Source organism: Oncorhynchus mykiss, chromosome 5, assembly GCF_057628025.1.
Source record: "Oncorhynchus mykiss isolate SJ-2025 chromosome 5, ASM5762802v1, whole genome shotgun sequence".
Lineage (NCBI taxonomy): Eukaryota > Metazoa > Chordata > Actinopteri > Salmoniformes > Salmonidae > Oncorhynchus > Oncorhynchus mykiss.
In genome coordinates, this window is record NC_143026.1 from 87178473 (window position 1) to 87291028 (window position 112556).

At 42.9% G+C, this 112556-nt stretch overlaps 1 protein-coding gene and 1 long non-coding RNA gene across 5 annotated transcripts; both read right to left on the reverse strand.

The window, feature by feature from the left end:
• Positions 1 to 1750: 1750 nt before the first annotated feature.
• On the reverse strand, positions 1751 to 2224 carry LOC118964679 (uncharacterized). Its single transcript, XR_016496359.1, has 2 exons — positions 2098 to 2224; positions 1751 to 1968 (listed from the first exon to the last, which is right to left on the reverse strand). It is a non-coding gene; the product is annotated as an uncharacterized LOC118964679 (long non-coding RNA).
• A 12404-nt stretch (positions 2225 to 14628) lies between these two features.
• Positions 14629 to 94831, reverse strand: lepr (leptin receptor). 4 transcript variants are annotated; one of them, XM_021604608.3, is made up of 20 exons: positions 94558 to 94831; positions 53240 to 53296; positions 52493 to 52545; positions 51061 to 51291; positions 49857 to 49986; positions 49102 to 49286; positions 45644 to 45801; positions 45195 to 45339; positions 39134 to 39412; positions 38279 to 38378; positions 36041 to 36261; positions 35715 to 35866; positions 33723 to 33876; positions 33159 to 33241; positions 32655 to 32868; positions 25748 to 25954; positions 22972 to 23055; positions 20232 to 20334; positions 19551 to 19626; positions 14629 to 19338 (listed from the first exon to the last, which is right to left on the reverse strand). In XM_021604608.3, the coding sequence occupies exons 2-20, from the start codon at positions 53248 to 53250 to the stop codon at positions 18523 to 18525; spliced, it is 3402 nt and encodes a 1133-aa protein (XP_021460283.3). In that variant the 5' UTR covers positions 53251 to 53296; positions 94558 to 94831; the 3' UTR covers positions 14629 to 18522. The 4 variants fall into 4 exon arrangements, with proteins under 4 accessions (XP_021460283.3, XP_090092332.1, XP_021460282.3 ...); XM_090236206.1 differs by lacking the exon at positions 94558 to 94831 and adding an exon at positions 73945 to 74288; XM_021604607.3 differs by lacking the exon at positions 94558 to 94831 and adding an exon at positions 58507 to 58808.
• Between the last annotated feature and the right edge of the window lie 17725 nt (positions 94832 to 112556).

Here is a 112556-nt window from a genome sequence, read left to right on the forward strand (position 1 = left end):
TGGAAGTACACACACACAGACATAGGCATAAGCATGCACACAAGCACGGATACACACACACGCACGCACGCACACACACACTCTGTCACATTGAGCTTCAAGAGCAGTGTAGAAGTAGCTCTGGCAATCTTCCAGGCTCAATCAACGTGGCTTTAAAACTCACTGGCTCAAACATCAAGGACGCTTAATACTTTGATAGGAGTTGGATGGAGAGGATGATGGGAAAGATTAAGACGTCCATCTGTTTCTGGTCACAGAGTGAAGATGGGCACAACACACACACACTGCATACACAAACACAAATGCTGCATACACACACACACGCCGCATATACACACCAGTGGCGTATATATTTATGGATGCCAAGGGAAGCCAGGATCCCCCCAAAAATTAAAAAATAGATTAAATAACTTATCTTTCGTCTCTCTGTGTTTTCATGATTTTCCTTCAATTCGCAAGAGGCTGAATGTGTCTCACCTGAGAAAAGCATCCAAGCGAGCGAAACAGCGCCCCTCTCTCTATGTATGTGTAGGCCATCTATCTGATGCTGTCTGGTAAAAAAAGAGTATGACGCATTGAATGCAAGGGAAGCCAGCGAGCATTTGGCCACCCTTGATAAAAAAGTATAAATAAATAGCCAATCAGCGTTCAGCTAAACTGAGTGAGCTCAGTTTGGAGCCAGTTTGGATTTGGCTTCACTCCTATCACAGAGAAACACGTCATTGATAGAAACAATTTGAATTGTTGAATCTCGTTGTGTTGTTGTCCTCCGGTGGCTGGCTAGCTAGCTAAAATTGTCCCTTTACTAAATTAGCCATGGATGGAGTTAGAGATTTGGACTTGTGGTTTTAATTAATTGTCTGTACTGGCCAATGATTATAACGGCAATTCGGATCCAACCATAAAATACATTGTACCCCTGGACTGAGAGGATGGAAGTTCAATATTTAGTTAGAAGGCTAATGTTAACTAGCTAACGTTGCCCATGAAAGGAAGTTAGGCTAACGAGCAAGCATTTGAGCCAGGTAGCCTAGAAGAACAAAAACTAAAAGCATGTACTACATGACAGTCTTAGACCGTTTCCTCGACATGAAAGAGAGGAGGATGGCATTGGCGTTTCTCTACAAGTAGGGTGAGTCAACATGTTTTTATACTTGCATGAACGTATACTGTACACACTCACACATCAGAACCATGGACAGCCACATCATATTTAGCTTACATTGATTGGACTAAATTGTTTTTGGTATCTTTTAGTTGTCACTGTATTAGACTAAAGCATGGGTGATTTAGATTATGTTGAAATGTTAAAGTTGAAATGGTGCTGGAATAGTGGAGGAAACTCCTATTTTTTTGTGTGCAACTTGCAGTAACTCTCATTGGTTCTAAATCAATAGTTGTTTAGTTGTCCTAAAATGTTGGAAATATGAATTTTTCTTGACCATGCAGTAGGTCATGTAACTGTTTGTTACATTCAATATCCTTTGTGAGGTTGCTCTCCGCTACTGTCTTCTTATTGTCTCAGTCTTAGGCCTGGACACTCTAAAAAGAAAAGGTTCCTGGAGTTTCCTTTAGGGGTTCTTCAAATTTAAACTGTGGGGAAACCCCTATAAGTTCTTCAAATAACCCCTTTTAATGGATCCTCAAAGAACCTTTGGAAGAATCTTTTGGGGTTCATGTTTGAACTACCCCCCTATTATTATTGTTAATAATAATAATGTGCATTACAACAATAACACTATATTTTAACTCTCAGTGTTTATTTTGATTTTAGTGGAAAAGTAGAATACATTTTTTTGAATATGAGATAAACTCGCAGTAGAGCCCCAGGTCCAATGGATATATCATCTGGCGTGTTGATGTTAATGTGTTGATGTTCTCTGTGTCCATAGCCAGAATGATTTTGCAGTGCAAGGTGTTCAAACAGGTTTCCTGTTATATTCATCAGAGCTGTAGGGAGGGTGAAGTCTGTGAATCCCAAAAATAGTATTTATACAGATGATTAACAAAACATGCACACAACAGTATTCATACCTTGGTTTTGTATAGAATGTTAATGAAAAAAAACAGTTTTGATAATGGTTTTCATACACATACCTTGTCCACAATGTAGAGGCCTATGGGATATTCATTGACAAGGGAAGGGAGGAGGATGGTAAATGTGATCTGCATAACATACCAATACTAATTCACATGCCTTTTGCATGCCTCCTCGTCTGTATACCTGCAGACACAGACACAACTTTGAGTAGTTCAGTCATCTGCACCCAATACAGCTAGCCTTTAACATATTCTTATAGCCCAACATATTCTTACCTCTGTGTTGATTTTATATCCATTGAATTGTGTCCATTTTCTGTTTAAGAAAGATTTGCACAAATATGAATAGATAGATGGTATCATCACAAAATAATATCAATTTAGATCATATAAGGGACAAACCTTACCTTACCTTACCTAAATTGAGGAGATCTTAAAAATGTTCAGTTAAGTGCCTGCACCAGCTGTCCTCTGAAATCAAAATGTTTCAGTTGGGCAGAAAGGTTCCTGCAAAAACACCCACCAATTAAGGAGGTTATTCGATGAACCTCACCTCCTATGGGGTTCTTGGAAGAATCCGTTGGGGGCCATTTTCAGTGCCAAGAACCCTAAGGTTCTTCGAAGAACCCTTGTTGAACCCCTCATTTTTAAAGAGTATATCATGGTGGCAAGGCATATGAACTAACAGGTTATAGAGCAAACAATGCAATTATCACAACACATTGGTTGGAATATGATATTTTCTTCTGGCTTGGTTTCCCCAGTGATTTTCCCACTCACCGCTACTGATACACACACACACACACACACACACACACACACACACACACACACACACACACACACACACACACACACACACACACACACACACACACACACACACACACACACACACACACACACACACACACACACACACACACACACACACACACACACACACACACACGCTGAGTATGTAACAGTTTTGCTTCCTTCCCTCTCCTCGCCCCAGGGATCCTCTGAACACATTAACATCTGCCTCCCATGAAGCATTGTTACCTATCGCTCCACAGAAGCCGAAGCCCTACTACTTCAAGGTCTCAGAATTTGTGATGCACTGCTAACTAGCTAGCCATTTCACACCGGTTACACTTACCCCCTTATGACCTCCTCCTTCTCCACAGTGATCCAGGTCAACAGCATCAGTCTAACAGTGTTGAGCATTGTGCTTTATTGACTGAAATGCTGTACCACTACACTGCTTTGGCAAAATCTACAAATTGTATTTCATGCCAATAAAGCAATCTGGTTGAGAGGGAAGCTTAGCCCTTTCTACCCTATACCCAGTATGCCCTACCTTACCCACAGAGAGAGACTACACCAGACTATTTGGCCCTACCTATCCCAGAGACTAACCCAGTCCAGTCCACCCTAGCTCACCCAGAGAGACCACACCAGACTATTTGGCCCTACCTATCCCAGAGACTAACCCAGTCCAGTCCACCCTAGCTCACCCAGAGAGAGACTACACCAGACTATTTGGCCCTACCTATCCCAGAGACTAACCCAGTCCAGTCCACCCTAGCTCACCCCAGAGAGAGACTACACCAGACTAGTTGGCCCTACCTATCCCAGAAACTAACCCAGTCCAGTCCACCCTAGCTCACCCAGAGAGAGACTACAACAGACTATTTGGTCCTACCTATCCCCAGAGACTAACCCAGTCCAGTCCACCCTAGCTCACCCAGAGAGAGCAATTCTTCCCTGAACAGTCACTTTCGATGAAATGTGTGCTACACACCTTTGTGTGTTTGGTGACAGTGAAGTTCTAGCAACATACTGCCAACAAAAACCTTTTTCTGATCTCTACATGGACTGGGAAACGATGGAAGCTCACAATACCATTATATTTTGAAGAAACTGAACACAGAGGCACTGAACAATGTTCATTAGCACCTCTTTAGCGGGGCTGTAATTTAAACGTTAGTCATTTCAAACTATTTCAGTCAGAAATGCAAGGTTCGAAAGATGAATGAATGAGACGACATATACCATGTAAACTAGAGCAACCATTTCAGCAACAGGTGCAATAGATTGGATTAGTTTAGTTTTTCATGACAATGAGAAGCTTGGTTTTGCAGACCTCTCGGTCACTGGCATAGCGAGCTTTGGCCTTGTGTTTTAGGTTATAGTCCTGTTGAAAGGTGAATTAATCTCCCAGTGTCTGGTGCTTAGCTCCATTCCTTTCCTTTTTTCCCTGAAAAACTCCCCAGTCCTTAACGATTACAAGCACACCCATAACAGGATCAAATCAAATCAAATGACATTGGTCACATACACATGGTTAGCAGATGTTATTGCGAGTGTAGTGAAATGCTGATGCTTCTAGTTCCGACAGTACAGTAATATCGAACAGGTAATATCTAACAAATTCCACAACAAATCCTAATACACATAATCTAGTAAAGGAATGGGTTAAGAATATATAAATATAAAATATATGGATGAGCAGTGACAGAGCTAAGATTCAATAGATAGTGTAGTATAGAGTATATATATATGAGATAAGTAATGTGAGATATGTAAACATTCTTAACGTGGCATTATTAGTGTTCCAGTTATTAAAGTGGCCAATGATATCAAGTCTGTAGGTAGGCAGCCGCCTCTCTGTGGCAACAATCTGATGGCCTTGAGATAGAAGCTGTTTATCAATCTCTCTGTCCCAGCTTTGATGCACCTGTACTGACCTCACCTTCTGGATGGAAGCGGGGTGAAGAGGAAGTGGCTCGGGTGGTTGTTGTCCTTGATGATCTTTTTTGCCTTCCTGTAACATTGGGTGGTGTAGGTGTCCTAAAGGGCAGGTAGTTTGCCCCCGGTGATGCGTTGTGCAGACCTCTCTACCCTCTGGAGAGCCCTGCGGTTGTGGGCTTTGTACCTTTGATGATCTTCTTCTGTTGGCACTCCAAAAGGTCCCAGTTACATCACAAATGATCCTTTTGTTCGATAATGTTCTTCTTTATATCCATAAAAACTCAGTTTAGCTGGCGCGCTTCAGTCAGTAATCCACCCAGTGTCCCTCCATCAAAATGCGTACAAAATTAATCCCAAATGTTACGAATACACTTTTCCAAACAAGTCAAACAACGTTTATAATCAAACCTTAGGTACCCTAATACCTAAATAAATGCTCAAATTTAAGACGGAGAATAGTTATTGTCTTTACCGGAGAAAAATACCAAAGAACGCGTTCTCATTCACACGCTTGGAAACACTACAGCCAAAATGGGAGCCACCTAGATAAACTACAATTTCTGGGTCATTTTTCCAAAAAACAGCCTGAAACTCTTTCTAAAGACTGTTGACATCTAGTGGAAGCCCTAGAAACTGCAATTTCGGAGGACTTCGCCTTATAATAAGAGTGACAGCCATTGAAAATAGTGGTAGGCTGAATTTTTTTTTTGGGGGGGGGGGGGGGGGGGGGGGTTTGTCCTCACGTTTTCGCCTGCCATATCAGTTCTGTAATACTCACAGACATTATTTTAACAGTTTTAGAAACTTTAGAGTGTTTTGTTTATCCAAATCTACCAATTAGCTTCTGTGAATGAGTAACACTTTGGGCACGCTTTTCATCCGGACGTGAAAATACTGCCCCCTACCCAAGAGAGGTTAATGGTAAGTTTGGAGGGTACTATGGTGTTTAACGCTGAGCTGTAAATGAACAGCATTCTTACATGTACATAGGTATTCTTCTTGTCCAGATAGGATGGAGCAGTGTGCAGTGTGATGGCGATTGCATTGTCTGTGGACCTATTGGGATGGTAAGCAAATTGAAGTGGGTCTAAGGTGACAGGTAGGGTGGAGTTGATTTGATCCTTGACTAGTCTCTAAAAGCACTTCATGATGATTGAAGTGAGTGCTACGGGGGAGATAGCCATTTAGTTAAGATACCTTAGCTTTCTTGGGAACAGGAACAATGGTTGCCATCTTGCAGCATGTGGGGACAGCAGACTGGGATAGGGATTGATTGAATATGTCCGTAAAAACACAGCAGCCAGCTGGCCATGCTTTCCACTTGGCTACCCCTACCCCAATCAACAGCTCTGCATCCCCTGCAGCAACTTGTCCAAGCCTCCCCATTTCTCTTTCACCCAAATCCAGATAGCTGATGTTCTGAAAGAGCTGCAAAATCTGCCCCCTTACAAATCAGCTAGGCTAGACAATCTGGACCCTCTCTTTCTAAAATTATCTGCCGAAATTTTGTAACCCCTACTACTAGCCTGTTCAAACTCTCTTTCATATCGTCTGAGATCCCCAAAGAATGGAAAGCTGCCGCGGTCATCCTCTTCAGAGGGGGAGACACTCTAGACCCAAACTGTTACAGACCTATATCAATCCTACCCTGCCTTTCTAAGGTATTCAAAAGCCAAGTTAACAAACAGATCACGACCATTTAGAATCCCACATTACCTTCTCCACTATGCAATCTGGTTTCCGAGCTGGTCATGGGTGCACCTCAGCCACGCTCAAGGTCCTAAACGATATCATAACCGCCATCGATAGAAGACAATACTGTGCAGCCGTATTCATCGACCTGGCCAAGGCTTTCGACTCTGTCAATCACCACATTCTTATTGGCAGACTCAACAGCCTTGGTTTCTCAAATGACTGCCTCGCCTGTTTCACCAACTACTCCTCAGACAGAGTTCGGTGTGTCAAGTCAAAGAGTGTGGCTGACTCTTTTCTCTGTATACATCAATGATGTCCCCCTTGCTGCTGGTGATTCTCTGATCCGCCTCTACGCAGACGACACCATTCGGTATACTTCTGGCCCTTCTTTGGACACTGTGTTAACTAACCTCCAGATGAGCTTCAATGCCATACAACTCTCCTTCCGTTGCCTCCAACTGCTCTTAAATGCAAGTAAAACTAAATGCATGATCTTCAACCGATCGCTGCCCGCACCTGCCCGCCCTTCTAGCATTACTACTCTGGATGGTTCTGACTTAGAGTACGTGGACAACTACAAATACCTAGGTGTCTGGTTAGACTGTAAACTCTCCTTCCAGACTCACATTAAGCATCTCCAATCCAAAATTAAATTTAGAATCGGCTTCCTATTTCGCAAAACAAAGCATCCTTCACTCATGCTGCCAAACATACCCTTGTAAAATTGACTATCCTACCGATCCTTGACTTCAGCGATGTAATTTACAAAATAGCCTCCAACACTATACTCAGCAAATTGGATGCAGTCTATCACAGTGCCATCTGTTTTGTCAGCAAAGCCCCATATACTATCCACCACTGCCACCTGTATGCTCTCGTTGGATGGCCCTCACTTCATATTTGTCGCCAAACCCACTGGCTCCAGGTCATCTATAAGTCTCTGCGAGGTAAAGCCCCACCTTATCTCAGCTCACTGGTCACCATAACAGCACCCGTAGCACGCGCTCAAGCAGGTATATTTCATTGGTCACCCCCAAATCCAATTCCTACCTTGGCTGCCTTTCCTTCCAGTTCTCTGCTGCCAATGACTGGAATGAATTGCAAAAATCACTGAAGCTGGAGACTCATATCTCCCTCACTAACTTTAAGCATCAGCTGTCAGAGCAGCTTAGAGGTCATTGCACCTGTACATAGCCCACCTGTAAATAACCCATCCAACTACCTAATCCCCATGTTATTTTTTCTCTCCTTTGCACCCCAGTATTTCTACTTGCACATTCATCTTCTGCACATATACAGTGGGGCAAAAAAATATTTAGTCAGCCATCAATTGTGCAAGTTCTCCCACTTAAAAAGATGAAAGAGGCCTGTAATTTTCATCATAGGTACACTTCAACTATGACAGACAAAATGAGAGAAAAAAAATCCAGAAAATCACATTGCAGGATTTTTAATGAATTTATTTGCAAATTATGGTGGAAAATAAGCATTTGGTCAATAACAAAAGTTTATCTCAATACTTTGTTATATACCCTTTGTTGGCAATGACAGAGGTCAAACGTGTTCTGTAAGTCTTCACAAGGTTTTCACACACTGTTGCTGGTATTTCTGCCCATTCCTCCATGCAGATCTCCTCTAGAGCAGTGATGTTTTGGGGCTGTTGCTGGGCAACACGGACTTTCAACTCCCTCCAAAGATTTTCTATGGGGTTGAGATCTGGAGACTGGTTAGGCCACTCCAGGACCTTCAAATGCTTCTTATGAAGCCACTCCTTCTTTGCCCGGGCGGTGTGTTTGGGATCATTGGGCAGGGTAGGCAGGGTAGCCTAGTGGTTAGAGTGTTGGGCTAGTAACCGAAAGGTTGCAAGTTCAAATCGACAAGGTGCAAATCTGTCATTCTGCCCCTGAACAGGCAGTTAACCCACTGTTCCTAGGCTGTCATTGAAAATAAGAATTTGTTCTTAACTGACTTGCCTAGTTAAATAAAGGTAAAATAAAAATGTCATGCTGAAAGACCCAGCCACGTTTCATCTTCAATGCCCTTGCTGATGGAAGGTTTTCACTCAAAATCTCATGATACATGACCATTCTCATTCTTTCCTTTACACGGATCAGTCGTCCTGGTCCCTTTGCAGAAAAACAGCCCAAAGCATGATGTTTCCACCCCCATGCTTCACAGTAGGTATGGTGTTCTTTGGATGCAACGCAGCATTCTTTGTCCTCCAAACACGACAAGTTGAGTTTTTACCAAAAAGTTATATTTTGGTTTCATCTGACCATATGACATTCTCCCAATCTTCTTCTAGATCATCCAAATGCTCTCTAGCAAACTTCAGACGGGCCTGGACATGTACTGGCTTAAGCAGGGGGACACGTCTGGCACTGCAGGATTTGAGTCCCTGGCGGCGTAGTGTGTTACTGATAATAGGCTTTGTTACTTTGGTCTCAGCTCTCTGCAGGTCATTCACTAGGTCCCCCGTGTGGTTCTGGGATTTTTGCTCACCGTTCTTGTGAGAATTTTGACCCCACGGGGTGAGATCTTGCGTGGAGCCCCAGATCGAGGGAGATTATCAGTGGTCTTGTATGTCTTCCATTTCCTAATAATTGCTCCCACAGTTGATTTCTTCAAACCAAGCTGCTTACCTATTGTGTGACTGTTTGAGGTTGTGGACAGGTGTCTTTTATACTGATAACAAGTTCAAACAGGTGCCATTAATATAGGTAACAAGTAGAGGACAGAGGAGCCTCTAAAAGAATAAGTTACAGGTCTGTGAGAGCCAGAAATCTTGCTTGTTTGTAGGTGACCAAATTCTTATTTTCCACCATAATTTGCAAATAAATTCATAAAAAATCCTACAATGTGATTTTCTGGATTTTTTCTCATTTTGTCTGTCATAGTTGAAGTGTACCTATGATGAAAATTACAGGCCTCTCTCATCTTTTTAAGTGGGAAAACTTGCACAATTGGTGGCTGACTAAATACTTTTTTGCCCCACTGTATCACTCCAGTGTTTAATTTCTAAATACTTCACCACTACGGCCTATTTATTGCCTTACCTCCCTAATCTTACCTCATTTGCACACAATGTATGTAGACTTTTCTATTGTGTTATTGACTGTACGTTTGTTTATTCCATGTGTAACTCTGTGTTGTTGTTAGTGTCTCACTGCTTTGCTTTATCTTGGCCAGGTCACAGTTGTAAATGAGAACTTGTTCTCAACTGACCTACCTGGTTAAATAAAGGTTACATTTAAAAAAAATAAAAACACCATGAGTCGTTGATCATGAAACATACACCCCTGCCCTTCTTCTTACCGGAGAGATGTTTATTCCTGTCGTTGCGATGCACTGAAAATCCCGTTGACTGTACTGACTCTGACAGCATGTCCCAAGCTAGCCATGTTTCTGTGAAACAGAGTGTTACAATCCCGGATATCTCATTGGAAAGCAACTCTTGTCCTAATTTCCTCAACTTTGTTAACTAGGGACAGGACATTAGCGAGTAATATACTCTGAAACGGTGGGTGGTGTGTGCACATCCGAAGCCTCATTAGAAGACCGCTCCGGCACCCTGTCCTTCGGCGGCGTTGTTTTGGGACGGCCTCTGGCATCAGTTCGAATGCTCTAGGAGGTGCAGATGAAGGATCCTCTTTGGGAAAGTCGTATTCCTGGTCGTAAAGCTGGTAAGTTGATGTCTCTGTGATATCAAATAGTTATTCCTGGCTGTATGTCATAACGCTTAAGGTTTTCTGGGCTAACAATGTAAGAAATAATACATGAAAAACAAAATACTGCAGTTTCCTAAGGACTAGAAGAGAAGCTGCCATCTCTATCGGCGCCGTCTTTGTTAAGTGATGCAACCACCACTGTGCTTGAAAATATGGAGAGTGGTACTCAGTGGATTGGATTTGCCCCAAACATAACACTGTATTCAGAACAAAAGTTAATTGCTTTGCCACCTTTTTTGTAGTGTTACTTAAGTGCCTTTCTGCAAACAGGATGCATGTTTTGGAATATTTGTTATTTTGTACAGGCCTTTTCACTCTGTCAATTAGGTTAGTGTTGTGCAGTAACTACAATGTTGATCCCTCCTCAATTTTCTCCTATCACAGCCATTAAACTCTGGTACTGGTTTAAAGTCTCCTTTGGCCTCACTGTGAAATCACTGAGCGCTTTCCTTCCTTTCCAGCAACTGAGTTTGGAAGGACACCTGTATCGTTGTAGTGACTGGGTGTATTGATACACCATTCAAAGTATAATTAATAACTTCACCATGCTCAAAGGGATATTCAATGTCTGCTCTGTTTTTTTTTGGCCATCTACCAATACTGTAGGTGCCCTTGTTTGTGAGTCATTGGAAAACCTCCCTGGTCTTTTTGGTTGAATCTGTGTTTGAAATTCACTGCTTGACTGAGGAACCAGATACTTGTATGTGTGTGGCACAGAGATGTAGGCATAAAACATTAAGTTAAACACTATTATTGCACACAGTGAGTCTATGCAATGTATTACATGACTTGTAATGGCAAAATGTAGATTTCCACCTCAATAGACATACTTCAAAGTAAGTGCTATTCATGTGTAATACATGATTCTGACATGCAAAAACGTGGAACATCTGGAAAGAAAACATCTGGGAGATAAGGAACTGATCAGATGATAGTTTAGAATACACAAGATCAAGCACACACAAAAGTTACCTTTCATTGACAAGTTACTGATGACTAGAGCTGGAAACACACAAGATGGCTTCCACAACATGTGAACAATACCAGAAAAAATGGGATTGTTAGACCTAACAACTGGAAATGGGTAGATGTTTTAGTAAGTGGTGTCAGGTGTGGTCACGGGATGTTTCCAAGTGTCCCTTGGAAACAAGTGGCATATGTCTGTAAATTCAATCATTCTAGTGCTATTACATATTTGCAATCCCTAACTGTTATTTGTTCAGTATTAAAAAAAACAATTTCTACCATATTAACCTCAGTGAAACATTGTGGTGGTGTTATGGGGAATCCAGGGTACAGTCAAGTGTCCTTTCAACATCTCCAGTGTCAGAATGTGGTAATTGCACAGTTTTTGCACACTGGATGTGCCTAAAAGTTATTATTCACCAAAAAAACTGAATTCCTACAACACCAACCTCTCTCAAACATGCGGTGGTGTCGGAGGACATATAGGGGATATCCAAGTGTTTTTTCAACCTCTCCAAAGTGCCTGAAAGTTTAGCCTATATATTGGTCCAACAAACAACTGTTTACAAAAATATACAAAAGCAACAGAAATACAGCACCAGTCAAAGGTTTGGACACACCTACTCATTCAAGGGTTTTTCTTTATTTTTTACATTGTAGAATAACAGTGAAGACATCAAAACTATGAAAACACATGAAATCATGTAGCAACCAAAAGTGTTAAAATATATTTTCGATTTTTGATTCTTTAAAGTAGCCACTCTTTTCCTTGATGACAGCTTTGCACACTTTTGGCATTCTCTTAACCAGCTTCACCTGGAATGGTCTGAATAGTTATGTATATGTAATATACACATTTGCTAAATTTTCTAAATATGTTTTTGCTTCGTCATTATGGGGTATTGTGTGTCGATTAAATTGTTTTTTTCCCTAATCAATCAATTTTAGAATACGGCTGTAACGTAACAAAACATGGAAAAAGTCAAGGGGTCTGAATACTTTCCAAATGCACTGTTTGTGTAGACCTGTGCTGGATTCATGACATTTTTTAATAATTCCTTTTTTCTATTTTACTTCAGGAATGGTGTTGAACCCCTGCTCGGATGAAACCTGTCTCCTGGATGAAACAATTGATCAGTCACTCTCCCAGTGGTGGAAAAGTACACAATTGTCAAAAGTAAAGATGCTTTAATAGAAAAAGACTCAGGTAAAAATGAAAGTCACCCAGTAAAATACTACTTGAGTAAAAGTCAAAAAACATTTACTTTTAAATATACTTAAATATCAAATGTACATGTACAGTGGGGCAAAATAGTATTTAGTCAGCCACCAATTGTGCAAGTTCTCCCACTTAAAAAGATGAGGCCTGTAATTTTCATCATAGGTACACTTCAACTATGACAGGCAAAATGAGAAATAAAAATCCAGAAAATCACATTGTAGGATTTTTAATGAATTTATTTGCAAATTATGGTGGAAAATAAGTATTTGGTCACCTACAAACAAGCAAGATTTCTGGCTCTCACAGACCTGTAACTTCTTTAAGAGGCTCCTCTGTCCTCCACTCGTTACCTGTATTAATGGCACCTGTTTGAACTTGTTATCAGTATAAAAGACACCTGTCCACAACCTCAAACAGTCACACTCCAAACTCCACTATGGCCAAGACCAAAGAGCTGTCAAAGGACACCAGAAACAAAATTGTAGACCTGCACCAGGCTGGGAAGACTGAATCTGCAATAGGTAAGCAGCTTGGTTTGAAGAAATCAACTGTGGGAGCAATTATTAGGAAATGGAAGACATACAAGACCACTGATAATCTCCCTCGATCTGGGGCTCCACGCAAGATCTCACCCCGTGGGGTCAAAATTATTACAAGAGCGGTGAGCAAAAATCCCAGAACCACACGGGGGACCTAGTGAATGACCTGCAGAGAGCTGGGACCAAAGTAACAAACACTACGTCGCCAGGGACTCAAATCCTGCAGTGCCAGAGGGGTCCCCCTGCTTAAGCCTGTACAAGTCCAGGCCCGTCTGAAGTTTGCTAGAGAGCATTTGGATGATCCAGAAGAAGATTGGGAATGTCATATGGTCAGATGAAACCAAAATATAACTTTTTGGTAAAAACTCAACTTGTCGTGTTTGGAGGATAAAGAATGCTGAGTTGCATCCAAAGAACACCATACCTACTGTGAAGCATGGGGTGGAAACATCATGCTTTGGAGCTGTTTTTCTGCAAAGGGACCAGGACGACTGATCCGTGTAAAGGAAAGAATGAATGGGGCCATGTATCGTGAGATTTTGAGTGAAAACCTTCCATCAGCAAGGGCATTGAAGATGAAACATGGCTGGGTCTTTCAGCATGACAATGATCCCAAACACACCGCCTGGGCAACGAAGGAGTGGCTTCGTAAGAAGCATTTGAAGGTCCTGGAGTGGCCTAACCAGTCTCCAGATCTCAACCCCATAGAAAATCTTTGGAGGGAGTTGAAAGTCAGTGTTGCCCAGCAACAGCCCCAAAACATCACTGCACTAGAGGAGATCTGCATGGAAGAATGGGCCAAAATAGCCAACAAAGGGTATATAACAAAGTATTGAGATAAACCTTTGTTATTGACCAAATACTTATTTTCCACCATAATTTGCAAATAAATTCATAAAAAAATCCTACAATGTGATTTTCTGGATTTTTATTTCTCATTTTGCCTGTCATAGTTGAAGTGTACCTATGATGAAAATTACAGGCCTCATCTTTTTAAGTGGGAGAACTTGCACAATTGGTGGCTGACTAAATACTTTTTTGCCCTACTGTAATTACTAAAATACGCTTAAGTGTCAAAAGTAAAAGTATAAATCATTTCAAATTCTTTGTATTATGCAAATCAGTTGGCACCATTTTCTTGTTTTTAAAAAAAATGTATGGATATCCAGAGGCACACTCCAACACCCAGACATCATTTACAAACAAAGCATGCGTGTTTACTGAGTCCACCAGATCAGAGGCAGTAGGGATGACCAGGGATGTTCTCTTGATAAGTGTGAATGGACCATTTTCCTGTCCTGCTAAGCATTCAATATGTAATGAGTAGGTTTGGGTGTCAGGGAAAATGTATGGAGTAAAAAGTACATTATTTTATTAAGGAATGTAGTGAAGTAAAAATAAGTCAAATATAAATAGTAAAGTACAGATTCCCACCGCCCCCAAAACTACAACTTAAGTACTTTATACCGCTGCACTCTTCCCCCATCCTCACCTCCAGGAATTCCTGGCTGACCATGTTAGTGCTGCATAACCTATTGGAGCCAATGCAAACACAACACTATTTAGGATATCTAGTTTATTCAATTGGTATACTGACTTGCTTTTTGAAAGAAATCTTGAACATATTGCAAAGCAATTGTTGTCCCACAGGTGTCTGGAGGCTATCCAAGGCTTTAAAAGAAATCAAGACAACTACTAGACATTTACACAATTGTATTTATTTCACCTTTCATGCTACACAAAGATACATAGAATAGATTTTTTCAAAACGAATTAAATCTGTTAGTTGGACTTATTGCATCCGTTACTGAAATGGTTGTTCCAATTTGGATGTTTTATGTAGTCTACTGTATTAATCTTTCTAACCCTGGCAGTCATTGTGAATGCAGATTGTGGGGGAATTAAAGTTATAATATTCAGATATCCCCAGTCAGTGTGGATTGCAATTGGAATCAGATATCACTTTGAAGGCCTGCATAATGTGACTTGATGCTGGTTTTGCAGGTAACCAGCATATATTGGTATGCTGGTGACTAGTTTGTGTGTCCAAAACACAGCAAAGGCTGGCCACCTGCGAAAACACAACAAAGTCTGGCCACCAGCGAAAACACAACAAAGTCTGGCCACCAGCGAAAACACAACAAAGTCTGGCCACCAGCGAAAACACAACAAAGTCTGGCCACCAGCGAAAACACAACAAAGTCTGGCCACCAGCGAAAACACAACAAAGTCTGGCCACCAGCGAAAACACAACAAAGTCTGTCCACCAGTGAAAACACAACAAAGTCTGTCCACCAGCGAAAACACAACAGTCTGGCCACCAGCGAAAACACAACAAAGTCTGACCACCAGCGAAAACACAACAAAGTCTGGCCACCAGCGAAAACACAACAAAGTCTGTCCACCAGCGAAAACACAACAGTCTGGCCACCAGCGAAAACACAACAAAGTCTGACCACCAGCGAAAACACAACAAAGTCTGACCACCAGCGAAAACACAACAAAGTCTGTCCACCAGCGAAAACGCAACAGAGGCTGGCCACCAGCGAAAACACAAGTCTGGCCACCAGCGAAAACACAACAAAGGCTGGCCACCTGCAAAAATCCAACAAAGTCTGGCCACCAGCGAAAACACAACAAAGTCTGGCCACCAGCGAAAACACAACAAAGTCTGGCCACCAGCGAAAACACAACAAAGTCTGGCCACCAGCGAAAACACAACAATGGCTGGCCACAAGTGTAAACAACGAAAACACAACAACAGCCGGCCACTAGCGAAAACGCAACAATGGCTGGCCCCCAGTGAAAACCCAAGAGCGAAAACACAACAAAGGCTGGCCACCAGCGAAAACACAACAAAGGCTGGCCACCAGTGAAAACACAACAAAGGCTGGCCACCAGCAAAAACACAACAAAGGCTGGCCACCAGCGAAAACGCAACAGGGGCTGGCCACCAGCGAAAACGTAACAGGGGCTGGTGACTAGCGAAAACGCAACAGAGGCTGGTGACTAGCGAAAACGCAACAGAGGCTGGTGACTAGCGAAAACGCAACAGAGGCTGGTGACTAGCGAAAACGCAACAGAGGCTGGTGACTAGCGAAAACGCAACAGAGGCTGGTGACTAGCGAAAACATAAAGGCCTGCGAAAACACAATGAAGGCTGGTCACCAGCAAAAACACAACAGTGAAAAGACGACAACGGCTGGTCACCAGCAAAAGCACAACAAAGGCTGGTCACCAGCGAAAGCACAACAAAGGCTGGTCACCAGCGAAAGCACAACAAAGGCTGGTCACCAGCGAAAGCACAACAAAGGCTGGTCACCAGCGAAAGCACAACAAAGGCTGGTCACCAGCGAAAGCACAACAAAGGCTGGTCACCAGCAAAAGCACAACAAAGGCTGGTCACCAGCAAAAGCACAACAAAGGCTGGTCACCAGTGAAAGCACAACAAAGGCTGGTCACCAGTGAAAGCACAACAAAGGCTGGTCACCAGCGAAAGCACAACAAAGGCTGGTCACCAGCGAAAACACAATTAAGGCTGGTCACCAGCGAAAACACAATTAAGGCTGGTCACCAGCCTAGGCTGCTCTATGCTTTCCCCCCCAGCATGGTTACAGCCAAATCAAACACTAAGAGGAGATACAGTAAGATGTTGATAGAGCACCCTCTCCTGGTAGTTCTGCTACAGTACACTGGAAATAATACTCTAACCCAGAGGTTCTTAAGCTTTTTCAGCTTGAGACTCAAATGAGAAATGTACCGTCTCCACACGAACCAAATTAAGAAACATAAATGTTTACTCATAACTCGACCCACCTCTCACATGCTCAGGGCACACTTCGGGTCCCAAACCATAGTTTAAGAAACCCTGCTCTCAATTACAAATTATGCAAATATCCCACTTCTGATTTCTTATATTATCCCATGGGATCACATTTTCCTCCATTCCCAAACCCTTTCAGATTATAGAAACAATATGTCAGTTTCTCACATGATGTCCATGCCAATCTATCATGTTTCAGCACATTCTATATATGAGCGGTCTTCTTCTAGCCTGGGTATCAATCTGTTGGTTGCATCATGCTAAGGAGTTGGAACGATAGCAAACAGGTCTGGGACCAGGCTATTCTTGTTCTACTTTAATCTAAATTTGGACCTTTCTGAATGGGGCAACCAGGAAAATGTATTAATGGACCAGGTGGGTGTTGTTGTTTGGCTTATAGCCTACCTCCAGTGAGGTGAGAGCAGCTGTGATCTTTGTTCTCAATGATAAATAAGGTTGTGTTCTGCTGTGAAGCCATGCTTAACCCAGGTCCCTGCCTAGCGACATGGCTAATCTGTGTCACAGCAGGCAGCAACTCAGTATGTCATCAGTGTCACAGCATGCAGAAACTCAGTATGTAATCTGTGTCACAGCAGGCAGAAACTGTATTCTCCCACCCTCAAGAAAACCAAGTCGATATATACCACAAAATAATGGTTCACTGTGGCAGCTCATGGGTCCCCCAGTATTGTCTGTCTGCAACCCTACCCTGTCTGAGTGACTGATGGCCTCGGTAATGGTGGAATAGAAAACACCTTTAGATGGGATCTTTCTCAGCATGGACCACCTTCAACTCAACCATTTCTTAATAAGTCAACAGTCGTGGCAATAAATATTTTATTGTGACCACGAAAACTACACAAGATCTTGACAAGTATTACATATCACTCTGGTATTTTCCTTTTTTCATTGGTGTCAAAATGTACATTATTTTATCATGTATACACATACAGTAGCAACAGCTTTTTCAATAGAAAAAGGCACGCAATGAAACTAGATGGCACATCTTTACATATCGTAAAGAAGTTTCAAATACAGTACATATACAACGAAGAAAATATATATTTGTTTTTTTGAAGGCTCAGTCAATGCAATTGCAGATCTAAAAGGCAATTCTCCACAACTGTTACAATGAGTGTTCCAAAAGCATCCAAATCCAACATCCACCAGAGTCCAACCATTCAATAACACCTGCTTTGAGACACGATCCCATCATGTGCTTATGCTGTACAGTCTATCGAGCTCAGAGCAGCCATCGGAAAGAAAATAGACCTTTTCAGAAGATGGGCCTTTATTTTCCTTTTTTCTATTTTTTAAAGTAAATTCATCCCAGCATAATAGTTCCTGAAAGTGTGCAGCACTGAATGAAGGAGCCTCCACCCCTCTGCTCTCCTCTCTCCGAGATGTGACAGAGCTGGCTTCCTGTGGACTGAACAGTAGCACTGTAGACGGAGAGAATGTGCTTATAAAATGGCATCCTATTACTTATAAAGTGGGCAGAGGCTTAGCATCTAGGACACCTCGCACCATTGGATGCCTTTTCCCCATATTCTAAATGTCCAATAGAAGTGCACAACTTTTGCCCAGGGCCCATAGGGATCTAAGTGTACTATATTCTGAATAGTGTGCCATCTAAAAACAGCTAAGGTTCTGTAAATGCCCTCCACAGAATAGATGAGCCTATCACTGACTGAACACCGGCCACAGGCCATTGTCTGTGTCTCTCCTGAGTTCTCTCCCTCCTGAGGGACTAAACAGCAGCATCAGACTGAATCAGCTGTCCTGTGCTTTGAGTGGACTGGAGGGAGCAGTTCTGAACTGGGGGAGGTAGAGGGGGACACTCCTCATCCCTACCACCGACCCCTCGTCACTGTACTCACTAAACATAGAGTCCTGACTCCCGAGCAAAGGGATGGACTCAACGGACGAGCCCCCTCTCCCCAGAACCATCACCTCTTTGAGAAGCATAGCCCTTGTGTCTTCCTCCTCCTCACTCTCCTCCTGACAGTCCATCCCCAGGTAATACAGGTCCTTCTCCTCAATTACCTCTATCCCCCCATCCCTCTCTCCTCCCAGGGCCTCATCCTCCTGCTCTGAAGTCTCGGAAAACTCCTCGATAGAGTTGTAAGAGCAGGAACGCCGTGGGTCCAGGTCCGACTCTCCGGCTCCGGAATGGGAGATTTCCAGCTCCCACAGGCCTCCGGGGAAGGAGCCCGAGATGTCGGAGTTGTTGCCTGAGAAGTTGCCCTCGTCGCTGGAACTGCTGAGGCTGCCCTCCTGCTTGTAGAGGTGGTGGGGGTTGTCAGAGAGAAGCACGGTGGCGTAGGTCACTGACGGCTGGGCTGAGCTCTCCAAACTCCTGGGGAGATCTGGGAGTTGGAGGCTCTCCTCCTCCTCTGGGAGCCCAGGCACCTCTGAGTCCACACAGAGAGCTGGGGAGGAGGCTGGGATCAGATCCTTGTCTGAGCCTGACGTAGGGGGCCCAGTCTTCTCCATGATGGTGGCCTGGGAGATGGTCTCTGAGACGAGGAGTAGTGGCCAGGCTGGCAGACCCTCTGGGTGGCGGAACAACTGCTCCATAGTGTCAGCCTGGACAAGAAGATAGGAGGAGAGTTAGGACTACAGCAAGGTGAACAAGACTATGGATTAGATATGACTTTTTCAATACTGTGGCAAGCTGTCCTACACAGCACATGCATTTTTTGGTCTCTATGGTCTCTTACTGTGTTAGTAGCCTGCTATATCTTTAAGTGTGTTTTCATGGCTAACTGTGTGTGGAGTAATATTCCTGTACACCTCACCTTCCCGAAGTCAATCCCCTGAGCCCAAGAACAGTTGTTGGGGTTGGGAACATCTTTCCACATAAACTTCTTCATGCTGGGATTCAGACAGAATAGAATTTAACAACAAGGTATGGAGCCTTTCAGTCTCCAATCCAACACTCTCACTCATATACATTTACAAAGCGTAGTGCGTTTGTGTACGGATGTGTGCTTAGGTGTAGCTAGGACTGAGGGCAGCATGTGTATGTGAAGTGAGCGCCTCACTCGCTCACCCCCTTTCTCAGAACACATTCAGCCAATCACCATAGTAATTGAGCCCTGAGGACATTCTGTACATTGTTGAAATGTCACGTATAATCGAATTCCATTCCTAATCAATGTGTCTGACTGTGTTCCTCAGATCAATAACTACCTGGTATCACCATTTTAGTCTTAACCACCTGCACAGAGGCAAAAAACATTGATCTTCTCTTTCTAATGTCAGACACAGTCCAAAAGTACTTTCTGTAAATACACCACTGGTATAGAACAGAACACACCACTGGTATAGAACAGAACACACCACTGGTATAGAACAGAATGCAACACTGCTATTGAATGTCTACGACTGAGCAAAAATCTGTTAGCAGTATATACAGTTCATTGTCAAATGATTAAACTTTAAATTATATTCAATAATGATGTGAAATATAATCTTACTGGTTTTGGGATATGACCAGGGTGACGAAGAGGACAATGGAGAGGAAGGCGATGATCATCAGAAGCATGTAGGCAGCAGGCCCAGCATCACTCCCGCTAAAGACTGGAGGACAGGACAACACCCTGTGTAAGTCTATCAGTCAATCAATCAATCCACATTGGATCATATTCCTATTGACAAGATGGCACCAGAGATCAACCAATTTTTTGTGTGTTCATTTCTTTGCGTTGTTTGTAACTTATTTTTAAACTTATTTTGTACATAATGTTGCTGCTTACCGTCTCTTATGACCGAAAATAACTTCTGGGCATCAGAACTGCGATTAATCACCACGGACTGGCAGAATACTTTTTTTCCTTTAACGAGTCCGATGTGAATGACATACTGCTTCCCGGGAACAGGCCCAGATCCCCGTCATTTGTGTGAAGAGAAGGCGGAGAAAAAGGGTCTAGAGGGCGGGCTGCCTTCTGAGAATTCGTAGCCAATCTAATAAACCCCAACTTCCTTCCATTCTGATAGCAAACGTGCAATCTTTGGAAAATGAAATCTACAGCGAACCATTAAACAGGCAAAGTGTCAACACAGGACTAAGATCGAATCGTACTACACCATCTCTGACAATCGTCGGATGTGGCAGGGCTTGCAAACTATTACAGACTACAAAGGGAAGCACGAGAGCTGCCCAGTGACACAAGCCAACCAGACGAGCTAAAGTACTTCTGTGCTCGCTTTGAGGCAAATAACACTGAAACATGCATGAGAGCACCAGCTGTTCCGGAAGACTGTGATCACGCTCTCTGCAGCTGATGTGAGTAAGACCTTTAGACAGGTCAACATTCACAAGGCCGCAGGGCCAGAGGGATTACCAGGATGTGTACTGCGAACATGCGCTGACAAACTGGCAGGTGTCTTCACTGACATTTTCAACCTCTCCCTCTCCCTGTCTGAGTCTGTAATACCAACATATTTTAAGCAGACCACCAGAGTCCCTGTGCCCAAGAACACTAATGTACCCTGCCTAAATGACTAGACACGTAGCACTCACATCTGTAGCCATGAAGTGCTTTGAAAAGCTGGTCATGGCTCACATCAACCCTAGACCCACTACAATTTGCATACCGCCCTAACCAATCCACAGATGATGCAATCTCTATTGCGTTCCACACTGCCCTTTCCCACATGGACAAAAGAAACACCTATGTGAGAATGCTATTCATTAACTACAGCTCAGCATTCAACACCATAGTGCCCTCAAAGCTCATCAATAAGCTAAGGACTAAACACCTCCCTCTGCAACTGGATTCTGGACTTCCTGGCGGGCCGCCCCCAGGTGGTGAGGGTAGGTAAGAACACATCCGCCATTCTGATCCTCAATTCAGGAGTGCGTGCTCAGTCCCCTCCTGCACTCCCTTTTCACTCATGACTGCACGGCCAGGCACGACTCCAACACCATCATTAAGTTTGCAGATGACACAACAGTGGTAGGCCTGATCACCGACAAGACAGCGTATAGGGAGGAGGTCAGAGACCTGGCCGTGTGGTGCCAGGACAACAACCTCTCCCTCAACATGATCAAGGCAAAGGAGATGATTGTGGATTATAGGAAAAAGAGGACCAAGCATGCCCCCCCCCCTCCCCATTCTCATCGACGGGGCTGTAGTGGACCAGGTTGAGAGCTTCAAGTTCCTTGGTGTCCATATCACCAACAAACTAACATGGTCCAAACACACCATGAGTCGTGAATCGGGCACGACAAAACCTATTCCCCCTCAGGAGACTGAAAAGATGGATCCTCAGATCCTCAAAAGGTTCTACAGCTGCACCATCAAGAGCATCTAGACTGGTTACATCACCAGGCGCCTGCTCGCATTCGACCGCAAGGCACTACAGAGGGTAGTGCATAAGGCCCAGTACATCACTGGGGCCAAGCTTCCTGTCATCCAGGACCTCTGGATGGCATATGAAGGAAGACCCTAAAAATTGTCAAAGACTCCAGCCACCCTAGTCGTAGACGGTTCTCTCTGCTACCACACGGCAAGCGGTACCGGAGCGCCAAGTCTAGGTCCAAGAGGCTTCTAAACAGCTTCCACCTCAAGCCATGACTCCTGAACATCTAATCAAATGGATACCCAGACTATTTGCATTGCACCCCCCCTCTTTTATACCGCTGCTACTCTCTGTTATCATCAATGCATAGTCACTAACTCTACCTACATGTACATATTACCTCAACTAACCAGTGCCCCCGCACATTGACTCTGTACCGGTACCCCCCCCCCTGTATAGTCTCGCTATTGTCATTTTACTGCTGCTCTTTAATTACTTTTATTTCTTATTCTTACTCATATTTTTTTTTTAACTGCATTGTGGTTTAGAGGCTCATAAGTAACCTGTTGTATTCGGTGCATGTGACTAATAACATTTGATACCAATACATTACCTTAGAGGAACTGTGATAAAACACTTCTAGAATTGGCACTACATTTTTTAACATATGACTTACATTATAGATGCATGCATTTCAGTGCTTTAATATATAAAATAAACACAATCCATACTCGTATGTCAAATACATAGGCTGCGTTTACACAGTCAGCCCAATATTGATCATTTGTCCAATTATTGTAGAAAGATCTGATTGGTCAAAAGATCCAAATTGGGCTACCAGTGTAAATGCAGCCATTGAGACACATTTTTGGCCTGTTGTATTGTATGTTCCTATCTTGAGGGAGGGCTTACCTTTAGTATACACTGGCTCTCCTTCTCCATCCGCGAACACTGGATACAAAATAAACTCGTACTCATCAGTGTCATAGAAATGACCTGGGAAATATAGTCAGAGGACAGAGAGCGGCTCAGATTAAAACAGATTGAACCATTTAGTCACAGAGAACAGAGGCTCAGATTAGAATAGACTGAACCATATAAAGTCACAGAGAACATAGAAACGTGCAGATTAGAAAAGATTGAACCATTTATAGTAACAGAGTAAAGAGAGGCTCAGTTTAGAACAGATTCAACCATGTCTATAAAACTCACTAGAGGGCGCCAGAAGCTCACAGCCAACAACCTCTTAAACTGGAACTCCAAACGAATTGAAGTGCCACAGTTTGACTAGAAGCTGTTAATGGAGCCTCTTGGACCTAGACTTGGTGCTCTGGAACCGCTTGCTGTGCGGTAGCAGAGAGAACAGTCTATGACTAGGGTGGCTGGAGTCTTAACATTTGTAGGGCCTTCCTCTGACACCACCTGGTATAGAGGTCCTGGATGGCAGAAAGCTTGGCCGCAGTGATATACTGCACCGTACGCACTACCCTCTGTGGCACTTTGTGGTCAGATGTCAAGCAGTTTCCATACCAAGCGGTGATGCAACCGATGGTGCAGCTGTAGAACTTTGAGGATCTGAGGTCCCATGCCAAATCTTTTCAGTCTCCTGAGGGGGAATAGGCATTGTCGTGCCCTCTTCACGACTGTATTGGTGCGTTTGGTCCATGATAGTTTGTTAGTGATGTGGACGCAAAGGAACTTGAAGTGATTGGGGGTATGCTCAGCCCCACTTTTCCTGTTGTCCACAATCAGCTCTTTTCTCTTGCTTACATTGAGGGAGAGGTTGTTGTCCTAGCACCACAGTGCCAGGTCTCTGACCTCCTCCCTATAGGCTGTCTCGTTGTTGTTGGTGATCAGGCCTACCACCGTTGGGTTGTCGGCAAACTCAATGATGCAGTCATGGGTGAATAGGGAGTACAAGAGGGGACTATTTTTAATTTTATTTCACCTTTATTTAACCAGGTAGGCTAGTTGAGAACAAGTTTTCATTTACAACTGCGACCTGGCCAAGATAAAGCAAAGCAGTGCAACACAAACAACAGAGTTACACATGGAATAAACAAGCTAAGAACGCACCCGAGGGCTCCCACGTTGAGGATCAGAGTGGCAGATGTTTTGTTGCCTACCCTTACCACCGGGGGGGAGGCCCGTCAGGAAGTCCAGAATCCATTTGCAGAGGGAGGTGTTTAGTGCAGGGTCCTTAGCTTAGTGATGAGTTTTGTGGGCACAATGGTGTTGAACACTGACCTGTAGTGAACAAACAGCATTCTCACATAGGTGTTTATTTTGTCCAGGTGGGAAAGGGCAGTGTGGAGTGACAAGCCTTTCAAAGCACTTCATGGCTACAGACGTGAGTGCTATGGGTCAGTAGTCATGTAGACAGGCTACCTTGGGGATCTTGGGAACCGGGACTATGGTGGTCTGCTTGAAAATGTAGGTATTACAAACTCGGTCACGGAAAGGTTGAAAATGTCAGTGAAGACACTTGCCAGTTGGTCTGCACATGCTCCGAGTATGCATCCTAGTAATCTGTCTGAATGTTGACCTGTTTAAAAGGTCTTGCTCACATCGGCTACGGAGAGTGTGATCACACAGTCATCCGGAACAGCTGGTGCTCTCATGCATGGTTTAGTGGGGCTTGCCTCGAAGCGAGCATAGAAAGCATTTAGCACGTCTGGTAGGCTTGAGTCATTGGGCTGCTCATGGCTAGGTTTCCCTTTCTAATCCGTAGTAGTTTGCCAGCCCTGCCACATCCGATGAGCGTCAGAGCCGGTGTAGTAGGATTCGATCTTAGTTATGTATTGACGCTTTGCCTGTTTGATGGTTCGTCGGAGGGCACAGGGCAATTTCTTATTAGGGATTTTCTTGTCTCGCTCCTTGAAAGCGGCACCTCTAGCCTTTAGGTCAGTGCAGATGTTGCCTGTAATCCCCGGCTTCTGGTAGGGATATGTACGGTCTCTTTAGGGATGATGTCATCGATGCATTTATTGATGAAGCCAGTGACTGATGTGGTATACTCCTTAATGCCATCGGATGAATCTCGGAACACATTCTGTAGTAGCAAAACAGTCCTGTAGCTTAGCATCCACATCAGACCACTTCCGTATTGAGAGAGAGTCATTGGTACTTCCTGCTTTAGTTTTTGCTTGTAAGCAGGAATCAGGAGGATAGAATTATGGTCAGATTTGTCAAATGGAGGGTGAGGGAGAGCTTTGTATGCTTCTCTGTTTGTGAAGTAAAATTGGACCAGAGTTTTTTTTCCCTCTGGTTGCACATGTGTAGCTGTTATCTTGCTGATGAACAGAAAACCCAGCCAACTGTATATTATCAATTTCCTCGTTCAAACACGACTCTGTGAAACATAATATATTACAGTTCTAATGTCCAGCTGGTAAGATGGTCTCGAACCGAGCTCTACCAGTTTATTCTCCAGTGATTGCACGTTCGCCAGTAGGACGGATGGTAAAGGAGGATTATCCACTCGACAAATTCTCACAAAGCACCCTGATCTGCGCCCACTGTTTTGGCGTCTCCTCTTTATGCGAATGACAGGGATTTGTGCCTGGTCCGAGAGGAGCCATACATTTTTGGCCTTCGATTTGTTAAAGAAAGAGAATGAAAGAGAGAGAGAGAAAGAATGAGAGGGGAAATGAGACGGCAAGGTACAACAGGAAGTACATGTTCATACCATATAGGTAGAGGAGCTTGTCAGTAGGGGGAAACCTGGTCCACCTCTCTCTGCTCTCTGGGGTCTGGTCCGGCCTGTCCTGGTGGTTCTGACCGGACCACTCTACGACCAGGGACCACGGTACACTGCTGTTGGGCTGCAGAGACCACAACAGGACCACACAACTACTGTTCACACGGGACGCACTGAATGAACGCACACACTGACCTGGAGAGGGAGGGGCAGAAAAGGGAGGACGAGAGAAAGTGGGGAAAGGAAAGGACGAGAGAGAGAAATAAAAATGAAGTTTATATTTTCTCTTCATGAAAAAGCGGTCGGCTGCGAATGCCCTCACGCGTCTGAGCGGTCGGCTGTGAATGCCCTCACCCACTAGTAGACTTATGATGACTGTGGTTTGAGTTCTGACCCTCTACTGGATGTCCAGTAGGAACAATGCCGATACTCCTTTCTGTCTTCATCATCAACACACACGCACACACTTAAGTGTAACTGTCACTAAGGAAGAGGGATAATGCCCTCGAAGCCGGTGGTTGGAGGATATATTGGCAAGGTTTGCCAGCCCACGACTTTCTCGGGCCTAACAACTCCCATGCCAATATATCCTCCAACTACCGGCTTTGAGGGCATTATCACTTTTATCCAACAGGTTACCAACATATTCAAATAATGATCTACATATTTTCATTAAAACCATTTTTATTAATTCATTCGTAGTATTTCATCATTCCACAAGATATCATCCCGACACAAATCTAGAGACGCGACCCAGTCGTTCATTCTTTTGTTCTGTAGCTATAGACGCGAACCAGATGTTCATTCTAAATGGTCCATTGCAATACTGACTTAAATAACTAATCACACACACACACATAATTAAATCATAACTTGATTACAAATTACGTCATAAAGGAAAACGTCCCTAGCGGGCGGAACAGATATGACAGCTTGTTACACAAAAGAAAAGGTCTGGGTTTGAGTGAAAGAGCGGGAAGACTGAGGAACAAAGGGCGAAGCTGTGCTATCGTAAATGCAGTATCTTATGCATTCTAAATTACCACCAATTTGGAAAAAGAAAATGCTATATTTACTCTGAGCTGCGCTTCGGTAGGTTGGTGGGAGATGGAAGGCCGTGTTGCCCAACCGAGTCCTTTGAAGCATGTCTCTGCTGGTAAATTGGTTACGTTGTAGTAACGTCGTTTGTGTGGTATGTCGGGATACTCTGTCTGTTCATTCCTAACCTGCGTTTGCAGCTGCTGTTGCTAACTCAACGGCTAGGAGGTATCACTTCTGTAGTGAATAAGAGTTCAAAGTTCATACCATTCGCAACCAAAGCTCACGCTGATGTTGGCTTCGTTCTTTAGTTATTATCTGAACCATTCTGACATCGGACCGTTGTCCTCAGAACAGGAGGTTATATTGTCGTCAAGGCTTTATATAGGAAGGGAAAGGAGGGCGTGTTTGAAAAGTTTTATAGCCCATGTCCCTTCACAGGGGCGGGCCACTGATTGAGCAGAGCCCTACCTTATGAAAACCCAAATCTCACATTTTAGAAGCTAAAATCACATTTCATCCAGTCACGAATAATTCCATATTCAAACATTTAAATGGAACAATTCCATGTGAATCCGATAACTGATGTGTAGACTTTCCACTGTAGAGTTTATGTCATCTTATCATTGATGAGAATGTCTCAAATGACAACCAAACTGACGTCATACTCATTAAGTACCACCGCATATGTTCAATTGGTCGGATTACCAGAATATAGTTAATTTCCCCCCACCTTCTGATGTTCCCAGAATCTCTATGTTAACCAAGGGGTTTTCAAATGTAACATCAGTAGGGTAGAGAGAGGAAAAAGGGGGGAAGAGGTATTTATGACTGTCATAAACCTACCCCCAGGCCAACGTCATGACACAGTTTTGAAGTCAACAATTGTTTAATTCTCTGCAAGTCAGCCCTTGAAGCAACACACAGCCCAGTTTGTATTCTTAACAATGCAGTATCCCCCAAATCTGCATGCCTGGGGATTATTAACATCTCTTTTCCCCCATTCATCCATTGGCATGCCGCCGAAAATATAAAAATAAATGTTCCACTCTTCCATTTTAGTTTTCGCAACAAAGTATCGATTTAGCCAGTCAACTGAAAAACGCATGTGTTGCTATGACAACCAGCTCAATTTGCTGCTTTTACATGGGACGGTGGAGATCCCAATTCAATATCGAAAAAGGTCTGAGACAGACAGCCAAGTTTATACAAATCTCTGCTGTTGAAAACCAAATGCTAGTCTAAAAGAGGATGGGAGATAATGTCTAGATGCTTTTTACAGTGGAGATCAAGATTTAGCGGGTGGTAACTTGTGAAATAGACACCGGCTGGAATGTGGTTTTAACCAATCAGCATTCAGGATTAGACCCACCCGTTGTATAAACACACTGATTATATACCATGGATCTTGACTGGGAACGAATCTTGGTGGAATAATACAATTCCGAATGAATTGTGTTTCTATAACGCAAGAACATGCACAACATAACAGTATCAGTAAAGTGTCAGAATTAGAGTATATACACATGAATCAATAGCATAATATTACACTACCATAACACCGATATAAACAAGGCTATAAACATAGCAGAATAAACAATAACCTAAACCATAAACATCTTGTCGTAGAGAGAGAAATCAATTACTGACACGAAAGATTTGTGTCACCCTCTCTCCCTGGCCCATTGCCACAGGAAGTAGGGGTGCTGAGGGTCCTGCAGCATGCCCTGAAAAATATGAATAAAAGTAGTGCACTGGGCCTTTTACATGCCTTGATAGCATGTATTATACATCTATTTCATGTTGGATGCACTGTTCCACAAGTAGGCTAAATGAGTCAATGTAGGCTATGTGCATTCGGAAAGTATTTCTCACCTTTTGTTTTTAAACGTTACAACCTAAAACAAATCCTCATCAATCTACACACAATACCCCATAATGGCAAAGCGGAAGCAGATTTTTCAATTATGATTTTTTTTGCGCAAATGTATTCAAAATAAATAACAGAAATACCTGAATACCTTAAGTATTCAGACCCGTTGCTATGAGACTCGAAAACTTATTGGAGTCCACCTATGGCAAATTCAATTGATTGGACATGATTTGGAATTGCACACACCTGTCTATGTAACAGTTGACAGTGCATGTCAGAGCAAAAACCAAGCCATGAGGTCGAAGGAATTGTCCGTAGAGCTCAGAGAGAAGATTGTGTCGAGGCACAGATCTGTGGAAAGGTACCAAAACATTTCTGCAGAATTGAAGGTCCCCAAGAACACAGTGGCCTCCAAGTTTGGAAACACCAAGACTCTTCCTAGAGCTGGCCGTCCAGCCAAACTGAGCAATTGGGGAAGAAGGGCCTTGGTCAGGGAGGTGACCAAGAACCCGATGGTCACTCTGACAGAGCTCTAGAGTTCATTTGGGGAGATGGGAGACCCTTTCAGAAGGACATCTCTGCAGCCCTCCACCTATCAGGCCTTTAAGGTAGAGTGGCAAGACGGAAGACACTAGACGGAAGGACTTTCAGACCATGAGAAACTAGATTTCCTGGTCTGATGAAACCATGATTGAAGTCTTTGGCCTGAATGCCAAGCATCAGGTCTGGAAGAAACTTCCACCATCCCTATGGTGAAGTATGGTAGTGGCAGCATCATGCTGTGGGGATGTTTATCAGCGGAAGGGATTGGGAGACTAGTCAGGAGTGAGGGAAAGATGAACGATGAACAAAGTAAATAGAGATCCTTGATGAAAACCTGCACCAGTGCGCTCAGGACCTCAGACTGGGGCAAAGGTTCACCTTCCAACAGGACAATGACCCTAAACACACAGCCAAGACAATGCAGGGGTGGCTTCGGGACAAGTCTCTGAATGTTCTTGAGTGGCCCAGCCAGAGCCCGGACTTGAACCCGATTGAACATCTCTGGAGAGACCTGAAAATAGCTGTACAGCGACGCTCTCCATCCAACCTGACAGAGCTTGAGAGGATCTGCAGATAAGAATGGGAGAAACTTTACAAATATAGGTGTGGCAAGCTTGTAGCGTCATACCCAGGATGACTCGAGGCTGTAATCGCTGACAAAGTACTGAGTAAAGGGCCTGAATAATTACGTAAATGTAATAGTTTTTTTTAAGTCAATTTGCAAACATTTAAAAAAAAATCTGTTTTTGCTTTGTCATTATAGGGTATTGAGGGAAAAACTTTTTTTTTTTTTTAGAATAAGGACGTAACAAAATGTGGAAAAAGTCAAGGGGTCTGAATACTTTCCGAATGCACTGTATGATGAGGTTGAGTAGTACATTGTGGACGCCATTCCACAGACCTTTTAACCTAATATAAACCTAATGTTGAGGTGATAATGTCTATGGGACATTTTTATTTGAGTTTATTTTACAGGGACAGTGAAAAGTGCCGGTTTTAGCCAGCCGGCTAATTTTCAACCGCAGTCCCTGGGCAGGTTATTCAAAACAATTACAATAGAGACAAACAATGAGCAGTGAGCACATGCAGAGCAACATAGGACAAGCAACACGTAGCATGCAGACAGAGCAACATAGGACAAGCAACACGTAGCATGCAGACAGAGAAACATAGGACAAGCAACACGTAGCATGCAGACAGAGCAGCAGCACAAAAAGCAACAAAGTGTTTCCAAATCTCACAAGCTACAGACAACAGATAACATGGACAGCGGCAATACACAGCTAGGGATAATGTTCACAAGTCCGATTGTCCTTTTGCCATCCCACGTTTGTTTTTGCTGTTCTCCAAATAGCATTTTAGAGTTTTAAAATTGTGTCGAAGTATAAATGAGCTTCAACTGGTGGATGTATTTCTACACACACCACTGCCATACCCCAGGCACAGATAGAAGAATGAGACGGATATTTCACTGGATGTAGAAATATGAAACATCCGCTTGGCATTTCCACTCACCACCAAATCTTTTTTTACATTTGTTTTTACATTTTACCTTTATTTAACTAGGCAAGTCAGTTAAGATATGGTAATGAGAGGAAGCCCAGTGGCGGGCAGAGGGAACGAGATGGATTTTGGCCTACATTCTGCAAATTTTCTCATAGATGAATCTCAATACAGTTTTCTGTTCCCAAAACTAGAATCTGATATGAACAGAGTGGACTAAGTTTTGTAGACTTTTGCCTTTGCAAAAGTTAAGAAATCGTGTTGTTTACGAGTGCAAAGTTGAATTGTGTTATTGCACACGAGCATTTCCCAGAGTAGGCGTTCCCTGACGGAAATATGCAGATGTTTGCTAGAACGGCCCAATAGGATCTCGCTAGCTTGTGCTTGGCTCTGCCCACCTCCTTACTTGTTCTGCCCACTATGAATCATCTGTTCCCATTGGAAACGACAGGCTGTGGTCCATCTTCGTTTAGTTATAAAAATCTTTGCCCTAGGTTTAGCTGAACGTCATCCCCAAACTTCCCGCTGCTATGCTCCGGGCTGGTGTGAGAATCTGCAATGCTTATCTTATCGTATCTGCCCAGCACCACAGGGTCATGAATTACTCTGCACATGCGGGTGCTCCATGACCTGTCTGGGAAGGTTCTAGAAGCTCGCAACAAACCACTCTTAACAAAGGCCACTATGGAAAGCGCAGCGGTAGCATGTGTATATGAAAAACTATGTTTACCAACACAACAGTGACACCTACGGTAATGGGGCATAAATTATATGCTAAACAGAATAGTAATAGCTGTACTATAGAACATATGGTTCCAAATTGAGCATAGTTACTGAGTCATTTGTGGTTATTACCCCCATTACTACACAACATGTAAAAAGAAACCCGATAGACCCCCCCCGCCCCCGAAACTTACATTTCAATTCACGCACAACATTCAGGTATTCATGTTACTATCCACAATAAAAATTGTCCTCAGAAATTGTGCGTCTTCTTTCTTCCTATGATGAGTGAGGGATTCCTAAAAGGGTAGGCTGCTGGGAATTAGCAAAACGAAGAGTGTTGCCCTCCTGTCCTTGACTAGAAAATAAACTGAACATCATATTTCATTTTTTTGGCCCATCCAAGTTGAGAGACCAGTACCTATTTTACTAATAATAACAGTACCAGCATCACAGTTAATGGTTTCCTCTCAGCCAACAAGTTATTCATGAAAATATGAATAACAGATGAAAACACACAACAAACAAATCCTGGTGTGTCACAAAGACATGTGCCGAGAAGAGCTCCATTTGACAATGAATTCCAAGTCCATTATAATAATTAGAGATGATGGTTTTTGATCCACTCTCAGGCTTTTAACTGACATCAACATGCCTAATCATTTATATTTGAGTCATTTAGCAGACGCTCGTACCCAGAGCGACTTACAGGAGCAATTAGGGTTAAGTGCCTTGCTCAAGGGAACATCAGATTTCCCACTTAGTTGGCTCGGGGATTCAAGCCAGCGACCTTTCGGTAAACTGGTCCAAAATGTTTAACCACCAGGCTACCTGCTGCTGTTCTCACCCTTCCTCTCCTCTCCCTCTCTAGTGAAGCCACACCCCACTCTGGTCTTGAGGCAGTGAGCATGCCCAGTTTAGACCAACATGCCTGTTATCTCTCACTGATAACCACAAAGTCAGAAACATAGTATTTCAACTGACTATGACATGAAGCAAGAACACCAACTAAATATGCTATTTAAATTGGGAAAACAAACAAGCAGTTTTCAAATAACATTTTCTTTCTTCCCAGATATTTGTTTCTGAACGCAAACTCTTTTGACCACTAGTAATCTGTTTATGCTAGTAATTTGTGTACTGGGTATAACAATCCTTCAGCCCTCTACAAATACAGTACATTCCCATTCAGTGTATTTTTCAGCAGCGACTTACGTTTGGGGTGTCTATCCAGGGTCATGTGGGTGTTCCTAGTGGAAGAGCCCTGGCTGTTCTGAGCCTTGACCGTCACAGAGTGGACCTCCCCTCTCCACTCAAAGCTATAGGATGACACCAGGCCTATTCTCTCCTCAGTAACAGTGCCCCCAGAGTCCTGGTGCTGTACTACAAGTTCCTCCACACAGTAGGTTGGCTCCACTATGGGGGAATGCTATGGGGAAGAGGAGAGGGAAGAGTTGAGACTATCAAGGACTGTAATGAGGATTTGTTATCCAATGTGCTACTTCCTTATATTATCTGATCTGAGATAGGTAACTGAGTACTGCTGTATTGCACAGACTCATCTAGTATTTTCAGAATAAACTAAGAACAACGATGTAGTGAAAGGAGAGGAGGCACCTTCGTACACATGTTCAAAAATATCTAACTCTCTCTGATGTTGACATTTAAACCACATACGATGAAACATGTAATGTGTCCTCTGAAGGCTATGGACTGTACCTCGAAGAGAAGAGTGACGTTCGTCTGCATACTTGCTGGATCCTCCTGAAACACTCGCCAGAAATCAGGACCCTGGTCAGGAGCTGAGAGAACAGAATATAGATGTTACAGCTGTGTGTGTGTGTGTGTGTGTGTGTGTGTGTGTGTGTGTGTACCTACTGTATGACTGAGGCTTGAATCTCCTATCAGAACGTTATTTTCCATTGGCAGCAGGCTACATGAAAGTTGGAACAGCTGGATAGGGGAAACGGCTCGAGTCGCACAAAATGGAATATAACGTTTCAGATAAAGTTCTAAAGACCTACATCGCTATACTGAGAAGGTTTTAGGTTCAATAAGGACATATTTGGGTGTTTTTGGAGCATTTGTTAATGTTTATTCGGACCCCCGTACTGCACAACGAGGATGAGGAAGTGAATCGCTGGTTGGGGTAGGTTTCTCAAAAACAAGTGAAATCACAAGATCACATGGATCTTTTTATTTCTTTATGACACTAACCTGTATAAATAAAAGTGAAATGACATGCATGAAGTGATGAGGAAGTCATCCAGTACAATAATGTACCTCTGCTGTTGTGAGTGGTGGTGTAGAGCAAGTGACTCCAGTCACTCCAGGTCCCGGAGCCATTGATGTGCATACAGCGGACCTGCACATTGTACACCCCACACACATCTGGTTCAAGGACCTCAGCCCATGACTCAGTCTGCAGAGCTAGGACCTGTGGAACATATTCCAATTAAATCACATATTTACACAAAATAATTTATTTCTCAATGATAGCTTCAAAATAAATAAATATTTATCCATTAACTCATAAGCAAATGGATTTTTGGGAAAATACACTACATGACCAAAGTTATGTGGAGAGATGCTCTTCGAACATCTCATTCCAAAATTATGAGTATTAATATGGAGTTGGTCCCCCCTTTGCTGCCACAACAGTCTCCGCTCTTCTGGGAAGGAGTTCCACTAGATGTTGGAACTGCTGAGGGGACTTGCTTCCATTCAGCCACCAGAGCATTAGTGAGGTCGGGCATTGAAGTTGGGCGATTAGGCCTGACTCGCAGTCAGCTTTCCAATTCATCCAAATGGTGTTTGATGGGGTTGAGGTCAGGGCTTTGCGCAGGCCAGTCAACATGCCAGATGGTGAAGAATGATTTATCACTCCAGAGAACACGTTTCCACTGCGCCAGAGTCCAATGTCCGCGAGCTTTACACCACTCCATCTGACGCTTGGCATTATGCTTGGTGATCTTATGTTTGTGTGCGGCTGCTCGGCCATGGAAACCCATTTCATGAAGCTCCCGACGAACAGTTATTATGTTGACATTGCTTACAGAGGCAGTTTGGAACTCGGTAGTGAGTGTTGCAACCTAGGATAGACAATTTTTACATGCTATGTGCTTCAGCATTATACAGTTCTGTTCTGTGAGCTTGTGTGGCCTACCACTTCACGGCTGAGACGGTGTTGCTCCTAGATGTTTTTATTCACAATAACAGCACTAACAGTTGACCGGGGCAGCTCTAGCAGGGCAGAAAGTTGACGAACTGACTCGTTGGAAAGTTGGCATCCTATGATGGTGCTACGTTGAAAGTCACTGAGCCCTTCAGTAAAGCCATTCTACTGCCAATATTTCTCTATGGAGACTGCATGGCTGTGTGCTCAATTGTATACACTTGTCAGCAACGGGTATGGCTGATATAGTCAAATCCACTAATTTGAAGGGTTGTCCATATACTTCTGTATATATAGTGTATACTGTACGTCTTAAAATATATGAATGTTAGGTGATCCAGCAAGAGAGGGAACATTTTGAATGGAGAAAAGATTTCCAAAATACCCATGTGCCATGAGCTAGTGGGCATTTTCAAAATTAAAAATATTTTCCAAAATATTCTCATCTGCCCACCAAAAGTGTTAATCAAAGGTTTTATTAAAATGACGTATTCTGCTTCATGCCACCAAGTCATTGTTCCTCTACCAGTAAATGCCATGTATTTTAGGGCAAATAATGCCACTCCTAGATCAGAGATAGAAAATAGAGACCAGCTGATGCTCATGGCCAGGCGGTTGGAGCTAGATGAGCTCAAGGCCGCATCCGATATGGCCCCCTATTCAGGGTTCCCCAACTAGCAGCCCACTGGCCGAATTTGGCCGGCCGGTGATTTTATTTCGCCTCCCAGATTTTCTGAGCAAAACAAAAAGTTAGATATAAAACATTCTTTTGACATAAAATACAGTAAAAACACCAGCAAATCAGCTCCAATTGATTTTAATATTGGAAATATCTGTTCCAAAATTATTCCCACGCATAATAGAGATATGTAATCGTATACTAATGTAAACCAGGTTTGAAATTATTACGTTTTAGTCAAATAATATATCTGTTTGGGCTTCTTGCGGTCAATTTACAGTCCACAAATGATTTGTAATTATGTTCTGGCACCCTGACCATCCGTTCAAGAATAAATCGGCGGCCCCCGGCTGAATCTAGTTGATGATCCCTACATAGTGCATCACTTTGACCAGAGCACTCTGGCAAGAGCCCTACGTACCTGCCAGAATGGATGGGCCTTGCCAGTTGAGAGGGCATAGCGGACCTGGTACTGCATATCATAGATGGGCAGTTCTGGGGGCACCCACGCCAGCTTTAGGACCCCACTGGGCATGCTCACTGCCTCAAGGCCTGAGGGAGGATGGGGCTTCACTAGAGGAAGGGAGAGGACAGTCATTATGTAGCCTGGTCAAGCAGACTATACATGTTTTAAAAATATATACTAAATATTATTAACACATGCTGGTGCAGTAGGTTTCAAAAAGCCACAACATGTAAGAAAATAAATGTAACAAGACCAGAACTCCTATACTGGTCCTAACTCACCATGATCCATAGGTGTGATGTAGACAGGATGTGACCTCGTGCTGTTGTCCGTCTTGGCCTCCATCCACAGCTTGTAGCAGGAAGTCACTCTTATTGGCTGCAGATTGCAGCTCTTCACTCCCCTATAGCCGCTGGACTCACACTTCGCCTGCCTGACCACACCCACTGGCACACCCACCCTCTCCGCCTCCTCCATGACGTCACAGGACAGGTCGGCCACCCTGGAGAATTTAATGGACACACACACACAAAGACCGTCAGGGTGAAAACACCTTTACCACTTCTGGGTATGTATGAACCATGTCATAGTCAATGGTATGCAACAAGTAAACTTCTACACTGCCTGAGTTTTGAAATCAAGGCAATAATTCACAAATTATCACACACACAGTCATTTACATTTTGCTTGACAACCTGAACTCAGGGGTAGATGTAACATAGTAAACATAAATCTGTCTCCCTCCATTTAGGTGGGCCTAGCCCTGTCACAGATGCCATGGTTGTCCTTAGTTTAAAGATGGACAAAACACCTGTCTCTGGATTACATCTGTTTAGCTATCATTCTCCATCCATCCACCCAACCATTCATCCCACTGATTTCAAAAACTCAGTCCTCCAGGAAATGGAGAGCAACAATTATGCAGTTCTACTAAGCAATTATTATATTTTTAAAGTCGCGTTAGACAGGATTACCTACACGTTATTAAGGCACATGAAAGTTCACGTTGCAGAAGGCATTTCTGGCCAAAAACTCAATTTGATTAAAAAAAAAAAAAAAAAAAGATTAGGCTCTCGTGTGAAGTAGTGACCCGCGACATACTGTACACCAAGTTTCCTGAAACGGGTCAAAAATAGCTAAAATCAGGCCTTCATGGTTGAATTGCTGCAAAGAAACCACAACTAAAGGACCCCAATAAGAAGAAGAGACTTGCTTGGCCCAAGAAACACGAGCAATGGATATTAGACCGGCGGAAATCTGTCCTTTGGTCTGAGTCCAAATTTGAGATTTTTGGTTCCAACTGGCATGTCTTTGTGAGACGCAGAGTAGGTGAACGGACGATCTCCGCAGATGTGGTTCCCACCGTGAAGCATGGAGGAGGAAGGTGTGATGGTGCTTTGCTGGGGACACTGATTTAGTTAGAATTTAAGGCACACTTAACCAGTATGCTTACCACAGCATTCTGCAGCGATATACCATCCCATCTGGTTTGCACTTAGTGGGACTATCATTTTTTTTCAACAGGACAATGACCCAACACACCTCCAGGCTGTGTAAGGGCTATTTGACCAAGAAGGAGAGTGATGGAGTGCAGCATCAGATGACCTGGCCTCCACAATCACCGACCTCAACCCAGTTCAGATGGTTTGGGATGAGTTGGAGCGCAGAGGGAAGGAAAAGCAGCCAACAGGTGCTCAGCATATGTGGGAACTCCAAGACTGTAGGAAAAGCATTCCAGGTGAAGCTGTTTGAGAGAATGGCAAGAGTGTGTAAAGCTGTCATCAAGGCAAAGGGTGACTACTTTGAAGAATCTCAAATATATTTTGATTTGTTTAACACTTTTTTGGTTACTACATGACTCCATATGTGCTATTTCATAGTTTTGATGTTTTCACTAGTATTCGACAATGTAGAAAATAGTAAAAAAAATTGAAAAAAAACTTGAATGAGTAGGTGTGTCCAAACTTTTGACTGGTACTGTACGTGACCCGTTTCAGGACGCTAGGCATATGGTCACGTCACTACTTCACAGGAGGCATTTGATATTTATCAAAATGTGTCTTTTTTGGCCAGAAATGCATAATGTTAGATAGCATTTGGTGTAGGGGGACAAAATAATTTTATGCACAATGGCGCACGTGCAGCTGGTTTGGGTTCTGTGTTTTATACAGTAGATTTGTTCTGTGTGCGCTATTGCATGGTGGCTAGCTATGACAATCCGTTTGTAGCGCTAGTAGTATTGTATGGGTTGGGTTAATTAATACACATTGTTTAGTAAGCTCAAACCATTAAAATTGTAGCAACCAGGAAATGACAGAGCGATTTATGTACAATACATCTAACAAAGAGCCAAATGTAAGATCCTTCAGTATTTCAAATGCTCTAATAGACTGATCTTAATCATACGATAACCAAGTCACTTTAACTTTGTGTACAGGTGTATGTGTAGGTTTTACAGGTGTTTGTGTAGGTTGTAAAGGTTTTTGTGTAGGTTGTACAATGCTGTAAGTACTATTTACCTGGACATGAAGTTGATTCCACCTATAGGTAGGTTGTTCCACCTACAGGTCATACTGTCCAGATCCCCACTGGTCACACAGCTGATATCAATGACCGGATCTAAAACACACAGATAATCTACATCAAATAAATACATTTCCAGGCCTCCCACAGTGGTCTAGGGCACTGCATTGCAGTGCTAGCTGTGCCACCAGAGACTCTGGGTTCGCGCCCAGGCTCTGTCGCAGCCGGCCGCGACCGGGAGGTCCGTGGGGCGACGCACAATTGGCCTAGCGTCGTCCAGGTTAGGGAGGGTTTGGCCGGTAGGGATTTCCTACCGGCCAAAAGGCAGGGCACGCTAACCAGGTGCACGGTGTTTCCTCCGACACATTGGTGTGGCTGGCTTCCGGGTTGGATGCGTGCTGTGTTAAGAAGCAGTGCGGCTTAGTTTTTTTATTTTTATTTTACCTTTATTTAACCAGGCAAGTCAGTTAAGAACAAATTCTTATTTTCAATGACGGCCTGGGAACAGTGGGTTAACTGCCTGTTCAGGGGCAGAACGACAGATTTGTTGTACCTTGTCAGCTCGGGGGTTTGAACTCGCAACCTTCCGGTTACTAGTCCAACGCTCTAACCACTAGGCTACCCTGTCGCCCCGGTTGGGTTGTGTTTCGGAGGACGCATGGCTTTCGACCTTCGTCTCTCCCAAGCCCGTACGGGAGTTGTAGTGATGAGACAAGATAGTAACTACTAACAATACCACAAAATTGGGGAGAAAGTGGGGTAAAAAAACGAAATAAATAAATAAAAATATATATTTTTTTTCCTGAGGTCTAACCCTAACCCAATCCAAACAACCATCCATCCCAGCACACCTTTAATGTAGATCGTTGAGTAGTGGTAGTTACAGCTATACATCTCCCCAAAAGGCTGGCAGCAATGCAGGGTGTCAGACAGTCTCTGCTCCGATGGTCGAACCGTTATCTTACTGACACGGTCGTTGACTGCAGCGTACTGGCTCTTAGGAAGGCGGTCACGGGAGTTCAGAATCCAGACCATGGTGCTGGCGTTCACCCGGAGGTCATTGCACACGCAATAGACGGTCACGCTGTCTCCAAAGCTAGCCACCACTCTCTCAGGGAGATATGTCACATCTGAAACAAAGCAAAGTGAACTCAGTCAGAAAAACTGTATAACAGGCTAATAACCACATCACATAAAACCTTCCTAAACTTTATTAGGGTAATGTCTAAAGTAAGTCAAGCCATTGTTTATTAGGGAAAATTCGAGGTGGAAATTTTATCGCAGCAAACATAACATTACAGTTGGAACTAGTGGTTAACTGCCTGTTCAGGGGCAGAGCGACAGATTTGTACATTGTCAGCTCTGGGACTTGAACTTGCAACCTTCCGGTTACTAGTCCAACGCTCTAACCACTAGGCTACCCTGCCACCCCATATATGGCATATATGGCAGGGTCTACAGACAATCACGGACTACAAAAGGAAAACCAGCCACGTGGTGGACACCAACGTCTTGCTTCCAGACAAACTAAACACCTTCTTTGCCCACTTTGAGGATAACACAGCGCCACCGACGCGGCCCGCTACCAAGGACTGTGGGCTCTCCTTCTCTGTGGCCGACGTGAGTAAGACATTTAAGTGTGTAAACCCTTGCAAAGCTGCTGGCCTAGACGGCATCCCTAGCCTCATCCTCAGAGCATGCGCAGACCAGCTGGCTGGTGTGTTTACAGACCTATTCAATCTCTCACTATCACACTCTGATGTCCCCACATGCTTCAAGATGGCCAGCATTGTTCCTGTACCCAAGAAAGCAAAGGTATCAGAAATTAATGACTATCACCCCATACCACTCACTTCTGTCATCATGAAGTGCTTTGAGAGACTAGTCAAGGATCATATCAACTCTACCTTACCTGTCGCCCTAGACCCACTTCAATTTGCTTACCGCCCCAATAGGTCCACAGACGATGCAATCGCCATCACACTGCCCTATCCCATCTGCACAAGAAGAATACCTACGTAAGAATGCGGTTCATTGACTATATCTCAGCATTCAACACCATAGTACCCTCCAAGTTCATCATTAAGCTCGAGGCCCTGGGTCTTGACACCGCCTGTACTCCCATGACTGCGTAGTCAAGCACACCTCCTACTCAAATCATCAAGTTTGCAGACGACACAACAGAAGTAGGCTTGACTACCAACAATGACGAGACAGCCTACAGGGAGGAGGTGAGGGCTCTGGGAGTGTGGTGCCAGGAAAATAACCTCTCGCTCAACGTCAACAAAACAAAGGAGATGATCATGGACTTCAGGAAACAGCAGAGGGAGCACCCCCCCTATCTACATCAACGGGAACGCAGTGGACAAGGTGGAAAGCTTCACATTTCTCAGTGTACACATCACTGACAAACTGAAATGGTCCAACCAAACAGATCGTGGTAAAGAAGGCACAACAGTGCCTCGTCGATCTCAGGAGGCTGAAGCATTGTAGCTTGGCACCTAAAACCCTCACAAAAGCTTACCGACGCACAATTGAGAGCATCCTGTCGGGCTGTATCACCGCCTAGTACGGCAACTGCACCGCCCACAACCACAAGGCTCTCCAGAGGGTGGTGCGGTCTGCCCAACGCATCACTGGGGGCAAACTACCTGCTACTTTCAGAACTACTCATTCAAGTGTTTTTATTTTGACTATTTTCTACATTGTAAAATTTTAACTATAGTGAAGAAATCAAAACTATGAAATAACACATAAGGAGTCATGTCGTAACCAAAAAAAAGTGTTAAACCAATCAAAACATATTTTATATTTGAGATTCTTCAAATAGCCACCCTTTGCCTTAATGACAGCTTTGTACACTCTTCCAGTTTAACATTTATTTTTTGTTTGTTTATGGAGGTACACAAAATCAAATCTATTGACTGAAAGCTAAAAGGGCCATAGCCTATGTGATTAGTTGCATGTAATGATCTTGCTCTTAGCAATGAGACCTCTCAAGTGTAATAAAGAGAGGACATGAAAGAAAGGAGTGAGTGAGTGAGGGAAAACATCCTGGAGCCTCTCCAGGCTCTGCGTGTGTGTACGTGTGTGTCTGTATGTGTTTGTCTTGACCAATATAAAATATAATTACAGTTGAAGTCGGAAGTTTACATACACCTTAGCCAAATACATTTCAACTTAGTTTCACAATTCCTGACATTTAATCCTATTAGAAATTCCCTGTCGTTGGTCAGTTATGATCACTACTTGATTTTAAGAATTTGAAATGTCAGAATAATAGGAGAGAGAAAGATTTAAGCTTTTATTTCTTTCATCAAGTTCCCAGTGGGTAAGAAGTTAACATGCACTCAATTAGTATTTGGTAGCATTGCCTTTAAATGGTTTGATTTGTGTCAAACATTTCAGGTAGCCTTCCACAAGCTTTTGGCCCATTCCTCCTGACAGAGCTGCTGTAACTGAGTCAGGTTTGTAGGCCTCCTTGCTCGCATGCTCTTTTTCAGTTATGCCCACAAATGTTCTATCGCATTGAGGTCAGGGCGTTGTGATGACTTTGTCTTTAAGCCATTTTGTCACAACTTTGGAAGTATACTTGGGGTCATTGTCCATTTGGAAGACCCATTTGCGACCAAGCTTCAACTTCCTGACTGATGTCTTGAGATGTTGCTTCAATATATCCACATAATTTTCCTCCCTCATGATGCCATCTATTTTGTGAAGTGCACCAGTCCCTCCTGCAGGAAAGCACCAACACAACATGATGCTGCCACCCCCATGCTTCACGGTTGGGATGTTGTTCTTCGACTTGCAAGCCTCCCCCTTTTTCCTCCAAACATAAAGGTGCTCATTATGGCCAAACAGTTCTATTTTGTTTTCATCAAACCAGAATACATTTCTCCAAAAAGTATGATCTTTGTCCCCATGTGCAGTTGCAAACCGTAGTCTGGCTTTTTTTAAATGGCGGTTTTGGAGCAGTGGCTTCTTCCTTGCTGAGCGGCCTTTCAGGTTATGTCGATATAGGCCTTGTTTTACTGTGGATATAAATACTGTTGTAGCTGTTTCTTCCAGCATCTTCACAAGGTACTTTGCTTTTCACAAGTATATCAATCTCTAGGAGACAGAACGCGTCTCCTTCCTGAGCGGTATGACGGCTGTGTGGTCCAATGGTGGTTATACTTGCCTACTATTCTTTGTACAGATGAACGTGGTACCTTCAGGCATTTGGAAATTGCTCCCAAGGATGAACCAGACTTGTGGAGGCCTACAATTTTTTTCCTGAGGTCTTGGCTGAGTCCTTTTTATTTCCCATAATGTCAAGCAAAGAGTTTGAAGGTAGGCCTTGAAATACATCCACAGGAACACCTCCAATTGACTCAAATGATGTCAATTAGCCTATCAGAAGCTTCTAAAGCCATGACATCATTTTCTGGAATTTTCCAAGCTGTTTAAAGGCACAGTCAACTGAGTGTTTGTAAACTTCTGACCCACTGGAATTGTGATACAGTGAATTATAAGTCAAATAATCTGTCTGTAAACAATTGTTGGTAAAATGACTTGTGTCATGCATGAAGTAGATGTCCTAACCGACTTGCCAAAACTATAGTTTGTTAACAAGAAATTTGTGTAGTGGTTGAAAAACAAGTTTTAAATGTCTCCAAGCTAAGTGTATGGAAACGTTCCACTTCAACTGTATATTTCCATTGTCCTGGCTCTTCTGTGTGTTTTTTCAATAATCACTTCTACACTGGGGCAGAATCCCTCAGTGGTCCCCATCTTTCATTATGTGTGTGTGTTTTCAATAATCACTTCTACACTGGGGCAGAATCCCTCAGTGGTCCCCATCTTTCATTCTGTGTCTTTGTCCTTTATGAAGACCCTTCATCATGTGAGTCAGAGAGGGCTGACAGATTCATCTACAGCTCTGCAGTAAAGCTATAGGAGGAGAGGTTGGACATAAAGACAACCTCCGAAAACCAACTCTCTGCATGAGTCATCACAGAGAGGGAGAGAGGGACAGAGAGAGAGAGAGATGGGGGGGAGAGAGAGAGGGTGAGAGAGACAAAGGGGAGAATAAGCTAATAAACTCATATCAACTGGGTGAAATTCCACAGTGTGCATCACAGCAGCAAGATGTGTGACCTGTTGCCACAAGAAAAGGGCAACTAGTGAAGAACACCCACCATTGAACTATTTGCACATCTTTACAACACTGTATATAGACATAATATCACATTTGAAATGTCTTTATTATTTGTATTATTTTTATTATTCTGTGAGTGTAAAGTTTACTGTTCATTTGTATTGTTTATTATCTTGGTAATGTTCAAGCAAGTGAAGTAGATAATCAACAATAAAAATTAATAAAGCGTTTAATTAAATATGTAATAATTAAATATGTGAGAGTGAGTGTGAGAGAGCGAGATCAACTAGACTAAAATGGTATTTTGATGAAGATAATAATATAATCCCCACCTTCATATTCCAAATCTAATATTGTCTTTATTAATCCATCCAGCTCCCTAATTGCCACCTTGATCCTGTCCCCATATTTGACATTACATCTGACAACCTGAGACAACTTCACAATTTCCAAAACAAATATGTTGGCCAAGTTACCCAATGTATACTGTATCGGCTGCAAGTGTATGTAATGCATATTTCTGAATCATCGCGTCTCTAACAGTACAGTATGCAGCAGTTACAGACCCATCCCAGTCTCCTCATCCAGGGGTTCCAAACCAAATAGGTTTGCTAAGTTAGCAAACATATTTTGGAAATTGGGTAAATTAGCAAACATATTTGGGTAATTGGGTAAGTTACACAATGTATACAGTATTGACTGCATGGAAATGCAATGCATATCTATGAATCCTCAAGTCTCTAACAGTGTAGTATGCAGCAGGTACAGACCCATCCCAGTCTCCCCATATGTGTGTGTTTGTGTGGGCAAAATCTATCAACCAGATGATTTATGACAGTGTGCTAGGAAAATAGCTTCTCCTTTCTCTGTTGCTCATTGTGAAAAAAACTGATTTCAGTCTTGGGGGTGTGGTTCAATGTGGCAGTTACTGAAGCTTGTCCCACATGAGCCACCATAGGAACAGAGCCAGAATTACTTCTGAACTAATCTAAGATAACTCAAAAGAAGGCTGTAATTTTTCCGTATGTTTTTGCAGAGGTTTTAGTCATGCAGTTTTACATCCAGCTAAAGTGTTTTTCCATAGGAAAACAGTATTTTTCAGACCGGGTGCCTTTCCTTCGCTGGGCAGGCCGTTTGGGAACTTTTAGGCTAAATTAGAATATACCCGCTTCTCCAGGCACCACTACACCACTGCATAGGGCAGTCACACACAGCATGATGTTAAATTCCATAAACTTATAATAAGCCAGTAGGTCCCAATAACAATACAAAAACACAACCATTAAGCATTACCCAATCTAAATTCAACTATCAGTTCTAATTTAAACATATTTTTCTTCTCTATGCTGCCTGCAGCATGATCTACTTTGCCTGCGCGCATGATAGACAGTCGTTGATCGGAGCACGTCTCCGGAGTCACCGGAGGAGCACTTATTAATCCTGCAGTAGAATTCATTTCGGCCAGCAGGCCAAACGAACGACTAAAATGAACGAGTTACTCAGAAAAACAAATCATGAGTAAAAAGAGTTGTTCAAAAAGAACGAATCATTGGCAAACTGCACATAACTAAAGCATATGTGTACATTGCTGTGTAACCAGAGGTTTTATTGTGCAGGTATACAGTATGTGAGGGGACTTTATCTGACTATATTTAATGTGTGTAAGTAGGGCAAGGCAGAGGTCTTACTGTGCAGGCAGAGGTCAAGCGAGTATGATAAGTTAACTCTGTGTTTATGGTGTGTTTCTGTGCAGACAGAGAGAGAGGTCTCACTTTCCAGACGGATACGATGTTGCTGGCTCCAGTCACTCCACAGGTGAGGCAGAGCAGGGTGGTGAGACCGGATCTGGAGAGTGTATTGCAGACCAGGCCTCAGTCCAGTCAGAGACACCCACTGGGCTCCAGACACGTTCACGTGCTGGAACAGAGGAATAGGGGAGAGAAACACAAGATGTCATACAGAAGTTACTCCATCTGCAAAATGCAGTGTCAACATGGATTGACAATTTGACACAAATACAAAATGGCATTGTGATGACTGAGAACATAACTGAAAATGATATCTACATCTAAGAAAACCATGAGTGGCATTAAGACTCAACATCCTCTATCCTCTAGGTGTTTGCTCTTGTTCTCTGTTGAATTATTATTGGCTTTAGCTTTATTTTCTTTAAGACCTGTACTTAGATGTTGTGTTTGCTTGGAGGCCAGTGTGTTCTTACCAGCCAGTTGGGGTGAGAGGTACTTTGGGAGGTATTGTATCGGACCTCATAGCTCAGTTGGACAGGGCTGGCATGGGGCTGTGGGTCGCTCCAGCTCAGAATCAACTCTCCCTCTGTGGTCTGGGTGTGTGTTAGGTTCAGTGGTGGGCTTGGTTTCCCTGTACAACACAAGCAAATCATAATCATCTTCATCATCCTCCAAACTATGAAACACCATTATCGTCGTCATTATGGGCAGCAGGTTGCCTAGTGGTTAGAGGCAGGTAGCCAAGTGGTTAGAGAGGGGGCGGCAGGTTGCCTAGTGGTTAGAGAGGGGGTGGCAGGTAGCCAAGTGGTTAGAGAGGGGGTGGCAGGTAGCCAAGTGGTTAGAGAGGGGGTGGCAGGTTGCCTAGTGGTTAGAGGCAGGTAGCCTAGTGGTTAGAGAGGGGGTGGCAGGTAGCCAAGTGGTTAGAGAGGGGGTGGCAGGTTGCCTAGTGGTTAGAGAGGGGGTGGCAGGTAGCCTAGTGGTTAGAGAGGGGGTGGCAGGTAGCCAAGTGGTTAGAGAGGGGGTGGCAGGTAGCCAAGTGGTTAGAGAGGGGGTGGCAGGTAGCTTAGTGGTTAGAGGCAGGTAGCCAAGTGGTTAGAGAGGGGGCGGCAGGTTGCCTAGTGGTTAGAGAGGTGGTGGCAGGTAGCCTAGAATTTGTTCTTAACTGACTTGCCTAGTTAAATAAAAGGTAAACAAAATAAATTATTAATAATCGTCATCATGGCATCCAATGTCGGATCTTAATTTGACCAGTATTTTGTAGCAACATGATTTGAAAGTTTAGTCCGTAATGTTGCTTGATCGGTGGTTAGGCTATTAGCTGGACAAAAGTAGGCTACATGAAAAGTGCAATACTGTTAATACACTGAACTAAAATATAAACGCAACATATAAAGTGTTAGTCCTAGTTTCAAGAGCTGAAATAAAAGATCACAGAAATGTTCCATATGGACAAAAAGCTTATTTCACTCAAATTTCATGCACACATTTGTTTATATCCGTTAGTGAGCATTTCTCCTTTGCCAAGATAATTCATCCAATTGACAGGTGGGATTAAACAGGTGCACCTGGGGACAATAAAAGGCTACCCTAAACTGTGCAGTTTTATCACACAACACAATTCCAGAGGTCTCAAGTTGAGGGAACGTGCAATTGGCATGCTGCCTGTAGGAATGTCCACCAGAGCTGTTGCCAGAGACGTGAATGTTAATTTCTCTACCATAAGCCGCCTCCAATGTCATTTTAGAGAATTTGGTAGTACGTCCAACCGCCCTCACAACCGCAGACCACGTGTGTCGGTGTCATGTGGGCGAGCGGTTTACTGATATCAACGTTTTGAACAGAGTGCCCCATAGTGGTGGTGGGGTTAGGTTACAGGCAGGCATAAGCTACAGACAACGAACACGAGTGCATTTTATCGATGGCAATTTAAATGCGCAGAGATACCGTGACGAGATCCTGAGGCCCTTTGCTGTGTCATTCATCCGCCGCCATCACCTCATGTTTCAGCATGAGAATACACCGCTCCTTTTAGCAAGGATCTGCACGCAATTCCAGGAAGCTGAACATCTCCCAGTTCTACCATGGGCTGCATAATCTCCAGTTGTCTCCCATTGGGATGCTCTGGATCGACGTGCACGACAGCATGTTCCAGTTCCTGCCAATATCCAGCAACTTCGCACAGCCAAAGAGGAGTGGGACAACATTCTACAGGCCACAAACAGCCTGATCAACTCTATACAAAAGAGATGTGCTGCACTGCAAGAGGAAAATGGTGGTCACACTAGATACTGACTGGTTTTCTGATACAGGTCCCTACTTTTTTTTTTTTTTTTTTAAAGGTATCTGTCATGTAAAATCAATAGATCAGGAACACTTTCCACGCTGCGCTTTGGTTTCATTCATTCAACGGACGTAACAATACCTCAATTTAATTCAAATAACTGAAAATGCAACCCAGTACCAAGGCAGAGTAGAAGACACCCTTTCGCAATTTCTTCCTGGAATTTTAACATATATTACAGTATTTGACAGTGAGATGCATCTTCCTGGTATTTAAAATGCTTTGTTCATTTTGAGGTTCGTGTTTACCAGTGATTGACTTGACAGGGGCGTTATTTGTAACCCATCTTATAAAACAGAAAAGTGTGATAATTATAGGGCTGTCCCCGACAAAAACAATATCTTAGTCAACCGAAAGTAATCTGTTCTTTCGACCAATTGATTGGTCGAAATGTTTCAACGTGTATTTTTCCATATAGAGATACACCCTATGTGTTTGAATAAAAATTATATGCATTGAGCTTGTCTGATGCTTTAAGCTTATGGTTTGATGAAGTAAGACAAACATCTCAAGAGGTGGCCAGAGATCTAGATAACCGGAAGAAAAAAACCTGACCCAATTATTTTCCTCCCGCTCCTGCTAGCTTTCGCAGATTCTGCCATTACTCTCTTGAAGTTGCCGGTAATAGGCTACATGAGGAGTCGGCAACCTTTCTCGGTTGACGGTGCGTATGTCAGAGCAAAAATGAAGCCATGAGGTCAAAGGAATTGTCTATAGAGCTCAGAGATAGGATTGTGTTGAAGCACAGATCTGGAGAAGGAAAAAAATAATAATTCTGCAGCATTTAAGATAACCAAGAACACAGAGGCCTCCATTATTAAATGGAAGAAGTTTGGAACCACCAAGACTCTTCCTCGAGCTGGCCGCCCAGCTAAACTGAGCAATCGGGGGAGAAGGGCCTTGGTCAGGGAGGTGACCAAGTGTGCTAAAATCTTCCTAGAAGTCAGAGGATGTACAAAGCATGTCAAAACACTGAATTTTGGCCCTTTAGCAAGTATAAAAATTCATATTCATATAAAAAAAATCTGACCTATAATAATGTTCCATGTGATCTAAATTAAATGACACTTCAATTAATTTAAGGCTTTTAAAACTCAATATTTGCACAATTTCTACTTGCATCAAACCAATGTTCCATTGACCAACAAGGCCGCAAAGAGCTTAGATTGAGCAAACAAGGTATGCGTTTCCCATCAGTGGAGAGATCTCCAGCTCATCACCATGGTTCCTGGGACCAGAGTAAACACTAATCTTGGCCTGCCTGGAAGTCCCAAAGGGCAGCTGGTATCAGACCTACTGAAGCTGCCCGTTACACTCACTATACTGTACAAGTGTGTATGTGGTCTTTAAGCCTAAACAAATAACTCCCCAGTTTCCTCATGGTACAAATGGCTCCCTAGATACCGCTAGCCTACATAATAAACAGTGCCAGCTCGCCAGGCAGCACACTGGTACTTGGTAAATGTTAAGTGATATGCATTGACCTCAGAATATGAAGACCAGATAGATAAGCCATTAAAGCAATTGACATCCTCTAACATCTTCAGAAGAGAGGTTGAGAGGGAGATCAGGTACATTCACACTCCTTACAGAGACGCTGAGACGTCCTTGGAGGGACGCTGAGCATCACCAGGGGACCTGCTGTGGTGTTGGACACATTGGCTGTCACCACGACGATACTGCTGACCACATGGAGAGCAACAGAACAGGTGATGGAATCCTCTCCCACACAGTCAGTCCCATGTGTGGAGTTAACCTCAATGTCAGGCAGTGTTCTGAAATAGACAAGACATTTATGCACTTTGCCAGATGAGGACATGGACTGCTTCACCCATATGTACCACGTTTAGCCCTGTGTCCTAAACCCAGCTTAAATAAATATACTTTCAGTCAGTAAAGATAAGAGGCTAGTGTAGTGTGCTAATCATAGACTAAGCACAGGTCAGGTTGCAACCTAGCCTGGTCCCAGATCTGTTTGTGCTATCAACTCCTTGTCATGCCATGTTTGAAAGGATCACAAACATCTAGGACCAGGCTAGGTGCAATCCACATGAAAGTAATGAAAACAACAAGTAAAAACACCATTGTGATATTTTGCCTAATTATTTGCAAAATATGCGATGGGCCAAAAGGCCAATTATCACAGTCTCAGCCTGCTCCATACGCTCTGCCAGTCACATTGCATGCACAGACAGGCACGGACACACACCTCAGACCCCCACCTGAGCTCTTACTGCCTCAGGCACATCTTTGAGCCAACACTAGACAAGAATAACAAACAGGATGGGAGAGGAGAGGACAAACTCTAGACAATAGCAGCAGGTTGAATTGAAATGGATACTCACGTTAAGTGCTGCAAGCTAAGTGCCACTGACCCAGGAATGGAGGTGTCTGAGGAAGTGGCTGGGTGCTTTAGATCACATATTACATTATCCCAGGTCTCATCAACACGGCACAGGATGTCCCAACAGGTGGCTGGAGAGAAGTTCATTTAGCATATTAGCATCAACACAGGCACATACTCTGTCTGTTTGGTCACTGTAAACCCTAATATATGAACTCACCAACCCCACGCAAAGCACACACACACACACACAGCTGAATAAACCCACAACTAATTAGGACAGTCAAAGCAAGCCCTGGAACATATTCTGAAAAAGAAGCCCTAGAATCTGGCCAACGTCATTGTTTATCATCCATTCCCCCTCTTACTCACACTTAGGACCTCAGGTCTACCTGAGCTGAATCACCATGTCATTGGAGAAGAAAACGTAACACCCACTCACACCATTTTACCTCTGCACAGTTATTGTCAACGATTCATGAGACCGTTTTCAAAACGTCCCCTCTTTAAATGCCAGAGCCACCGGCTGTGGGTAGCGTCATCTAATATCCATCGATTAGCATTAGCACACGTCAGAGGCTACCACCAAGCTATCGATCTCATGAATAAATCCTTCACCCTGAGCCTTTGCTTCCTGTTGTTAAAACACACATATTCACGGATGCACACACAGATCTTTAGTTTGTGTTACCACCTCCCACTTCCACCGCCACCTCCAAACAGAGAAGAACACCACACTCAAGTGCACAGAGGCCATCTTATCACTCCAGTTAATTGGCCCCTATTCAATTGAATGAGCCTCAATGTTCTCTTCCTCAGTGCAGTTAAGTGGTCACAGGCTGTTTTATTACGCACCATTCAGATAAATGAAAACACATTTATCCAGCTGTCCAAGGCCAGTATATACAAATTGTCTCAGAATAGGAGTGCTGATCTAGAATCAATTCCTTGCTCTTTTTCATTATGGTTTAAAAGGTATTTGATCCTCGGTCAGCATCTTGCTTTGTGAATATGGTCCCAGGGCAGTAGAAAGACAGAACTCTCACACAGTAAATATCATGCACAGGAGGTTGGTGGCACCTTAATTAGGGAGAACAGGCTGGTGGTAATGACTGGAGCAGAATCAATGGAGTGGTAAATACGTCAAACAAATTGTTTCCAGCCTTCTGTGATGTCATGTCAGTAAAACAGAGCAGGACGCTTACCTCTGCTGAGTTCAGACTCCGGGTGAGGTCCTAGTGTGCTTGTGAAGTTCCTGAAGAGGCACTGAAGGGTGTGTGGGTGTCCCGTATCAGATGGTGCAGACCCCGTGTCTTCTTCCTCTCCTCCGTGGTGAAGTTGGGCTGGGGTTGAGGAACAGCAGAGCTCTGTCTGCCAGGGGAGGTCTAGAAGGTCTCCATGGGGGGATACTTCCACAGGCTCCACCAACACAGCACCTGAGGCAAAAACGGGAAGTAAACATGGTTGACAGGAAATTACATCAGACACTGGACAGAAGTTGTGGCTGGGTTATATGGTGCTGGTAATACCATAGTTGTGGGTTTGATTCTCAGCATGGTATTCAAAGACGACATTGATATGAATTAAATTAGTACATTAATTTCAGACTGAATTGTGAAGATATCAAGAGATGTTCATGAAGTTGGTAAAAGTATTATAAAAAGGCTACAATATTGTTCAGAGACCTTTACTAGAATGAACTCTGGTAAGCCTATACCAGAGGATTTCTACCAGCTCAAGGATTCATACTGTACATGCTTCTTTGTCAACCAGGTAAAACAATGTGACTGACAAGACTATGGTTCATTCCACCTATTAGTCGCCCATCCACCCTCCCAGTCTCCCCATAGCATGCTGGCTTGGGATAGACATTACAAAAGGGATGTCTATTGTATACCGATTCCCAAAGACAGAGTGTTCTCAATAACACAAACACGCTTGCCCACATGTACACACAAAGGACTTCTACTTAACCTGACAAAGATCCCCTTCTAGGATCAATTTGTTGTCTAACTAGCCAAATTAAAAGGTATGTGGTGCAGCAATCATGTGTGCGGTTCCAATTTCATTTCTACTTTTCATGGGGGAAATATATTTGTGTGTGTCTATTTGGTTGAATATGGGCCATTTTTGTGGTCAGGAGACATTATGCCCTGCTGAACGATCTAGTCTGTGTTTCACTTGTGTGGTAGAAGGATTATTGCCAAACACATTGGATGATGTCCAACATTACAAAGACAGCTAAACACAGAGACCGGCATACTTCTATTTAGATCACTCAGTGTCACACCAATGAAATGCAACACTCAATGGCCCTTTTTATTCTGCCAATAATGGACTGTATTGTAAGTAGGGGCGTGATTGTATGGGAAGATGACCTTTTTTTTCTGTATATATGCGTATGAGTGTACTGTTCTGTACGTTCTGGCACGTGAAGGTTCCAGAAAATTGCTGCCGGATGTAATTACATGTGGCATTGCTGCTGAAATGTTTGCTGTTCATTATTTTAGTCTAAAGGAAAGCTTTCCTGGGGATAGTGAAATTGTGTGACTACAGGCAGAGCCACATGGGAGGTAAATGTGGATGGATGCAGTGAGATAGTTCAGATTCTTCTAACGGGAAAGGAACTCAACTCACTGTGGGAGATGATGAGAATATGCACCAGGAATGTCAACATTGCAGACAGGATCCTGCAGAGATAGAGAAAGAGAGGGAAGGAGGGAGAGAGCGAAAGAGAGGTACATACGGGTGTATGAAGAGAGAACCCGTAGAGAGATAGAAACATAGATAAAGAGAGAAAGATATGTAAAACACATACAGTCTATGCAATCTTAACTCAATCCAACACTGAAAACTCATTTGACAGGAGAACAGAGGGTTTTACTGAACTTTGTCAGAGCCTTTAGTAATAGTCACCACACCATGACCACAGTATTCTGCTGTAATGGCCTGGGTGTTGTCTGCTCATCTGCAGGCACAGGCTTGACTGATCTCTACACCACAGAAACTTCCTCATGGAAGATTAGAATGGATGATACTGTACTGTTTAACGAGCCTGCAGCTGTACGAAGGTTTGTCAGCTTCTGAATGTACAATTGCTGAGTAATTTAAAAAAAAGTACAATTCCCTTCCCCATTCACACTTAAATTTCCATTATGACTATAGCATTCATATCATAAACCACTATATAGTCCAACCCCAACCCTCCTTTGATGACATAGGCAGTACAGTAAATAACATTAACACAGAATAAACACTAACCTACATTACATGCTGTATAAACATGGTGCCTGCCTGCGTTTTAAATCACACGTGCTAAAGTTCAATCCCATGCCACATTAATTCCATTTCATATTCAAGATCACCACCATCAATCATACTTACATTGTCTTCATGAGTGAGAGTTGGTGCACATGGCCTCTGTGAGTGAGATAACGCTCACTGGGGAGGGAACAGAGATAGAGAGAACCTTAGGGACCAGTTAGGAAGACAACACAACGATATACAATGTGTACAAAACATTATGGACACCTGCTCTTTCCATGAAAGACTGACCAGGTGAAAGCTATGATCCCTTATTGATGTCCCTTGGTAAATCAGTGTAGACGAAGTGGAGGAGACAGGTTAAAGAAGGATTTTTAAGACAATTGATACATTTTTCAAAATGTATTTTACCTTTATTTAACTAGGCAAGTCAGTTAAGAACAAATTCTTATTTTCAATGACGGCCTAGGAACAGTGGGTTAACTGCCTGTTCAGGGCCAGAACAACAGATTTGTAACTTGTCAGCTTGGGGATTTGAACTTGCAACCTTTTGGTTACTAGTCCAACGCTCTAACCACTAGGCTACATGGATTGTGTATGTGTGCCATTCAGAGGGTGAATGGGTAAGACAGATTTAATGGCCTTAGAACGGGGTATGGTAGTAGGTGCCTGGCACACCGGTTTGTGTTTCACTCTCAACAGTTTCCCGTGTGCATCAAGAATGGTCCCACCACTCAAAGGACATACGGCCAATTTGAGACAGCTGATGGAAGCATTGGAGTCAACATGGGCCAACATCCCTGTGGAATGCGTCAACACTTTGTAGAGTCCATGCTCCAACGAATTAAGGGCAAAGGGGGGCGGGGGGTGCTATCTAGAACCTAAAAAGATTAGGAGAACGTGCATGTAAATTCATTAAAAATCCTACAATGTAATTTTCTGTTTTTTTTTTTCTAATTTTGTCTGTCATAGTTGAAGTGTACCTATGATGAAAATCACAGGCCTCATCTTTTTAAGTGGGAGAACTTGCACAATTGGTGGCTGACTAAACACTTTTTTGCCCCAATTGGTGGCTGACAATACTTTTTTGCCCCACTGTAAGTCAGTGGTCATATAAGTAGTCATATAAGTAGGCATGAAGCCTTAGAGTTCTTGGGGCCAGGAATGATGGTGGTGATCTTAAAACATGTGGGGATTAGACTGGGATAAGGAGGTTGAAATTGACTGAATATGCCAGCTATTCTGCGTATGCTCTGAGAACGCGACCTGGAATACCGCCGGGCCCCGCGGCCTTGCGGGTTTTGGCCTGATTAAAGACCTCTCTCACATCTGCCTCGGAGAGCGAGATCGCTCATTCTCTTGGTCGGTGACGGCCGTCAAACTCGGCATGATGATGATGTTGTCATCATCAAAGGGGCATAAAATGCGGCTGGGTCCTTCTTCATAAACGGTAATGGTCTGTAGCCCCTGCCACATGCGGCAGGCGTCAGAGCCTGTGTAATATGATTTCACCTTATTCCCATAGTGTCCTTTTGCTTGTTTGATAACTCTGCGGAGGTCGTTGCAGGAATTATTGTACTTATTCTTGTCCGCAACTGTAGTCTCAGGGTTGTATACGATAGCTCTGGGTGAGGTAGCCCTCTCCTTTAGTTTAGCACCAACCTCTGTGTTAATCCAGGGCTTTTGATTGGGGAAGGAGCGAACTCTCACCGTGGGGACAATATCGCTGACGCATTTTCTAATGAAGCCGGTGACGGAGGTGTTTAGCTCGGACTCAGCGGACTTTCTAAACATATTCCAATCAGCGCTAGCAAAGCAGTCTTGTGGCATAATCTCGGATTCTCATTTCTTAACAGAGGAAGTCACGGGTACTTCCCGTTTGAGTTTATGCTTGTAAACAGCAAGCAGGAGTAGGGAGTCATGATCTGATTTGCCAATTGGAAGACAAGATAAAATTATCTAACCCCAACCCTTTTCCTAACCTTAACCTAATTCTCCTAACCTGCAACATTAAATTCTGTTAACTGCGTAAGTTCTCCTAACCAGCTACGAAAAGTCCCTTCCATCCATAGACAAAACCAAAGGTCAGCTGTGTGCAGGTGCACCTAACAACCCTGGAAAACATGGGAGGGATAGGCAGATAAACACTTCTCAAATAGTGTAATGATTACTAATAATATAACTTCCTAGCCCTCGCCCTCCGAGCCTACAGGTCCCATCCGGGCTCTTTGCTGGCCATGGCAGAACACTGACATTCCTGTCTTGCAGGAAATCACACACAGAACAAGCAGTATGGCTGGTGGCATTGTCATGCTGGAGGGTCATGTCAGTATGAGCCTGCAGGAAGTGTACCACACGAGGGAGGAGGATGTCTTCCCTGTAACGCACAGCGTTGAGATTGCCTGCAATGACAACAAGCACAGTCCGATGATGCTGTGACACACCACCCCAGACCATGACGGACCCTCCACCTCCAAATCAATCCCGTTCCAGAGTACAGGCCTCGGTGTAATGCTCATTCCTTTGACAATAAACGCGAATCCGACCATCATCCCTGGTGAGACAAAACCGTGACTCGTCAGTGAAGAGCACTTTTGCCAGTCCTGTCTGGTCCAACGACAGTGGGTTTGTGCCCATAGGCGACGTTGTTGTCGGTGATGTAAGGCAGGTCCTCACCAGACAACAGGCCTACAAGCCCTCAGTCCAGCCTCTCTCAGCCTATTGCAGACAGTCTGAGCACTGATGGAGGGATTGTGTGTTTCTGGTGTAACTCAGGCAGTTGTTGCCATCCTGTACCTGTCCCGCAGGTGTGATTTTTTAATGTACCGATCCTGTGCAGGTGTTGTTACACATGGTCTGCCACTGCGAGGACAATCAGCTGTCCGTCCTGTCCTTCTGTAGCTCTGTCTTAGGCGTCTCACAGTGCGGACATTGCAATTTATTGCCTTGGCTACATCTGCAGTCCTCATGCCTCCTTGCAGCATTCCTAAGGCACGTTCATGCAGATGAGCAGGGGACCCTGGGCATCTTTCTTTTGGTGTTTTTCCAGAGTCAGTAGAAAGGCCTCTTTAGTGTCCTAAGTTTCCATAACTGTGCCTACCGTCTGTAAGCTGTTAGTGTCTTAACGACCATTCCATAGGTGCATGATGATTAATTGTTTATGGTTCATTGAACAAGCATGGGAAACTGTGTTTAAACACTTTACAATGAAGATCTGTGAAGTTATTTGGATTTGTATGAATTATCTTTAAAAAGACATGGTCCTGAAAAAGGGACTTTTCTTTTTTTTCCTGAGTTTATAATGCTACAGTGGACATGACTGAGCCATGAATATGTTCACGGCTATGGGATTCTAACTAGCAACCTTTGATTTACTGGCCCAATGCTCTAACCGCTAGGCTACCTGCTGCCCTATTTGACTCACTCAGTAATGAGAAAGTGTTTTTACCTAGTCTGGTGACTTGATACCCACACCAAACATCAATATCTTACCCTTTGCAAGCATTACTCCAAACAAATACAGATCAATGACTGCATCCATTAATTCATTGGTTCTCTTGTTCAAAACAATAACATCCCAGGTTACAATAAAGTACCATGGATGGACAGCTACTCAGCCAAGTGGCCACCTGCAGCTGAGAGACCTATTCCTAGACAATCCATAGGGATGAGTTAGGCCACTGAGCAATAACAACTGGACTAGGTGTTATTCAATGTGATATAACAACCTCTGTGTGTGTGTGTGTGTGTGTGTTATCAAACTGCCATCAATATAATGATGAGAAGGAAGCATTGGGCATGATCGGCCCTAAATGGAAAAAAAAAATGAAAAAAGTGTTTCCTCTCCATCACAGCCCGTGCTGGTACACATGCCTCATTCATTAGATCACATATCAAAACAAGTTGTACTCTGCCAATGACAATAACAACATATGGTGGTAGGCGTATCACAAATTTCAAATGACCAGAAAATAAATTAATGTTAATCACTAGTCAAATGGAAAACCATCAAGATTTGATAAACAAATGTGGTCCAGATTTGATAAAGCACATAATGGGTATTCACATAGATCAGTGGCCAAATCAAATCGCTCATCTCATTTTGAGTACTGCTTGAATTTCAGCAGGTTGACACATTGCGCGACTTTCCCCTTAGATAGGCCAGCTGCAAGTTAAAAATGTACTATATTGTAAAAATGTACGAATACAAAAAGGTGCTTTTCGGTCTTCATTTAAGGTTAGGGTTAGGCATTTGGGTTATCAGTGTGGTTAGGGTTAGGTTTCTAATCCGATTGTATAACTTTGTGGCTGTCAGCTAGTGACCACCCACATGTCAGTTCAACATCTAGGTTTGATTTACATTTGGTTGAGTTGTCAACTAAAGTGAATTAAAAGCAAAATCAACTTCACATTTTACCATGTCATTGGATTTAGATTAAAAGTCCCCCTTTAACCTATGAAATTCCCTTATGTTGATGCCTTCTTCAAATCCAACCATTTTCCCACGTTGATTCAACGTCACGATATTTAACGTTTGTTAGTGAAATGACGTGGAAATGCAGAGCTGCCTTCAGAGCAAGATTCATGAGGAAAAACGCGAACCTGCTGAATTTCATCCATTGCCTGAACATCAATGTAGATGAATTATCCTATAAAAAGGTGTGAAGTCTGTTTTTGACACCCAAATCTCAGTCCTTCGATTGCATGCCTCTGGGAGTATTGCCTAACAACCTACTCTACGAAGCCACCGACGCAATGTGAGTCACAGCGTTGAACCAGTTCCAAACTGGGCGCGCTGGGGCTTGCATCACCGGGAGGAAATCCTGGTTGATTTCTTTAGAAAAGCAGTTGCACAGATTACTCTAGAGGGCCTTCCAATACATTATTTATGCATGCCAGAATTGCTCAAATATGAGAGTTTGTTTTCTCTTTTTTTTAATTTTTTTTAAAACTTGAAATCTTTAACTAAAAACAAATATATGCATATAAGCTATACAGCCTGGATGAAAAAAATAACAAATAAGGCAAAAATATATATACACATTAGTTGTTTTTTCACTAAGAAAGACATGCAGCAAACATATCTGGCCAGGTGACACACAGACAGCTGTGTCTGTATTTATACTGTATGTCGACTATGTGTGCCGTTTTAAAATGCATTTCGTTTTGTACTTGAGCTGTTCTTGTTTATTCATGTTATGTTTAGTCATGTTTTATGTGGACTCCAGGAATCCCCATAAAATACCACAAAAATTAGCCCCTTGAGTTCTTAAACATGGACTACAAATATTCTAGAATGTTGCACTTATCTTGAAAGCGCGTACTGCTCTAAATAGTAGGCTATAATTCAAACATTTAGAAGAGAACATTAATTAACTGTGCCTTACTTGATATTTTGGTTCCTCTTTAAGTCGCCGATTTCCCAGTAGCCGATAGTTACCAGTCAGTGAATTACTATGCAACAAATACCGAAGTTGAGGACTCAATATGCTAGCCAATAGATTGCCTAATTCCTTCACAAATTCAAGTGCGGATCATAAGCTACTGTTGTAGACCATACTGTTAAGGCAATGTCAGAATGCTGAAAAAGTTCCTTGTCATTGAAGTCCAGTATGTTTCCCAGCGCTGTCTCTTCTCTCCCACATGTAACTAACTGAACCGCGCTCTTCACTAGCGGTCCTCTAGGTTTGAAGAAGGGAGTGGCGTAGGTTATGCATGAGACAATATCGTCACGGGAACTACCGCCTACCAAATAATAACACTTTTCTAATAACCATTAAAAACACAATTATAATAAAAATGTCTCCAACACAATATAACATGGTTGACAATGCACAATTAAATGTGCACTATGCATAAATCGCTCTGCCATTTCCTGGTTGTAAAAATGTTGCTTAAATTTCAGTTTATGTGACAAAACGAGGTATAGTGTAGATAATCATTGTACCATCTAAACCACTGTCAAATATATGTTCCATAACACAAAATATTGTATTTTCAGATTGTTTGAAGCTGGTGTACAAAAAGTAAAAGAAAACAAAAATGAAATGGGAAGCATAGAAATAGCTACATAGTACATATCTACCAGATCTATATTTCACATTTCTATGTACATTTGATTGATCACCCAAAAAGTTATATATTGCAGCTTTAATTAGTAATTAGTCTAATAAAAATACTTATTAATAGTATTTAGTCCCAGAGGCATTAATAATAACATATTCATAATGGGAAAATTATCATGACATTGCTTTGGAGGACAATGTGAAATTATTGTAGTTGAAAAAAGGAGTGAACTCATCGTCGACATACAGTATAAATACAGACACAGCTGTCTGTGTGTCACCTGGCCAGATATGTTTGCTGCATGTCTTTCTTAGTGAAAAAAACAACTAATGTGTATATATATTTTTTCCTTCTTATTTGTTATTTTTTTCATCCAGGCTGTATAGCTTATATGCACTGCCCTAGAGGAGATCTGCATGGAGGAATGGGCCAAAATACCAGCAACAGTGTGTGAAAACCTTGTGAAGACTTACAGAAAACGTTTGACCTCTGTAATTGCCAACAAAGGGTATATAACAAAGTATTGAGATAAACTTTTATTATTGACCAAATACTTATTTTCCACCATAATTTGCAAATAAATTCATAAAAAATCCTACAATGTGATTTTCTGGATTTTTTTTCTTCTCATTTTGTCTGTCATAGTTGAAGTGTACCTATGATGAAAATTACAGGCCTCTCTGATCTTTTTAAGTGGGAGAACTTGCACAATTGGTGGCTGACTAAATACTTTTTTGCCCCACTGTATTTGTTTTTGGTTAAAGATTGCAAGTAAAAAAAATATTAAAAAAAAGAGAAACTCTTATAGCCATATTTGAGCAATTCTGGCATGCATAAATAATGTATTGGAAGGCTCTCTAGAGTAATCTGTGCAACTGCTTTTCTAAAGAAATCAACCAGGATTTCCTCCCGGTGATGCAAGCCCCAGCGCGCCCAGTTTGGAACTGGTTCAACGCTGTGACTCACATTGCGTCGGTGGCTTCGTAGAGTAGGTTGTTAGGCAATACTCCCAGAGGCATGCAATCGAAGGACTGAGATTTGGGTGTAAAAAACAGACTTGGTCTGGGATAATTACTCTCTAATTCCCTGGGTGATTCCCTGGGTGATTGCTAAATACTGCACCATTTAAACACCCCAATCCCCCCCCCCCCAAAACACATGTAAATATTGGACTATAAATTGTGCCTTCCTGTATTATACTTGTGCTAAAATGTTTATTCTACTGAGCCATTTACTTTATGTTGGTATTCTTATCTTGTATTTCTTATTGTTGTTGCATTGTGGAGAAGGAACCTGTAGGTAAGCATTTTGTTGGACACTGTACACCATGTGTATCCTGTACCTACGACTAATAAAGCTTAAAACTTTATTCTTTATGAGAGGCACACAGCCAAAGCAGAGGTGGGTAACTGTTCTTAGCAGGTTGTTTGTTCCCTGACAGAGATGACAGTCTGATTCATCAATGAAACACAGTTTGACACCTGGAGCATGTCCTTGTCTAACTGTGGACTGTTTTGCATGTAAAGGAAACAAAACCTATTTTCACCAAAACCTACCTTTTTTCCTTCTATTATAGTAAGCAGATGTGTTTATATTGGAAAGATAATTTAAAATGAAATCAAATTGTATGTCACATGCGCCAAATGCAACAGGTAAACCTTACAGTGAAATGCTGATTTACAAGTCCTAACCAACAATGCAGTTAAAAAAAAATAAAGTAATAAACAGATGCCTCACAAGTCCTCAACTGGCAGCTTCATTAAATAGTACCCGCAAAACACCAGTCTCAGTGTCAACAGTGAAGATGCGACTCCGGGATGCTGGCCTTCTAGGCAGAGTTCCTCTGTCCAGTGTCTGTGTTCTTTTGCCCATCTTAATATTTTCTTCCTTTGCAACTCCGGCCAGCATCCCAGAGTCGCCTCTTGTACTCTTGCTCTTGTACATCCCAGAGTCACCTCTTGAACTTGTACTCTTGCTCAGTTGTGCACCGGGGCCTCCCATTCCTCTTTCTATTCTGGTTAGAGCCATTTTACGCTGTTCTGTGAAGGGAGTAGTACACAGCGTTGTACGAGATCTTCAGTTTCTTGGCAATTTCTCGCATGGAATAGCCTTCATTTCTCAGAACAAGAATAGACTAACGAGTTTCAGAAGAAAAGTATTTGTTTCTGGCCATTTTGAGCCTGTAATCGTACCCACAAATGCTGATGCTCCATATACTCAACTAGTCTAAAGAAGGGCAGTTTTATTGCTTTTGAGGGTGGGGGTGTGTGTGCAGGCATGCTTGTGTGATGAGATGGAAAGCCCTGTGAGTATAGGATGCGTCATATGTAGAGGCACCCTATTATCGTTTTATGTAGGCTATATTTTGTGGGTTGCATTGATTGGTCTTCCCTGTCAGACCCCTGTCTAGTCCTATCCTCCACATGGTGTGCTGGATTGCAGCTGTGATACATTTCTGCAGCTATCTCCACAGCCTGCAGTGTGTGGGTGTAAGTAGGCCATCAAGGGCAGGAAGATACCAAAGGCAGACAAAGCCTGCAAATCCTTTACTACCCTGTATTCACACCACAACTCTGCACTGAGATCACAGAGATATTAACTGATGTGGGGATTGCCTTCCAGAAAGCATTAAAATCATTTTTAGCCCATGTTACAATGAGCCGTTATATTCATAGTACAGTTCACTCAGTGGGCTTCACACAATCACAATGGGTCACGGTTGGCTTTGACAAAGAACATGTGTGAGACAGTACAGTAGGCTACATTACAGTAAACTAGAAAGGACACCAGACTTACACATGCATTCAGGGGGGTGACATCATTCTCCTCTCACCAGGCATCAACCCACTTCTTGTAAGAATGACATCCTCCGATGATGTCATGCTCCCAGGAAAGTGGTCACATGGTGCACTGCACACTGATTAATAATTATTAAACGGATTCCATCATTTGATGTGCTGAGCAGAAAGAACAGTTGCCGAGCCACCGCCTATATACAGGAACATACACGGAGAGACACATACATTGTGGATAGGTACCTGTAGTCTAGAGTGGCATAATAGGATCGCAAGAGAAAATAATAGGAATATGAAATAATATGAAAACTAGGCGGTAGGGAATCCTTGCTACCAGTAGAAATATTTAATGACGTTGTTGCATGTGATACGAGCCACATTCATATGACTCTGGCTACGAAGGCTATTACGCTTTGAACCGCCATCTAATTAATCGACTGTTGGCTATTGTTTAGCAAATGAATATGCTCATGTCAAATTCATTTATCTAGATAGCAGTGACTGTGTCGTCTCTTATCTTGAGTAGTGAATAGCCATAGCTACGGAGTGAAGTAGAATTTTCCTGAGGGAGAAGATTATTATTTTACAAGGTGCGAGGAACAACAGAAGATTTACTACCTACGTCACAGGCAAGCCTAGCTGGCATTCTGAAGTTTGTCCACCGTTAAATCCACAAACCGGGCTGTAACTCTTTCCCTGGTGATGGATCTATCTCGTCGGTCAGCTAAATTGATTGTCCTACTGATGAGATCGATGGTGGCCAACAAAAGCTGGCCGAGCATCCTTTCATGAGACTATGAATTCTGTCCTGGCAGTCAGTATGGCTTCGCTTACCATCGTCTCCCAACAACATGATCTCACATCTCACTGCTATATTTCACCAATGTTTGTCCAAAAGACACAATCATCAAACCGCAATGCTGTAGTGAAAGGTGCTATACAACCGTTAAATGTGAGATTAGTTTCTGGCCACCTGCGATGCCTCCTCTCGACAGTGCCGCTTGAAGTCCACAGAGGCCAGTTCATATCCTAGATTTGGCTTTTTTTTATTTTGTAAATAAAGTGATCCTCTTCTGAAGGTTCTGACAGCTCTTGGCCTTGCCAAGACACTCAGCCAATTAACCCCTGCTGACATAGGCCAAAATCAGACAGAAGAAAATTCTGATGTCTGACAAAGCCATGCTGCATAATCTCACATTTTAATGTCACAACTTGCCATTTGCACCACTTGGACAAACGTCAAGAGTCGACACGAGTTTGTGAGGTCTTGTTGCAATAGAATAGACCATGTTATGGCAGGTGACAAACCTGACTGGGATAGCCTTTTCACCTTTGATGCCCCCGAAGAGCGGTGCTCACTATAAAACTGATTTTACGGAGGTAGGATAGCAGAAGCTTGCAGAGTATTAGCACTGAAGCATGGTACAGTACAAGAGTGCAATTCAGGCCAAGTGGAGCATGAAGGCTGAAGGCCAAGCTAAGTATCTTCCACCTCTATTAACAAAAGATTAGGTTATACCTCAGCGCTGTGTAAATTATTTTCCTTTAAAACTGTATAACGAAAGGAAATATAAGTTGTTCAGGGTTGGTATTAATAGTGTCTGTATATTTACAGTGGGGCAAAAAAGTATTTAGTCAGCCACCAATTGTGCAAGTTCTCCCACTTAAAAAGATGAGAGAGGCCTGTAACTTTCATCACAGGTACACTTCAACTATGACAGACAAAATGAGAAAAAAAATCCAGAAAATCACATTGTAGGATTTTTAATGAATTTATTTGCAAATTATGGTGGAAAATAAGTATTTGGTCACCTACAAACAAGCAAGATTTCTGGCTCTTACAGACCTGTAACTTCTTCTTTAAGAGGCTCCTCTGTCCTCCACTCGTTACCTGTATTAATGGCACCTGTTTGAACTTGTTATCAGTATAAAAGACACCTGTCCACAACCTCAAACAGTCACACTCCAAACTCCACTGTGGCCAAGACCAAAGAGCTGTCAAAGGACACCAGAAACAAAATTGTAGACCTGCACCAGGCTGGGAAGACTGAATCTGCAATAGGTAAGCAGCTTGGTTTTAAGAAATCAACTGTGGGAGCAATTATTAGGAAATGGAAGACATACAAGACCACTGATAATCTCCCTCGATCTGGGGCTCAACGCAAGATCTCACCCCGTGGGGTCAAAATGATCACAAGAACGGTGAGCAAAAATCCCAGAACCACACGGGGGGATCTAGTGAATGACTTGCAGAGAGCTGTAACAAAGCCTACCATCAGCAAGGGCATTGAAGATGACACGTGGCTGGGTCTTTCAGCATGACAATGATCCCAAACACACCGCACGGGCAATGAAGGAGTGGCTTCGTAAGAAGCATTTCAAGGTCCTGGAGTGGCCTAGCCAGTCTCCAGATGTCAACCCCATGGAAAATCTTTGGAGGGAGTTGAAAGTCCGTGTTGCCCAGCAACAGCCCCAAAACGTCACTGCTCTAGAGGAGATCTGCATGGAGGAATGGGCCAAAATACCAGCAACAGTGTGTAAAAATCTTGTGAAGACTTACAGAAAACGTTTCACCTCTGTCATTGCCAACAAAGGGTATATACCAAAGTATTGAGATAAACTTTTATTATTGACCAAATACTTATTTTCCACCATAATTTGCAAATAAATTCATAAAAAATCCTACAATGCGACTTTCTGGATTTATTTTCTCATTTTGTCTGTCATAGTTGAAGTGTACCTATGATGAAAATTACAGGCCTCTCTCATCTTTTTAGGTGGGAGAACTTGCACAATTGATGGCTGACTAAATACTTTTTTGCCCCACTGTACATGTTTGTGGAAGGTCTGTGTTAGGCATCCTCCTCAGTCTACAGTGTTTCCACTGGACCCTTGCCCAGGGCCCCTGCTATGAATAACCCTGTGTCCCATAGCTGCAAGAGTTTCATTTCCCAGGCAAAGTGGACATGCCATCTGTAAGGACAACTCAGGACATCTTCCAGAAGTTTGCACACATACAGTACAGTACACTGCCCTTCATGGATTCAAATTGAGAAAAAGGAACAATGTAAGGAATTTGTTGGAAACTTCCACCAGCCATACACCAATGCAGTGGTTTTAAATGCAAGAGGGAGAGTGAATGAGGACACACTTCTGGAAAAAGGGTAGAGAATTGGAATGCAGCTGAGTTGGTCTTGCAGAGGGGATCAGATGATATTTGTTCCTTCAGTTCAGTCTGGGACATACAGAAAATATCTAGTTATTAATTTATGAATTATTCACTAATTTGCATAAAGTAACACCTCCATGGAAATGTAAAATGCTGCTTACCGATAGAAGTGCTCCCCCAAATTAAACGTGTGTGTGTCACGGATCCCTCCGGAACTGTGTCATTGCTCACACCTGGTCCCCATTCCCACTGATTGTATTTGTAGAAATGTGCCCTTTGTTTCTCCATTGGGCTGTCGATTATTGTTACAATGTCTGTTGGTCATGTGAGTACCTATGCTATGTTGTTTTGGCTTTCGTGCCACGTGTATTGTGCAGATGATTACAGGTCTTGTCCTGTGTGATAATCATTGTGCGCTTGTGTTATTTATTCGAGGTACTCCTCTCTCTTTTGTTTGACCCTGTTTTGTAGACATGTTTGTTTGGGTTCAACCCTGTGTTTTGTAGACATGTTTGTTTGGGTTCAACCCTGTGTTTTGTAGACGTGTTTGTTTGGGTTCAACCCTGTGTTTTGTAGACGTGTTTGTTTGGGTTCAACCCTGTGTTTTGTAGACGTGTTTGTTTGGGTTCAACCCTGTGTTTTGTAGACGTGTTTGTTTGGGTTCAACCCTGTGTTTTGTAGACGTGTTTGTTTGGGTTCAACCCTGTGTTTTGTAGACATGTTTGTTTGGGTTCAACCCTGTTTTGTAGACGTGTTTGTTTGGTCTTTGTCCCCGTGCCTTTACATGGCACGCTGTAATTTGGTTATAATACAAATTTAAAAAAATACAAATTCCTGCACCTGTCTCCCGAATCATTCATACCAACGTGACAGCTAGTGTGTGTGTGTGTGTGTGTGTGTGTGTGTTTCCATGTTTTCATCCATCCATGCAGGACAGAGGGGTACTCAACCAATCAGATGAGAGAGTGTGATTATGTGTACGCCGGCTTACGGTTTGTGGGAAACAACCAATCAGATGAAGGAGCGTGATGACTCGTATGCTGACTGGCTTGCAGGGGCAGATGAAAGACATGTATTTCTTTTATCTAGTGATCATCAATGACTTGGTTATTTATTAGATATAGTAAAACCAACCGTTATAAATGCACCAGTGTTCATCGGATGTCTTATTACAACGCAGCTTGTAAGCTTGTCATAGTGACTTGTCTAGCTAAAATAGGTTTACTCCAGTATCTGCATTGTTTTTAAAAGGGCATGTACACAAACAAATGGACACATCTTGAGTTTAGATGCATCTATTTTTTATCCACAAGTAAAACATACAGTTTCACAGACGTTTCATTTTTTTATTGGCTTATTTTTTACTGATTTAAGATGAAAATGACATACTTTATTTTGCACATAAATAAATTACTATTGTAAGGCCTAACTTAACATAGCCTTGCAGAATTTCACCACCCTAACCCCACTTACAGTACATAATGACTTTTTTTTTGTTAACAGATATTTTGTTCCATTTACATTATTCATACAGTACATGTTCCTTTAATCACAGTTTTACATGATAGAAATCAGTGGAGGCTCCTTAGAGGAAGAAAGGGGAAGACCATCCTCAGTGAATTAAAAAAAAAGTCAATTGTGAAACATTAAAAAAGTGATCATTTTAAGAAAAAACTATACTAAATATATTCATGTCACCAAATCATTTATTAAAACACACTGTTTTGTAACGAAGGTCTACAGTAGCCTCAACAGAACTCTGTAGGTTAGCACCATGGTGTAGCCGGAGGACTGAGAGTTTCCGTCCTCCTCTGGGTACATTGACTTCAATACAAAATCTAGGAGGCTCATGGTTCTCACTCCCATAGACTTACACAATAATTATGACAGCTTTCGAAGGACATCCTCCAACCTACCAGAGCTCATGCAGAATGAACTGACATGTTGTCCACCCAATCAAAGGATCAGAGAATGAATCTAGTACTGAAATCATAACCTACAGCTATCTAGCAATGCAGTGCATAAAATGAGTAGTTGACCTACAGAGAGAAAGACAAGTTTAAAAGTTAACAAAATAATTTCTTCAAAAATGAAGGAGAAGCAAGAGAGAGAGCGAGAGCTATCTATATTTCAATGTATTGTTTTCACTTTCACTTAGCTCGTGAATGCAGCTAGCTAGTTTAGCCTACTCAAACACCCAGCTCAACCAGAGGGATGCTAAGTTAGCTAGCTGGCTATCCAACACTTGAACTCTTCCAAGTCAAGGTAAGCTTTTGGTTTTATTAATTTATTGTCACCGGGGACCTTTGGAGTAACTGCTAAATTGCTTGCTGATTGTACACTGCACTGCATGATTGTAGCGAGTTTACTAACGTGTTGGTTCTAGTAGCTATTTTGATTATGGCGTTAGCTAATATAGTGACAAAGATGTAGGCTGTGTGTAGAGGTTAGCGGTTATGATATGAAGGTTTGGCTAGTAAAGCTTTTCACCTGGTCAGACAGCTGATGTGTTGGGCACCCTTCACTTATAGTGCACAAGGGACAAGGTGACAGGAGGAGATTGCGTAGATGCGAGAAGAAATGATACAACAAACAAAGTGATCATGCTGTTTGTATGTGGCTGCTATGAAAGTGAACTCTGTTTGCGTGTGATCCGGGGTGTATTCATTCTGCCAATTCTGTTGAAAAACGTAAGCAAACAGAATGAAACGGGGATAAACATACCTGAATTTGTCCAATAGAAACTCTTTCACAACTGCTGGACTAATCATTACTCCATGGATCAGCTAGATGCAGGCAACAGTGTGCAAGGCAGTATTGAATGTGTCACTGTCTATCACCTTGATTACTCCAATTTCTCTCAACCTGTGCACCTACATTGTAAACTTTGATTCATAGACTAGGTTGTAGCAACCTCATGATGGGTATAGGGAAAATTCCAGTATTCCGTAGTAGCCTAAACCTAACGATGTTACAATGAACTGGGTGAATGGAATATGCAATGGCGGATTTAGGCATAGGCGAAATAATGCCGGGGGCGGCATGGGGTGCCCACACAAAAATAATTATATTCTGAATGGTGACATTTGCGCGATCAGTTTTCTATCGCTCATTTGCACGTCACGTCAATATCATGTCACCTTGTGGGACTGTGGGTCAATTAAGCTTGTCAGAGTGGGCGCCCTGATGCTAGTTTGTGAGCTAGGCAGGCTACTGCCTGGGAAGGTCTCCCACTCAGAAGTACAAGATGGGGCGGGGGTAGGTTGACCTCAGGTCTCCCCACTGAAATCTATCAAATAAGGCACCTCTAACTTTGTACAGTACTAATGCAATTAGTAAGGCAATTATTTGTGCAATTTAGTTTCTTGTTTGAAGTGCAATTGTGTAATAATCAGGTTCTCTTCTTTATAAGTGTGTTATTCTATTTGTTTATTTGTGTGACATAGGATTTGTGCTATGTAGTTTTATTTGTGTGTTTTTTGTTAGCAATTGGGTAATAGTGTAATATTTCGATTCACATCTTAAACAGTACCAACCACCACAGATAGGAATACAGTTTGATATACACGTAAAATGGTACTCATCATTACATACTCTTGCAATAAGTGCCATGGGATCTTTAGTGACCACAGATTTAGGACGCCCCTTTAAAGACCCATTTTCAATATGAGGAACATTCCATTGTTAGTTATTAATTGAACATTTTTAAATTAAATTTAAGTGGGTGATCTGTCTTTGATAATACTGCTTTCTTGTTCATTTCAGAAGCATGTTTCTCTTTGTCTGTCTTTCCCCCTGGCCTCATTCATACGTCTTTGTGCCACCCAATTTGAAACGGAACACCATTGACTCTGAGACTTTTACTCTCCCAACTGAGTTTTTTCCCTGCCAAAGGATGTGCACATATTGAAGCTCAAGAATACGATATATTACTATTATAATAACGTTTCTATCTGTCCCGGGATCCTGCCAGATTCCGTATAGGGGGAGAGACGCGAAAGCCCAGCTTGCTTACCTGGCTGGGTGGTCTCAAATGGAGGCCGCTATTGAACGTTTCCAGCGTTGCAGGAGCTGTGTTTACTTTGCTTTGTTCAATGAAGACTGCGCTGACTTTCAATGTAGCAACTGTTTGTTTGTGGAGGACTACAGGAGTGAAGAAGCTACTCTTAGCAAGCAAGTAGCAAACCTACATAAGCTACTGGGGAACCCACGCCCACCTACTTTTTATTTTTCTACCACCCCAGTAGCCGGACGCCGCTCTGATCTGGTGGAAGTTTCGCCGCCGTGTCGTTTCTCTACAGCCGACTGTCCGGTGCTCGGCAGGGTTCCATCCCCAAAGGGGTCTCCCCCTTCATGGAGAACGGAGCTCGACCCAAACAACCAGCCATGGAGGTACGTCACTCGCCGTGGAAGTCAAAGGCGGCGTCCTCTGGCAACAGGGGTCTTCATGGAGATGTTGAGCCCGGAAATGGCACAGACCAGAAACAGCTTGACGCCCTGGCCAATCAAGATCGGAACCGGAGGTACCTGCATCTTCGTCCTCGGTTCTGTCTCCCTCTCCTGTGGCTTCTACTTCGGGTTCAGATCCTCGGAGCTCCCAGCCTCACCAGACCATGAGGCTGCCTGAAAGACCGGCCCATTCAACATCACCAGCTGTCATCATAGGCAGCTCTATGGTGAGAAACATCTCGGTCCCAAAGGCAAAAACGAGTACAGGACATAACAAGGCTGCTTCTGACTGTTCTACCACAGATGCCGGGAGCTGACACTGTCATAGTCCATGTGGGGTCAAACAACATCAGGAGGGCTAGCTCAGAATATTTGAAAATTAATTTGAAAATAACTGATTTTAGCATTAAAAGACTCTGCTGGAGTCACTGTTATTGATAACTTTGACACCTTCTGGAACAGAAGATACTCTACAGGAATGACGGAGTCCATCCAAATCATCTTGGCTCCTGGACTCTGTCCATGCATTTCAATGCTCTGTTGAAACAATGACTGGTAAATTATTCAAGACCAGCTCAGTTAAATCCCTACCATTGTGACAATGAGTCTTCACAATGCTCCATCAAATGTACATAATTGGCAAACACAATGTAAGTAATTTAATTTATGTACCCCTAATTGCACCGAATACATCTGTTTATCCTACAGGTATGCCCCTTGCTCCTGGCAATTTTTAGTAACGACATGCCACTGACTTTGAGTAAAGCCAGTGTCTATGTATGCAGATGACTCAACACCATACACGTCAGCTACTACAGCGAATGAAATGACTGCAACACTCAACAAAGAGCTGCAGTTAGTTTCAGAGTGGGTGGCAAGGAATAAGTTATCCCTAAATATTTCTAAAACTAAAAGCATTGTATTTGGAACAAAACACTCACTAAACCCTAAACCTCAACTAAATCAATTAGTTGAGAGTAGGAAAAGTTTGCTACTAGTTATCTGGAAAAATAATAAATAATGTGGAAATTGAGCAAGTTGAGATGACTAAACTGCTTGAAGTAACCCTAGATTGTAAACTGTCATGGTCAAAACATTACGATGCAGTAGTAGATAAGATGGGGAGAAGTCTATCTATAATAAAGCAACACCTTATGGAACAGTGGGGACTGTGAAGCAACACAAACATTGGCACAGACATACACACACACACACACACGATAACATATGCACTATACATACACATGGATTTAGTACTGTAAATATGTGGTAGTGGTGCAGTAGAGGCCTGAGGGCACACAGTGTGTTGTGAAATCTGTCAATGTATTGTAATGTTTTTAAAATTGTATAGACTGCCTTAATTTTGCTGGACCCCAGGAAGAGTAACTTCTGCTTTGTCAGTAGCTAATGGGGATCCATAATAACTACAATACAATCCCTTATGCTAGCTAGCTAGCTCATTTTAGTTGAGAGTAGCAAAAGTTTGCTACTAGTTATCTGGGGAAAAAATACAGCTCACCCTTATGCCCAAAACCTTTGAATTTTCTTTGTAGCTAGGTTTCCGTCCAAATCCCGACAGTAGTGCACACCAAATGTACTTTTTTTCTTATTAAGTTTTCATGTTCCGAATATAAAAATCGAAAATTCAATAGGTTTCTATCTCATCTTCAATTTAATGTGTTAAATAGCAAATGTGCCTACTCTGGTCTTGTCACGTGTGCTCTGGCCAACAGTTTGCATATAAAGTGCGGGTAGGCTAGTCTACATGATGAGATTATTATGGATAAGAGCCAGAATATTTTTATTTGTCAAACGGCAGTCAAGCAACAATCATCATGTCACCAGAATAAGACCCTCAATATTTCTTGGAATGGAACATCAAGATCACAGTGCACTTTCAAAACCCTGTGAAGTTAATCATCATTTATTTAATCTGTGGCCTTTTAAACTGTATGGTTTCCTGGGTCATAGTGGGAGGATCACACAACATGTCATTGCACGTCTCCAAGTTTACTTCGATATGATGGTTGTTATATCAATGTTTGTGAATAAAGGCACTTTCAACGCCTTTTCTCGCATAATTAATTTTACAGACACAAAAAGATCACATCATGTCAAACAAATAATCTGTTAGTATTTGTAAAATTGTACTGAAACTTCCTGTTTCCATCACAGCTGTCGTGATTTTTTATTTTACGGACTTTGCTCGCATTAAAACTGTGGAGATTATTGGGAGGTCTGTGTTAGGCATCCGGGTTAATGTAACGAATTTTCATAACGTTGCCAAATCTTGTTCCCTAATCTATTTTATTTGGTCCTCAAACTTGAACATGACATTTCTGATCAGTCGGGTAGGTGGGCCTTCTGAGCCGGCATACGAGTTACCACACTCCTTCATCTGATTGGTCAAGTAGGCGGGCCTTCTGACATTGTGGTAGTAACTAGTGACGACCCAGCACTGGCTTGTACACTACCAATGATGAAGTCTTTAAAAAATACTTAACATATAGGAAGCTTAACAGTTTCTCTTGTAAAAATATATGTATTATTGTGGCGGCAATAGCCCCCACAATAATATATACAGTACATTGGTTGAAGCTCAATGTTACATTTATGACAGGGTCATTAGCATTAGGGTTGTCAGACAATTTTTTGCCCAAACCTAGCTCAAATTCTGGACGTCAGATTTAAACAAGGCTACAGCATCCATAAGGTGGAAAATCAGACCTGAATCCATTTGGACTGAATATGTTTGTACAGTATATGCAAAAATGAATTATTAAATTGATCATTTATAGCCCTCACGTGCACATTTCCGCCCATGAATGACAATGCTAACACATTCTGAATATTCAAACATTTTTCAGCCGAATCTCAGAGTTTTAAAACTGGACTAAAGCACTTGGGTTGATCAGCAACAGTGGTAGTATCTAGCTAACACCAGTCGGATGAGAGGCAAGCTACAAGCAAAGGAAGTTAGCTATATTTTACTATGGAAGGTTTTTCATGCGACTGTAATCATCTGTGTAAACTGTTGACCTTCACACTTGCGTGTAATAAGCACATAAGATCACAAACGTCCTCGGCTACTATTGCCAGTTAGCTAGCCAACTAACATTAGACAGTAACGTTAGCTAGCTATAAGCCAACAAGATTGTAATGTTAGCTGTATGGACGGATTGCGCACGGCACAACAAGCAAAGCTAGTAAAGTTAACAGTCAACACCAAACTTTGGGAAACTGCCATGCTGCAAATGTGCAATACATACAATGGGCATTGCTCAACTAATGTTAACTAACATTACTCCATACACTAGTCAATCTGGCTTGCTTAGCAATGTAGCTAACATTATGCATAGATTCAGTGCATAGATTCAGTACATTCCTTCCTCTGTCAATGCAATTTTTATAATGCATTATAATCCACATTTGCTCTGACTGATTAATATAGAAGACGCCATTAAGTCAAAAGTAGCCAGCGGGGTCAACAACACCAACATCATTGGCAATGCTTGCTTGGGCGACCTTTGCGCAGTAAAAAGAAAACACCATGCTTGCTATCTTGATTAGCTGTGTGACTGTTTTCAACTCAACTGTTTTAGATGTTTAAGATAAATAAATGTTTCTATCAGTACTGAGTGAATGAACGATAACAAAAGCTTCCTGTCATCACCAGACTGCCCATTTAAATAAAGTGTCAAGATAATGCGTTGATGACAAGGTTCGTAATGTAAGCATTAACATCATCGTCATGGGATCTGAAGGGTTACCACAGCCGCAAATAAACAATTGGCTGCATCGTACGAATTAATGAATCGTTTTTATAGCTTTTTGGTCTTCATTTAAGGTTAGGGTTAGGCATAAGTTTAGCAGTGTGGTAAAGATTAGGGTTGAGGTTAGGGTTAGGTTCAAAATCCTATTTTAAGTAGAGAAATTGCCCCCCCAGTCCTGACACACACTGGCCCGCACACGCACAGTGTAGTTATTTTCAGTTATTAGGTGGCTCTTTTAAAGAGTATTTTTTTGAGTGGCAATGGACAGGGATTGTTGTTTGCTCAAGCATCTTCATGCGTGTTAGCGGGACAACTTCCGGTGAAACTGGAGGGCACACAATTCAAATAAATAATCATAAACATTATGGATTTTAAACATTTAGGTACATATAAGTATCTTATATCAGCTGAAAGACTCAATTCTGGTTAATCTAACTGCACTGTCCGATTTACATTAGCTATTACAGCGAAAACATGCCATGCGATTGTTTGAGGATGGCGCCCCACATCAAAATATTTTTCCACCCGCACAGGTTTCATACATTCACATATAACGATTAAATATTCACTTACTTTACGAAAATCTTCATTTGATTTGTCATCCAAAGGGTCCCAGACCTAACACGTAGTGTCGTTTTGTTAGATAAAATCCTTCTTAATATTCCAAAAAGTCTGTTTAGTTGGCGCCATCGATATGAGTAATCCACTCGTTCAACTTGCAGAGAAAGGAATCTGAAAATCTACCCCTAAACTTAGTTTCAACAAGTCAAAATACTTTTCTATTTACTCCTCAGATACCCTCAAATGTAATCAAACTATAATATTTCTTACGGAAAGAAGTATGTTCAATAGGAAACCGATTTCAGCAGGTGCGTAATGTCTTCATGGCGCGCGCAAACACAAATTTCCAAGACTGTGTCCTTCTACTAAAACTGATATTTCTTATTCATTTTTGAAGTTACAAGCCTGAAACCTTGAACATAGACTGCTGACACCCTGTGAAAGCCATAGGAATTGCATCCAGGGAGCTAATGTTCAATATAACCTTTCTCTTGCATTTCTAAGAGGATGGTCTGTAAAAAAAAACACATTTTGGTTGGTTTTCTTTGGATTTTCTCATTCCATATCTATTGTGTTATATTCTCCTACATTATTACATTATTTTAACATTTCTGCAAACTTCAAAGTGTTTTCTTTCCAATGGTACCAATTATATGCATATCCTGGCTTCAGTTTTAAAATGTGAGTCAAAATAAATTGGAAATAAAAGTATTATCTGAGTTTTCGGGGGCGAAGGACACGGTCTACCTGTATCTTAGCTACTGAAGCTACTGGTGTCGCTCCCGCCTCCCAACGGCTGTGCACGGGTCTTCCTAACTAACACACGTGTCCTTCCCTAATGCCTACCAAACACCTGCCCTCGCCGTCGTTAACAGAACCGCGGGAAAACAGTGCCCTACAGGCGGGGGCGAAGAACACTGTCTACCGGTGTCCTAGTTAGCGTTAGCTAGCTATCTACAAAAGTTTGGACACACCTACTCATTCAATGGTTTTTCTTTATTTGTACTATTTTCTAGATGGTAGAATGATAGTGAAGACATCAAAACTATGAAATAACACATTTGGAATCATGTAATAACCATAAAGCAAATCAAAATATATTGTAGATACTTCAAAGTTGCCACCCTTTGCCTTGATGACAGCTTTGCACACTCTTGACATTCTCTCAAACAGCTTCACCTAGAATGCTTTTCCAACAGTCTTGAAGGAGTTCCCTCATATGCTGAGCACTTGTTGGCTGCTTTTCCTTCACTCTGCGGTCAAACTCATCCCAAACCATCTCAATTGGGTTGAGGTCGGGTGATTGTTGATGCAAGGTCATCTGATGCAGCACTCCATCACTCCCCTTCTTGGTCAAATATTTCTTACACAGCCTAGAGGTGTGTTGGATTATTTTCCTGTTGAAAAACAAATGATAGTCCCACTAAGCGCAAACCAGATGGGATGGTGTATTGACGCCGAATACTGTGGTAGCCATGCTGGTTATGTGTGCCTTGAATTCTAAATAAATCACAGACAGTGTCACCACGAAAGTACCCCCACACATCACACCTCCTCCTCCATGCTTCACGGTGGGAACCACACATGCCGAAATCATCCGTTCACCTACTCTGCGTCTCACAAAGACATGGTGGCTGGAACCAAAAATCTCAAATTTGGACTCATCAGACCAAAGGACAGATTTCCACCTGTCTAATGTCCATTGATTGTGTTTCTTGGCCCAGCAAGTCTCTTCTTATTATTGTTGTCCTTTAGTAGTGGTTTCTTTGCAGCAAATCGACCATGAAGGCCTGATTCATGCAGTCACCTCTGAACAGTTGATGTTGAGATGTGTATGTTACTTGAACTCTATAAAGCATTTATTTGGGCTGCAATCTGAGGTGCAGTTAACTCTAATGAACTCTAGGTAACTCTGGGCCTTCCTTTCCTGTGGCGTTCCTCATGACAGCCAGGTAACTCTAATGAACTCTAGGTAACTCTGGGCCTTCCTTTCCTGTGGCGGTCCTCATGACAGCCAGTTTCATCATAGCGCTTGATGGTTTTTGCGACTGCACTTGAAGAAACTTTCAAAGTTCTTGTAATTTTCCGCATTAGGACCTTCATGTCTTAATGTAATGATGGACTGTCATTTTTCTTTGCTTATTTGAGCTATTCTTACCATAATATGGACTTGGTCTTTTACCAAATAGGGACATGTTCTGCATACAACCCCTACTTTGTCACAACACAAGTGATTGGCTCAAATGCATTAAGAAGGAAATCAATTCCACAAATGAACCTTTAACAAGGCACACCTGTTAATTGAAATGCATTCCAGGTGACTTCCTCATGAAGCTGGTTGAGATAATGCCAAGCGTGTGCAAAGCTGTCGGAACCAGAAGCACACGCATTTCACTACACTCGCATTAACATCTGCTAACCATGTGCATGTGACAATTACAATTTGATTTGATTTGAAGCTGACATCAAGGCAAAGGGTGGCTACTTTGAAGAATCTTAAATATAAAATGTTTTGATTTGTTTAACACGTTTGTTTACTACATGATTCCATGTGTTATTTCATTGTTTTGATGTCTTCATTATTATTCTACAATGTAGGTGTGTCCAAACGTTTGACTGGTACTGTACCTATCCCGCCTGCTGTGTAGTTAACAAGGTAGCTAGCACCCAGTGTCCTTCACTAATACCAAACAAACACATTGCTTAAAAATGGTCCAATATAAGTATAAAGAGGTGTTCTATCCCTTCTCTGTATTGCTACTACAGAGAATAGTACCGTGGAGACTGGACTCTCAACTAATTGCCCTCATCTGTCAGCTGCACTCCACCCCTACGGTACATCCCAGGGACACACTGCTTCGGGTGGAGGATTGTGTTCCCTGAAATGCGTACACCAGCTAATTTTTTTATTTTTATTTAACTTGGCAAGTCAGTTCAGAACAATTTCTTATTTATAATGACGGCCTAACCCAGTGCTGTCCCCTTGGTGTATCCCAATTGATTTCCACCAAGGTGGATGACTAGGATGTCAGGGGGAGAAGTAGCACAGGCCCTCTGCTAGTGCAGAGCCACCTAATGTGACAATAATATGCATTATGTAAATAGTTAATGGGTAGGCTACATGTTCACTATTTGTGTATTTTCCAGGAGCTTGCTAAATTGTCTTGTTAAAATACATTTTACAACAACAACAAAAAATAACAGTTTACTCCAGATTGGCTTAAATGGGTTTCTGATTTTTCAGCTGTTAATATATACATATTTTTTAAATACTAATAACTGCATTATTTCTGTTGCCATTTGTTTTACTTGACTTGTATTGCTGTGTTATGCTGTATTACAATGTTGTATAATAATGTTGCATAATCACCTTCCGGTGTTCAAACCAAGGAAATGGAAAGTTTTGAACGCTAAGCAAACTGCATACACATTGTTTGAAGTACAAAAGACCAACATAAAGTTGAAGTCGGAAGTTTACACCTTTAAACCTGCATGACGGCTGTGTGGTCCCATGGTGTTTATACTTGCGTACTACTGTTTGTACAGATGAACGTGGTACCTTCATGTGTTTGGAAATTGCTCCCAAGGATGAACCAGACTTGTGGAGGTCTGCATTTTTTCTGAGGTCTTGGCTGATTTCTTTTGATTTTCCCATGATGGGTGTTTTGGCACTAAGTTTGAAGGTAGGCCTTGAAATACATCCACAGGTACACCCCCAATTGACTCAAATGATGTCAATTAGCCTATCAGAAGCTTCTAAATCCATTACATCATTTTCTGGAATTTTCCAAGCTGTTTAAAGGCACAGTCAACTTAGTGTATGTACGCCCAATTTTTCAGTTTTTGATTTGTTAAAAAAGTTTGAAATATCCAATAAATGTTGTTCCACTTCATGATTGTGTCCCACTTGTTGTTGATTCTTCACAAAAAAATACAGTTTTATATCTTTATGTTTGAAGCCTGAAATGTGGCAAAAGGTCGCAAAGTTCAAAGGGGCCGAATACTTTCGCAAGGCACTGTATAAATAGAAAAATATATTTTAGCCCACATCGTGCCAGGGTGAACATTTTTGTGCTGGGAAGTCTCTATCCGTGAAATAAAACAGGAAAAGATGTACAGTGCCTTCAGAAAGTATTCATACCCCTTGAGTTATTCTACATTTTGTTGTATTACAGCCTGAATTCAACATGGATTACATTTATTTTTCTCTCACCCATCTGCATACATTAATTCCCCATAATGACAACGTGAAAACATGTTTGTAGACATTTTTGCCAATGTAATTAATAATTAAATACAGAAATATCTCATTTACATAAGTATTCACACTCCTGAGTCAATACATGTTAGAATCACCTTTGGCAGTGATTACAGCTGTGAGTCTTTCTGGGTAAGTCTCTTTGCACACCTGGATTGTACAGTATTTGCACATTATTATAATAAAAATGATTCAAGCTCTGTCAAGTTGATTGTTGATCAAACTGGCTGGACAGCCATTTTCAAGTCTTGCCATAGATTTTCAAGACGATTTAGGTCAAAACTGTAACCAGGCCACGCAAGAACATTCATTGTTGTCTTGGTAAGCAACTCCGGTGTATATTTGGCCTTGTGTCTCAGGTTATTGTCCTGCTGAAAGGGGAATTTGTCTCCCAGTGTCTCTTGGCAAGCAGACTGATTTGACTCTAGGATTTTGCCTGTGCTTAGCTCTATTCCGTTTTTTCATCCTAAAAAACTCCCTGGTCCTTGGCGATGACAAGCATACTCATAACATGATGCAGCCACCACCGTGCTTAACAATATGAAGAGTGGTACTCAGTAAAGTGTTGTGTTGGATTTGCCCCAAACATCATGCTTTGTATTCAGGACATAAAGTTAATTTCTTTGCCACATTTTTTGCAGTTGTTCTTTAGTGCCTTATTGAAAACAGGATGCATGCTTCTTTATTTTCACTCTGTCATTTAGGTTTGTATTGTGGGGTAACTACAATGTTCTCCTATCACAGCCATTAAACTCTGTAACTGTTTTAAAGTCACCATTGGCCTCATGCTGAAATCCCTAATTTGTTTCCTTCCTCTCTGGCAACTTAGGTTAGGAAGGATACCTATATCTTTGTAGTGACTGGGTGCATTGATACACCATCCAAAGTGTAATTAATAACTTTACAATGCTGAAAGGAATATTCCATGTCAGTTTTTATTTATTTTTACCCATCTACCAATAAGTGCCCCTCTTTGCGAGGCATTGGAAACACTCCCTGGTCATTGTGGTTGAGTCTGTGTTTGAAATTCACTGCTCGACTGAGGGATCTTAAAGATATTTGTAAGTGTGTGGTACAGAGATGAGGTAATCATTAAAAAATCATGTTAATCACTATTGTTGCATGTAGAGTGAGTCCATGCAACTTATTATGTGAATTGTTTAGCACATTTTTACTCCTGAACTTATTTAGGCTTGCTATAACAAAGGGATGAGATACTTACTGAATCAAGACATTGGAGCTTTTCATTTTTAATTATAAAATAAATAAATAAAAAATAAACATAATTCCACTTTGACATTATGGGGTATTGTGTGTAGGCCAATGACAAAAATTCTCAATTTAATCCATTTTAAATTCAGGCTATAACAGAAAAAAAAGAAAGAGAGAGAAAGAAAGAGAGAAAATTATGAGAAAACAAAAATTAATTACTTTGATACAAAAAAACAGAGAAAACTAGAATGCCATTTGGCCCTAAATAGAGAGTGCACAGTGGCAGAATACCTGACCACTGTGACTGAAATGAAGAAAATCTTTGACTATGTACAGACTCAGTGAGCATAACCTCCTGAGTAGGGCTCCTGAGTGGCGCAGCGCTCTTAGGCACTCCTTCTCAGTGCTTGAGGTGTCACTACAGACACCCTGGTTCGATTCCAGGCTGTATTACAACCGGATGTGATTGGGAGTCCCATAGGGCGGCACACAATTGGCCCAGCCTCGTCTGGGTTTGGCCGGTGGAGGCTGTCATTGTAAGTAAGAGTTCGTTCTTAACTGTTTTAGTTAAATTAGAACTTTTAAAAGCCTTGCGATTGAGAGAGGCAGACCTGGCTCTATAGAGAAGACAGGCTGTGTGCACACTACTCAGAAAATGAGGTGGAAACTGAGCTGCACTTCCTAACCTCCTGAATATTGTATGACCATAGAGACACATATTCCCCTCAGATTACACAGACCTTCAAAGAATTCGAAAACAAATCGGATTTTGATAAACTCCCATATCTAGTGGGTGAAATGCCACAGCAGCAATATTTGTGACCTGTTGCCCCAAGAAAATGGCAACCAGTGAAGAACAAACACCATTCGTAAATACAACCTATATTTATGTTTATTTATTTTCCCTTTTGTACTTTAACAATTTTTACAACACTGTATATAGACATCTTTTGGATCTTGTGAGTGTTATGTTTACTGTTAATTTTTAATCGTTTTTTACTTTGGTTTATTATCTATTTCACTTGCTATGACAATATAAACATGTTTCCCATGCCAATAAAGCCCTTACATTGAAGTTGAATTGAGAGAGCAAGGGGGGAGGGACAGAGGGAGTGATGTGGTCGGGGGCAGTGAAGAGGCCTAAGGGAGGATGTCAAGGAAGCCAATAGTGTCACGGCCGTCGAATGACGAGGACCAAAGCACAGTGTGGTGAGTGTACATTTTCCTTTTATTAGAAATGACGCCGACAAAAACAATAAACCATACAAAAACAACCGTGAAGCTTAAGGGCTATGTGCCACAAACAAAGTTAACTTCCCACACTGAAAGGAGGGAAAGGGCTAAGTATGGTTACCAATCAGAGACAACGATAGACAGCTGTCCCTGATTGAGAACCATACCCGGCCAAACATAGAAATACAAAATCATAGAAAACAAAAACATAGAATACCCACCCCAAATCACACCCTGACCAAATCAAATAGAGACATAAAAAGGCTCTCTAAGGTCAGGGCGTGACAAATAGTACGTTCTCACGCTCTGCCCAAAAGGGTGCTGTCTGTAACTTATTTTATTTCAGGAAAACAAAATGAACATTGATTCCAATACTTTTCTTCTACTGCTCTGTTTCTCTGTGTCTGTCGCTCTCTCGCTTTGTTTCATTGTCTCTGTCTCTCTTTCCTACTCCGTCTCTCTCTCTCTCTCTCTCTCTCTCTCTCTCTCTCTCTCTCTATTCCCTCTTTGGCCTCTTATGTTCTTCCCTCACTCTCCTCTCTCTCCCCTCCCTGTGAGGAAAGCCTCAGCATGTGTATGTCGAGACAATGCCAGATCTGATCTTACGTCATCTACACTCCTAACATTCGTGTCGTAATTATAATTAATAGTTTGCACTTTGTGAATCATTATTGTCATTATTGTTTACTGAATGAACATTCAGGTCATAGAGAAGGGATGTCTTCAGGTACAGCATGTGCCAGAGTACTGTTATTATCACTGTAAAGTGCCAATGAGCCTTAGCATTAAACCTGTTTCAAATGCCAATAAAGCCCTTAACTGGAAATGACATTGAATTGAAAGCCTAGAGAGAGATTGTATGAGTAAGCATCAATAGAGAATGTATCTGTGAGAGATGATCATCTGATTGTTGTTTTATGACCCTCTCCATCTGTCTCTCAAGAGTAAAGCTGTGAGAGAATCAGCAGAAATGGCTTGACACATCACGACTCTCCCTCTGATGGTGATAGTGTCAGAGTGGTGTGTATAGGTGGCAGGGAAGTCAGGCGCAGGAGAGTCAAACGGAGTGTAAATGGAGTCTTTTAATATAAGTCCACTTAATATGCTCCAAACACTAAATACGAACATGGGTACGAGGACCCGTCGCGCACCTATACAACAAAAAACACTTGACATAAAACAATCTCTGACAAAGACATGAGGGGAAACAGAGGGTTAAATACACAACAGGTAATGAATGGGATTGAAAACAGGTGTGTGGGAAGACAAGACAAAACCAATGAAAAATGAAAAATGGCTCAATGATGGCTAGAAGGCCGGTGACGTCGACCGCCGAGCACCGCCCAAACAAGGAGAGGCAACGACTTCGGCAGAAGTCGTGACAGTACCCGCCCTGACGCGCTGCTCCAGCTGCGTGTCGACACCGGCCTCAGGGACGACCTGGAGGGCGAGGTGCAGGGCGATCCGGATGGAAACGGTGGAATTCTTTTAACATGGAAGGATCTAACACGTCCTCCACCGGAACCCAGCATCTCTTCTCCGGCCCGTACCCCTCCCAGTCCACGAGGTACTGAAGGCCCCTCACCCGACGTCTCGAATCCAAAATGGGTCGAACAGAGTACGCCGGGAGCCCCTCGGTGTCTAGAGGAGGCGGAGGAACGTCACGTACTTCAGCCTCCTGGAGCGGGCCAGCCCCACCACCGGCCTGAGGAGAGACACATGGAACGAGGGGTTAATAGGTAATTAGTGGGCACTCTCGTCAGGACTTTAAACGGCCCCACAAACCGCAGACCAAGCTTCCGGCAGAGCAGGCGGAGGGGCAGGTTTCGGGTTGAGAGCCAGACCCTGTCCTCTGGTGCGAACACCGGGGCCTCACTGCGGCGACGGTCTGCGCCAATTTTCTGGTGCCTTATGGCGCGCTGAAGGTGGACGTGGGCTGCCTCCCAGGTTTTCTCAGGGCGCCGAAACCAATTGTCCACCGCAGGAGCCTCGGTCTGACTCTGATGTCAAGGAGCCAGAACCGGCTGATACTCTAATACACATTGAAAAGGAGTAAGGTTAGTGGAGGAGTGACGTAGCGAGTTCTGGGCCATCTCTGCCCAGGGCACGAACTTCACCCACTCCCCCGGCCGGTCCTGGCAATAAGACCGCAGAAACCTATCCACATCCTGGTTAACTCTCTCCACCTGCCCATTACTCTCGGGGTGAAAACCTGAGGTAAGACTAACCGAGATCCCCAGACGTTCCATGAACGCCTTCCAGACCCTTGATGTGAACTGGGGACCCCGATCAGACACTATATCCTCAGGCACCCCATAGTGCCGGAAAACGTGTGTAAACAGGGCCTCTGCCGTTTGTAAGGCCGTAGGGAGACTGGGCAAAGGGAGGAGACGACAGGACTTCGAAAACCGATCCACAACGACCAGGATCGTGGTGTAAACCTGTGAAGGTGGAAGATCAGTCAAAAAATCCACCGACAGGTGCGACCACGGCCGTTGAGGAACGGGTAAACGTTGTAGCTTACCTCTGGGCAGGTGTCTAGGAGCCTTGCACTGGGCACACACCGAGCAGGAGGAAACATAAATCCACACGTCCTTAGCTAAAGTGGGCCACCAGTACCTCCCATCAAGACAGCGCATCGTCCGACCTATCCCAGGATGACCAGAGGAGGGTGAGGTGTGGGCCCAATAGATCAGTCAGTCGCGGACAGCAGACAGAACGTACAGACGACCAGCTGGACACTCAGGAGGAGAGGGCTCTGCACGTGACGCCCGCTCAATGTCCGCGTCCAGCTCCCACACTACTGGCGCCACCAAACACGAAACTGGGAGTATGGGAGTGGGATCCATGGACCGCTCCTCTGTGTCATACAGCCGAGACAATGCTTCTGCCTTAACGTTCTGGGAGCCTGGTCTGTAAGAAAGAGTAAACACAAAACGAGTGAAAAACATGGTCCACCTTGCCTGGCGAGGATTCAGTCTCTTCGCCTGCCGGATGTACTCCAGATTGCGGTGGTCAGTCCAGATGAGAACAGGGTGTTTAGCCCCCTCAAGCCAATGTCTCCACGCCTTCAAGGCTTTTACGACAGCTAACAGCTCTTAGTTTCGCTCCGCCGGGCTGAGCTTCTTCGAAAAGAAAGCACAGGGGCGAAGCTTTAGTGGCGTACCCGAACGCTTAGAGAGCACTGCTCCTATCCCAGCTTCGGATGCATCCAACTCCACTATGAATGGCAAAGAGGGATCCGGATGAGCCAACACAGGCACCGAGGTAAACAGTCTTCAGGTGTCCAAAAGCCCTGTTCGCCTCAGCCGACCACTGCAAGCGCACCGGGCCCCCCTTTAGCAGTGAGGTAATGGGAGCAGCAACCTGACCAAAACCCTGGATAAACCTCTGGTAGTAATTGGCAAACCCTAAAAAACGCTGGACCTTCTTTACCGTGGTTGGAGTCGGCCAATTACGCACGTCTGCAATGCGAGGAGAGGCAACGACTTCGGAAGAAGTCGTGACAGATAGATTGAGTATGAGGGCCCTTTAAACATAATAACATACAAAATAACTTTTACAGATGCACCATTGAGAGAATCCAGTCGGTCTGTATCACCGCCTGGTACTGCAACTGCACCGCCCGCAACCGCAGGGTACTTCAGAAGAAGTGGCGGTCAGCCCAACGCGTCACTGGGGGCACACTGCTTGCCCTCCAGGACAGCTACAGCACCCGATGCCACAGGAAGGCCAAAAAGATAATTGAGGATGTCAACCACCCGATCCACGACCTGTTCATCCCGCTATCATCCAGAGGGCGAGGTCAGTACAGGTGCATCAAAGCTGGGATCGAGAGACTGAAAAACAGATTCTATCTCAAGGCCATCAGACTGTTAAATAACCATCACTACCCGGCCTCCAACCAGTACCATGCCCTGAACTTAGTCACAATGCCATTCTCCTACATAAATCTACTGAAAGACAGCCTCAGACAACACACACACACACACACAAACACACACAGATAGTAAACCAACCCCAATGTGTATTAAATCTCAGTCATAATAGCAGAGACAGTCATTACCATTAGATTTAATGGAGCTCTTTAGTGCTGGGTTGAGTCAGTTGGCACAGAAGGGTAATAAAGTCAAACCCACGACAAAAAGACGTGGTTTGTTCTCACACACGGGGCTTGCAGTGCCCTATGCGGAAAGCCACGAAGAGTTGGCAATGGCACAGGCACTGCATGACACGGCATCAGGGCATCAGGGCTCATTTACCAGTAATGTGTTTGGTGTTTTTTGCCTAGCCGTTGCCAATCTTTACTGTGTAGGCAATCGGTTTTGCTCTCATTGTCTGTTGTTCCTCCTTTCTATCCACTTTCTTTCTCTGTCATGTTCCTTGTTTTGTGTGTTATTTTGTTTTTGAAAAAACTATAACAGATTTTCAAAAAAGATTGACTCAATTGCCTGAGCCTGAATGGGCCTAAAGGCCCTCATCTCCAGGAGAGAAAAATAGGAAATAATTGAATGAAAGAGAGAGATAGATGAAGGAGCCAGTTGGTGCGTCACTCTGTGTCATTGTCTCAAGTGAGTAACCATCCAGAAACCACATTCAGGTAATGACTGGGGCACTTAGAAAATATCACTGGTGTCCATGACACTGCTCTCATTTGGAAACAGTAATAAGATCGCTAATATTGTTTCTTTGTCATTGACATTGGATTGTTTTCTCTTTCTCGGTGAAAGACAAAGGAAAGAAACAGAGGCAGGGGAGGGGATAAGATTATAGCTGGGTTTGTAGAGAATTAGAAGGACCACTGACTGCTGTAGTCTGTATCTTGTCTTCCATTCATCCCAGAGGGGAAAATAACACTCCTGGGCAGGAAAGCTAATATGCCCTCTCTGAGTATTCGGCCATTTTCAGAGCTGAAATACTCAAACAGAAGCGACCACATACAGTTTCAGTAAAGTCCAGTGGTAAAGGTATGTTTGTTGACACGTTCCATAATGTCCAATCAAATCAAATGTTATTTGTCACATGCACCAACAGATGTAGACCTTACCGTGAAATCCTTACTTACAAGCCCTTAACCAACAATGCGGTTCAAGAAGAGTTAACAAAATATTGACCAAATAAACTAAAGTAACAAATTATAAAAAATTAACACAATAAAATAACAATAACGAGGCTCAATTCAGGGGGTACCAGTACCTAGTCATTGTGCGAGGGTACAGGTTAGTCGAGGTAATTTGTATATGTAGGTAGGGGTGAAGTGACTATCCATAGATAATAAACAGTGAATAGCAGCAGTGTAAAAACAAATGGAGGGGGGGTCAATGTAAATAGTCTGGTGGCCATTTGATTAATTGTTCAGCAGTCTTATGGCTTGGGGGGTAGAAGCTGTTAAGGAGCCTTTTGGTCCTAGACTTGGTGCTCTGGTACCACTTGCAGTGCGGTAGCAGAGAGAACAGTCTATGACTTGGGTGACTGGAGTCTCTGACAAATTTTGGGGCTTTCCTCTGACACCTCCTATTATATAGGTCCTGGATGGCAGGAAGCTTGGGCCCAGTGATGTACTGGGCCGTGAGCACTACCCTCAGTAGCGCCTTACGGTCAGATGCCAAGCATTTGCCATAGCAGGCGGCGATGCAAATGGTCAGGATGCTCTCAATGGTGAGAGAGAGATGGGTGGGCGGGATTAGAAAAGAGAGTGAAAAGAGAGCGATAACTAAATAATGAACACCAAATAATGCATGCAGAGCAGAATGCATGCAGAGCCATCACAGCAGCAATATTTGTGACCTGTTGCCACAAGAAAATGGCAACCAGTGAAGAACAAACACCATTGTAAATACAACCCATGTTTATGTTAATTTATTTTCCCTTTTGTTCTTTAACTATTTGCACATCCTTACAACACTGTACATAGACATAATATGACATAATGGAACTTTTGTGAGTGTAAGGTTTACTGCTAAATTGGTATTGTTTATTTCACTTTTGTTTATTATCTATTTCACTTGATTTAGCAATGTAAACATATGTTTCCCATTCCAATAAAGCCCCTTGAATTGAAATTGAATTGAGAGAGAGAAGCTGGCGGAAGTGATAAGGAAAGAGAGAGAGATAAGGAGAGGGGGGTTGATAAGGAAAGAGGGGGGGGGGGGGCATATAGGAAAATATAGAGAAAAGGCACAGAGGAAGGAAAGGGAAAGGGGGATAACTAGTCAGTTGTACAACTGAATGTATTAAACTGAAATGTGTCTTCCGCATTTAACCCAACCCCTCTGAATCAGAGAGGTGCAGGGGGCTGCCTTAATCGACATCCACGGTGCCCGGGGAACAGTGGGTTAACTGCTAGTGGTAGGACCAACACGTTGCATGTGTCTAGGGATTGTGTGAATGAAGGAGATTGAGTCATATCATCATCTTGAATCATTGATGGTGATAGTAAAAATATTCAGATTTAAACTGTGGCGGTTTATGAATGAAACACCTCAGGCCACAGAAGAACATTGAAATGTATTATTATGTTTACATGTTATTACCTTGTTGGTACTAGCCTAACATTCATGTCATAATTATAATTAATAGTTTGCATTTTGAAAATCATTGTTTACTGAATGAACATTCAGGTCATAGAGAAGGGATGTCTTCAGGTATAGCATGTGCCAGAGTACTGTTATTATCACTGTAAAGTCCCAATGAGCCTTAGCATTAAACCTGTTTCAAATGCCAATAAAGCCCTTAACTTGGAATGACATTGAATTGACAGCCTAGAGAGAGATTGTATGAGTAAGCATCAATAGAGAATGTATCTGTGAGAGATGATCATCTGATTGTTGTTTTATGACCCTCTCCATCTGTCTCTCAAGAGTAAAGCTGTGAGAGAATCAGCAGAAATGGCTTGACACATCAAGACTATCCCTCTGATGGTAATAGATTGAGTATGAGGGCCCTTTAAACAAAATCACTTTTACAGATGCACCATTAAGAGAATCCTGTCGGGCTGTATCACCGCCTGGTACCGCAACTGCACCGCCCGCAACCGCAGGGTGAAGTCAGTACAGGTGCATCAAAGCTGGGATCGAGAGACTGAAAAACAGCTTCTATCTCAAGGCCATCAGACTGTTAAATAACAATCACTAGCCGGCCTCCAACCAGTACCATGCCCTGAACTTAGTCACTGTCACTAGCCGGCTACCACCTGGTTACTCTACCCTGCACCTTAGAGGCTGCTGCCCTTTGTACATAGACATGGAATCACTGGTCACTTTAATAATGTTTACATACTGTTTTACTATTTTCATATGTATATACTGTATTCTACTGTATTCTAATCTATGCTACTCTGACAGCGCCTGTCCTAATATTTATATATTTCTTAATTCCATTATTTTACTTTTAGATTTGTATGTATTGTTGTGAATTGTTAGCTACTACTGCACTGTTGGAGCTAGGAACACAAGCATTTAGCTACACCTGCAATAACATCGGCTAAATATGTGTATACGACCAATACATTTTTATTTGAACAATGAACACAACACAGGGAAAGGGGGAACAACAGACAATGAGAGCAAAATCGGTTATCTACACAATAAAGATTGGAAACTGCTAGGCAAAAAACACATACATTACTGCCAATTGAGCACTTATGCCAAGTGTCATGCCAGTGAGAGAGAGCGAGAGCGAGAGAGAGAGAGAGAGAGAGAGAGAGATAGAGAGAGAGAGAGAGAGAGAGAAATACACTTTATCCAGGCTTCCTTGGTGTACAGGTTTCTGGCTCAGGTGTTGGCTGCAGTCCCTAAAATCACTAAAGAACTATCATGGTCCACACACATCAACACAGTCATGAAGCGGGCATGGCAACACCTCTTCCCCCTCAGGAGGCTGAAAAGATTTGACATGGGCCCCAGATCCTCAAACAATTCTACAGCTGCACCATTGAGAGCATCTTGACTGGCTGCATCACCACTTGGTATGGCAAATGTTTGGCATCCGACCGCAAGGCACTACAGAGGGTAGTGCATACGGCCCAGTACATCACTGGGGTCTAGCTCTCTGACATCCAGAACCTCTGTACCAGGCGGTGTCAGAGGAAGGCCTTAAAAATTGTCAAAGACTCCAGCCACCCAAGTTATAGACTGTTCTCTCTGCTACTGCACGACAAGCGGTACCGATGCACCATGTCTGGAACCAACAGGACCCTGAACAGCTTCTACCAAAAGCTATAAGACTGCTAAATAATTAGTTAAATAGTTCACCATTCGCTACCCGGGATATCTGCATTGATCCTTTTTTGCACAAATCTCTTTTGACTCATCACATACGCTGCTGTTACTGTTTATTTTTATTTGATTTATTTAACTTGCACATATCTACCTCAATTACCTCGTACCCCCCTGCACATCAAATCAAATGTATTTGTCACATACACTTGGTTAGCAGATGTTAAAGCAAGTGTAGCGAAATGCTTGTGCTTCTAGTTCCGACCATGCAGTAATATCTAACAAGTAACATAACCTAACAATTTCACAACAACTACCTTATACACACAAGTGTAAAGGAATGAATACGAATATGTACATAAAAATATATGAGTGATGCCCGAATGGCATAGGCAAGATGCAGTAGGTGGTATGGAGTGCAATATATACATACAGTGCCTTGCGAAAGTATTCGGCCCCCTTGAACTTTGCGACCTTTTGCCACATTTCAGGCTTCAAACATAAAGATATAAAACTGTATTTTTTTGTGAAGAATCAACAACAAGTGGGACACAATCATGAAGTGGAACGACATTTATTGGATATTTCAAACTTTTTTAACAAATCAATACTGAAAAATTGGGCGTGCAAAATTATTCAGCCCCTTTACTTTCAGTGCAGCAAACTCTCTCCAGAAGTTCAGTGAGGATCTCTGAATGATCCGATGTTGATCTAAATGACTAATGATGATAAATACAATCCACCTGTGTGTAATCAAGTCTCCGTATAAATGCACCTGCACTGTGATAGTCTCAGAGGTCCGTTAAAAGCGCAGAGAGCATCATGAAGAACAAGGAACACACCAGGCAGGTTCGAGATACTGTTGTGAAGAAGTTTAAAGCCGGATTTGGATACAAAAAGATTTCCCAAGCTTTAAACATCCCAAGGAGCACTGTGCAAGCGATAATATTGAAATGGAAGGATTATCAGACCACTGCAAATCTACCAAGACCTGGCCGTCCCTCTAAACATTCAGCTCATACAAGGAGAAGACTGATCAGAGATGGAGCCAAGAGGCCCATGATCACTCTGGATGAACTGCAGAGATCTACAGCTGAGGTGGGAGACTCTGTCCATAGGACAACAATCAGTTGTATATTGCACAAATCTGGCCTTTATGGAAGAGTGGCAAGAAGAAAGCCATTTCTTAAAGATATCCATAAAAAGTGTTGTTTAAAGTTTGCCACAAGCCACCTGGGAGACACACCAAACATGTGGAAGAAGGTGCTCTGGTCAGATGAAACCAAAATTGAACTTTTTGGCAACAATGCAAAACGTTATGTTTGGCGTAAAAGCAACACAGCTGAACACACCATCCCCACTGTCAAACATGGTGGTGGCAGCATCATGGTTTGGGCCTGCTTTTCTTCAGCAGGGACAGGGAAGATGGTTAAAATTGATGGGAAGATGGATGGAGCCAAATACAGGACCATTCTGGAAGAAAACCTGATGGAGTCTGCAAAAGACCTGAGACTGGGACGGAGATTTGTCTTCCAACAAGACAATGATGCAAAACATAAAGCTAAATCTACAATGGAATGGTTCGAAAATAAACATATCCAGGTGTTAGAATGGCCAAGTCAAAGTCCAGACCTGAATCAAATCGAGAATCTGTGGAAAGAACTGAAAACTGCTGTTCACAAATGCTCTCCATCCAACCTCACTGAGCTCGAGCTGTTTTGCAAGGAGGAATGGGAAAAAATGTCAGTCTCTCGATGTGCAAAACTGATAGAGACATACCCCAAGCGACTTACAGCTGTAATCGCAGCAAAAGGTGGCGCTACAAAGTATTAACTTAAGGGGGCTGAATCATTTTGCACGCCCAATTTTTCAGTTTTTGATTTGTTAAAAAAGTTTGAAATATCCAATAAATGTCGTTCCACTTCATGATTGTGTCCCACTTGTTGTTGATTCTTCACAAAAAAATACAGTTTTATATCTTTATGTTTGAAGCCTGAAATGTGGCAAAAGGTCGCAAAGTTCAAGGGGGCCGAATACTTTCGCAAGGCACTGTATGAGATGAGTAATGTAGGGTATGTAAGCATTATATAAAGTGGCTAGTGATAAATCGATTTCATCAATGTTTGTGATGGCTGTTTAACAGTCTGATGGCCTTGAGATAGAAGCTGTTTTTCAGTCTCTCGGTCCAAGCTTTGATGCCCCTGTACTGACCTCGCCTTCTGGATGATAACGGGGTGAACAGGCAGTGGCTCGGGTGGTTGTTGTCCTTGATGATCTTCTTGGCCTTCCTGTGACATCGGGTGGTGTAGGTGTCCTGGAGGGCAGGTAGTTTGCACCCGGTGATGCGTTGTGCAGACCTCACTACCTTCTGGAGAGCCTTACGGTTGTGGGCGGAGCAGTTGCCCGACAGGATGCTCTCGATTGTGCATCTGTAAAGGTTTGTGAGTGTTTTTGGTGACACGGATTCGGTACTGGTACTCCCTGTATATGTGTATTTATTCCTTGTGTTATTATTTTTCTATTATTTCTACTATTTCTCTTTTCTTTCTCTATGCATTGTTGGGAAAGGCCCGTAAGTAAGCATTTCACTGTTAGTCTACACCTATTGTTTACAAAGCATGTGACAAATAACATTTGATTTGAAATGGCTATGGTGTACTTAGCAATGTGGCCATTACCCCCTGTAGAGCATCATTAATGCAACCTCATGACTACCAAACCCTCTCAACAACCAGAGCTGTACTGACTTAACACTGAAGCTGAAGCCCTCTCACAGAGCAGGGGTGTGATGGAGGGAGAGAGAGAGAGAGAGAGAGAGCGAGCGAGCCAGACAGACAGACAGACAGACAGACAGACAGACATGGATAGAGACAGACATGGATGGAGGGATAGGGGGTTTGAGGGAGAGAGTGGTGGAGAGGGAAGGGGGAAAGACAGACAGACAGACAGACAGACATGGATAGAGACAGACATGGATGGAGGGATAGGGGGTTTGAGGGAGAGAGTGGTGGAGAGGGAAGGGGGAAAGACAGACAGAGGATATTGCATGATTCAGTATTCAACTAATTGACCATTAGAATAAATGACCATGAGTCTTCCTGTAATTTGTGATCGGCCAGTTCTGCAGAGCATCAACAAAAACAACAACAGTGGTGGCTGGCAGACCGCCACAGTAACAACAACACCATACGGACAGGCCGAGACCATGACTTCATTAACGGTCCTTAGTTGTCATTAGTTACTAATGCCATGGTGATGAGTCTTGAGACCCTGGGCTGGGGACTGGTGGTGATGAGTGTTAAGTCCCTGGGATGGTGGTGTTGAGTGTTGAGTCCCTGGGATGGTGGTGTTGAGTGATGAGTCCCTGTGCCGGGGGCTGGTGGTGATGAGTGGTGAGTCCCTGGGCTGGTGGTGGTGAGTGTTGAACTCCAGTGCTAATTGCTAGTGGTTATGGGTGTATATAGCTCCTGTCTCCTGAGGTTTGCGCTCGTTCACTACTTTCCACAAATCGAAAAGGCAAGTGTTAGTGGGGGTTTCCACCATATTTCTCATACCAGTCATTTCCTTTCAAATCAATGAAGGGAAGTGAATAAGTGAGAACAATAGGATGGAGAGATAATTGGGACATAGCTGCCCATATGAGCTGCCCACTGAGACAGCTCTTCCCAGGGACTTGTTTGCAGTGTTGGCCCTAGACTGTACCCCCTAGTGTTGGAGAGGTCAGCTGAGTTTAGAAAACATGACTGCAAACATAGGCAGCAACATCGATTTGTTGACATCTTATTGATTAATTTAAGTCAAAACAAAGGAGCAGATTCACTCTCTATTTCTCTCTGCCTGCCAGTATTTCTCTCTGCCTGCCAGTATTTCTCTCTGCCTGCCAGTATTACTCTCTGCCTGCATGTATTTCTCTCTGCCTGCCAGTATTTCTCTCTGCCTGCCAGTATTACTCTCTGCCTGCATGTATTTCTCTCTGCCTGCCAGTATTTCTCTCTGCCTGCCAGTATTTCTCTCTGCCTGCCAGTATTACTCTCTGCCTGCATGTATTTCTCTCTGCCTGCCAGTATTTCTCTCTGCCTGCCAGTATTTCTCTCTTCCATTTCTCTCTTCACTACTGATACCTCCTTCTCTTTCATCTGCTCATTCTCTCTCTCCTCTCCGTATTCTCTCTTCCTCTCCTCCACCTCTTCTCTGTCTCCTCTCTGTATTCTCTCTTCCTCTCCTCCACCTCTTCTCTCTCTCCTCTCCGTATTCTCTCTTCCTCTCCTCCACCTCTTCTCTGTCTCCTCTCTGTATTCTCTCTTCCTCTCCTCCACTTCTTCTCTCTCTCCTCTCCGTATTCTCTCTTTCTCTCCTCCACTTCTTCTCTCTCTCTTCTCTGTATTCTCTCTTCCTCTCCTCCACTTCTTCTCTCGCTCCTCTCTGTATTCAATCTCTTTCTCTCCTCCACTTCTTCTCTCTCTCCTCTCTGTATTCTCTCTTTCTCTTCTCTACTTCTTCTCTCTCTCCTCTCCGTATTCTCTCTTCCTCTCCTCCACTTCTTCTCTCTCTCCTCTCCGTATTCTCTCTTCCTCTCCTCCACTTCTTCTCTCTCTCCTCTCTGTATTCTCTCTCTTCCTATCAAGGTATCAGGTTGATTTGGCCCGTCTCATGGTTCCGCCATCCTAATTAATCTGTGTTATATTTACCTTTACCCCGGCTGTTCTGTTTCTGTATCAGTGGAGAGGTTTTCCCTCCCTGTTTCTACTGTTCTAATGTCACAAGTCCTAATTTTATCAAGTAGTACAAGTTTGCGGATCGTCCTTATTTTTACAGAACAAAAATATAAACGCAACATGTAAAGTGTTGGTCCCATGTTTCATGAGCTGAAATAAAAGATCCGAAACATTGTCCATATGCACAAAAAGCTTATTTCTCTCAAGTTTTGTGCACACATTTGTTCACATCCCTGTTAGTGAGCGTTTCTCCTTTGCCAAGATAATCCATCAAGAAGCTGATTAAACAGCATGATCATTACACAGGTGCACCTTGTGTTGGGGACAATAAAAGGCCACTCTAAAATGTGCAGTTTTGTCACAGAAAACAATGCCACATATGTCTCAAGTTTTGAGGGAGTGTACAATTGGCATGCTGACTGAAGGAATGTCCACCAGACCTGTTGCCAGAGAATTTATTGTTAATTTCTCTACCAAGTCATTTTAGAAAATTTGGCAGTACTACCAACCAGCCTCAAACTGCAGACCACGTGTAACCATTACAACCCAGGACCTCCACATACGACTTCTTCACCTGAGGGATCATCTGAGACCAGCCACCCAGACAGCTGATGAAACTGAGGTGTATTTCTGTCTGTAATAAAGCCCTTTTTATGGGGAAAAACTCATTCTGATTGGCTGGGCCTGGCTCCCAAGCCCACCCCTGGCTGTGCCCCTGCTCAGTTATGTAAAATCCATAGATTAGGATCTAATGAATTTCTTTCAATTGACTGATTTCCTTAAATTAACTATAATTCAGTAAAAAAATTGAAATTGTTGCATATTGCGTTTATATTTTTGTCCAGTACATATTGTCCCTGGATCAACCAATCAGCAGTTACTAGCTTAGTTACTAAAGCAGGTGCTATTTTGTCTCAGATATAACAATGTCAAATAAAATAAAAACAATCGTATGACACAGCACATTCTGAGGCCTCGGTTTGCTACTCACCAACTGCTTAGTCAGGATCTTCACAGAGCCACTGTCTTCACAGAGCCAGGGTCTTCACACAGTCCGGCCAGTGGACAAATAGACAGGCTTGACGAGTCTGGAGAGTAAGATAGATGTTGAGTAGTATTGATATTCAGGACAGCCAGCTGAGAGTGAAGGAAGATATGTCCCAGAGCAGGAGATGTTTGGGAAGTTTTGTCTACGGCCTAAAAGGCGTGTAGTAAACAGGTGTGTAGTACAACATGTGTGTAGTTCTGTTTTTGAACACATCCTCGCAGGTTGCTGGGCAAACGTACAGTTATTCTGGGAGAGAGGGACAGGAATACACACCAATCATCTGCACTGACACTGGCATGCCAGGAGGGGCTGGGGGGGGGGGGGGGGGGGGTGGGGGGATTTAATGGTGACTGAAAGCCAGCTCTCTCACACACACACACACACACACACACACACACACACACACACAGACAACCCCCCTACAGTTGATCAGAATGGCAAACGTGCCAGCTTAGCAACCTAGTACCTTGGCTGCTACTGCCCTCTCCCCACCCTACCCCACCCTACCTTGGCTCATATGAGAGTGTGATGGATAGATAGGGGGGTTGTGTAAGGGAGTTCAGGGTGGGTGGTTGGTGGTGAGCCCTAACACTCCTCTGTCCTATTGGGAGAGTGATCACAGTAACAACAGTGTCATCTGTAGAGACATCTGTTGCTGGCCCAGAGCCCTGTTAAACTCAGCTCACCTCTCCAGTACCAGGGGGGCCAGGCAATGACTGCAAACAACACCCTCTGCCCTGAGACCTGGGGATACAGTTTTATTTATATAATACATTGTTTTATTATTGTCTTGTTACTTATTTACAAGAAGTATAACAGCATAATTGCATTAACTTGGTCCCAGGATATGTACAGTACTGCAGTAGTGTTCAGGCTATCCCATAGTAGTCCCTACCTTTCTCAATAAAAATGATATTGTAAATTAAAATAATAAAATGATGCTGAAAATGTTTCATAAGTTAACATACTTCACGGCACTGTACTTAAAGTTCTTCAAATCTAAATCAGTCATAACCAAACATCCCCAATAACAGAAAAAGGTTCCACTAACAGCTGTTCATTTTATTTGAGAATTGTGGCAAAAGAAAATCATGAGCCAATTTCCGATAAACTTCTATGAAAGTGACTATTACTGTTAATGCCATTTATTATTGTTATTTTCCTTCTTGGCAGATGTAACTCCTCTAATCCTGTGCCATGCCTGTGAACAGACTACCAGCCAATGTGTGCCCTCCTATTCTTAGGCTTCCAGGAAGGTATCTAGCTGCAGTACACTTGGTCTTGGACCTGCAGCAGCAGCATTTTCCAATTATCACTTTCACATTTTAGGTTCTGAATCATAAGTTTATCATTCATGAATTCCCTGTAAACCGCAGACCAATCTTACTGGAAGAGATGCTATGGCAGGTTACGGTCACAAACATGGTTATAAAATGGTTCATGTTTCCAAACCGGAGAGTTTGGACACTAAGGACCATCATGCCGAGAGAGAGAGAGACGACAGGATGGTCAGAATGTTTACAACAACACACTAACAACATCCCCGTAGATTTAGCAGACATGAGTCAGGCTCATGGTCTCGGGGTGAGGTAGCCTGTCACTTAAAAATCAGTGTCACCCTTGGCCCAAGAGTAAATTCCCTCTTGGTCAAGATGTTTTTTTTTCCTGTGGAAGGTTACGGTTCAGATCCTAGACATGCTCTTGTCTAGTCCCTACTTCCCAACAACCAGGCTCAACCATTTCTAACAGACACACTTCAGACAGGAGTGTTTAATTGACTGGGTTCTCAGAAGTACTGTGTCTCAATCTGCCCGAGTGCCAATTCTATGTTAGAAGCAGGGAGAGCTGAATCATGAGCAAATCAAATCAAAAAGTCCTCAGTGGCAGAGCAGGGAAGAAAAGACTCTAGTTCAAGCAGACAAAAACCTCCACAATGTCAATAACAAATTAAATTAAATTATCTGTAGTCTCTCACGACACACACTTATCTATTAAATTTAATTAAATGACCATAGGCCTTTGCTCAGGTGAGAGTGATTTGATTCAAGATGCTGAGTTGAAAACCTCTTAGATGTAAAGTCCCATTTGGGGGACCTGCGTGGTTCTGGTACCGGTTTCGGACCAACATTTTAGCATATAAATTGATCTGTGGACACTGTAGATTGAAATGGCTTGCATTGAGTGATAGCCCTGGTTCCCATGGATACTGAAAAACAGCTTCTATCTCAAGGCCATCAGACGGTTTCCACCCGGTTACGTAACCCTGCACCTTAGAGGCTGCTGCCCCATGTACATAGACTTGAAATCACTGGCAACTTGAATAATGGAACACTACTCACTTTAATAATGTTTACAAATTTTTGCTTTATTCATCTCATATGTATATGCTGTATTCTATTCTACTGTATTTTAATCTATGACACTCTGACATTGCTCATCCTCATATTTATATATTCCTTAATTCCATTATTTTACTTTTAGGTTGTGTGTATTATTGTGAATTGTTAGATATTACTTCACTGTTGGAGCTAGAAACACAAGCATTTCGCTGCACCCACAACAATATTTGCTAAACGTGTATGTGACAAATAAAAAGTGATTTGATTTGATTTATTTTCTGAGCCTGTGTAGGATGTGAAATCTGCAACCAGCTGGGATGTCCCTCCTACAATTTCCTTCGCTCTTCCGACTGTCCATCAACTCCTGGCTGAACCCTAGAGCCACTGACAAAGTACATATCTGCAATCGTTACATTGTAGCGTGGAAGGGGAGAGTGGTTTCATCACAGTAGCACATTCAGAGAGCCATTTATAGACATTCATATAAAATAATTCATAGATTTTAAGAAATAAATACTTTCTGTTTGTCATAAAGTAGACGGACAAGATGAATATGAGATGAAAGGCAAGTTTCTAACAAGTTCAGGAAGCCACACTAGAGCTCTGTGAGACGTTCACAGCAATGGGGGCAGACATTTTGATCAAGTGAGACCTTTTTCTGCAATACTAAACACACAAATATATATTTTACAGTTATTAGGAATTTTTACCAGAAAGGTGAGATTTTAATCTTTCTTTGTGTATACAGCATTATTACTTATTGGTTATGGGCCTCTCTTGATAAATAATTACTTTTGGGGATTATGTAGATTCCATATAGTTACATTAAACTGGTTAATGATCATCAAAAATGAATGAAGTTGACTCTAAAACCTTCTAATGTTCTAACTTAGTACTCTGAGCTACCAGAGCTAGTAGTAGTAGTACTAGCAGCAGTAATGGCAGCACATTTTTTTATTTAACTAGGCAAGTCAGTTAAGAACAAATTCTTATTTACAATGACGGCATACCCTGGTCAAACCCGGACGACGCTGGGCCAATTGTGTGCTGAGATGCAGTGCCTCAGACCTCTGCGCCCAATTAGTGCTAGTAGAACACTTTACAGAGCACAGAGCTTGGAGCACAGAGCTTGGAAAGGAAGTGTTTGGTGCCCAAGACTAGTCTAGCAATGGCTCTATAACTTTATAATATTCTAATTTTTTGGTATTTTCAACCTTTTTTTTCTCCCCAATTGGTAGTAGTTATAGTCTTGTTTCTTTGCTGCAACTCCCGTACAGACTCGGGAGAAGCAAAGGTCGAGAGCCATGCGTCCTTCGAAAACACAACCCAACCACACAGCTTCTTGACACAGTGCCCATCCAACCCGGAAGCCAGCCGCACCAATGTGTCAAAGGAAACACCGTACACCTGGCGACCGTGTCAGCGTGCACTGCGCCCGGCCGGACACAGGAGTCACTAGTGCGCGATGAGACAAGGATATCCCTGCTGGCCAAACCCTCCCCAAACCAATTGTGCCCCGCCGCATGGGCCTCCCGGGTGCAGCCAGCTGCGACAGAGCCTGGACTTGAACCCAGAATCTCTAGTGGCACAGTTAGTACTGCGATGCAGTGCCTTAGATCACTGCGCCACTCGGGAGGCCAACTTTACAATATTCTAACTTAGTGTTCTGAGCTGAATTAATAAATAAGAAGTTGAAACCCATAACAGTAACAGTTGTTAATTGCATTGGAGGGTTTAGGGGAGGCACTTTAACTATGGGATGGTTGAGATTAACACTGCTGTCTGATTTAGAAGAACGAGCAGAGAACAAAATAACTCTTATACAAAAGCAAAAGCATATTACAATCACGTAGGACTTGGATGTTGTTTTTTTTTTAAAGTACACAACACCCTGTTTAGCCAAATCTTTCCTTCGAAGTACGAATACGAATACATAATGTCTTTCCTTCAAAGTACGAATACATAATGTACTCAAGTACCATGCAATACATGTAGGATCTTAATTTGAACACCCTGTTGCAGGATAACTTTGATTGTATTTCAGGTTTAAAAAGGCTTTTGAAGTTTGTAATTTCCATTTTGAAATTTCAGATTGATCAACCCCTACAAAAATGGCCATTGATTAGAATCCACATAATAATTCACATTTCCTGTGAAGGAAATTATCTTCCTGCTGTAGGAAACTGGCTCAAATTAAGATCCTACATCAGTATATGTCCTAAAATACTAGACTAAATGGATTCTGGAGGTATGCAAATACGTCAATACGACCCTATCATTCTATCAAAATCTTGTTTTCGCCACCATTCAGAGTTCTCTGGTACTATGCTATTAAATGCTGTCATTAAAAGCCCATTTACAAACAACCTTGAGAATGTAATTTCCATGACTGTGATTTCTGCACTCATAAAGTCCCTAATGGCCTGCACACGTGTCCACATAGAGGCTTTATGATGCTGGTGGATTTGAATCATCATTTACTGAGCAGTCGGGGACGTGGTTTTGATGGGAAAATAGCCACGCAGGGAGCGGCCAGATGCGTAGAAGTATCCAACCATAGAGTACTTACACAGCCAAGAAACTCCACCACAGCTCACCAAAGTGCTCTTCTGCTTCCAAACACATAATATATAATTATATCCATATAATAAGACACTTCATTGACTGGATAGGGTTTTAAATGTGTTTACTCTGTACACAGAATGAAGTGTACCACTGTGAATTAATTACTAAGCGTTGCATTAGTAGTTCATTGTAGCTCTGGTGACCATTAGCAGTAGTTACTTTTCATGTTCAAGGATGAGGGGCTATCGGAGGAGACCAAATGTCCAGGAAAGAGAACAATGGACATAGAAAATGAAGTACAAAGTGTCAGATGGTGAGTGGAAATAGTTGCTTCACAGCAAACAGAGGGAAAGGACAGGGTGAAACTGAAATGATCCATTGAAAATGTTCAGGCCATTTGAGAGCATGTTGACAGTCGTTTCCCTTCCCACTCACTCTCTGTCTCTGACACACACAAACTCACCTGTATTTTCTGAAAAAAATAATAATCAAAGCAAATAATCAAAATATTAACAGAGCCAACCGTGGAAGGAGGTAATGCAGGGGAAAAACTCAGGCAGGGTCTGAGACTTCCTTTTACCCCAGTCACAGGCACAACACTGATTGATGCAGTGATTGAACCACAGTCTCCGGTGGGGAGCAGCATACAGTGCATTCAGAAAGTATTCAGACCCCTTGACTTTTTCCACCTTCAATTGTTCCCCCCCCCCATCAATCTACTCACAATACGCAATAATGACAAAGCAAAAACAGGTTTTTAGAAATATTTGCATATTTAAAAAACTGAAATTTCACATTTACATAAGTATTCAGACCCTTTAATCAGTACTATGTTGAAGCACCTTTGGCAGCAATTATAGCTTTGAGTGTTCTTGGGTAAGACGCTACAAGCTTGGCACACCTGTATTTGGGGAGATTGTCCCATTCTTTTCTGCAGATCAAGCTCTGTCAGGCTGGATGGGGAGCGTCGCTGCACAGCTATTTTCAGGTCTCTCCAGAGACGTTTGATCAGGTTCAAGTCTGGGCTCTGGCTGGGCCAATGAAGGACATTCTGAGACTTGTCCTGAAGCCACTCCTGCATTGTCCTGGCTGTGTGCTTAGGGTCGTTGTCCTGTTGGAAGGTGAACCTTCGCCTCAGTCTGAGGTGCTGAGCACTCTGGAGCAGGTTTTCATCAAGGATCTCTCTGTACTTTGCTCCGTTCATCTTTCCCTCAATCCTGAATAGTCTCTCAGTCCCTGTCGCTGAAAAACATCCCCTCAGCATAATGCTGCCACCACACTTCACCGTAGGGATGGTGCCAGGTTTCTTCCAGAAGTGACGCTTGGCATTCAGGCTAAAGTGTTCAACCATGGTTTCATCAGTTCAGAGGATCTTGTTTCGCATGGTCTAAGAGTCCTTTAGGTGCCTTTTGGCAAACTCCAAGTGGGCTGTCATGTGCCTTTTACTGAGGAGTGCTGCAGAGATGGTTGTTCTTCTGGAAGGTTCTCCCATCTCCACAGAGGAACTCTGTTGCTCTGTCAGAGTGACCATCAGGTTTTTGGTCACTTCCCTGAACAAAGCCCTTCTCCCCCAATTGCTCAGTTTGGCTGGTCGGCCTGCTCTAGGAAGAGTCTTAGTGGCTCCAAACTTCTTCAATTTAAGAATGATGGAGGCCACTGTGTTCTTGGGGATCTTCAATGCTGCAGAAATATGTTGGTACCCTTCCCCAGATCTGTGCCTTGACAAAATCATGTCTCTGAGATCTGCGGACAATTGGTTTTTGCTCTGACATGCATTGTCAACTGTGGGATCTTATATAGCCAGGTGTGTGCCTTTCAAAATCATGCCCAATCAATTGAATTTACCAGAGGTGGAACCCAATCAAGTTGTAGAAACATCTCAAGGATGATCAATGGAAACAGGATGCACCTGAGCTCAATTTCGAGTCTCATAGCAAAGAGGATGAAATAAATCAAAATCAAATGTTATTTGTCACATGCGCGGAATACAACAGGAGTAGTTTCGCCTTACAGTGAAATGCTTACTTACAAGCCCTAAGCATACAATGCAGTTTTAAGAAAAATACCTAAAAAAAGAAATAAAAGTAACAAATAATTAAAGAGCAGCAGTAAAATAACAATATCGAGGCTATATACAGGGGGTACTGGTACAGAGTCAATGTGCGGGGGCACCGGTTCGTCGAGGTAATTGAGGTAATATGTACATGTAAGTAGAGTTATTAAGTGACTCTGCATAGATAATAACAGAGAGTAGGAGCAGCGTAAAAGGGAGGGGCAATGCAAATAGTCTGGGTAGCCATTTGATTATATGTTCAGAAGTCCTATGGCTTGGGGGGTAGAAGCTGTTTAGAGGCCTGTTGGACCTAGACTTGGTGCTCCGGTACCGTTGCCATGCGGTAGCAGAGAGAACAGTCTACGACTAGGGTGGCTGGAGTCTTTGACAATTTTTAGGGCCTTCCTCTAACACCGCCTGGTATAGAGGTCCTGGATGGCAGGAAGCTTGGTTCCAGTGAAGTACTAGGCAGTACGCACTACACTCTGTAGTGCCTTGCGGTCGGAGGCCAAGCAGTTGCCATACCAGGCAGTGATGCGACCCATCAGGATGCTCTTGCTGGTGCAGCTGTAGAACCTTATGAGGATCTGAGGACCCATGCCAAATCTTTTCAGTCTCCTGAGGGGAAATAGGTTTTGTCGTGTCCTCTTCATGACTATCTTGGTGTGCTAGGATCATGTTTGTTGGTGATGTGGACACTAAGGAACTTGAAGCGCTCAACCTGCTCCACTACAGCCCTGTTGATGAGAATGTGGGCATGCTCGGTCCTCCTTTTTCTGTAGTCCACAATCATCTCCTTTGTCTTGATCACGTTGAGGGAGAGGTAGTTGTCCTGGCACGACATGGCCAGGTCTCAGACCTCCTCCCTTATAGGCTGTCTCATCGTTGTCGGTGATCAGGCCTACCACTGTTGTGTTATCAGCAAACTTAATGATGGTGTGGAATCGTGCCTGGCCGTGCAGTCATGAGTGAACAGGGAGTACAGGAGGGGACTGAGCACGCACCCCTGAGGATCAGCATGGCATATGTGTTGTTACCCACCCTTACCACCTGGGGGTCCAAGATCCAGTTGCAGAGGGAGGTGTTTAGTCCCAGGGTCATCCGGACGTGTAAATACTGCCCCCTGTCCCCAAGAAGTTAATGATGAGCTTTGAGGGCACTATGGCGTTGAACACTGAGTTGTAGTCAATGAATAGCATTCTCACATAGGTGTTCTTTTTGTCTGGGTGTGAAATGGCAGTGTGGAGTGCAATAGCGATTGCATCATCTGTAGATCTGGTGGGGCGGCATGTCAATTTGAGTGGGTCTACGGTTTCTGGGATAATGGTGTTGATGTCAGCCATGACCTGCCTTTCAAAGCACTTCATGGCTACAGACGTGAGTGCTACATGTCGGTAGTCATTTAGGCAGGTTACCTTAGTGCGCTTGGGCACAGGGACAATGGTGGTATGCTTGAAACATGTTGGTATTACAGACTCAGACAGGGAGAGGTTGAAAATGTCAGTGAAGACACTTGCCAGTTGGTCAGTGCATGCTCAGAGTACACGTCCTGGTAATCCGTCTGGCCCTGCGGCCTTGTGAATGTTGACCTGTTTAAAGGTCTTACTCACATCGGCTGTGGAGAGCGTGATCACACAGTCGTCAGGAGCCGGTGTAGTACAATTCGATCTTAGTCCTGTATTGACGCTTTGCCTGTTGGTTCGTTGTAGGGCAATTCAAGATTTCTTACATGCTTCCGGTTTAGAGTCCTGCTCCTTGAAAGTGGCAGCTCTACCCTTTAGCTTAGTGTGGATGTTGCCTGTAATCCACGGCTTCTGGTTGGGTATGTACGTACAGTCACTGTGGGGACAACATCATTGATGCACTTATTTATGAAGCCAGTGACTGATGTGGTGTACTCCTCAATGCCATTGGAAGAATCCCAGAAAATATTCCAGTCTGTGCTAACAAAACAGTCCTGTAGCTTAGCTACATCTGACCACTTTTTTTATTGACCGAATCACTGTTGCTTCCTGCTTTAATTTTTGCTTGTAAGCAAGAATCAGGAGGATATAATTATTTTCAGATTTGCCAAATGGAGGGTGAGGGAGAGCTTTGTATGCGTCTCTGTGTGTGGAGTAAAGGTGGTCTAGAGCTTTTTTTCCCTTCTGGTTGCACATGTAACATGCTGGTAGAATTTAGGTAAAAACGGGTTTAAGTTTCCCTGCATTAAAGTCCCCGGCCACTAGGAGCGCCGCCTCTGGGTGAACATATTCCTGTTTGCTTTTTGCCGTATACAGCTCATTGAGTGCGGTCCTAGTACCAGCATTGGTTTGTGGTTGTAAATAGAATATAGATGGAAACTCTCTGGGTAGATAGTGTGGAATGCAGCTTACCATGAGATACTCTTCCTCAGGCGAGCAAAACCTCGAGACTTCCATAGATATCATGAACCAGCTGTTGTTTACAAATATACATAAACCGCCACCCCTTGTCTTATCAGAGGCTGCTGTTCTATCCTGCATATACAGTGTATAACTTGCTGGCTGTATGTTATTCATGTCGTCGTTCAGCCATGACTTGGTTAAACATAAGATATTACAGTTTTTAATGTCCCGTTTGTAGGATATACGTGATTGTAGTTTGTCCACTTTATTATCTAGTGATTGTACGTTGGCCAATAGTACCAATGGCAAAGGCAGATTAGCCACTCGTCGCCGGATCCTCACAAGGCACCCCAATCTCCTTCCGCGAAACCTCCGTCTCATGTGATTGAAGGGGATGAGGGCCTGTTCGGGTGTCTGGAGTAAATCCCTCTCGTCTGACTCGTTAAAGAAAAATTATTTGTACAGTTCAAGGTGAGTAATCACTGTTCTGATGTCCAGAATCTATTTTCGGTCATAAGAGACGGTAGCAGCAACATTATGTACAAAATAAGCTACAAACAATGCGAAAAACTGTTGAAGGAATTCTAAATTCCTCTGTTTTAATTCCCAATCAAAATTAAACACTCTGTCAATGCATTCGAAGGGTTTGTAAGACCCTATATTTTATAAGAATGGACAGAGCCCCTGACTCTTAAAAGTCAGGTAACAGCCTTTAATTCAAGAGAGTACTGCTTCATACACATTTTACCACAGGTTATAAACTGAAAATGACGTCAGCGTTTTCTAAATGTTCCGTCTCTTCTTGACACTGGTAGAAAGGCTCTATAGATCTCAAGCCTTCCCTCCTCGCCTAGAGCCAAGGTCAGTCAGTGTAGATAAGCATTCTAGACAGTCTGGAGATAGTCCGTCCCTGCCATCTGGAGATAGTTCATTCATTTGTACAAAGGAACAGACCGTCATTGTTCCAACTTTTGCCCACGTTCACACACCTCCGTTCCAGTACCAAGGCTGTGTCTCAAGCCTTCCCACATCCGTCTCCCTACCAATTTAATACAATTTACGAGTCAAGGGTTTCTTGTGTAGAAAAGCATTCTAGCCAGTCTGATTCATTTGTACCAATGAACAGACTGTCATTGTTACTAAACTCCTGACCACATTCACTTCAGTACTGGGATCAGATAAGAAAATTCATACATATACAGTAATATTTAGTATTTTGATTAGTACATATACAGTACCATAATTGTATTCTGATTAGTACATCCTGATTGAAATGTATACATAATTAGTCATTATAGATAAAAATTCCCTTAACAAAAACCAAACAAAATAGCGCGGTTGGTTAAGAGCCCATAAAACGGTAGTCATCCCCTCCGGCGCCATCTTTTTGTTCTTATAAGGTGTTTATTTTATAAATATGCCCAATTTCTAAAAATCTGTTTTTGCTTTGTCATTATCGGGTATTGTGTGTAGATCGATGAGGATTTTGTTTTTATTGAATAAATGTTATATTAAGGCTGTAACAAAACAAAATGTGGGATGAGTCAAGGGTTCTGAATACTTTCTGAATGCGACTGTCCAGGAGTGATACCACTAGACCACAACCCAGGCTTTGTACTGGCCCAATTCTTTTATGTGTGGATTCACTCTGATTTTCTTTTTTGCAAAACGTTATTCAAGCTACTGACGGAGTAAAGTCAATGGACAGATTGTGCAAAACCATTTTTAAATGCAAAACCATGCAGTGAGGTAAGTCCAAACACCTGTGCCTGTTTAGCCTTGTTAGCTTGAGATGCGCTCTCTCTCTCACAAACGCACTGCTACCTGTGGAGATGGACTGAGCCGCATAAGATGGGATCCAGCAGGAGTTCCTATGCCCTCTGCTCCTCTCATCTCATCGCTCAGTGGAGATATTATGTCTTTAGACTAAGAAATCATCTTTGCAATGTGTAACAACACCAGGGACTCAACTAGGAACATTTGGACAGACAGTGAAGGAGAGGACACGGATTGGCCTTTTTTATTTTGGAAAGTCAGTTGGGAACAAATTCTTATTTACAATGACGGCCTACCCCGGCCAAACCCTAACCCGGTCGACACTGGGCCAATTGTGCCCCGCCCTACGGGACTCCCAATCATGGCCGGTTATGATCCAGCCTGGAATCGAACCAGGATCTGTAGTGATGCCTCAATCATAGCACTGAGATGCAGTGCCTTAGACCGCTGCTCCACTCAGCTTTATGCCCCACCACTACAGAGTTTAGTTAGCTTCTTAGCCAGCTGTAAATATTTGTGCGTCTAACTTTCTCACTCATCATTATTCACAATTTATTCAGGATTATCTGTAATCATGGTAGCATCCACATTAATGTAGAAATGTTTAGAAACATAGTTTATTCTTACAATAAAAGGGATTCCAAACTGACACAATACATACATTCATTTTTATTGGGCACAAAATGATCTGAAACACAAACAAATCTCATCAGCAAATGCATCCAACAAGAGACCCAAACTTGATATAATCATTGTGTGCTAGGAATATGGGACCGAATACACCACCTTCGACTACTTTAATACACATACAAATTCATTTGTCCCAATACTTTTGGCCCCCTAAAATGGAGGGACTATATACAAAAAGTGCTGTACAAAAAGTGCTGTGAATCTCAACGATTCACCCAATATGGATGAAAATACCCTCAAATTAAAGCTGACAATGTGCACTTTAACCTCATTGTTATTGTCAAATCCAAAGTGCTGCAGTACAGAGCCAAAACAACAACGAAAATGGTCAGTGTCCCAATACTGTTGGAGTACACTCTAGGTAAGGGTAAAGTGACTAGGCAGCCTTTATCCATCTGATACTTTGTTTACTAAGCCTACTTGGTACCGCATGCGCAGTTGTGTCGGTATTTTAAGCTAAGCTGATCTTCAGTATTTTTGTTTGCATGCATGAATAACTAGGCTACTAGTTAGTTGCACTAGTTATTATTCACTAGTTATTCATGCACAGCATTTAGTTTGCATTATTTAGGTAAGACAGCTGTGTGTGTGCGGCTGCCTTCACGTAGGGTAATTCACCAATTACAAACAGCCTATCTATCTTGTAGCCTATATTAATGGCCAAAACAGCCTTGCTTTAGTGTGGTGTGAGCTGTCCATTGTGATAATACAGAGCAGCGGAGATAGGCTACTTCATAAGCACTCTATCCATGGTCTCGGAGTCTCTGCATTTGAACTTTATGTTAATTGTGGTATAGTCTGAAGTAAGCAGAATTCAATATAATTCCAAGGCAAGAGCCCACCAAAATGTATCCCCCTCGATGATTTCAACTGCCCCCTTAGTCACTTTATCCTGGCACCAGGACTGATGCAATACACAGGCTTACACAACCTTCACACAGGGCCTCTTTCCCTTGCCTGAGGATTTCTCTAAATGACTTACGCACGCTCTGATAATGTTAATATCCATAACACTGCGCAGTGTGCTCCGGCATTGTCTAATGACATGCTTGGTCACCATGGATCATCATTAGATCAAGATGCTATAGATCAGTGTCAGACTTAACCTCATATTTTTGTTCTCTCTGCATGAGTAAGAATCCTTTATGACTACTGTAATGTCCCTTAGTACCTCCCCTACTACGCATCCACACTGGCACAGAGCCTCATCCGCTCTAATATGTGATTACCTGCAGCTGTGAGTGTATGTGTGTGTTTGTCTGTCTGTGTGTGTGTGTGTCTGTACGTGTGTGTGTGTGTGTGTGTGTGTGTGTGTGTGTGTGTGTGTGTGTGTGTGTGTGTGTGTGTGTGTGTGTGTGTGTGTGTGTGTGTGTGTGTGTGTGTGTGTGTGTGTGTGTGTGTGTGTGTGTGTGTGTGTGTGTGTGTGTGTGTGTGTGTGTGTGTGTGTGTGTGTCAGACAAATAGTTAGTTAGTTCTCCAATCACTATTTCAAAAAGGAGCCATGTTCCATATCATGACGTACACCAACATGTAAACATGATATAGTATTTCACATTCACGTGTTAATACTTCACATATGTACTGTACAGATATTATATGAGAGAGGGGCTCACTTTGTAAACTTTAACACAGTGGTCCCTGGAGCAATGAAGCCTGTGTGGAACTGGATCTGGAATATCTGGGTGTTGGACACCTGCAAACACCAACAAGCAATCACATAGATAGATTCAGGAATCACATAGATAGATTCAGGAATCACATAGATAGATAGATTCAGGAATCACATAGATAGATTCAGGAATCACATAGATTCAGGAATCACATAGATTCAGGAAGCACATAGATTCAGGAATCACATAGATTCAGGAATCACATAGATTCAGGAAGCACATAGATTCAGGAAGCACATAGATTCAGGAAGCACATAGATAGATTCAGGAGGCACATAGATAGATTCAGGAGGCACATAGATAGATTCAAACAATTACACTATGGAAATTTATGATCGTAAGGGAAGGAGATTCCATCTAGATTTTAATTTAGTCTGTGCTGTGTTTATGTTCATTCAGGGCACACAATGTACATCAATGTGTTAGTGTGACAGTATCTCCCAGAGAGCGATCTCTGTCTGTAAATAACAAGGTATCAGGACATGGTCCCATACAATCAGAGCTAACAGAATCTCTCATAGCATAGCATATCATAATCTGTGTGTGCATCAGTGGTATGCTAGCATGCTAGACTAGCCATATGCTGTACTTTGGCCTGAGTGTGTCAGTGTTGTCTTAGCATGTTAGGCTAGCCCCATGCTGTACCTTGGCCTGCAGTCGTCCTCCAATGGTGTTCCTCATATGATAGACAGAAATGACCACATTGTGTGTGTGTGTGTGTGTGTGTGTGTGTGTGTGTGTGTGTGTGTGTGTGTGTGTGTGTGTGTGTGTGTGTGTGTGTGTGTGTGTGTGTGTGTGTGTGTGTGTGTGTGTGTTTGTGCGTTCGTTCGTACGTGAAAGCATGCGCAAGCGTGTGTATGCATAGGTTGCAGGACAGAAACTCAGAATGCAACCTATTAGATTAGAATCTTGCTCGATGGTGTAGGTTGTCATGACATTAAGTCGTCGTGACAAATAAGATGTCACTCTAGGTAGAAGATATCATCAATCATCAGAGATTCCCCCTCCGGCAGTACATCAGGTGTGTGGAGGGGATGAGAAATAAGACTAGGAGCTGTACCCACAGCGCACGGTAAATCACATCTGGAAGTGGTGTCCTTCATTTACAACTCCCTTGTTTCTCATCTTCACTAATCACAAAATATGGGATATTTTTCATGGGTATCAGGCTGTCCTTGACAGCACAGCGCAGAAAGCTCACCTATACATTCATCTCAGATCAGTTAATTTAAGGAGAGACGTGGTAGGAGGTTGGAACATCAAATTAATGAAGCCATAGAGGTCCATACATTCACAGCATCAGTCATATAGACACATTCACAGCATCAGTCATATAGACACATTCACAGCATCAGTCATATAGACACATTCACAGCATCAGTCATATAGACACATTCACAGCATCAGTCATATAAACACATTCACAGCATCAGTCATATAGAGACATTCACAGCATCAGTCATATAGAGAGACATTCACAGTTTCAGTCATATAGACACATTCACAACATAATTCATATAGACACATTCAGTTTCAGTCATATAGACACATTCACATCATATAGCACATGCTATTATTCTAAGCGACTTACTTTAATGAGATCATACTTCTATTCTTACTGGTCCCCAGTGGGAATTGAACCCACAACCTTGGTGTTGCCAGCGCCACACTCTACCAACTGATCCACACGAAACCCTCAGGCAGGACAAGAAGATGGAAGAGGGTGCGCTAAACTGGCCTGCCACTGTCCTCTAGTGGTAAGCATGAATAGCTTTACTGCTTCCCAGGAGCCACTGTTTTTACCTCAGGTATCTGCCGAAAGGAAACGCCAACATAAAGTGTCTTAGTAGGACGACACCACCAGCCAGAAGAGAGTCACTGCACCTTGGCATAGTGTCTGGAACTCTATTGGAAGGATGCAACGCCGTTCTTACACGCCGTTCTTACATTTGGTGTTTTGTTGATGGTGGTGGGAACCGCTGTCTCAGGCGCCGCTCCAGAATCTGCCATAAGTTTTCAATAGCGGAGGTGAATATGGTGGCCCCCATGTACTTACCACAAATTCCTCATTTTGCTAAGTTCTCCGTATTGTACAGTGGTCTCCGTTAATCTTTTCTTGTATGGTTATTAGCATTGTTTACATGGTCTCAATTTTTGCTTCAAGACACCGCCAATTTGGAAAACTGAAAAAGTTTGTTGTGGATAGTGCTAAAACAATGACGTCATATCTGAATTCTGCCATCTTTATGCGTGTTCACCGTTGGGTTGAGATCTGGTGACTGAGACAGCAACGGCATATGGTTTACATCTTTTTCCTGCTATTCAAACTATTCAGTGACCATTTATGCCCTGTGGACGGGGTCTTCATCATCCTATCGGGGCATAACCATGGTAGCCAAAATAATGGCCTGCCCAGCATTTTTATACCCTATCACCCTACTCATGACAGGATGTTAATTGCTTAATTAACTCAGTAACCACACCATGTGTGGAAGCACCAGCTTTCAATACACTTTGTATCCCTCATTTAATAAAGTGTTTCCATTATTTTGGCAGTTAGCTGTACATCAATGGCCCCCAGCTCCAGTCCTCCAGTACCTCTAACTGCACACACATTTCTGTTGTAGCCCCAGACAAACACTCTTGATTCAACTCAAAGGCTTGATGATTAGTTGACAAGTTGAATCAGGTATACTTGCCCAGGGCTACAATGATAATGTGTACTGTTGGGGGGGAAACACTGCTGAACAGGATGGTAATCAATGGTTCTGCTCCTTCTGAATTACACAGACTTTCTTAGTGACCCTTATATCATATTTCTTTAGTCTTTACAAATCTGATTTCTACATAACACACAGTAATGTCCTCATCAGATACAGCTCTTTAACACAGTAGAACCCTTCCAAAAATCAGAAACTTTCTGTCCAAAAATGATGCAGAAAAATTAATCCATGCTTTTGTCACTTCCAGGTTAGACTACTGCAATGCTCTACTTTCCGGCTACCCGGATAACGCACTAAATAAACTTCAGTTAGTGTTAAATACGGCTGCTAGAATCCTGACTAGAACCAAAAAATTTGATCATATTACTCCAGTGCTAGCCTCTCTACACTGGCTTCCTGTCAAAGCAAGGGCTGATTTCAAGGTTTTACTGCTAACCTACAAAGCATTACATGGGATTGCTCCTACCTATCTCTCTGATTTGGTCCTGCCGTACATACCTACACGTACGCTACGGTCACAAGACGCAGGCCTCCTAATTGTCCCTAGAATTTTTAAGTAAACAGCTGGAGGCAGGGCTTTCTCCTATAGAGCTCCATTTTTATGGAACAGTCTGCCTACCCATGTCAGAGACGCAAACTCGGTCTCAACCTTCAAGTCTCTACTGAAGACTCATCTCTTCAGTAGGTCATATGATTGAGTGTAGTCTGGCCCAGGAGTGGGAGGGTGAACAGAAAGGCTCTGGAGCAACGAACCACCCTTGCTGTCTCTGCCTGGCCGGTTCCCCTCTTTCCACTGGGATTCTCTGCCTCTAACCCTGTTACAGGGGCTGAGTCACTGGCTTTACTGGGGCTCTCTCATGCCATCCCTGGAGGGGGTGCGTCACCTGAGTGGGTTGAGTCACTGATGTGGTCATCCTGTCTGGGTTGGCGCCCCCCCCCCCTTGGGTTGTGCCGTGGCGGGGGTCTTTGTGGGCTATACTCAGCCTTGTCTCAGGATGGTTAGTTGGTGGTTGAAGATATCCCTCTAGTGGTGTGGGGGCTGTGCTTTGGCAAAGTGGGTGGGGTTATATCCTTCCTGTTTGGCCCTGTCCGGGGGTGTCCTCGGAGTGGGCCACAGTGTCTCCTGACCCCTCCTGTCTCAGCCTCCAGTATTTATGCTGCAGTAGTTTATGTGTCGGGGGGCTGGGGTCAGTTTGTTATATCTGGAGTACTTCTCCTGTCCTATTCGGTGTCCTGTGTGAATCTAAGTGTGCGTTCTCTAATTCTCTCCTTCTCTCTTTCTCTCTCTCGGAGGACCTGAGCCCTAGGACCATGCCCCAGGACTACCTGACATGATGACTCCTTGCTGTCCCCAGTCCACCTGGCTGTGCTGCTGCTCCAGTTTCAACTGTTCTGCCTTATTATTATTCGACCATGCTGGTCATTTATGAACATTTGAACATCTTGGCCATGTTCTGTTATAATCTCCACCCGGCACAGCCAGAAGAGGACTGGCCATCCCACATATGCTCTCTCTAATTCTCTCTTTCTTTCTCTCTCTCGGAGGACCTGAGCCCTAGGACCATGCCCCAGGAATACCTGACATGATGACTCCTTGCTGTCCCCAGTCCACCTGACTGTGCTGCTGCTCCAGTTTAAACTATTCTGCCTTATTATTATTCGACCATGCTGGTCATTTATGAATATTTGAACATCTTGACCATGTTTTGTTATAATCTCCACCCGGCACAGCCAGAAGAGGACTGGCCACCCCACATAGC

Bases quoted from the DNA above. Each gene is read 5' to 3' on its own strand.
- lepr (XM_090236206.1), bottom strand. From the start codon at position 73,973: ATGACAAATCAAATGAAGATTTTCGTAAA. The intron at 35,867-36,040 runs GTGAGTTAGGAC...CCCTTCCTCTAG, and splicing joins CATCACACCTATGGATCATG to TGAAGCCCCATCCTCCCTCA. The intron at 33,877-35,714 runs GTACGTAGGGCT...TATGTTCCACAG, and splicing joins AGGCCCATCCATTCTGGCAG to GTCCTAGCTCTGCAGACTGA.